General features: G+C 35.6%; 3 protein-coding genes across 4 annotated transcripts; 1 reads left to right on the top strand and 2 right to left on the bottom strand.

Moving 5' to 3' along the window:
* Nucleotides 1–49,888: 49,888 nt before the first annotated feature.
* On the bottom strand, nt 49,889–53,653 carry LOC149531942 (pentatricopeptide repeat-containing protein At1g11290, chloroplastic-like). The gene is made up of 2 exons (XM_089810471.1): nt 53,329–53,653; nt 49,889–53,184 (listed from the first exon to the last, which is right to left on the bottom strand). The coding sequence occupies exons 1-2, from the start codon at nt 53,428–53,430 to the stop codon at nt 51,250–51,252; spliced, it is 2,037 nt and encodes a 678-aa protein (XP_089666597.1). The 5' UTR covers nt 53,431–53,653; the 3' UTR covers nt 49,889–51,249.
* Nucleotides 53,654–76,017: 22,364 nt separating this feature from the next.
* Nucleotides 76,018–105,919, top strand: LOC149531941 (coiled-coil protein). 2 transcript variants are annotated; one of them, XM_089810052.1, is made up of 6 exons: nt 76,018–76,947; nt 78,173–78,921; nt 84,228–84,430; nt 84,596–84,742; nt 105,090–105,314; nt 105,391–105,919. In XM_089810052.1, the coding sequence occupies exons 2-6, from the start codon at nt 78,268–78,270 to the stop codon at nt 105,632–105,634; spliced, it is 1,473 nt and encodes a 490-aa protein (XP_089666178.1). In that variant the 5' UTR covers nt 76,018–76,947; nt 78,173–78,267; the 3' UTR covers nt 105,635–105,919. The 2 variants fall into 2 exon arrangements, with proteins under 2 accessions (XP_089666178.1, XP_089666177.1); XM_089810051.1 differs by having other exon boundaries at nt 76,232–76,947; nt 78,223–78,921.
* Nucleotides 105,920–108,856: 2,937 nt separating this feature from the next.
* Nucleotides 108,857–109,991, bottom strand: LOC149531940 (Sugar isomerase (SIS) family protein). The gene has a single exon (XM_089810537.1). The coding sequence runs from the start codon at nt 109,757–109,759 to the stop codon at nt 109,160–109,162; it is 600 nt and encodes a 199-aa protein (XP_089666663.1). The 5' UTR covers nt 109,760–109,991; the 3' UTR covers nt 108,857–109,159.
* Nucleotides 109,992–144,179: the final 34,188 nt, after the last annotated feature.

Raw genomic sequence — 144,179 nt, 5'->3', positions numbered from 1 at the left:
GGCACTCTTTGGCCTTAAGAGTCTTCGAGATTATAAAAATGAGATCCAATACAATGAGGAAGCCTACTTTGGTAGCCAAGTCAACTCTCTTAGTCGCAAAAGTGAAAAACAAAGTAAAAATGGAAAAACAAAAGAAACATCCTCTAGTGAAAACTCCTCTCAAGCACTTTTGGATGAAGAAAAAGATAAAATAAAGGACACATCTTCTGGTGAAAACCTTGTAGAGGCACCAGAAGAGGGAGAGCTTGACTTGCCATTCAGATCTTTGCCACCAGAAAAAGTCACCTATTTTGAATGAAGACACAATTCTAGTCAATTTGGGAACAGAGGATAATCCACGAATCACCTACATTGCTGCTACCTTAAGTCTTGAGGAACAAAAAGCCATGACTGAATTTTTAAAAAAGGGAAAAATCAATTTCGCATGGACATACAAAGACATGCCTGGCTTAGACACAGATTTGGTTGTGCATCATTTGACAGTTGATCCCAAGATTAAACCCGTGAAGCAAAAGTTGTGCAAAATGCACCCTAAGGTAGCACTCCTAGTCAAAGCAGAATTGCAGAAAATGTTAGAGGCAAAGTTCATCCATCCTATTGACTATCCTGAGTGGGTCTCCAACATTGTTCTTGTAGGGAAAGAATCTAGGGGCATCCGTGTTTGTTCAAATTTTTGAGATTTAAATCTCGCATGTCCTAAGGATGATTTTTCACTTCCTAACATAGGCATCATAGTGGATTTGACTGTTGGACATGAGATGTCTTTGATGGATGGATTTTCTAGTTGTAACCAAATCAAAATTGTAGAAGAGGATCAACATAAAACGGCATTTACCACCCCATGGGGAACCTTTTGTTATCAAGTCATGCCTTTTGGCTTGAAAAATGCCGACGCCACTTATCAATGCACAATTACTACCATATTCCATGATCTTCTACATTTCATAATGGATGACTATGTTGATGATATCCTAGGAAAATCCAAGACAAGAGAATCCCACATTGATGTCCTTATCACTATTTTGATAGGTTGGAGAAATACAAATTGTGCCTTAATCCTAAGAAGTGTGTATTTGGGGTCAAATCAGGAAAATTGTTAGGCTACATTGTGTCAAGAAGAGGTATTGAGATAGATCCAACAAAAGTGAAGACCATCATGGATATGCCTCCACCTACCACATTGAAGCAACTCTGCAGTTTTCAAGGAAAGTTACAATCTATTAGGAGATTTGTGTCACAACTAGCAGATAAAGTCCACTCACTTCAACATTTTCTTCGCAAGGGAAACAAGTTTCAATGGGATTGTCTATGCCAAAAAGCATTTGAAAAAATTTAGACATATTTGGTTAATCCTCTAGTTTTAGTACCTCCAGTTGTAGGACGATAATTGATTCTATACATTTCAACTACTTCAGTTGCCTTAGGAGCACTTTTGGCACAACTAGATGACAATAGGAATGAGCAAGCCATATATTACCTCAGTCAAACACTAGTTGGCTATGAGTTAAACTACACTAGTATTGAAAGAGCATATTTGGTTGTAGTCTTTTGTACGCAAAAACTATGTCATTATATGCTTAATCATACTACATATCTCATTGCCAAGATAGATCCACTCAAGTATTTGTATCAAAAGTTGCCCTCACTAGCCAAGCAGCAAAATGGTTCTTAATTTTAAGTGAGTTCGACATTGTTTATAAGGATCGTAAGGCCATTAAAGGACAAGTAATTGCAGATCAGCTTGTTAAAGCTCCTCTTCAAGGAGACCATCCCATTGTAGCCAATTTTCCAGATGACACAATTATGACCCTAGCCCCTACTACACCATGGAAATTATTTTTTGATGGATCCTTTACATAAAAGGGATCGAGGGAAGGAATTTTATTTGTGACACCACAAGGGGACCTCATTCTTAAGTCTTATAAAATCTCATTCCCTTGCACAAACAATAGAGCTGAGTATGAAGGTTTAGTCATAGGACTACGTCAAGCTATCAGATGGAATATCAAAAACCTTCTTGTCTTTGGAGACCCACAATTGGTCATTAAACAAGTCACAGATGCATACCACACCAAAGATGAGAAATTGTTGCCCTACTACATAATAGTTGAGGATCTTAAGCAGCATTTTACAGAGATTTTTTTTCAGAAAATTCCATGGGCTAATAATAAAGCAGCAGATGCCATGCCTATTATTGCCTCTATGATTGTCATGCCAGAATATAGTCCTAAATGTGAGTTTCTCGTTGAGAATCTTTTTACTCCTGCTTATGAGCAAACTGATTCAGAGTTGGTGTGTGAGATTGTTGGTCCTGAGTCTCCATGGTACGCTGACATCTTTGCCTATTTACATCACAAAACCATTCCCATAGCCCTCACCCCAAACGAAAGCAAAACCTTCGTCCGCCGAACCACCCGATATACCATCCTAGGTGATACACTTTTTTGAAAACACTTTGATGGAACCCTCCTCTGATGTCTCAGTTCAGATGAAGCCCAAACAGCATTAGAAGAGGTTCACTAAGGGATTTGTGGTGCCCACTCTAGCGGCCTTATGTTAGTAAAAAAGCTTCTTAGGACAAGTTACTATTGGCCCACTATGGAAGCAAATGCATATCAGTTTGTGAAAAGATGTGTTCCATGTCAGCAGCATGGCAATTTGATACACGCTCCCACCCAAGACCTCCAACCCACCATCACTCCATGGCCCTTTTCCTGCTGGGGATTCAATCTTGTTGGTCAAGTATACCAAAATTTCTCAAATGGCCACAAGTACATTATTGCTACTACTAAGTACTTCACAAAGTGGGTCAAGGCTATTCTATTAACCTACATCACCGAAAAATAGATCTCCAAGTTCATCTTGAACTACATTATTTGTCATTTCGGTATACCTCAAGATATTATGACCAATAATGGAACCCCCTTCAAAAATCAAGAGGTTGCCACACTATGTAGGAAATTTGGAATCACCCAGCATTATTCCACCAGATGCTACCCCCAAGGCAATGGCAAGCTGAAGCTACCAATAAAACCATCTTGAAAATCCTAAAGAAAATCGTTGATGCAATTGGCCGTGATTAGCACATCCAAATTGCTCCTACCCTTTGGGCCTACCGTACCTCCATCCGCACCCCCATAGGAGCCACCCCATTTTCCCTTGTTTATGGTTTTGAAGTCATCTTGCCCATCAAAATTGAGCTCCTTTCCCTTGAAATCTCTCTCAAGAATCTGATATCCGAAGAAGAATATCGAGTTGCTCGCTTGCAAGAGCTAGCACTCCTTGATGAGAGATGACTCAATGCCCTAAACCACCTCTGCATGTATCAAAATCGCCTTCAGCTTCAGTATCACAAGAAAGTCAAGCCACGGGAGTTTGAAGTGGGTGACATAGTTTTGCAGCATAATATGAAGAACCTCCAAAACCATGAAAAGAAAGGAAAGTTTGAGGCAAATTGGCTAGGTCCGTTTATCATTACAGCCAAATATGGTTCTGGAGCATATCAGATTGCTACTCTAGAGGGAGATCTACTCCTTGAGCCTATAAATATCCAGCATCTCAAGTGATTCTATGCTTGAGTGTTTGTAGTTCCTGTATAGTGTTTATAGTCTCGCAAAAATCAAAAAAAATCAAAAAATCCAAAAATCCAAAAAATTTCATAAACTGTTCTTGAAAAAGCGCTAAAAAGCAAAAAAATGTTCCTGAAAAAAAGTATGGTTTGATCATTGTCTATAAGGCTCGTTTTGCTTCACTTCATTCCACCATTCCACTTCCCTTGTGCAAAGTCTTATCTAGCCTTTTGTGTTTCATGCATCCAATAAAAGACCTCTTATCTATGAGGCTTCATTTCACTTCCATCTTTGAAAGACCTCTAGTCCGCGAGGCATTTTTTTCGTTGAGTGATTGTCAATCCCATTACACTGAGCTTTTTCACAACAATGACCACACTTGGAATTACACAAAATCACCATTTGAGACTTAATGATTCAAGAAACTTGTTTGCTTCACAGCCCTTGCCGAAAATGCACGATTTTATGATCATTTGACATTTTGACTTGACACGCTTTTATAGGATGAATCCTTCCTATAGGAGACATTGCGACATTCACTGCCATACCTAAGGTTCTTGGTAGGAACTGTGGACTAAATGACTACTTGGTCATGAAGTCTCTTTTTGATTGATTTTATTTTTGTGTGTTAGCGAAAGCCTTTTTATGGTGCACCTTGATCTTCCATATTTTGGTAGTACCTGAATGGCTTTCATTGACTACACACGTTTTTGTGGTATGATCTATTCTTGAGGCTTTATTTCATATGTGTTAGTTTCAGGTTATGTTAATGTGTTGCGTAATGGGGGCAACGGGTTGGCACATGTCTCATCAAAGATCCCTAAAAGACTTTGGGTGTGCCCAGACCTCTCTGTTGCGTATATGACATTTGGTCCATCATAACTATGCAAACTACACCTATCGTCCTAAAGTCTCTATGGTTTTGTATGTCTAGTCCACGCAAACGAGTCATGTCATTTATGCTTCTATAGCATACAATGCATAAACACATTTGCAAAATTAACTTAAGGTGTGCTCTCCATATAAACACAATAGAATCTCTTGATATCATGTAGTGTAGGGTTTCATTCAAGTCGTGCTTGAGACAAAGTTCTATTTATTTGCCCCCTCCTATGCTATGCTACTAGGTTTTTATGAGTGACAGTTATGACAGATATTCATTCATTAGTTCATTTCCATTAGGTTGCATTAACTTCCCATTATAGCATTTATTTGATTCATCTCATTCAATGTTCATTAGGCATTTTTAGTTCATTTTATTAGATTGCATTAGTTCATTTTATTAGTTGCATACATTCATTTTAGTCATCACATCTAGGGGCATATACATCATAATCACATCTCACATATATATAGTGCATCCATGTAACATACAAATAGCTCATAATCGCCCACTAATCTGCATCACACAAATGTTAGGCATCACGTACATATGCATACATCATAAGAAACGTCATATAACATCACATCCTGCATCACAAGCGTCAGTATCCACATCATAAACATCATATGCATCACATACATCCATACACACATAGAATCATCAACTCATCTCATGTATATATCTCAAAAAATAATGTTTGTACAGTCCATGTACACATCATATAGAATCATGTAGTACAAATGCATCATCAAAAATTCACTGCATCTACACATATTTGTCAAAAAACTGCTCACTATATACAATCAAGCCACTGGCTATGAGGACCTTGCCCCCCCTATATCCCCCCCTCGAGGAGGTCTCTATTGTCCTATGGACTGCTCTAATCTAGCTCTGCCACCTGAGATCCATGAGTTGGCTCCCCTCTCAAAATTTGGTTGTCGCCGCTCAGTAGGCACGGCCTCAATATAAAGCAACCTATAATAGGTTGCCTCTCGTATGGCCCGTGTCTCTATTCAATTAACTGTGAGAGCCTCATGCATCACTGAGACAACTACCCTAGGTTGTACCATCTATATGGCTATGTCCCTCTACCTGCAGTATCCATCCAGCTGTGCCTGATGGGTGGCCTGCTTAGCCTATAATCTAGCTACCTCTCCTCAGAGCCTCTCCAACTCTGCCCGCTCCTCTGCCCCTGTGTGGGTACCCATCCCTGCAAAATCGCCACCATCCACCCGTTCCTATAGGGCCACTAAGGCCTCCTATGCACTGTCCCCCTAGCCCTCTGCACCTGCAGCTCTGCCTGTATGGCCCCCATGGCCTGCTCTAAGTTGTCTGCTCGTGCCTATTGCTCCTGTGCTATCCCCTGTAATCGGGCTACCTCTGCATGGAGGTTATCCCACTCTGCCCTGACAATGTCTAGGGCCTCTCCCTATACCTGTCCCTGTGGAGGTGCCTGTGGTGGTGCCTGCAAAGGTGCTTGCGGTGGTGCCTGGGGCTGTGCCTGTGCCTGTACCTGGGGTGCAATATTTGGTAGCCCCTGTGCTAGTGTTAGCCCTAGCCCTCTCCTTACTCAAACTCTATGCTCATTTGGTCCCTCCTGTGCCCCCTGTGCCAGTAGCAACATCATAGCTGCTTGCCCACCATCTCCTGCTCCATCCCCCTCCCCTTATGCCTACTCTACTGGTGGAGGTGCCCTTGGCACTATAAGCCTAACCCGCTGGTGGGCTACCCACCACTATGCATACGTTGGTGTCATACCTGCGTCTCCCTTGTCCTGACCATGCACCCATGGCACTACTGCCATTCCCAACCAAGAAGCTCGGGCCAATCATACGGTGGTCTCGTGTCCCCATAGTCGGCCATACTCTCACAACACCACAGGATATAAGAATCTATCTAGTATCCTGTATCCTGCCAAACTATCATCGCACTCGAGAGGGCATGTAGCGCATGATCACATGCATGGATCAGCCAATGATCCAACAGTCAGTCTATGTGTACGTGAGGTACATCTAATCCTTCGTGTCATCCTCACCACCTGCTGCCAGTGTCTGCCCCCACCGCTCTACCCTGTCATAGGGAGCCCACTCGAACATGATGATCTCATCAATGCACCGACGCCATAACCACACAGACTCCGTCGATGTATACTAGATGGGAGGTCAGTATCTATAGGCGAATGGCTATCCAGGCTGCCTGGTCTCTCGTCGAGTGATGGGTTGTGTGACCCTAATGTGCTCCAATGACCAGACCATCAGTAGCATCAGTCTTAGTCCTATAATGTGTTGGGTCTGATATGCACACATGTGTAAATCGTGATATAGCTCAGCCAGGATCGTTTGTCCCTAGCAATAGACTGCTCCCTCCTCCTGTAGCAGAGTGCTCAACACTCATGCCCAACCCATTGGCCACTTGTGTCTTACATGATATGGCAGCATCTACCATATTAGTGAGGCTAGGTATACTGCCAGCCTCGACAACCTCTAATCTAGTGCGCCCCTCCATGACAACCATGATTGTTGGACGGGTAACCGTTGTTGCCATCGACCGAAGCACTCCCTAAAGAATAGATCAGAACCCTCTAGTACATACTCTAGATATGCGCCTTTGATCAGTACTCGTAGGATCCGCCACACATCCAGCAATGTGACTATAGCCTCCCCTGTTGGCAGATGGAAGCTCCATGTAGGCATATGCCATCGCTCTATGAGAGTCGATAGCTGTGTTGAATGCGCCATCAGATCCAGCCACTAGTGTATGTGCTCTAGACTGCATAGTCGCACGTGTCCCCAGTCAGCGTCTGTAAGTCTCTCCTGTATCGCCATGGTCAGAGGATAATGCTCTCTCGACCTAAACACCACCGTGTCCTCCTGCAGCATAGACATGTAGAGTGCCAGTTTTGCTAGCCTATGATTTCCCTAGAGTGGGGCATCTTCCCTTGCCTCCTCCTAATCTAACCTAATTGGCAGAGCTGCTAAATTGACGTAGACGCCGATATGTGTAGACATTGATCAACAAAAATGTTGATCTGCGTAAACACCAATTCTCGCAAAGGACAACCCTTTTTTGTCTGCGGAGATGACGAAATGTTCTTCGTCGTCTCTGCTCCCCTTTCTCGTCCATGAAGACAACAGGATGAATCCTATCGTCTCTGCATCACCTTTTCCCCCTTTTGGCACCTGAGCAGATGATAGGATGTATCATGTCATCTCCGCGAACGCCAAGGTCACCGCTTTGTCGTCTATGCAGATGATAGGGTAGAGACAGTTGTCTCCACCTAGACCTCTTTTTTAGTGCATTTATGACATAATAAATGCACCTAGTCTAGCCTAGCCTACCAAAACATAAAGAGGATCAGATGACTTACTAGTGAGCCCATCTTGACTGCTCGCTGATACTCCTGAACACGCTCACCAAGCTGCAATCGATAAATTGGATCCATGTCTGCTCTGGATGCTCTACTCACGCTATGACAATGACCTTCTTTGGGCCCTTCAGAGGCTTATATAGGCCCCCCACGGATGCCATTTGAGCCCATGTCTTCCCTGAGCTATGTTTGTCCTCTATTTTTCCGCAAGTCATGCAAATGTTGTCATTTATTTTTGTTTTCTCTCCTTTTCCTTCTTTCTCAAGATCTTTTCGCAAAAATTGCCCAAAATTTATTTTTTGCGCAATTTTCGCGAGGGGGCACCCTCCTCCTCTGTCGTCCCCATAGGACTCCCACCTTCTCTGGGGCAACCTATATTTTTTTTTTTTTGATATGATGTCATTCCAACATCACATCAAAGAGGGAAAAAATGTAGACGCTTAAAATCGTCCCTAAAGACTATATTAATTTATTAATATTGCTTGTGACATTGTAATTAATTATTAATTAATTAATTATATTGCTCACATTCTTCTACTTATTTAATTAAATTAATTAATTAAATAAGTTCATTATCCTAAGTGTTTAAATTTAATTTAAATACTCCTAGCTCTAATGTGTTAAATTAATTTAACACATGATCCTCCATGTCTCCCCTTTTTAAAATAAATTTTACTTATTTAAACCCTCACATCCCATTAATTCCTCTAAACTTGTGATTAAATTAAATCTCATTTAATTTAATCTTAAGCCTAACCTAAAGCCTAGCCTATAACCATCATTTTCATCCTCTTAAGCCTACTTCTTCTCTAATCCCACTTGATCATTCCTAATCATCTCCCTAATCCCCCTCATTAGCCTAAGAGTGTGATCACACATGTGTGAGATGGCATGCCTACACACTCTTGTCTCCCACTCTTCTTCTCAATTTTTCTCACACATGTGTGAGCAAACTTTGAGTTCTTGACCATTTGATGTCACCTTATGTGGCATCTACATGGATGCCACCTCACCAAGCCCTGCCTCAAGCCTATAAATAGAGGGCGTGTCTCAAGCATTTGCATCTCTCATTGTTGCATTGTTACCATGCCATTTTGAGTTTTGAGTTCTCATGCTAAGAGTTTGTATTGTAGTTTGATTTTCATAGAGATTTCTAGGATCATACTAACCATTTGGTAGCTAATTTAGTTTGCTCCATGCATTGTTAATCTAGTTTCTTCATGTATTAGCATCTCCATTTCATTTACATTTTAGTTTACCTTGCACATCTCATTAGTTTCTTAGTTGCATTCCATAGTTTCATCATTGAATACCTTCAAGTATGGCTTTCTCCATAGCCATTTCTTGAGGTGTTCTTCATTTCATCTAGCATAGGTTCATATTGCATTTTCACTCACACTTGCAAATCCACTCAAGAGATTCACTCCATTGTTGTGTTTGGGAGAGCACACCAAACATAACCCCCCATCTTAACACACCAATAAGGCCTCTTGTGGGTGCCCTTGTTGAGTTGTAGAGGTGGCTGGAATATTGAGTTTGTTAGCTGCTTAGGGTTGCAAAATCCAAGAAAGCATTAGTTAGTGTTTGTTCCTTTCATTTTGATGAATCTTTGATACACTTTCAATATTTTTAGCCAATATTTCTTTGTTAACTCATGCTACTAACAGGTCACATTTTCTAGCACACACAAATTTTATTACAAAAGAAAAAGGTATAAATGAATGCAAAAATCCAATCTCTAAAAAGGCTTAGTTCCATCATTATTTTATTGTTTCTTGTATGGCTGAATCAAATCAAGATCAATATGAATCTTGAAATGAAGAGAATGTTAGATTAGGAAAATTAAACATGAAAAATTATTTGGGGAATATGGAAGGAAACGTTTCAACTTTCAAATATTGAGATATCTCGAAAAAAATCTACTACAAATTTGGAAATGTTTGTTATACCCTAGGGCCTAAAATCAAGTTTTTGAGCTTCATCCTTTTAGATTTACAACAAACACTAGGATTGAGGTATAAGACCAAGGTTGAGGTATAAGACTATCCAATAAAGTATAACACTTTAAGTGAAGACCTAGAGAAAGAATACTATACTATTCTATCTGTAATAATCTTCATATGAAGATAGCTACGAAGGAAGAAAACCAATATAAACAAGTATAATCCAATGGCTATAGATCCCCTCAGGAAAGGTCCAAATATCCATGCTTTAGTCATTTTAAAACCTCATAGATACAAAAATAACTCTAGCTAATTAGGCTATTTGTTACTTTCATAGATAATTGAATAACCCTATAATCAAGCCTCAAATTTTATCTCTAGTAAAAAGATTTTAAGATCCTAATCTTTATAGAAATAACACTAACCCCTTTTAAATCTAAATCTCTTTTCACCAACAAATTTTAGAATCCTAGTTTCAACCAAACAAACTCAAAGGCAGAGTAGATATAGATTAATAATCACAACATTTATAATAAACTCACATTCAACAAATGGGAACTTACTTGTTAAGTGCAATAAACACACTGTTGAGAACAAATGTTCCTATCACAAGCAACCATCCAATAATAACCAACTTGCCATAAATAGTAAATTTTATCAAGGTGGCAAAAAATAAAAATAAACTAAAAAACCTACTTTTCATGAAGCATATTAAAATTTTGAAGAAACCAAAATAAGGCTTACCGACATATAATATGCTTGAAGCCAAGAATAGTCAATACTGTCAATTAGTCACCCTCAAAAGCATCAGTATAGATATGATATATTTTATCTATAGTAGAATAGAGGAACCAATAACAAAAATGCTAGAGTCTAGAACCACTAAAGTTGGAACATTCTATTTTAATGTTTGTAGGAAATGATGCACAAAGAGAGAGAGAGAGAGAGAGAGAGAGAGAGAGAGAGAGAGAGAGAGAGAGAGAGAGAGAGAGAGAGAGAGAGAGGTACATGCAAAAACCATGGTGAGAGATTAAGAATTCGACAAACCAAAGATGAATCCGTCAAGCCCTTATGCAAAGTGTGATGTATGTGTGTCTTCTCATTTATATGTTTGCAAAAGCAATCTGAAGGCCTTCTAAAATACCAAAAAGGGTAAATAGTGTGTGGATTACCTGAGTAGCAAGTGCATGAAGTGGTAGAGTATTGAAGCTACAAAGAAACTGCCCTACAAAGTTGTTCATCAAAACAATAGACGTAAGCTATGTCCAAAGGACCCTAAAAAAATCTTAGAAATTAGTGATAAAATAATCAATTTCACACCCCAAAATTAGATGTACATAGACAAGCATGTGATTCTTAAGATAACAAGAATTATATCTAAATTTCAACTGCATTGATTAAAGACCTTAAAAATAAAAAGTGATGACAAAGATATCTTAAAATAATTTTGCAATAGATAATGTAGAAAACTTTCTAGTAATATATAATAAAAAACTAGGAGCTCCTATAGATATGTGTATTCTAATCCATACCCAAAACCAAAAGGATGAAGCCAACTCAAATGCATTTTGCAAAATCACACACCAAAGAGAACACATTGTTATCCCAACCCAATTCAATGCCATAGGGACTAAGAGTAAACACAAAAGCAATTTGTAGTATTTTATACCTAGAAAAGTATGAAATGGATCAGAGAAAGAAGCAACTCTGGCTTGTCAAATCAAAACAATTAATCTTGTGGCTTGATCTTTGAACCAGATAAACGTCCACTTCCAGTCACATTCTCTAGTGCAAGTGTTGCAATAACATGTTGCAGCTTTGTCCCCACAACAAGAACAAGCTACAATAGACACATAATATGTGGGAAAAGAATTAATTCTGTCAAGAAGCAATATTTAAAAACCTACTTCCTTGTACTTATTAAAGATATGTTGTATTTGATATGCAACAAAATTTCTCATTTAATGGTACCATTCTAGCTATTGATATTTAGATATAAATTTTCCATTAGTATATTCTTCATTAGAGATATAACAATCAAATTAAAACACTTTTTTAGGTTGAAATTTATTAGTGAATTCCTCCTTGTTGATTCAAAATAGTGTGGATTTGAAAGAGTATGCAGTAGATCTTATTACTAACTCATTATTAATCTTCACTTTTTGGTACGTGGGGAAAGATTGGATTGGCTTGGATTTATTTATACTCAACATTATTAAGATTTTCTCTTTTCACTTTTTGAATAACTCCAATCCCACATATATGTGTCCTCCTTCTAGTAGTCTGTAAGGAGATATTTAATCCTACTAATTTAAGAACTAATAGGATGGTACATTTTCATCATTTCTATTACCCTCAACTTGTGTTAGCTATCATTTTGTTGTTAAGAACTCACCATTTTTCCAATGCTTATACATGAACAATAAACCACTAAAACACAACGCAGGCAAGATCTGAGGATCTTCCTGCTGTGAAAACTCCAGAGGATTACCACTAATAGTATATCTGAAATACACATGCAAACATAGTCACACCCCTTTTCTTCTAGAGGAGGAAGAAAATAAGTAAATTTCCTTAAGGTCTAATCACCCAAAAGGTTTTCATCATCATCTTGCACCATTTTTAGTCCAACATTTCTTGTTATTTGGGAAAATAGAAAGAAAAATGAACCAAAATTTAAAACTTCATCACATTGAATGCTAGTTCACATTACTCAGAATCCTTAGTAGACCTTACAAATCAAAATTATAGGTCATTGGAAAGATTTTACTTTTGAGTCCTTTACTGCAAATTTTGTCAATGGGTATCTGTGTTATAATACAATGTTAAAACATTATCAACCAAGTTCATACCATTATAGTTTTGGAACAAAGATATAGCTAGGCCATATATTACATCAATTATGATACTTATAAGGAACTACTATAAATACAATAGGTTCTCGAATTCATTTCACAACTTGGTGGGAAACCAAAACCTTCTGTCAAGTAATGAAAATAGTCTATTTTTATGTAGTAAGCACCATTGATTAAATTCAAGCAGTCATAGTATTTTCTTCTTGATATAGCATTAATGAAATGTTTTAAGTCTACTTCAATAAATGCATTGATCAACATTTTCTTTTCCAATTTTGGTGACTATACCCTAGTGTTTTTTCTTTTCAGTTTAAAAATATAATAAAATATGAGAAATTATTTAAGTGCATTGGCAATTATAATACAACATTAAAGAATTATCAACCAAGTTCATACCATTACAGTTTTGGAATAGAGATATAGCTAGCCATATATTACATCAGTTATGATACTTATAAGGAACTACTATAAATACAATGGATTCTTGAATTGATTTCACAACTTGGTGGGAAACCAAAACCTTCTTTCAAGTGATGAAAATAGTCTATTTTTATGTAGTAAGCACCATTGATTAAATTCAAGTAGTCATAGTATTTTCTTCTTGATATAGAATTAATGAAATGTTTTTAAGTCTACTTCAATAGATATATTTATCTCACATGAATTCACCTATAGACTGTGTATCATAACCAAAAACATGTTTACTCAGGAATTAGATAAGGAGAGAAATTATTAGTGAAAATAAGAAATAAATTTAATCTCCTTTTATCCTCTCTTCCTTTTCTATTATGAAGATAATTGTAAGCCGTATGAAGATAAGTCTTTCTAGTTCCTTTCTCATCCTCATAGAAAATGAGCAGAGGGTGTGGGACATAGAGGGGACAAAGAGTGGGCATAGATGGATAGACAGCACATTGAATTTTGGGATCCAATATAATTGAAGCAACTACAATTTATGAAATCAGAGCATTACTACAGTTCAATAGATGGAAGAACTACACTAAACAACTAGAGTAATCAAATGCATGAGCTATCCTTTTGTGAAATTTATCATTGAATGATGAGAAAGGATTACCTTGATCCTTTCTCACGACTTAGTAATTATGGTGTCTATCATTGCCATAAGTCCATTATTTGGAGTAGGATGATTATTATTTTTAAGTCTTGCTCTTTGATAGTTGAAATTGGTCATAGAAATACATGGCTCAACTCCATTTTCCTTTGTGTTTGCTTTCCATATCAAATTCTTGCCATTGTTTCTACCCTATCATTCCACTCACCATAAAGATAGAAACATATTTTTTTTCTCCATATCTTGATTCCTTCCTTGCTGTGGCATTGACATTAACTTGTCATAAATTTTCAACCTTGGATCTCCTCCAATATGTTGAACATAATTTTTTTATTAAAATTCATTACAAGTTTTGGCTCCAAGGTGGACATGTAAAGAGATTGGCCTATTTCCAGTGCCACAATCCTCAACTTTAACACCTATATTTATATTGGAGGTGGGAAATGGCAATGTTGGGTCTTGCACAACTTTACACAACTCCAGTTCTGACAAGGATGAAAAATAAGTAGATGGTGCAACTGAAGAGACACAAGTTGGAAATACAATTTAAGAATCACAAAAATAATAATGTAAGGTGTTGCATTTGAATTAGGCTAAGAGAAACTTGTTTATGTAATACAAGATTACAATCAAAGAAATAAAGGTCCAGCTGCTATAGCTTTGATTTTCCTATATTGACTAAACTTCGATGTCAAGTATATGTTTTTGTTGTTTCCTACAGTTTTTTAACCTCAATGAACACTCTTTTTATTGATATATTTGTCCTCGAGTGAGAGTTATGAAAATCCTACCATCATTGAATGCTTAGTCTTGTTTATATTTTCTTTAATCAGTGCAATCAACTTCAAGATAGTTCTTTGGCAGTTTCTCCAAAATGTGGATAGTCTCAAACCATTTTTAGTAATAACTAACATCACGATGTTTCATTTTTTAGGCCAAACATATGTTTCAAATGCTTGTAATTAAATACCAACCACAATGTAAAGGTGAAGTCAACAACCCAAGGCATAATGAGCATAACTAAAGCAATTGAAAGTTAGACCAAGCAATCCATTATTCAAATTGGTTGAGTCCAATCTACTCTGGCTACATGTGGTCCAAGTGTTTCTATGCAAGTAAGTGACATTTGAAGTAGTAATAAATCAACTGAGCTATCTTTCACAAGATAAGAAGCTAGAAGATTGGAACATAAGAACAAAAATAGAATTAGTTGCTAAAAAGGAGTTGAACCCTGCATCACACAGCCAACTCACTGATCATAAAGCAAGGTGTAAAATTCCAATAGTTAGCTGGATGAAAGCTTTCATCTAAAATAAATAGATATTAAAATAGTCAAACATGTACATTGGAGAAAGCTCATTGTTTCTCCATGTTTGAAAGAAATTTCAAACAATTTATGATGAGGCGAATCATTAATGACTTCAAGGCAATAGGGACAAAAATTTTGCTTCTTTAAAAAAATCGTCCAAGAATGATCGAAAGGCAATTGACCCTGTTCTATATACCTGGATCAAAACAGAGTGAAACACAAATTTAAGATGTCAAATTCAGGGAAAATTTTTCAAATAAAAATTAGCTAAAAACAATCTTGGAAAAATCAAGATACTGGATTATTTTCATCAACGCCAACACAGATCAATAGTAATTCTAAATTTAATAAACATGGACAGAAAATACTGTAAAATACAACTTTTTTTTTGGATAAGAAGCTAAAGCCAAGATTCATTTTTTTTATTAGTGTATGTTGTCATTAATTATTATTGTTTATTAAATTCATAAGAGTCGAACCCAAACCATTTATTGTTGTATTGCCTATGTAAAACATAACTTTAATATATATTGAAGATACATAATTATATTGAGACATATAATCTACAAGAAGAATTTGGTAATTTGAATAAATCATTTCTTTACTAGCTTGCATGTATCTCTCTCTCAAGTCTATATATATTAAAAGCATCATCAATCAATCAATGAAATAGTGTCCTTACAAGTATCCAAAAAAAAGATTGAATTAAAGAAGTGTCGATTAGTAGGAAACATCTTAGTATTGACTTCAATTATTCTACAAAAAAATCAATGCCCATGGAGAATATGTTTCAAATATTTTAGGATAGCATCCAATTTTGTAGTCAAAGTGGGGCAGGATTGATATAAAATCAGATGAAACTGTACTAAGATGGATGTAAGGAAATAAATGGCTTTACAACTGTAACGGTCTATTTTCTTGACTTGGTTTTCCAATCTGTACCCATTTATGAACATCTCTTTACTCAGTTTTCCTGATTGTCACAGTTGTTGTCAACAGGGTTGTCATACACTGACATTTATCTTTTTTATAATAAGAAGGAACATTGAGGATTCAAGCATATTGTTTGATTGAAGAAGCTCAAAAACTATGCAAGAGCTCAATCTACATGAAGTTTGCCAAAAAATGGTAATCAGCACTAAAGGACCATTTTTTATATATTTATATATAGGCACCTAAAAGTTCTATTTATATATAGGTACCTAAAAGTTCTGAATTACTAGTATTATGTAGTAAAATGGAATGAAGGCCAATTTTTTTTTGGTATAATTAAATATAGGCACCTAAACATTCTAAATTACTATAGTATTATGTAGTAAAATGGAATGAAATTCATCAGATAAAGTATTTAATGTCAATATGTAATTCAAGATAGAATGGGTAGTATTATGTAGTAAAATGGAATGAAATCCATTTGTTCAAGTAGCAGAAGCTTGAGTTTGTTCACTACAAGGATGCAATTAGATAGACTTATCATTGTAGAATTTTTGGAATGAAAAAGATAAGACTTTATTTTATATCTTTTTCTTTCTTTCATTCTAATGATGGATCATGTAGTTTCATGTAGTTTCATGTAGTTTGATTTGAAATATTGATAGTAAAAAATAATCTAATCTAAAAGATAATTGCTATAATTGTAATGAATTCTAGAAATCTGATCTCTTTGATGAAAAAGATAGCTTGAAAAATGGGGTCTTCTACTTCATAAGCTACTTTTTCTTTGTGATCATTAAAAAGAGAGGTTTTTTGATGCAGGAGCATCCAGAGGTATAAGGGCAATCCTGTGTCACCCAAAAAAAATGTACTTAGACTTAGTTTCTATTTTATGTCTTTACATTTTTGGATACCCATTTGGCTCAAATAAAGGTTCCAACTCTCATAGTTCAACTATCAGTGCATTTGAAAATCTCGAAAAAATAGGAGCATGCAATTTGACCATCATTTTGGTGACCTAGAAGGTGCGACTTGGCCAGATGAATGTGATTGAGATTTAGAGCATTCCAGAAAAATAATCAGGTCAAAAGGCCCCACGGTTTGAAAGTTATTGCAATTTTTTGGGTTTTGGAGACCTCCTAAGAATGCTTCGAAGTCAGGTTTGGGGCATTAAATGACCTCGAAAAGGGTCAAAAAATGGGGGATGAGCGAAGCTTGTCCATAGGGCTATAGAGTGCTTCGAGAGCTTTTCGAAACTGTAAACGGTTCGTCAATCGGAGCTACGGTTCAAAAGTTATGCCTCCCGGAAGTTCGGCTACCGTTTCTGGATTCTTCTAGATTTGCACCAACTTCTAACACGGCTTCTGGAACCTTCTATTTTGTCGGTGGATGCCTACTAGAACTTTCTAGAATGTACTCCTAGTCCTTAACCCTCCGGGGTCTATTTAAGGAGATTTTTGGCATTGTAAAAGGCAGTTCGGATTGGAGCTTGAGAGGAGGTGCTAAAAGGAGAAATATTCTCCAGATTTATGCTATTGTAAGCCCGTAGGGCATGTTTTGAAGTTTATTTTCTCTACACTATTTGTACTAGCTTATTTTCTCAGTTAATATAATTCCCCTTTTCTATTGTGTCCATTCTGTTGTTGGGTCGTGTCCCCATCATTTTTGTGTCATAGATTGTTTCTGATTTTCATAATTGCTTTATTAGAGCAGGACTGAGGACTCTGGTTTTATAGACTATTGTTTAGTGGAGCCTGATCAGTCCCCAAGTGGGAGATTGTTAGATTGTGGTGACTGATCAGGGTATTGTACATACTTCATAAATTCTTTGGGGTTCGGGGCATCACCTAGAAAAAATAAATTTGGGTCCTATTTTATTAGGAATTTGGGCTGACATGTAATTATTAATTATAATCCTAAAGCAGTTAAAATACTTGTATAAAAGGGCTTATGGTTAGGGATTGTCTCATAAGGTGTGATGCGAAATTGGTTCTTGCAGTGGTATTGAGCTGTAAGGGAATACAAATTGTAATTAGGTTGTAATCACTGGATCATAAAAATATTGGACTTGTTGTTTGGTGGATGTAGATCGGGGATTGGTGAACCACGTTAAATCTTGGTGCCTTGTGTTCTTTTCTGTGTGATCTATTATTTTTTGTTATTGGTTATAGTTGCATGTAATTGTTATTTATGTCCATGGTTTAATCCTAACAAGTGGTATCAGAGCCTAGTTGTTTTTCAGTTATCCTCTACATGAAAGTTTCACAGTTGAGTGGGAGTAATGGCAAATGACAGTAAGCTGAGGGTTGATAGGTTTAATGGGCAGAACTTCCAGTTATGGAAGATGCAAATGGAAGACTATCTGTATCAGAAGGATTTATGGAAGTCGTTGGAAGGCAAAGCCAAGAATCAAGGATCTTTGTCAAATGATGAATGGGATCTTTTGGACAGATAGGCACTTGGAAGCATTCGATTATGTCGACCACCATCGGTGGCATTTAATATTACAAAAGCAAAGATGATAGAAGAATTGATGAAAAACCTAGCAACACTGTATGAAAAGCCCTCCGCTTCAAACAAGGTATTTCTAATGAAGCATTTATTTAATATGAAAATGGCAGAAGGTGGATCTGTTTCAGATCATTTAAATGAGTTTAATACTATTACTAGTCAGTTATCTTCTATGGGTATCAATTTTGAAGAAGAAATTAGGGCTCTCTTGATTTTGTGTTCTTTGCCTAAAAGCTGGAATGGCTTGGTAATGGCTATGAGTAATTTTGTTCCTGGATCTAGTACGCTAAAAAATGATGATGTGATCGGTGTTATTTTGAGTGAGGAAACTCATAGGAAAACCTCAGGTGGATCTACATCAGGAAGTGCTTTGAATGCACAAAGTAGGGGCAAAATGATTGAGAGAGGAAGTAATTCTAAAAATTGTGAGAAATCAAGAGGAAATTCAAAGGGGAGGAGGTCTTAATCGAGAGGACTGAATGACTACTAGTACTATGGGAAACCAGGGCACAAAAAGAAAGATTGTTGGAATCAAAAGAAAAATGAAGCAGATAAATCATATGGAGACAAGGAGGCAAATGTTAAGTAACAAATTTGAAGAGGATGCTTTGCTTCTATCTTTAGAAAGTGTTGATGATTCATGGGTTTTAGATTCTGGTGCTTCATTTCATGCTACATCTCATAGAGGTTATTTCATTGATTATGTCCAAGGGGATTTTGGGCTTGTTTATTTGGGGGATAATGAACCCTATCAAATTGTTGGAAAGGGAAAAATTAAGATTAAGTTGTAAAATGGAAATCATTGGCTACTACATGAGGTAACACGTTCCAAGGTTGAGTAGGAATTTAATTTCAACATGGCAACTCGGTGATGAGGGTTCCGTAATTACTTTTAATGATAAAAATTGGAAGGTTTCAAAAGGTTCCCTTGTAGTGGCAAAAGGTGTGAAAGTAGGCATCTTATATCTTTATACAGGTCATATTGTTCTTTCTACTTTAATTGTTTCAGAGAAAAATGAATGTTCAAGAACAATTGCTACAGTTAAGCAAGGAGAACAAATAGCTGTTGTAGATTTTGATGCAGCTTTGTGGCACAACAGACTTGGGCACATGAGTGAGAAAGGTATGAAAGTACTTCATTCAAAGAAAGTTTTACCAGGTCTGAAATGTGTTAATATGGATTTCTATGAAAGTTGTGTGTATGGAAAACAAAAGAGAGTGAGTTTTGCAAAGATTAGGAAGGAAAATAAAAGGGAGAAATTAGAGCTTATGCATACAAATGTATGGGGACCGTCTCAGGTATCTTCCCTTGGTGGCTCTCATTACTATGTTACATTTATTGATGATGCAACTAGAAAAGTATGGGTTTATTTCCTTAGACAAAAATCTAATGTATTTCAAACTTTTAAGAAATGGAAATGCTTGGTTGAAAATGAGACTGGTAAAAAATTAAAATGTCTAAGATCTGATAATGGTGGTGAGTATTATAGTCATGAATTTGAAGATTATTGCTCCACTAATGGTATTCGTAGACAGAAAATTGTTCCAAGGACTCCATAAGAAAATGGAGTGGTTGAACGCATGAACAGGACTATAATGGAACGTGTAAGGAGCATGAGGTTGCATGTTGGGTTGCCCTTACACATGTGGGTGGAGGTTGTCAATATTGTTGTATATTTGATTAATAGAGGTCCCTCTACACCTTTGGGTTGTGGTATTCTAGAGGAAGCATGGACTCATAAGAAGGTGAGTTATTTTCTCTCAAAACCTTCAGTTGTGAAGCATTTGCTCACATAGATTCTAAAAATAGAACCAAGCTATAAGCTAAGTCAAAAAAATGTGTATTTGTTGGATATGGCATTAATGAGTTTGGTTATAAGCTTTGGGATTTTGAAAATCATAAAATTGTAAGAAGCAGGGATGTCATATTCAATGAGAAAGTGTTGTACAAAGATTTGTTGCAACAACATGAGAAGAAAGAAAATGATTATATAGTGTTGGATGAGACTCCAAAATTTGATGTTCTAGCCATTCCTCATGATGTGCAACAACTGCAAAAACAAATACCACACACACCGGTGAATGTTAGATAGTCAACAAGGCAAATTAGACCTCCACAAAGATTTTCTCCCTCTTTGTATTCTATTTTACTTACTAATGTTGGTAAACCTAAAAGTTATGATGAAGCTATGTGGGTGGATACTAAGATTCAGTGGGAGTCTGTAATGAAAGATGAAATGGATTCTTTGTTGAAGAATAAGACATGAAATTTGTGCAAGTTGCCTGCAGGTAAAAAGGCTTTATAGAATAAGTGGGTTTACAGGTTAAAAAAAGAGGATGGAGGTAAGAAAAGATTTAAAGCCAAGTTAGTTGTAAAAGGATTTGCACAAAAAAAAGGAATTGATTTTGATGAGATATTTTCTCCAGTTGTTAAAATGACTTCTATCCGTACTATTTTAAGTCTAGTGGCTACTAAAGATTTGCATTTAGAGCAGCTGGATGTTAAAACATTCTTCCTTCATGGTGATTTGGATGAAGAGATATATATGGCTCAACCATAGGGATTTCTGGTCAAAGGTGAGGAGAACTTAGTATGCAAATTGAAGAAAAATTTATATAGCTTGAAGCAAGCACCTCAGCAATGGTATCTGAAATTTGATAGTTTTATGCATGAGCATGGTTACAGTAGGTGTCATTCATATCATTGTGTTTATTTTAAGAGGTTGGATGATGAAAGCTACATTATTTTATGCTTATATGTTGATGATATGCTTGTAGTTTGGTCTAACATGGATCACATTAAGGGGCTAAAAAGCCAATCAGCACATGCATTTGCTATGAAGGATTTGGGGGCAGCAAAACAAATCCTTGGTATGAAGATTTGTAGAGATAAGAAGAACAGAACATTGACGCTATTTCAGGCCAATTATGTGGAGAAGGTTTTGCAATGTTTCTCTATGGAGAATGCTAAAGCTGTCAGCACACCTTTATCAGGTCATTTGAAGTTGACTAAGGAGATGTGTCCCAAGACATAAGAAGAGGAGGATAAGATGTCCAAGGTACCCTATGCTTCAGCTGTAGAAAGCTTGATGTATGCTATGGTATGTACTAGGCCAGATATTGCACATGTAGTGGGAGTCGTTAGCAGGTATATGAGTCATCCAAGAATTGAGCATTGGAATGCAGTCAAATGGATTCTCAGATATTTGAGAAGAACATCCAATAAGTGTTTACACTTTGGGGGCTCTACTGCTGATTTATAGGGCCATGTTGACTCAGATTTGGCAAGGGATATTAATACCAGTCGGAGTACTACAGGTTACATCTTTACTGTTGGTGGGGCAGTCGTGAGCTGGGTTTCTAGGTTATAAAAGGTTAATGCTTTATCCACTATAAAGGTAGAGTATGTAGCTACTATAGAGGTAGCCAAGGAGATGATATGGCTTTAGTTCTTCTTGCAAGAATTGGGACATCCTCAGAAAGATAATTATTTGTTCATAGATAGTCAGAGTGTCATTCATCTTGCAAAGAATTCAGCTCTGCATTCAAAGACCAAACACATACAGTTGTAGTACCATTTCATTCGGTCAGTTTTGGAGGATGGACAGCTAATGCTGAAGAAGATACATACCAATGACAATCCAGCAGATATGTTAACAAAGGTAGTAACAAGGGAGAAGTTGAACTCCTCTTCAGCTTGGGTTGGTCTTCTAGACTGAATATGAATAAAAGAATAGTAGAGTCTAGGGTGGTTTGATCCACTGGGAGCCCCATGTGGTAGCAGTATTGCTACAGGATCACTCTCCAAGTGGGAGATTGTTGTTTAGTGGAGCCTAATCAGTCCCCAAGTGGGAGATTGTTAGATTATGGTGACTGATTAGGAAAGTATTGTACATACTTCATAAAGTGTTGGTAGAAATTTCGACCAAGACAGGCAAAGATGGAAAAAAAAAACATATTTTTCATTGCATATTCCGACCAATTTGACCCCATTTTAGTAATGGTCAAAAATTTTGGTCTAAAAATGGGGTCAAATGTACTAGTGAGTTAACGCTAGAATTACTCGATTAACACTCAACTTTAACTTTTCTTTTCCAAACGCTCAATGACAATTCTAGTCACATAGTTGATACTATAGTCCTTCTTTCACAAACTCGCCAGATATAAATTTACTCACAAAATAACATAATTGCATCAAACCAACATTATATTTTCATAGTCTAATTCATTCAATTACCCATTGAATACTAGTCCTTATTAACTCATTCATCGTCATACTTTCTTCAAATCCTCTTCATCAATTCAATCATCTTTGTTAATCAAATGATATGATATTCTACTAAATTAGTATAATATCTAGCCAACCAAAGGCTTGATATCAATGACAACATAACAAATAAAATGACTCTTTTACATAGAATAATAGCATTTTCAGTTACATCATCAGTTGGGGCTAACAATCTCCCCCTTTGGCATTGATGACAATACATAAACATAAAATTTTACATTATAAAACATTACACATAAGATAATCACATGGATGCATTGACAACATTACAACTTTTCAACTATTCCACTTTAGTCTAGTTCTCTACAAAAAAATTCAATCATCAAGTTTTCTCGATCTATATCTTCAACAAATTCATCTTCACATTTTCATAATTTCTCCCCCTTAGGGTGTACTTCTTTGTTTGGCAATAACTTCTGTTGGATACAATTATTCAATTGTGTGTTGTCTTTGATGTTACAAAAATGTCATATCAGTTATCAGACAGATTATACCTAGCTTAGAAGGTTAGCAAAGTGAATTATAGAGTCTACCGAGCATTTCTGGAAGTTACATTGTGAAGACAGTTTCTACCGAGCTCACTCGGGTATTGAAGGTTTTTGTGGTAGAAGTTAGTTTCTATCGAGCTCACAAGGTCAGCGAAGGAAAGTTAGTTCTTACCAAGTTCACTCAGTCTCCAAAGGATTTTGCAGAGTTCGTAGTGTTTACCGAGCCTCACCTGGTTAACACTAGAAATCATTTTTGGAGCAGTATTTACCAAGTTGGGTCGGCCAATGAAGGATTTCATTGTTTTGGGAAATAAAGTTTATTTGTTTAATGTAATTTTTGTAGTGGACTGATGTATGGTTTATTGGTAAATGTAACTTGTAAATGAGCCAACTTGACAATTTGTAATGTATAAATAAAAGATCAAGTTGTGGTTTCTAATTGTAATGAGCGAGTATGCAAGTGAGTTAATTATGTGAAGAGGAAGTGTGAGCAAATTTTGAAGAAGGATCAAATATCTGTGTGGAGCAGCAGAGTTGTATTTGATCAAAGAGGATCTATTAGCAGAGTAGAGATCTATATCAACAAAGTTTAGTTGCATCTCATTCAGGTCACTAATTGTTACTTTCTCACCATTGTAACAGTTATTCCTAAATCTCTTAATAGAGTTGGTCTAATAGCCATTTTGTAAATCCTCTAACAAGGTGGACAGTTCTATTGAATTGTTCTAAAGTCCTCTAGCAAGGCCACTCCTAGCAGGGTGATTAAATCCTCTAACAAGGTCACACCTAAAAATGTATTTTTTAACCTTTAACAGGGTTGGATCCTAACAGGGCTCACTTCAGAAGAGTAAAAATTAGTAGCTAGTTACTTGGTGGTTTTTCCCATATTGGGTTTCCATGTTAATCTAGTGTCTCTTGTGTTCATGTTATTTTCTTTTGCATGCATGTTAATAATTGTGAATGCTTAAGATCAGTAACAAGTTAATCTACTAAGTTACAACATTTTTTTCTGTTTGGCTACTAAGTGACAGCAATAATTAAGTTTTAAGACATCTAAGAGATTTGTGGATTTTTTTTTGGAGTAATTGATTCACCCTCCCCCCCCCCCCTTCTCAATTATTCCATCTATATTTCCAACAACTTCATCATTCTCCCTTTTGTCATTCTTTCCCCCTAACTAGTTCATTACTTCTCCCCTTTTGACAACAATGCTAAAGGTAAATATAAGTCGCAATGTGAAACTTAAGAAAAACCTTGTACCTTGTATGTACTATTTATATCAACTTCACAAAAATATATCTGATCATTCATGAATTATTACAACATGCATCTTCACTTAGTGAATCTTGGATAGGGGAAGAAACCCTAGTTTACCTCTTAGGTACTCAAAAACATCCTTAGGCAATGGCTTGGTAAATATGTCTACAATTTTTTCTTTAGATTTCACATTTCAAGCCTTAATTTCTTATCTTGTACTTGCTCTCTCAAGTAGTCATACTTGATAATAAGATGCTTGGCCCACTTTCTTATCTTGTACTTGCTCTCTCGAGTAGTCATACTTGATAAATATATGCTTAGTTTTTGCATGCATCATTGGATTCTTTGATATATTTATTGCACTAGTATTATCACAGTAAATAATAACGGGATTAGTTATCTCCTATTGCATTCCTTCCAATAGTTTTTTAATCCAAGCAAAATTAGAATAATTAATTGCAATAGAAACATACTCAGTTGTAGCAATAGATTACAAAATACAACTCTATTTCTTGCTTAACCATGTTATCAATCTTTCTCCTAAGAAGAAAGCTCCACCACTTGTGATTTTTTTCCATCAACATTACTAGTCCAATCTACATCACTATAGACTTTAAGTGTAAAATTGCCATATTTTTTGTACCATAATAAAAAATCTGCATTCTATTTTAGATATCTAAATGTCTTTTTCACATAAGTCATATGAGTTTCCTTAGGATTAGTAGAAAACCTTGCAACAATTCCAATTGCATGTGCAATATCAGGTCTCCTGTTTACATTATACTGTAATTTTACAATCATTGATCTATATTTTGTCTTATTTACCTCAACATTAGTGTCCTTTGATAATTTTCATTCCAACATCATAGGTGTACTGACTAGCCTAGACTCATCTATTCCAAAAAAAAATCAGGATTTCCTTCACATACCTTGATTTAGTCACATAAGCACCATCTTTTATTTGGTGAACTTTTAAGACAATAAAAATTTTGATCTCACCAAACATAGACATTTCAAGTTCCTTTTGATCAACAAATGATTTGCATGAGAAATCATTACCACCAAATATAATATCATCCACAAAAATTTCAGCAATCAATACCATTTTTTCAGCTTCATTTTCAAATATAGATTATTGTTTTCACATGTTCTAACAAATCCAATTTCAATAAAATATGATTGTAACCTTTCATATTAGGCTCTCAGTGTTTTCTTTAGTCCATCCAAAGCTTTGTTCAATTTTTAAAACATGTGTCTCTGATTAGGTTCAACAAATCCTTCTGGTTGTTCTATGTAGACTTCCTCTTCAAGTATTCCATTCATAAATGATGACTTAACATCCATTTGATACACTTTGAATTTCTTGTAAATAGAATAAGCCAACAAAGTTATGACTCCTTCCAATCGTGCAACAAGGGAAAACATCTCTCCATAGTCAATTCCTTCTTCTTGGGCATAACCTTTTCAAACTAATCTTACCTTATTCCTCACAACTTCACAATTTTCATTTAGTTTGTTTTTGAATATCTACTTTTTTCCAATCACATTCTTATTAACTAATCTTGGTACTAGTGTCCATGTATTTTTTTCCTCAATCTCTTCATTCATGGCATCAGTCCAATCTTCATTGTCAAGTACAACTTTAGCAGTTCTTGGTTCAAATTTAGCAATTAAACATGTATTGTCCTTTAACTTACTTCTTGTCATGACTCTGACATTATTTACAATGATTTTTTCAGGCGATATCTTTCTCACATATTTTTCTAGCACAGGTTCAGTTCTTTGATTACTAGCATTATCTTCACTCAGTTCGGGATCTCTATTTTTCTCGAGTTGTATTGTCTATAACTTTGATACAACAAGTTGAGTCTTGGTGGCTCTCTGCTTTTTTTGGCTATTATGTTAGAAATAACTTCATAAACATAAACAAACATATTGTAATCATCTAGTTCATTTTTGTTTTCCCCATTGTTCTTATCTGCAAACTCATTAATTCTTACATTTGTACTTACAATAATTGTGTTAGTAGCCTTGTTCAAACATTTATATACCTTGCTTTAAAATAATATCCAAAAGGAAAATACCTTCATCACCTTTTGAATCAAATTTACCATTCTTTTTGTCTTTATGAATGTAGAATCTACTTCCAAATATCTTGAAATAACTCACATTAGGTGTATCACCATACTAGAGTTTACAAGGTGTCTTGTTTGTTCCTTTCTTCAGTTGAACTCGGTAGAGAGTGTAAAATACAATACTAATAGCTTCTTTCCAAAATATTCAAGCAATTCCTTTTTCAATTAGCAATGATCTTGTACAATCAACAATTGATCTATTCCTTCTTTCAAATATCTCATTCTTTTTTGGTTTCCTCAATATTGACAAATGTCTCTTAATACCATGCTCAATACAAAAGTTAGTAAATTCAACAAACATAAATTGACCAGCTTTATTAGATCTTAAAAAATTCAATTGTTTACACATCTCTTTTTCAACTCTTTCTTTATACCATTTGAACATATAAAAAGCATGTGACTTCAACTTCATGAGCATGATTGTCATCATCCTAGAATAGTCATCAATAAAGAGTATGAAATATTTGTCAACATAATAAATTTCTACTCACATTGGTCCACACAAATTAGTATGTAGTAATTCTAGAATGTCATTAGAAGTATGGGTCTTACTTGAAAAACCTAACTTTATCATCTTATCGAGCTGACATTCATTTGCGCATAGTATTCTCATACTTGTACAAATTTGGTAAGCCTCCAACTCTCTTAGTTTTATTGACCTTAACCATATTCTCAAAGTTTACATGACATAACCTTTTGTGCCACAACCATACATCTTCAACTTTTGAAAACAAGCATCTAATCAACTGTAGGATCAAGATGAAATAGATTACCTTTAGTTTGTTCACCATTGCCAATTAGATTTAAACTATCATCATAGATCTTGATCTTTATGTTCTGAAATTCTAGTTTGTGACCTTTATTATTCATTTGAGCAACACTCAATAGATTATATCTTAGTTCTTGCACCCAATATGCATCATCACATTTGATCTTGTCATTCAACATTAATGAACCATTACCTTTTAGTGGACATGGAATGTCATTCCTTATTTCAAAAGTTCCACCATCATATTCCTCAAATCTATCAAACTTACTAAGATCTCCAGTAATATGATGTGAGCATCCACTATCAATGATACATTTATCATTCTTACTAATGTGTCAAATAAGAGCTTTATTATCCTCATACCTTTCCTTGATAGGATCTTTTTTAACAACAACATACATCACTTCTACTCCATCTTTCTCATCTTCAGTATCTGACTTTCCTTTGTCCTTGTAGTCTTTTTTCTTCCTATATTTATGATCCTTCTTATCATTTTTGTGTTTCTTGTCATCCATGTACTTGTTCATAAATTATGCAGCAAAGTGACCAACTTCATTACATTTAAAACATATCAGAGGTAATTTACCTTTACCTCTTGGTAACCTCATTGCAAGCAATGCTTCAATGTCATTTATGTCATCTTCTAATTCAGAATCACTTTCATCTTTACTGCTCTTCTCTTTCTTTGAACTACCGGTGGTTGTTGAATTCTTGAAAGCATTCCCAATTGTAGGTACACTATTATCAAAATTACTCAACTCAAATATAGTCAATCGACCAACTAAACCATCAAGTGTAAGAATATTACTAGGCATAGTTGTAACTTCTTGAATTGCAAAAACTTTAATAGCATAGATAGGTAAGAGGGTTCTTAGAACTTTCCTTACAACTTTAGAATCACTAATAACTCCTCCAACAACTTTGATTTCACTCACAACTTCCTTGATTTGGTTCACATACTGCACAACATTTTCACCTTCTTTCATTCTTATGTCATCATATTTGTCTCTCATACTTTATGGTCTTTCTCTAAACACATTCTCATCACCACCATGTACAAGTTCCAAATTGTCCCACATTTCTTTTGTGTTAGTACAATTCTGGCATCATTTAGGGTAGATGCAATCTCAATCATCAAATTATATTGCTCTATCTTTTGTGCCATCTCTTCCATAGTCATAGGAGGGGTAGGAGAAACATATGCATTTTTGAGCCAGGGTATAGTATTATCTCCAAAACTAGATACATGTAGCCTCATTCTATTTTTCCATGAGGAGAGTTTATTCTTGTTCATCTTTGGTACTTCTCTCTTATACACCTACGCATCTTTAGCTCAAGTTCCTTCAAACTTTTCCTTCAAGCACTCTACTTTGATGCCAATTGTTAGATAACTAAGGGGAAGAGTGAATCAATTATATCCAATTATCCTATAGGCCTTTCAAACAATTTAGTACCAAATTAAAATTTCACACTAATAACTCAATGATCATATTCAACATCTCAAATCAAACTTATGTTAATTGTACTTCAAATTGTCATCTCACTATTCTTTACTTTACCAATTATCAAAGTATTAACTTATCTTATACCAAGTCACAACAATATATGTGAATCAAGGCATGGAAGAACATCAAAGATAGTTCCTACTCCCGCCCAAGTGGTGATTCAAATTGCTTCTCCCACCCATTGCTCTCGGGCCATTGCTAGTGTGGAAGCTTCCCATCCTTTTGCCATGGCCTAACCCTTATTGCATCTCCTTCTTATGCTGCTCCATGTGCTCCTGCCCAGGTGTATATTGTTGTTGCAGCTTCTCACCCAGATGTTGGTCATGGGAGGATACTTCTTGTTGTTGTTTCCCCTAGTGGGTCTCTTCAATCGTCATGGGTTGCCCATCGTTCCATGCTTGATGTCATTGATTCCCTTTGCCCTCCGGCTACAATTGTGGAGGCTTTTTGCCCTCCTGCTGTGGATCATGCCATTGTTGCAGGTCCTGCACCTGTTGCTCCAACTGCTCTTGTTGTGGATGCTTCTCCTATTGCGTCTCAATTTGTTGCGGGGCGATCTCATATTTCTTATGTAGATGTGGCCGCTTTTAAGGTAGGTATTAATGCTTCTATTCTAAGGAAGGGGATCTGTTCGGTTGTGCCTTCTATTAGTCATTTGGTTGTGCCTGTTTCTATAAGTAACCCACTCATGCTTCATCTTGATCCAAACATTTTTTAGGAGATCAACACATATGTGGTGGATTACTCTTCTACTACTATTTTTCATTTTAGGGGTTTTTGGCCCTCTCTTTCAAATTTGCATGCTTAGATCTCCAAATATTGGGAACCAATCATTTTGGATTTAATTTGGATTTAGCCTGTGGCAAGGGGTTTTTTTATTGTGAAATTTGCTAATGTTAATGATAGAAATTCCATCCTATATCGTGGTTTCTCGTGAGAGGAAAGGTTCCCCTTGATGGCCAAGCCTTGGTATCCGACATTTAATCTAACTACTAAATCATTTAATAAGATTCCTCTTTGGGTAAGGTTTTCGAATCTTCCCCTTCACTTTTAGTAGGACTCAATCTTGGAGGCTATGGGGGATGCCCTTGGGAATTTCTTGTTGGTTGATTTGGTCTCCTCCGATGTCCATAGGACAATGTATGCTGACATCCTTGTGGAGATGGATGTCTCCAAGGGGCTCTTTGCAATGTTGAAGTTTTCTCCTCCAAATGGTTCTTGGATTTAGCTTCTTGATCATGAGGGTATTCCCTTCAGATGTAGGAAATATCATAAGACCAATCATCTAGCTACGCAATGCTCCTCTGACAAGGTTAGATCAAAGAAATCACCTTATTGGTGGTTGGGAGTTTCGGATGATCACTATACGGTTCAGAAAGTATCCACAGATGTGGATGGGTTGGATGGCTCTTCTCATATTGATCTCACTTTGGTTGAAGATTCTATTGATGTCTCCAATTATTCAAATGTTGTCCCTAACAACGGTTTTAACTCAGAATGTTGATGTTGACCTATCTCCTGCTACTGACTGTGTTGATCTTATTGTTGTCCCTTTGGTGGCTTTGAGTCAGAAAGTTGTTGTTGTCCCTTAGGTTGTTGACTATGTCCATAACACTATTGTTGGTGCTTCTCTTGTTGCAAGGGTTTTGGGGGTTAGTTGGGATTGGCAAAAAGTTGTTGGGAAGGTGGAGGATGGTTTAACATTAGTTAAAAGAAAGAACAAAAAAAAGACAAATCCTCCAAACCTTCATTTGATATGTTTTTATGTTCTCAAAAGACTCGATCAAAATGTAAAACTTGATGGTTTGTGGACTCTTGGGTTGTTTGCCTCTTGTTGGGAACTTTGGTGTGTCTCTCTAGTTTGTCAGATGGTTTTCCATAGTTGTTTTAAGATGCTCATTGTTATATCTTTCTTGTCCCTTTGTATAAGGTTTCATGTCCTTTCAAAACATGTTTTTACTTAATCAAAATAATATATGCAAATCACATGAAAATCAACTCGCAACACATAATCAATCACACATGTTGATAGAAATATTTAATGTGGAAACCCTGTAAAGGGAAACACCACGGAACCGACAACCCAAAAATTTCACTCTTCTGAAGTGAGATCTGCTAGGAGCCAAACTTGTTAAAGTTTAACATGAACATTTTTAGTATGATCTGGTTAGAGGATTTTAATCAAAGATCATTTAAACCTTATCACTAATTGTTATTACTAAAGAGTGACTTGATCTAAAGGACTTACAAACATCACTAATCGATGTTACCATATAGGATTTCATAAACTTGTTAGGTCCAATTGGTTAAGAGATTTTATATGCTACAATGGTAAGAAAGTAACAGTCAAATGATCTGCTAGGTTTAGCACTACCTTGCTTGTTCGGATCTCTTCTTTTCTTGGTTTCTACCTTATGATATCTTTTTGGTTGATTCACACTCTTTCTCGTTCACCTTGCACTTCCTCTACTTGATCTTTCTTTCTCTATGATGCTCAATTCACCATGTTCTTATTTCTCCCTTTTTTCACCTTCAATAGTTCGTACTTTATCAATAGATAATTAGCAACTAAAAATGGTCTCATTCATATCCTTATATAGTTTACTTCTTCCTTCCAAATTTTTCCACTTAATTATAATCATAGATATCAGATTCATTGCATCTAGTCATTCAGTCAATACTTGTTCACCTCAAAGTTTGTGCTCATTCTAAAAATAGAAAATCTTCTCCATACAATCATCTTTTAATTATTCTAGATGTTGATATCACAACAAACCTCATCCTTATATTTTATGCTTCTCAAACATTCTCAGTTTTTATCAATTGTCAACCTCTAATTATTCTTTTCTTTTGTTCTTCACTCAGTGAACATTACAACTTCACTCGAGCAACACATCACTCGATTAACACTAGAATTACTCGATTAACGTTGAACTTTAACTTTGCCTTGCCAAATACTCGATGGCAACTATAGTCACTCGATTAATAGTGTAGTTGTTCTATCACCAACTCATTAGTTATGAATTTATTCACAACATAACATGATTGCAAAGCAATCAAACCAATATTATACTATCATAGTCCAATTCATTCAAGTACCCATTAAGTACCAATCCATATCAACTATGCCATCATCATACTTAAGTCCTCTTCGTCAATCAAATGATATGATTCTCTACTAAATTAGAATAATGTCTAACCCACTAAGGGTTGACAACAATGACACATAACAACTAATATGACTCTTTTACATGCAATAATAGCATTCTCAGTTACATCATCAGTTGGGGCTAACAAATACTTTGTTTGTTACATTTGCATTTTATTTCTATTTTTAATTTAAAAAATTACACTTTATTGTAATTAGTTTACTCATTTTTCAAGATGTATGACTTCTTTTGAGTACTTTCATGATGCATTCATTAGGAAACCTCAAAAGGTGTCTAGTAGTGAAGGTGTGGATGTGACAAATGAGGTCCTTAGCGATCCTATTTCTTTATCATCTTCCTCTACATCTTTTCAAACCAACCTTTATGAGAAGCTCTACTCATGGCTTCTTTTGTGTGAAATTGTTTGCAATAGTGAGCCTGATAAGCTAATTCTATTCTCATAACCTCTCATAACTTTCAAAAGATGTCACCCTCCTTAATAACCAATCAACGACTCATTACTCTTAAGGTTCATCCTCAAAATGATAAACCTCTCATAATTCTTTAAAAAAAACTCATTTATACTATGGTGGCTTATACTTATTAAACACAAAATAATCATCAACCTACCATTCCAATTGTACCTATTACTTTACCCCCTTCTCAATCAGTGCACCCCCAAAACCTCATTTACCCAGTTCCTTAGGGAAGGAGTATGATCTTGTTAAGAAGTTATGTGCTACTCTTTCTAAGATCAAGCCCTGGCATGTCCTGGTATGACCATGCAAATTGACCAATGTTCTCTCTTAAGACCTCAAAGAGGAGGTTAGCTTGGTCTTGTGATAGGGATGCAGCAATGTGAACAAGTTTGGGGATCTCTGAAGAACCGATGTTGACTTCTCTAGTATCCTCAATTAGAATAGAAGACACCTCTGGTCGATTATCTTGAGGAGGCAATGCTAAATCCTCATGTTCTGCTTGTGGCTCTAGATTTTCTTGCTGAGGGGTTCTCTTCACTGCCTTAGCTAGTCCTGGATTCACCTTAATTCCAGTTTTGGGTGTATCGGAACTAGTTTGGGGATTTTCTCCAAAATACCCCTTGGGATTTAGCTTATAGATATAGGCAGAATCTGGCTTTGTTTTCTTGTGAGGAGTTTTGGCTCCTATGAATCTCAGAAGCACTTCCTCTGATGTGAACTCATCAATGTGTATGACGCTTGGTTGGTCCCAATCTATGAGTTGTGGATGGGCAAGTGGTAGGTCAATGAGGTGGATGGATAGTTCTTGGAGAACAGAGTCTCCGAGGGAGATTTGGTCTAGGATATCGTCGTAGGCTTTCTTTTCAACTTCCTCAGGAATGTCTTCGATTTTGACAAGGTCACGGTGAATGTTTGAAAAAGCATGACCGTCTGTATTGGTGCCCCTAATTGTGGGTATGCCAAAGCCAAGACCTGACTTTGATTCCCACTTGTGTGCGTCGATGGGGCACTGCATGCCTCTTTCTTCTGGTCCTAGACCACCACTTTGATAGTTCCATTTGTCAGTGATGAGCTTATGTTTCTTGGGGATACTTCTGGCTAAAGTGATCAAGGTGTGCTTGATTTCTTTGAGGTGCATCCTTATGTAACCAATTGTTGATATCTGGAGTGAGCTCCTCATGAAGAGGGATTTTCGAGGATACAAAGGTTTTTGGGCCAAATTGTTTGCATCGAGGAGGTGGAATCTCCTTAGCTATGTGATATGTCATTCGTCCATGGGCATGTGGATCAAGTGGGAGTGCCCCGATAGCAAATGCATCTGATAGACTATACTCTCCACGGCCTTTGTTATTGATCTTCACGGTAGATAGGGTGGAGGCGAGGATGGTTTCTGGGTCATTACAAGTGTGGGATGAGCTGGCGATGGCTGTGCCAATATCAATTCTAGGGCAATGGTTTACATATGAAGCTTCAACCACATTGCAGTAAGCAAAGGGTTCTGGATCGGCATGGATGGTTACCTCAGTGCCCTGATGCAGAAATTTGACGCACTGATGGTAAGTGGATGGAACAGCTTTCATGGCATGAATCCATGAGCGACCGAGGAGGATGTTAAATGGTAGGTTTAGATCAATAACATGGCAGAGTATCTCTTGGATGACTGGCCCAACCTTTATTGGTAGCAAAATAGTTCCTTCTGTGGTTCTTTCCAAGTTGTCATAAGCTTTGATGGTGATAACCTCACTAATAATATCTGCCTCAGTATACCCATCTTGTTTTATGAATTTTAGGGTGCAAATATTTAAGGCTGATCCATTATCTATCATTACTCTTTTCACGGCAAAATTGGATACCATGATGGCTATGCGAAGCGGAAGGGTGTGATCTGGCTCGACCACGGGTATGTCGGTGGGTTTGAATGATAAGGCGCATGAGGAGGATAGGTGTCCAATGAGATTATGAAAATCAATAGCATTGATATATGAAGGGACACGAGATTCTATGAGAGCACTATCAAGGATGTTTTTGTACACAGGACTAGTGCAGAGAAGGTCTAAAATGGAGATTTGGGTTGGCATGTTCCCAAGGTGTTCCAAGATATTGTACTGGCTTTTTGATGGAGCTGATGGTGCTGGTGAAACTGGTGGGCCTGCGATGCTAAATTGCGCTCTTCGAGTGGTGACTACACACTCATTGTTTGATCCTTAGATATTGATAACATTGACAAAAGGCTCTTTCTCGGATATACAACCTATAAGGCTACCATAGTCTATATAGGATGAAGTGTGGTCATTGTTCTTCCCATGCTATTGGTTTGGCTAACGGTTGTTGGTGTTGTTGTTGTTGGTTTGGATAGGTGCTTTTCCAAGATTTTGGTTGTTGTGAGGAGGAAAAGCATTTTAATAGATCTATAAGCCTGCATTGGGAGAGGTTTGGGCACCAACGGTGATTTCTTTCCGATCAATGAGGTCTTGCACATAATCTTTCAGTTTCATGCATCTGAGGGTAGTGTGACCTTTTACCCTATGAAATTTGTAGTACTCATTGTCTTTGTACCATGCAGCTTTGGATTGGCTTGGGTAGATTTGCTGGGTAGGAGGAAATTTGATGAGGTTTTCCTTGACTAATTTCTCAAAAATGACATCCAAAGGTTCACCAAGGGGTGTATAATTTCTAGGTGCAGGTTGGAATCTGGGCTTTTGTCCTGCAGCTACATTGATGGCATTAGCTTGATTGCTAGACCCTTGGAAGTTGGGTCTTGGATAGTGGTTTTGATAGCTTTGGTTATTCTGCTATTGGTAGTTGATAGCTTGCTGATTGTTTGGTTGATATGGTGGGTTGGACTGGTTTTGAGAAGGACCAACAATATTCACATGTCTAGTGTCAGTGATGCCATCTGTTGCAACATGCTTGTTTTTGTTCCAATACCTAGACTTGTCATTGGAATGTGATTGATTTTGGTTGGCTTCCTTGTAAATCTTGACCACACCATCTTTAATGAGTCCTTGCTCAAGGATCATTCCTTTCTCTTTGATATCTTTGTAGGTCTGCAAACAATTCATGGTCATGTGGTGAGCCAAGCTAGGATGGGCATTATCAATAAACATTTTCACCAAATGGCGCTCTGGCAAGGTGCAAGATATGCGGGTGGTAAGGGTTTACCATCTTTGCAGATATTCGAGAAGGCTTTCTCCACCTTTTTGCTTAATATGGACAAGATCAACTACTGATAGCTCTGTTTCAACAAGATGGGCATATTGGGCTACAAATGCCTCAGAGAATTCAACAAAAATTTTAATTGTGCCATAGGGGATTCTATAAAACCATTCAAGAGCTGGTCCGGTCAAGCTTTTGGAAAAGAGACGCAAGAGGAAGACGTCATCGTATGCTACTTCTTGGCAGTGCATGTAAAATTCTTTGATATGTGTGACAGGGTCTCCTTTTCCTCTAAATTTGTCAAATTTGGGTGTCTCAAAATGCTTGGGAAATGGTGTCATGGTAATGGCTCTGTCAAATGGGTAAGGACACACATTCTCAAACTTGAAGGTTTTTGGATCATTTCCCTCCTAGATGTTCTTCAAAGTTGTCTTCATGGCTTCCCATTCTGAATTAATGGGTGATGGCTGGGGTGCCCCCAATGTAGGAGTGCCCTGAGGTAGGTATGTGCTAGGTGAGGCAATGGAATATGGATGGCTTTGAGGTATGGGATGGTAGGGATTTTACATGGCTTGGGCAACTGAATGGTGGATGATGGGTTGCTGAGGTGGAGGTGGCACATATTGCTACATGTGTTGCGAGGCTTGTTGCTGATATTGGATTTGAGGTTGGGATTGAGGGATGTAGGATGGTTGTGGGATAAATGGATTGCTTTGTGGAAGTAAGGTATAAGATGGTTGTGAAGCTTGGGGAAAGGATTGGGGAGCTTGTGGAACTTGGCTGTGGATTTGAGGAGTTTGACCAATATATGTGGGTTGTGCCCCCATTTGGGAAGGTATCTGCATGGTGAAGGAGGCCAAGTAATTGGTGGTTGGTGGCCGTGGATTTCCTCCTAGAAATGGCATAGAAAAATAGTTTGTGATAGGAGGTAGTGGATTAGTTGGTGGTGGAGGTGGTGGGAATCGAAAGCTTCAAAATGGAATTGATGGGGTTTGATAGCTTGGTGGTTGGATTTGAAAGCTTGGTAGAGTGGTGGCAGGAGCTTGGGTCACTTGAGAGCTGGGTAGAACATTGGTAGTAGCTTGTGGGGTTTGATAGCTTTGTGGAGTGAGGGTAGTAGCTTGTGGATTTGTGGCTTATGGCATTGAGCTCCAAGGACCTAGTGGAAATGATGGAATTGTGTTCTGAGCTGAGGTAAACAAGCTGGGGGTGATGAAGGGTTGGTTATTTGGCCCCATGGGTGGCATCCGTGTTGTGTATTGCTGAGGTTAGCCAAAGATACTAGCACTGATTTGGGAGATGGGTGGATTTGGAAGGCTGGGTTGGAGAGCAGCAACAACAATAGTGAAGGGAGTGAATGGCGAGGTGTTATGGGTAAAGGGGGTTTGGGATGAAGTGGTATGGACCAATGGTGGAGTGGTGGTGGTTGGATTGGCTTGTGGAAGGGAGATTTCAACTTGAGTGGAGGCTGGTATGTTTGGGTCTATTGGATCATATGGGGTGGGTTGAGGCTCTTCTTTTGGCATATATTGAGGATAATTCGAATCATAAGAGCCTATGGGTGGTGGGAGTTGCTCAAACAAGGGGTGCGATGGATCTGATAAGGGGGGAGGTCTTCCAAAGTCGAAGGCTCCAATGTTGTCCCTTCGAAAGTTAGCCATGATTGTTTCCTTGTTTTTGTCTATAATGGCGTTCACCAATACTGCATTTCCTGGTTGGTTCATGAAAGCTTCAATGTCAGTAGGTGATGGTATAGAGTTCTCTGGGCTGAAAGATGGTTGAGTGCTCAAGGGGAGCGATGCTGTTGGATCCAAATGATAGGGCTCCATTGTTTCCTTCTTCTTCTTGCCTAAGCAAGTGACGGGTGGCATGAAAATGCAGAATGTTTCCTAGGGATGAGATGCAACAAATGCTGATGGATGTAAAAGGGGAAGGCTTTTCTATGCAAATGATTTCCTAGGTTGAGGCAAAGCTGTATGAAAAAATCTAAGGAGGATTGGGTTGGGGATGCTAACTTCAAAAATATGTTGCCAAAGCACGAAAGGTCCACTTTCCTATGTGCAAGCTTGGTGGTGATTGTGTCAACTTAAGGATAGACTGATGATCCTTTAGGAAGAACACGAGATTGACCACTTGTGGATCCCAACCTTTAGCTCAAGGTGATGAGGGATGACAAGTGACAAAGCTAGATTACTCTAGATAAAGCTCTGTCAAAGGGATAACCTTGGTGAGATTGGTGGATTTGGAAGATGTTAGGAATGGCAAACTTTTGGCAAGGTGACAACAATTTTGAAGGCTTGGATGTGAAGATTTTGATTGCTGGCTAGATGGTTTGATTCTAAATGAGATGGATGAGCTAAAATGCTTAAGGGGAAGACTAAAGATGGTTGGCTTTCCTACAAAGATGACTCTAATGCAAAAGTGAAGCTTATGCAAGAAGATGTGGAGAAACAAGGGGATCTAATCATAGAAATCATGCCTAGTTGGTAAGGCATAAGCATTGTTAACTCTTGGATGTTGGTTAGATTGGATGGTGTGATCTAACCAGGCATCTTGAAGGGCTTCGTCAGCAACTTTGTCCTCTGCTTTGTGGAGTTTGGCAATTCGAGGACTTGGTGTTAGTTTCTTTCTCTTAGCTGAAAGTTCTTGGTATGCCTGAGATGGCTTGAGTTTAACTTTGTGGAACTTTTGTTTGGGTTTGGGTTGCTCTGACATGAATTCCTGAATCTGCTTAGCTTTGAGAGATCTTGGTTCTTTTGCTTCAACTCGTTCAACTTCTAGAACAGGCAGTGACTACGGTAAGTATGCCCTAAGCTAGGATTGACCAAGTTTGGCAAACATTCATTCAACAAATAAAAAATCAAGCAATAGATAGGAACAACCAGATAGAAGTTTTTGATTCTCAGAATATGATACTTGCGCTGAGGAGTGTGTATGTTTTACAAATGTTTCAATCAGTCACTTCAAACACATTAACACTCTAGATGGTTGTTTACAAGGCTAGCAATTGGTTTAGCTAGGGAGTCCTCGATATACCCAAGGTACGTGAGGCCCAAGTCTGTAAATGAAACCAAAAAGATGTCACACAGCCGAGAGGAGCGGTAACCCACTTCTCCTCTTTCACTTCTCAAGGGTATAAAGTTCCTTGAAGCTTAGCCCAAGTGACAAAATCTTGATTCCAAGAGAGGTGTCTTTAGATTCACTTCCCGATCTTTATACTCCGTCGGAATGTTGGAGTTGAGGTCGTTCCAAAGGGTGATGAAATCCCCAAGCAGGCCTCCTAAAAAGAGAAACAAGGTTTTGGATCTTAATCTTATGCACCCAAGATGGCCTCGAAAGACGACAAGGGGAGAGAAGACTTGGATGACCTTGGGCTAAAAAACACGCTTGTTCTTTTACCAACTGACTCTTATGTGTGCTGATCTAGACTTTGCAAGCACTCATGTTTAAGAGACAATGTTCAATTCCAACTTTGAAATGTGCCAACAAAGCAAAATCGAGCAAAGAATGAATACAAGAAGAAGAGCTAGGGTCAACAAAAAAGTAAACCCGCGTGCCCGGAGGCCCTCCATGTCAAGTATCGATTAATTTTCTTTAAGGCATTCAAGAGTTGGTGTATTTTTTTTTAAGCCCAAAACAGAGGTGTGTGAGATTTGATTTCAAGCGCGCGCCCGGAGGCCCTCCACGTTAAGAGTTGTTCAATTTTAAAATTCAAACATGAAGTGTAATCGATTTAATCTAGAGTTTTGGTCATTTAAAAATTTTGATAAAGTTAAAGCAAACGTTCAAAGACCAAGTGAGTGAGTTAGATTGTGGAACATTTAACACCTTTTTCAAGTAGACCCATCCCCCTAAATGGTGCTGAGATTGCAACCAATGGTTGAATTGATGGGTGATTAGAAAAGAGGTGAGTCCAAGGAACTACTCAAATTGATTTTTGCAAATTTATATTTAACTTAACGAAGTTTCTTAAATGTCCAAAAGTAAAACTTTGCCTAAATTACATGTGGAAAAGAGATTTGTTTTGTTCAATTTTAAAAGCTCCAAATGAGGTGTTTGATATTGCAATGGTTAATTGATCATTTGCATTCAAGATTGGATTTGTTGTTTTAATCATGCATTCAAGGAAATTTTGATTTTAATCCATGGCATTCAAGAGTGTGTTTTGAGCAACATTCATTCAATGGAAAATGTGTTTAACCATTCAAGTTCATTCCACAAATAACCTAAAAAAACATGATTATGTTTGTTGCTCCAACCTGCAATAAGACAAAAAAAAGAAAATTGATTAGTCACCCAAAATCTTCCAAAAGGAAAGCTTAACTATGGGAAAAAAATTTTAACTTTTTTTGTTGTTTTTCTTAGGTGTAAAAATGCTTAGAATGGTCTAAATCCTACGGAACCACTAAAAGTCAAATTTTGATTTATAAACTTTTTTTTTTTTTTTAACCTACAAAGTGCAGAAATAAAAATTTTAAAACAGAAGTACAATAGAGACAGGCGAAGATGACAGTTCATCAGGCGCAGACGCCAAACTGCGGAGACACTGATCTGCGGAGATGCTAATCTGTGGAGATGACAAAGAAAGAGGCGGAGACAACAGAATAGGTTGGCGGCGGCGGAGACGACAGTTTAGGTTGCGAAGACAACAGTTTGACTACTGGCGACAGTAGAGACAACAGTTTGACTGATGGTAGCAGCAGAGACGACAGAGTGTGTTTTGAATAAGAAAATCGGCCACGTGGAAATGATGGTTAGAGGCGAAGACGACGATAAAAGCTGAAACTCAGAGACGCTGATCTGCGCAGACGACAAAATTCACTTCGGAGACGACAGCTCAAGATTCGGAGACGACTGTCATCCAGTCAGAGACGCCGATCTGCGGAGACGACACTGCGCAGAATTGGATTTAAAACACGCGGATTTTCTTCAAAAAAAATTTGGAATTTGATTTTTGAAGCTTTATTTTTTCTCCCTAATGCTTCCTTTAACCTGCAAGAACAAGATTAAACCCTACAACTCACTCAAACGACAAGAAACATTAGATTATTAGTAAAAAAATAATATATAGATAGAAATAGATGATTAAATGACCCATAGTGGGGTCCCACTGGGCGTGCCAAAATGTATATGAGAAATATGTTAGCAAGTAATACTAATCTATTAAAAGAACAAAAGCATTAACTAGCATAAAAACCATAACATATATGAGAGACAAAGTGAAACCCTCAAATGAGAATATGAGCCATAGAATGGCTCTCCTAATGAGGATGGTCACTTGCTTTGGGGATGAGTCTATTTGCTTAGATTTGGTATTTATGCTCAAGGTTCTCAAAACTAGCTTCAATGGAGATGAAAAATGGCAAATTGGTAGCTTTGTGAGCTCTCAATTTGGCATCATAAGGGTATGGTTAAGGGCTTTGGTTTCTCAAACTAGCATTATAACTTTGGCTTCAAGATTGTGATGAAATGGCTTGGGAGGGGATTCAATTTATAGGCTAAGGGCTTGCGGGATGGAGGGCTAAGATGGAAGGAAAGATGAAAGCTTAAGGAGGGCTAGGATGCACTCAAAGGGGAGCACATGGATTGTGCTTGTTTAGCACCAATCAGGGAGTGACACATGTCACAGGGTGAGTGGATGGAGGAAAGGGGATGGATGAGTCAACAAAAGAGGCTCAAGGGATAATATCTTCATAAAGACCCTTCATAATGGCTTGTAAGAGTCTTTATTGCCTTTGTAAGAGCATTCATTGTTGGTTGGTTGGGATATTTTGGAGGGAGTTGAGATTGTTGACTTTCCTTGGCTTAGGAAAGTCTTAAGCTTACTTAGGGAATGTGACAACATTAGGGGGTGGATTAGGCTTGGGTTTAGGATTAGATTAGGGATGTTAGAGATTTGCAAGTGGATGGCATTTATGAGGGTGGGTGAGTTGGTTGCTAAGCTTGGTTAGTATGGGTGGATGGGGTGGATTAGGCTAAAAAGGGGGATTTAGGATAGGTTAGGGGTTATTAGCTTTGAAGGTTTTATTTATCAAATAGATTTATTTAATAAATGGGGATTTTGGAATTAGATAGAAAAATAGGATTTAATTGATAAATAATAGGTTATTTGATTTATCAATTAGGACTATAGATGATTAATTAAATTAACCAGCTAGGGGATGGCAAAGGATTAATTAAATAAGAATTTAATTAATGATGCCTTTAGAGATAACTAAATAGGATTACCAAAGTGGTGTAATCAAATTTAGGTGTCTACACTTCAAATTTCCCCTACTGATCACGAAGCTTTACAAAAGACTTTATCTATGATGAAAGGTACTTCCTTTATTAGTACAAATGCATATGATGAAGGAGCATCTTGAGTGTAAGAGAGATCTTGCATCACCCGAAAATATTTCCATTTCTATCTTTTCAATAATGACTATTTCAATTCAGAGTCATTGTTTGTGGAAACTTTTTATTTTTAATAAGTTGGTCATATGAGCTCACAATATTCTAATTTCAAGGGTGGAGGTTTATCTTAGATATATCAGTATGGCAGATAAGTTTCATTTCCATATTATATGTATTAGTTAAGTTAATGCATATTTTAAGTATGATTTTTTTGTATCAAAACGTCAGGCTCAATTTCGAAGGTCTAAATGGCTCTGAAAAGAGGTCAAACCTCAATTAATAGATGCTTGTGGCAATAGCTATTGTAGAACAAAAGTTACTAATTTTTGAAAAGCGATTATAAAAGCCAATCGGGTCAACAATTTATTAGTTATGGTCTCCGAAAGTTAGGCCATCCAAAAATGTGATTTGTAAATTGACTTGTGTTGATTCTATGTAATAAAGTGTAATAATATAATGTAATTTTAGGTTGGTCGGTCTCAAGAGTTGGGGTTGTGTCTAGAACCTTCCTAGGTGATGGAAAATGCCTATATAAGGAAGGCTTGTATGTTGTTTAGGGAAGTTCTCGTTGGTGGTTTACAACTTTGTCTTGTTGAATATTGTAAGAAAGGTACTCATGTTGATTTGCATATTGTATTTCTAAATTCTATAATTCTAGATTTGTGGAGATAATAAGAAACCCATATTTTATTCTCACAAATTGTTGTTATTTCTTTGTTTTCTTTAATGTGTTCGTGGTATTAAAGGGAGCACCCTTCGTTAAGTGGTATAAGACAAGGAGTTCCTAAGTGTGTAGACAGATCACTAATTATGAGGCATTTTGCACCAAGACCATGGTTTGTTTTGAGTGGGTCATCAAGAATCTAAAATAAGAAACTCTAAAAAAGAAAGACCTTTAATAATTAATATAATTATTAAATATCACTAATGCATAAAGTGAATCTTAAAAGAGAGGTAAAGATAACTTAATGATCAAGTCAAGATGACTTAATAATTAAGTTATTAATTTATTCTAACAATTTACATACAAAATTATAGTAAGTAGAAAATCTATAATTTATATAGTCTTCCCATACATAAAAAAAGGTGAGGAGCACTACCTTCACCATAATATAAATGTATCTCAAGTAAAAAATCTAGATAATTGCATGCATGTTGCATGGAATTCATTCCCTTTGATGCCCCAACTTCAAATTCTTAGACATCATTGCATTCATCTTAACATGCATTTTCTTCAAGCACAAAATCTAGATAGCTTCATGCATGTTTGATGGAATTCATTTGCAATTCCCTTTGTTAAGCCAACTGCAAACTCTTATCTAAAATATGTATACGAGAGTTCTACAAGTTAGTGAAAGTCAATTTGTAAAGTTCTTGATTTATGTTTTATTGAAACCATTTTAACTCATAGACACTTTTCAATTGCTCCTCAAAATATCAATTATTTGAGTTGGTTGTTTAGAATTTTCAGTAACATAAAATAACCATGTATTCAATTTTTAATCTATACATATTGTGAATCGTTTCAAATTCTTTTAGCAGAAAAAGAAATTGATGGACCATTTGTAATTTAAATGTTTCAAGCTATTGATTTTGAATAGTAAAAATATTTTAAAGTGCATTGTATGTATATAATTTTTTAAAATTTATGATTAAAATCTAAATATATATTTGTTAAATTTATTATTTTTCAATCGTAAATAGAAATAAAAATATGTTCTCAAAGCTCTTGTATTTAAATTTAGTTATTTAAATAAAATAAGAGTAAGCAAAACAATAGTTATAAAATCTTCACATTGCTATATTAATAAATAAACATTTGTATTGAAGTCATGGATCGTTGTGATTTGACATTTTTTATCCATGCATTATTGCATATAGAAAGGAATTTGAAAGAGAATAGTTGGTCAAAGATTTGTGTGCAGTAAGCAACCTGTACATCACAAGCGGAGCAAGTTCTAACCCCATCTCCCCATGCGGCTGCGTAAGGGCAAATTCTACTTAATTTTAAGCAATAGGGTGTTCCCATGCAAAGATTTAATTAGCGGAAAATGATAAATTAGAATCTTTTACTATTTTATGGAGAGCTACTAGTTTTGTTTGAGCAATCAACACTTCATCTTCTTCCTTATTATTCTAGGATGTTGAATCTTTAGCTTGTACAATTGAATTTGTTTTTCCCAATTCTAATATTTTGATTATTTTGTTGAGCGGTACATTTTGAAACATTGGTGACACTTTAGTACAAACACATTGAGTATCTAGGGTGGAATTTAGGATAGAGTTGGAAAGGAAAGGAAATTATTTGGGATAGTTTAGGTGTTGATCTAACTGAGCAGGGAGAATACTTTTCTCTTAAAGAAAACCACATTCATTGTTCTTGTAGCAGAGATCTTTTTTTTTTCAGCAATCAACACTGCATCCTCTTCCTTACTATTCTAAGATGTTGAATCTTTAGCTTATGCAATTGAATTTCTTTTTTACAATTCTAATATTTTGATTATTTTGTTGAGTCGTACATTTTGAAACATTGGTAACACTTTCTAATTATCTTCTGGAATTTAGGATGGAGTTGGAAAGGAAAGTAAGTTATATGGGATAGTTTAGGTGCCGACGTAACTAAGTAGGGAGAATACTTTGCTCTTAAAGAAAACCACATTCATTGTTCTTGTAATAGACATCTTATAATAGTAAAATTATTGGCCACATTATTAATAAGGTAAAGATAACAAATTGTTGCAAGGGAGGGGTTTTGTCATCCATTGTAAAGACTAACAAAAATATGTGGTTGCTTTGAAGATGAGGGTGAGAGCTACAACAACTTCTAAAAATGCAATGTATGTACCTTCTAATTTTTCGTGTTGAAATGGCCTCACTTGGTTTATTCCTACAGTCCTACAACAAAAGAACAAATCAAATTATTAGAAAGTGCTTTGAAAGAAACGTCATTAGGAGGATCACTACACTTCTTCAGTGGAGAGAAGTTGGGATTTATGGATTTCACATTCATTCCACTACAATGTTGGTTTCATACATATGAGACTAGAGGGGGTTTCAAGATACCCTTTGAGCATGAATATCAAGATACTCTTTAAGCCTAAAACTTCATTGCTTGATGCATGGGTCAAGAGATGTAGGAAGAGGAAAGACCTCTTCTTGGTGATCATATTGATTTATTGTTTTCAAAAGCAAAAGCCAAACCCCTAGACTAATTGCCCCAAATAGAAATTATTTACAAGGTATAATCATGGAAAAATCGCCTATCAGGTCACTTGTGTTCCTATTTTTGAGTGTAGGTTGCAAAATCCATGGCAAGAATGGATTGTGGACTTCAAGGGGAAGAGGCAACCTTTGATAAGAGGGAAGAATATATTGAGTAGGGACTTCTTTGATTTGTTGGTCATATAAATTTTGTGATTTGTTGGTCGTGGAGATTTTGCCCTTGTATTCTCTCAAATTGTATCAGTTTACCTTTCATCTAAATCACAAATGGGTGCACAATGAATTGAATTTGATTTCTTCCATAATTAAGTTTAGTAAGGATTCACAAGAAGCTTCAAGAAAGATTCAATTGAAGATACTATAAATTCAATTGCCAAAGAATGATAAATCATGTATTTATTTGTAATAAAAAATATTTTTATTCTTGCTATTTTTCTTCAAAGTCAAATAGAAATAAAGTCAAATAACTTTTTTAATATTTTAAATTATAAACATATGAAATATGTGAAATATGTTTATGTTGGAAAAATACTTAAATTCTATTGACTAGATTAATTAGCTATATGTATCAAACGGCTGCATAAGACTAATATTTATATTTCATTCCATTTTTAGCTTTTCGAGCAATTTTTCTGAGTTTATTCACAACATTCATACTTTTTAAAATAGAAAGAATTTGAATTGCGGTTTTCAAAAGGTTTTTTTAATTAATTTTATGCTACTGCAATTTGATAATTATATTCAACAAATAAAACAATCAACAGGCACATTATCACAAGTTTTGATTATAAGCACGCTTGGTTTGAAGCACAAATAAATGGAAAATTTGAAATAATTGAATTAAGTGATCTGTAAAATATAAAAAGCAGACTAGAAGATTTCAGCCAGTTCGATCCAAACCAAATCAATGTTAAAATGAAACAATTACATACTGACACAAATAAAGGATGGCCATATATAGGAAGAGCTGCTTGTGTGTTTCTCTGGCCTCATTTTTCTCGAGTCAAATTGTATACATCTTTTGATTTTATGATTCTTCTTACCATCAAATTTGAAGGTTTTGGAGCTACTTAGGTGTTGGTCCAAATTTCAAGGTTTTAGGGTTCTTTTTAGTTTTAAAAGAATTGATAGGCAGAAAGGAATGAGAAGAAATGCAGACCTCAACAACTAGACGTATTTTGAACAGAGAGAGCAATAGCCAAATAGTGATAGGAAGGGTGAGATAGAGTGTAAGGAAGATGGCCAAGATAAATATTGAAACAAAGCTGCAGCAACGTATTCCAATAGCAGAAAATAATCCCTGCAAACATAGAGAGAGATCATGAGAGCTAGAAGCCTCCTCAAAAGGAGAGCTAGGGTAAGATCATATGATGTATAGGGCTAAAGGTCCATGAGAAGTTGAAGTATCAAGGGTGCAAAAGTATAATTGACAATAGCTTCCATATGCAAAAGTTTTTAAATAGAGACGAGAGGCTAGATATCAGAGATAGGTTTATGACAACTGAGATAGCCTAAAATGCTTACAAGTCATTCTAGTGACAGGTTTTGGCTGAGAAATAGGGAAAATGAGTCCTGTGCGAGTATGCGAGAATGTACACCAAAATGAAAAATGTATAGTGAAGCTTGTGAAGTAGGCATTTGTCCACCATGCAGTTGTAGAACCAATGCATACTAAACCATCATACAGAAGCAATTATAGGAAGGAGTGCCAGCCAAGTGAATATAAAGAACACACGGAAGGATAGCCCTTGCCACTCCTTAATATTTAGCTTCTCAACAAGCTTGCCCATGTAAGGATATAGAGGGCACGCCAAAAATAACATAGCCTCTTTGTCAAAGAAAATAGATGATGAACAAAGGAGGTTGTACATACTACAAACCATAAATATAGTTAATGCCTTAATATTTATTAGCCATACATTTCTTTTGATACATAACTCCAATATAAGCATTATATGAGCCTTCACAGATAGAGCTAAAACCAGCAAATAAAACCCAAAGTCAAACTTAGGTTGCCATCCCAAGTTTCTTACCTCTAACCAACCAGAGCTGAGAATAGGGGTTGATCAACTCCACAACTGGCTGAAAGATCAGCAACCTTATTGCGTTCACCAAAATAGTGAATTAAAAAAAGATCTGTTAAGGACTTGCAGTTTATCGTAGTATAATACTTTATGGAAAAAACACAGCAGAGGAAGAACAAGTATTCATAGAAACATACGGAAAATTTTTATTTTAAGCCAAATAGAGTGATTAAAAAGAAACAAATTGCAAACGTCAGTTATAAGACATGGAGATCCATTGTTACTACTTACCCTCCAATTCTCCTCATCAGTTTTTCAGTCATAAGAGTATATAGTCCCATACAAAAGATGGAGAATACAAATAGTCTCTAAGGCAGCCATGCCTAGAGATGTGAAATAGAAGTCAATGCCTCTTCGTCTACAACCTTTTGCTGCAAATGAGCACATTCGTCATCATAAATGACCTTATTAAAGATATCCAAGTTGTTCTTAATTGCTGTTGGATTAGATTGTGTCTGAATTAGATGGTAAAAAATCCCAACACAATCTAATCCAGAAGCAATTAAGAACAATTTTAATGGATTGTGGCAATCTGGTCTCTCTGATATCCAGGTTCTCTTAATTAAATGAAGGCTTCTCCTAATTAGCTATGGTTTGTTCTAACTCGTGATCTGGATTAAGTTCAGAAAAATATGCTGAAAACCCTACCTCTCTGTCATAGTGCTACTGAAAAATACATGAGACGGAGGTTTGAAGGAGCAATGTTGAACACATGCTGCTGTGCCCTAGCTTGATGATTTCAAATGTTTAGTTTGTTGTTATGTTTCCTTGGGAAAATCTGAAGAATTGTTTAATTTCTGTCGGCACTAAATGTCATGTTTGTTGTTATGTTTTCTTGGGAAAGTCTCAAAAAGTGTTTAATTGCTGCCTGCATGTGAAAATGGGAAAAAAAATGAATTTTGAAGGGTTTATATAATTGTTTTTTTAGATTGCATTCATTCAAGAATCTATAGAAGCGAATATAGAGGTCATGTTTTCTTGAGAAAGTCTCAAAAATTGTTTAATTGCTGTCTGCATGTGAAAATGGGAAAACAATGAATTTTTAAGGGTTTATATAAAAAAAAATTAGATTGCATTCATTCAAGAATCTGTAGAAGCGAATATAGAGGTGGGAAGCATCAGTGTAAACTCTTTAAGGGCCAAATAGGAGGAAGAAGGAATCTGAAACCCATTTATTTTTATTTTTCTTCTTTAGTGTGTATTGATGACAACTTGGGCCTAACAAACATCGAAGGAAAGTATGGATATTGAAATTAGCCAAAGTTTAATATTTAAGGTTCACAGGCTATCTACCTAGCACTACAGAGTTAATACATTTTCAAGACAGTTTATGAAAGAAGATCTCTATTAACTCAGGAAATTTTAAGGGCAGCAACAAGGACACAATTATTAAAGTGGGGTTCAACTTTCTGGACGTAGCTATCCTTCTTACAAATTGTACCATTGATTAAATTTCTTAAAAACAAAAATGCAATGAAATTTTTTGAGATTTTCAGCATTTGATCTTTATGATTCGTATATTTTGTGATCAAAAACAACAAAAATTTTGAAAAAATTTCGCTGTGTTTTCATTAATCTGAAAAAGAATCATGTTTAACTTTTTTTTGTCTTTGGTACATTTTGTCTAAAAATTAGCCAACCCAACTTTCTAGAATTCTGAACTAATTTTCCTTGCATTGCCTGCTGCTGCTTTAAAATCAATGGTACCACCTGATTGTAAAAGATTATAATATCAATGAAATCGGACTTGATTGAAGAGATTGTACTAGAGATGTCTAACGTGAAATGGGACTTAATTAGTATTAATTTTGTTCAATATTCACCTCTTTAAGCATACTCAATGCAATGAAATGAATGTGAGATGTTCTGATTTTCATTCTTCTACATCGTTCACCACAATATAGCAGTTCTAATTATAATAATGGCTGACTCCTGTTACGACATTAAAGATATTAAGCTCAGTTGGTGGAGAGAATATGGACTGTCATCCTTCTGAAAATTACTGATAAATGATTCTCTAGTTATACCAAATTGTACTTATTACTTTAAACCAACACCGATGTTGTAATATTATGATGTGCGAGATATCTGACACCATAGGTACTTCATTTTAATTTTTCAAAGACTTTTGGTGCTGCATGATACATACTATTGTTGCCATTAATACTTGTGTAGATCCTCTTATAAATAGGTATAGTGTATACCAAATCATTTCACGGTTTGGTCAGAGAAAAATACATTAAACCTTTAAAATATAGGAATTGAAATAAGTATTTTTTAAATATAGGAATTGAAATAAGTATTTTTACAATTTTACTTCTATTTATTGAAAACAATTCATTGATAACACTACTGCATAGCTAATTATACCCCGTTGCTTAGGGATTAAAGAGATATAGGATATCGTATATTAAAAGTAAAACGGAATGTTAAGATGATTATTCTAACCCCACTAAATTAAAGCTGAGCGCTGCAAAATTTCAAAAGGAATGTAAGCAAAAGCTTTATAAGAGGAGCATAAACAAGAAGTTTTCATATTGCCTTAATTAGCCAAGCTATCAAGGGACAAGCTAAAAATACCTGTTGTTTGGTACGTGAGATTTAGGCACTGGTGGATAGTACAATGCGGTCCAACGTAATTATAAAATGTTTGGGCAGAGGTAGAGGAAAGCAACCGCTAGCCATGCATTAACTTCCATAATTTTCTGAGCCCAGCATTCAAAATGGAATGATTGGGTAGACTTGAGGCCAACCAAAAGCAACAGTGACGCATGCAATCATTTCTTCAATACACTCATTTCGAACAATCTCTGAACGAAACGTTAATGAGACAGCATGATAAATGACACAAATTGTTGCATTGAACAGCGATCTTATTTTAATTTTAAATGGTGATGGTTTGCAATTTCTAGGGAGATCAAGCTGGCCGGTTTTAGAATTTGTGTTTTCTTGGGAGATCAGGGTGGCCAGTTTTGGTGTTTGCGTTTTGTTGGGAGATCGGAGTGGTCCCCAAACAGGAGGTGATCTGTTTAAAGATCAAAGGCTGCCTGAATTTTCTGTTCTGTGACTGCAGGCAATTCATTTGAGAGCATGAGACAGGTTTGCCGAGGATTTGTCAACTTGCAAATCCAGTTAGAAAAAGCCTATCACCCAACTACTCTTAGCCAGAAAGAAATAGTTAATCGTTCGCACGGCTTCCTTCACAAGGTCCTCAAATTGTGCAAAGTTCATATTGGGCATATGCTATGCTGCCTCACCATCTAACAAGGAAGGTTGCCCTTTATGTAAGAGTAGATTAAAGATGCAATCTAGGCACTCCTTTGCTCTTCAGCTGCAGTTGCGATGATTGTGGCTTCACTGTCTAGTGGTGAATTGAATCATGATATCCTGCCGACTATTAAAATAGATTAGTAGGTTATAACCTTGAATTATAATCAGTCATAACCTTCAGCTTCACATTCTGCTACAAAGAAGAAGTGCATACTGCTATTTAACTGGATTCAGCTGCATCCTGGATTCTCTCTCTCCTTTGACTTTTACCATATTTCTCATCTTTGCAGCATCAGTCCACCTCTCAGTATAGAAATTTGACAGCAACCCATAACGTCCAACACTTACATGTATAAAATTAGTGTCCTTCAAAACCTCTTCAATTGGTGTACAATAAAGTTAATAGTGGACACATACTACGCTGCCACAATCCATCTTGCAAGAATACTTACCCTTTAGTGTTTCTTGGATTGAGGATACAATCTGCAAAGTCTTTTGTTCTTAAGTTGCAGTGGAATGAAGTTTGGCTTCACTGTTTAGAGATAAATGGAATCAAGATGTGCTGCAAACAATTTATTTATCTCTGCAGATTATAACCTTGGATTCTAATCAACAATAACCTTCACCTTCTGCTACAAAGAAGGAATGGATGCTGCTATTTACCTCAATCCAGCTGCATCCTGGAGCCTTTTTCAGTCCTTTGGCTTTCAACATATTTCTCAATTTTACTGCAGCATCCCTTCTCCCAGTCTCAGCATAGACATTTGACAGCAGTACATAATGTCCGACACTTTCCGGTAGCAATTCTAGAATATGTTTCATAGCATACTCTGCTAGGGAAACGTTACCATGAACTCTACAGGCACCAAGCAAGCTCCCCCACACAACAACATTTGGCTTGGTCGGCATCCTTTTGATAAAGTCGTGGGCTTCATCCAGAAGCCCAGAGCGCCCAAGAAGATCTACCATGCACGCATAATGTTCCATACTAGGAGTGATACAATAATTCCCAGTCATGGTGTCAAAACACTGCCTTCCATTATCCAAAAGGCCGGAGTGGTTGCATGCAGACAAAACTAAAATGAAGGTGATATGATCAGGTGTTATGCCTTCCTCCTGCATTCGTGAGAAAAAAGCAAGTGCGTCCTTACCATGTCCATGCATTCCACATCCGCCAATCATAGTATTCCATGAAACCAAAGTCTTGTGAGGCATACTGTCAAACAATTGGTATGTGTATTCTACTGTCCCGCACTTGGCATACATGTCAAGCAGCGCATTGCATACAATGATATCTGACTTAAGATTGCTTTGAATTATATAACTATGGATACTCCTACCCAGCTGCAAAACTGATAAATGTGCACATGCAGGGAGAGCATTCACCACAGTTATTGAATCAGGCTTTAAACCTTGCAGTTGCATTTCACAGAAAAGTGTCAAAGCTTTACTGGCATATCCATTCTGAGCGTAGCCAGCAATTATAGAATTCCATGAAACCACGTTTCTTTTGGGCATTCTCCCAAACAAACTCCACGAACTCTCCATACTTCCACATTTGGCATACATGTCTACCAGTGCAGTAACTATCATAATATCTGAGTGTAAGCCACTTCTAATGGCATGACCATGAATGCACTTGCCTAGTTGCAGAGCTGATAAATGGGCAGATGCCGGTATCAGACTCGCCATAGTAATCAAATTCGGTTTAACACACGACAGTTGCATTTCGTGGAATAGTAGCAATGCTGCTTCAGCACATCCGTTCTGAGTACAACCAGCAATCATGGCGTTCCATGAGCCAACATTTCCTTCAGGCATTTTGTCAAACACCTGCCGTGCAAAACCTACCCGTCCAGATTTGCAATACATGTCTATGAGGGCACTACTCACAGCAAAATCAAATTCAAAGCCGCTTCTAATTACATAACCATGAATACACTCTGCGTTTCGTAAATCGGACAAACAAGCGAACGCAGGAAGAACGCTTACCATAATAACAGAATCGGGTTGGATGCCTTGAATTTGTATTTCATTAAATAACCTTAAAGCTTCACTAGCTTTCCTTTTCACTGCATAACCAGCAATAATTGCACTCCAGGTGACAGCGTTCCGCTCGGGCAGTTTATCAAACATTTCACGCGCAACCTCAATTTCTCCACATTTTGCATACATAGCTACAAGGGCAGTGCCTACAACAGTATCCAACTCAAACCCAGCTCTAACTATATCATTATGTATCTCTGTGCCCTCCTGCAGAGCGGACAGATTTGCGCATGCCTTTATGACAGAGCTGAAAATAATGCGATCAGCGGTTATGCCATCTGCATTCATTTGGTGATATAGTGAAATGGCATCCTCAAGCAGGCCATTACGAACATACGCATTGATCATGGCAGTCCACAGATAAATATTGGGTTTGCGCGTTTTGTCAAATAGCTGGCGTGCATCTGCCATGGTGCCATATACAGTGTATTTTGAGACAAGTTTGGGCAGTAAATAAATGTTTTGTGAGCAACCAGATATGATCATGCGGGCGTGGAGCTGGAAGAGTTGTCCGATACAGGTACATGTTTCAAACAAAGAAGTATATGAATTTGAATAGCTGCAACTATTGGATTGGGTTGAAAGGAAAGAAGACTTCGCTTGAATGGTATATTGAAGATAAAAAGAGAAATAAATTTGTACACAGATCATAGTGCTTGGTGTCTTTGCTCTTCCGCGCTGCAACATCACTAAAACGACAGTTATCACATGATAAACGAATTCCTTGCATTTTTGTTCCAACATCAATTACTCACGAAAATCATGATAAGAAACCAACAAATAAAAGTTCCCCGAATGAAAGGATGGATGGAGGGCTGGACAATTTTTTTAACTATGTCACTGCAAAATGTTGTAAAAAGGGAGAACTGTAGAAGCGATGTAAGCTCGAGATCAAATAATTTGAGATGTGCTAATTTTATAAGTAGTCATCTTGATAAGTAGGAGATAATTTTCACAGCATATCAAATTGTGATATTGCACAACACTTGGTGAAGGTTTTGCAAATGGGATTGCAAGCTTTGGGTTTAACCATGGAGGAAACTTCCTAATTAAATGCACTCAGGTTGGAGTAGTACTGGAATGGGTGACCTCCCGGGAAGTCCCAGTACTTCACCCTGTGAGCATCGCCTAGATCCAATGAGTGCTAAGTGTTCCATTTATTCTCATGAGAGGTGGATTCATGTTGCTTCACCCCTGTGAGCATCACCTAGATCCAATGAGTGCTAAGTGTTCCATTTATTCTCATGAGAGATGGATTCATGTTGAATCACTACTCATGAAACATGGGTCAATGAGTTTGACTCAAAATCACACAATAAAATCTTGATAACAATATCACAATTTGACTTGTTGTGGCAATTATCTCCTACTTATCACTTGATGAGCTTAAGGGGCTTTCTAATGAATGGTTCATAAGGCACAACACTTGGTGAAGGTTTTGCAAATGGGGTTGCAAGCTTTGGGTTTAACCATGGAGGAAACTTCGTAGTTAAGCGCACTCAGGCTGGAGTGGTACTGGGATGGGTGACCTCCAGGGAAGTCTCGGTGCTTCACCCTTATGAGCATCACCTAGATCCAATGAGTGCTAAGTGTTCCATTTATTCTCATGAGAGATGGATTCATGTTGAATTACTACTCATGAAACATGGGTCAATGAGTTTGACTCAAAATCACACAATTAAATTTTGATAGCAATATCACAAGTAGTCATCTTGTTATCTTCAATCTTTATTTTAGAGGAGGTTGAGAATAGTGTCTACAAGTAAACTTAGTTTCTTAGTAGAGTTTGAGTTGGTCTAGTGGTGGAGAGCTCACATTCTTAAAGAGAGTACAATTCAAATTTCATAAGAGGGTTTGGTATGTATGCCTCATTTGTAGCACACTAAAGTGTCGCATACAAGGGAGTACAAGGTAGTCTCGTATTGTTGAACCAAAAACACATGGTTGGTATCATGGACTACAAAGAACCTTTCCTTTCCTTTCCTTTATACCAAGGGACTGTATTTCATGATATAGTCTTTTATTGACATTTTCTTTATAACTAATTATTTATTTGGCATAATGGAATAACTTAGATTAGATGTATTGATCTTAGAATTTATGTCAGAAATGAAAATTGATCTCCCTAGAATTTTGGGACTGGAGTTTTGACAAACATGTCACTTTGACTCAATCTTGGGAAGTGAATAGTATGCTTCACACTCCTCGAGGAGGCCTTCCCGTGGTTGGGAGGTCATCCTCCTTGCATTTCTTCCTTTTGTATTATGGCATCAAAGTCTCTAAGAAAAGGGTACAACGGGTCACAAGGGTCTATGAAATCAGTGATTGAGTTTGCACGAGAAAGTGTTTCTCTGATATGTACCTTGGTCTAGTGTGTCCCTATATGCACCTTACTCCTAGGATACCTTTTGAGCCATCAATTTCTACAAATCAAGAGGTTGTTCCTTTTATTAACAAGGTGAATACTCCTAAAACAAAGTAACCTATTTTTGGAGAGAAAAACTAGACTAGGGTTTCTATCCTTGCTACTATTGGAGATTCTAGTTTGATGTGGTCCTACCAATAAGCACTAGTTGGTAAACAGACAATACCAGATGGAGTGAGATTCATCCTCGATTCTATCAGGGTTTTCCTCAATCAACCCCAAGGAGGAGATAGAAGTAAGGTACTAGTTCTTCCAAAATTTGTTGTTAAACCTAATGTCCAAATGTTTATGCCTTGTCATGCCCAAAAATTGGGACAAAAACACACGAACAATTTTTTTTAAAGTTAAATAACACCATGTTTAATACATACTAATCTGAATAAGTTATGAAAAGTTTAAATGGGATAGAAGTGAATTTCAATTACAATTCATTAAGATGTAGAGTTGACATTTCAACTATAATTTATGGGTCTGGAACACTTAAGATGCTATAGAAACACCTTGTTCGGGTCAACCAAGTGGGTTGACTAAACCCTAATTATTTTTTATAGGTCAACCTTACTTGACCTTTTTTATATGTCACATTATTAAGTCTGTGTAATTTCATAAGTTATATTAGGTTATCAAGTTATCTCATATTTATTTAGTGTATCGGTTCTATCTCCTAGGTGAAATAGTTTCATTATTACAATAAGTTGTCTAATACCTTAATATTTAATTCCCATTATTAAAATAAATTATTAAACTAGTTAAAAATCATTAAATGTTTATTATTAAATTATTCGTGATGTTCATTTCATCCCTAAATCATATTCCTCATCCCTATCAGGAAATCAACCTATGATTCTTTCAATACCCCTTCGATCCTATAACCCTTGCAAACTGAAGTAAATGAACCTTTAAGTAAATGTATAGAGAATATTAAAATACAATTTTTTTTTTTTTGAATGATATAATATAATTTCATATGTTATTTCAATGTCTACTATCAAATCAACTTTTAACCCTAGTCATTTATCATAACTTCCTACTTGCAACCCTAATTTGATTTAGCCTTATTACTAACCCAATGGACTATTGTTCATGAACATTCTTTCAACTTAATTAAATCAATAATATTAAATCATGAGAAGAAATTTCAAGATTCCTAATGTCTATTTAAAATATTTAAATTAAATATCTAGATCCAAATATTATCTTCTAACTAACCACTAACATTACTAAGTCCAAAATGTACCTTTCTAAGGTACACTCACAATTACCCTTCTTTAAATAATATGACATAAATAAAAATCGTCACAATAAAATGAAATGAAATAATAATAAATTACTAAATCTAAATACTAATAATATCCTAATCCTAACTATTCCATCAACTCATACTTTATACCCATTGATACATCTAACTATCCTTACTTTAAACTAATCCTATCTTTCCCTTCTATCATGAATACAAAAAAAATCTACTAAAATATTAAATACCTACCAAAAAACATTTAGAATATTTCATTCCTAAACTAATTCCTAATCTCCCTGCTAAACACATCCTAATTCTTATCTATCCCTAACTAATACCTATTTTTCTACACCCTACTCTATCCTATACCACTTGGCCACTTTCCACGTGACCCACACATCTCCCCATGCTCTTAGAGCATTCACCAAAGCTCGTACATGTGCTCCAAGATCTGTAGCATGCTGCCAAAGGTTGGAAGGTCCTTTTCAAGCATGGTGCGCTCATGAGTTGAAGGGATGGGCCAAAAAGACTTTAAGGAAAAGGAGCCCACGTTTGCATGGTTATAAGGTTTAAATCAATTAAACTTCCATCACCACTTTGCCCAAGGTCAAACCCACTTACCATGAGCCATGTCAACCCCTTTTGAATGTTGGAATAGGATAATGGAGAGGATAGGATAGAAAATTTATGACTTAAAGTTTATTAGGTTGTTAGATGGGTGAGGGGTATAGATAGGATTTTTTTTTTATATGAATGTTTATTTAGAAGGTATATATATTTCTATATATATATATATATATATATTTGACTTAATGTCATATTTTCAAGCTCATATTTATCATTATTAAATGATTGTCATTTTTTTATTTAAATCCCCTCTCCATACATTTCACTCCTGTAGGTGGATCATGTTTTGGCAATTATTTTGAAAACTTGGATTTTTGCGAGAACTTTTTCCAATGACTTTTTGGTTAATGTTTTCAATATAATTAAGTGGTAATAGGGATCTTATTTCTTCATTTGGATAATATTATTAATTATATTCTATGTATCTAAGGAATGATAAATGGTTATAGTTGTATTCTAGGATTGAATTCACTATTGTTATTGCATTATCATTAACTACATTAGGTGTTTTAAGATGCATAATACATAGAATGTAGTTGCATTTCAACATCAGATCTTAATAGGAATTCCATGATAAAATAAGGTCACTGTAATTTTAAAGTCTTTCTATTTCATGATGTTCCTAAAATAAACTTGATTTACATTGTTTTAATCTAATGATTTATAAAGGAACTATGAAGTTTTCATTTTGATGCTTATGCAAAATCAATACATTTGAGAGTAAGAAAAAGTTTGCAACTCATGAAAATCCTATCATTCACATGCTCTATTTCATGCAATACTCGATATTTACATTGCCAAATTTAGTGTGATCAACAATTGATCTATTACATAAATAAACATCTAATTGCATCCTTTCTTTGTTTCGGGTATACAATGTACAAGAAAGGGATATCAAAATGTAAAAGTCTCCATGACAACAAAACTCAAGGACACCAAGAAGGTTTTGAATCCAATTTTGCTCCACTACAAGATATTTTCCAAGCAATCTACAAATAAACAAGAACAACCATGGAGAGTTCACCTCCCAACCAAGGCCTTGATGTGAGGCCACACCCCAAGCTAGGAGAACCAATAACTGACTAGGTGACATTCAAACACAATCACAAAGACACAACTCAACGTATAGTTCCCATCCAATGTATGCACAACAGATTTAAAAATGAACCTATGACTAGGGAGAAGGTGGATTTTTCTAGGTACGAGATGTCAATCACGAACACGAATCATATGCCTCTTCCAAGACTATCAAATCACATAAACTTCCATTTCTTTCTCTCTTTATCTCCCCAAAACAAAATTAGTTTATATTGACAAGTAAGGGCTCATAACACCTTACTTTCTCCCTCTCCTTAATATGAGGAGAGACTTTGTACTGACCTAGAGTCCAACTAAAGCCATTCTCTCATGCATGGCCACTTCTGTCGTATCCGAGGGTGAGTAATGCCAACACTCCCTTCATAGTTTCCCCAATAAAACAAGGAAAATAAACATGAAAGAAAACTAATAAAATCCACAATACCCATCCCTCACATGATACAGACGCACACATATTACAATATGCAATAATATAACACATACAAGCAATGAACAAGAACATAACCAAGGCAATACAGAAGCTACCTTCACAAAGGTTATGATAATGGAATTTTGAGATGAGCTAAAATCCTTTTCTTCCTCAAATTCCAAGATTCTCTAAATGTAGAGAATGATTGAACAACTTTCAACTTTTCAAAGGGACTCTAAATAGCCTCTAAACTCACCCACCTAAAATAACAATAACTCCAAACTTGACTTGAGCCTCCTATGGTCTTCCCACTTGCCCATGTCATCAAGACAACCTTTTAGAAGAGTGTGAACTTGGTTAACCTCATGAAGATGGTCCATTTTTGCAACAAAGGGAAATTGGGATATTTTAGGGGTCATAAATGTTGTTATGAAGTTCTAAAAGGATGGCAAAAGTTCCTAACCCATATGTACATACCACTTGGGCACTTGAATTACATTAAATTTGGCCTCTAGGATCATTTTAGAACCTATACAAGTGGCTTAAAATATTTGATCTTAAAAAACTCTAAGGATGTAACATTTTCACTAAATCCTAATTAAGGAGGTTAGTCTAGGTTACTAACTAATCAGTCTTAGATTTACGGGTTACTTTGCTAAACCTAAATTGACATGTCAACACACATATGCATATAACAAGTGTCAAGTGACACTATAAGGTTTACTTTTACATAACATTTGACATGTCCTGAATTACCGAATGATACACACACATTCAAATTATGATATAAATAAAACACTTGACAACGAGGTTCGAATCACTTTATTGGATTCAACCTTAGTCTTACAATTTGCACACAGGGTCAATTACTAATTCTTCGATAAATTCCATACTTAATTATCCTGCACACTCAATTTGAATATTAGTAGTTCGATAACATTACATTCGTATATTTAAACCATATTTGCATAATCACATTGATCAAAATATTAAAACTTTCATTTAAATAACATTTCTCATTTATGCACACATATTTAATCATCACTAATCTCATAATTGTATCATCATAATATATTCATCAGTTTGAATTAAAATACTAAAAAAAATCATCGTAATGCATACGTATACCTAAAACATCATAACATCATCAATAGATCATATTGAACTATTTGAGTACATATATCCTAATAATCATGGTACCATAATTAACACCATCATCATAAAGTGAAACACCTCATATCATCATTAGTACAAATCAACGTTTAACAATCAAACAATGTAGTAAGTCTCAAATCACGGAGTATCAAAACATGAACGTATCAATTAATCTCAATTTCCATCAGGACACCTAAATCATAAAATGTTAATTCATATCCATCGTCATAATTATTATACACAAGATAGCCATAATTTATCATGATGTTCTCTACATGGTTTCTAGCAAGAACAACAACATTTCCCCATACCATTGCCTTGTTGTGTGTGCTCATATATCCATTTGAATCTCCTATAAAGGATTTTAACAGAGAAATTCATTTTTAAATAAGTACATATGAGGAGGGGTCTTACATGCCTATAGTGAAACAAAAATCTAGGCTTAGGAATTCTGCAATTTTCCTTGTTTTTCAAGAAGTTTCTAAAATGCCCTTAACAAACTTTTTAAGGGATTGACTACATAGATTTTGTGGGAAAAAAACTTGGTTTGCATTTTACATACTTTTATATGCTTTAGAAAGGCTTATTTTTGGCGATCTTTCAAAATTCTAAATCATAAAAAGAGGTTCTAAATAAAATATTTTGGAACATTGACACTTATATATTTTGTGTTCTCCCTTAGTCATTCGATGTATCCCAATGTGAGATTCTAACCTTGTCAAGCCCTAGATGGCTAGCAATTGGAAACCCCCCCCCCCCCATATTTATAGAATCTTCTCCCCCAAGCTATGGATCCCATTAGAAAAATGCTTAAAATTGAAAAATTGAATACCCTAATCCCCAATATTGATGATGAAATTTTGCTCTATATTACTTTGGGGACTAGTTTCCTCAATATAATTGACTTTGATATTATGAATCACATAGTGGTTTGTCCCCTCGCTTTTCCTAGGTGGTATCAATGTGTGTTATCTGTGTTGGGGGGTGAGGGGGTTGGCCGTCATTGGAAAATTTTCTCTGTGCTAATGAAAAACACTCTTACCCCTCCCAAATTGACCAAGAATCCTTTGTCATCTTTAGAAACCTCTTCTAAGAGGGCCCTAAGCTCAAAGTTGGCATTGCTCCTTCTGAGTAACCTAAGCTTATTCTTTCTCCCATAAACCATACATCTCCCCAGATGTCAGTGCCTCCTTGGATGGCTTTATGTCGATCATCAATAAAGGTTCTCCCCTCACTTACTAATTTTAATACAAGTGAGTCTACCCTTATAGACATCCTTAAAGGACAACATGTACATTGGTCTCAATGATAAGAACCTTGAGCATAAAAGTATAACTATGAATGGTCAATAGATTCTTCTCAAGCGGCTAAGTAGGAAATACCTTAATAAAATCAAACAAGATGGACCAAATTTGGTTGATATGTTCTCACCCCCATCTGCATTCAGACAGTCTTTTAACCTCCCATCCCCACCTCTAGGAATGGGAAAATAGTGTTGCCTCACTAATTTGGGTGTTAGCCATATTATGTCATCCAATGAGGAGAGAGTCAAGATGAATGTCCCAATATCCTCCCCTTCATAGGAGCATGGATTTAAGGTGAGTATTAAAAATCTTGTTGTCAACAAGTCTCCCATGAGTGAGGATTTTAATGAATTAGCCACTATCCCATTTATGGCCAAACATATGGCCTCCCTCTCCTCACCTTCTATTCCAAATAGAAATGATGTAATAGGGAGATCAAAGTTGCAGGAAAGGATAAGGTGGTTGCCTCTCGTCTTGGAGATGATGGAGACGTGGTGGTGAGGAGGAAGAGAGGGATACAACCCAACTACAATAGTTTTGTGAAAACTGCCAAGATTCCCAAGAAGAAATTACCCAATTACTTCAAAAGCTTTCAAACTCCCATAGACTCAAACTGTCCAGATTGTATTACTATGGATTAAAGATGTGCATCTTGGAATGTTAGGGGTTTAGAATCCTATGCTAGAAATAAATTATTAAGAATTCCTTTGAATGTACAAGGCCATTGACATTCTCCTCTTGCAAGAAGTTAAAGTGATTGACTTCACTTTTGGTATCCCTCTCAAGTGTATTTGGAAAGACTTAGTGGTCTTTTCCACTAACCACCACAGGGGGAAGGGAGGTAATATTTGTCCTTTTTGGTCCTAAATGAAAGAAATACATTTCAGCTTGGGGCATCTCACCATGTAGCAAGGCCCTATGGGTCTCATTTAAATTCAAAGACTCTCAATATGAGGTTGATCCATTTATGCCTCTAAGGACTATAATGAGATTATTGATCTTTGGAATTACACTTGCAACCTCAAAGATATCCCTTGGGTTGTTGCTGGAGATTTCAAAATGATTTAAAAACCTCACGATAAAGTAGGTTGGGATAATTTGAGTGGAAATGCAGTGAAAATTTTTATTGGTACAAGCTAGTGAATAAACTCAAGCTTTTTGACCCTCTAGATTGTCTTAAATCATAGTACAATGATATTTGGCATACCTAGTCTAGTTCCTAAAAAGGTGAGAGGGGAATATATTGCATATTGAATAGTTTTATCTCAACAAAGAGGTGTTTATCTCCAAGGAGTCCTATGAGGTTAGTGTTGAAGTTGTACCTTTCTCCTTATCTGACGACCACCCCATCCTTGCCACTGTATTTATTAATGAAACACTAGATATTGTGAGAGGAAAAGAGACAAATTTTCTCTCAAACATCCTTCCTAGTAGATAAAGACATTGGATCATAGTGGTGAATATAATTAATTGGTTTAACTCCTCATTTATTAAAAATGAAAGTGTTATTGGTCGTTAATGGGATTCCAAGGGATAATCCTTTAGATGAATCTCAAGCTATGGAGGAGAAGGAATGAAAGTTGGGTGAAGGTTGGTTAAGAGCTCATTGTGATGGTGCATCTAAAGGAAACCAAAGTTTTAGAGGAGTGGGGTGTGCCATTGTAGATGTAGAAGATTACATCTTGGTTCTAGGTGCAAAGTCATTGCTAGATGGGACTAACAATGTTACAAAATGCTTGGTGACTGTAGGTGGCTAAGAAGAGTGGGAGTAAGACAATTCATCTTTTTGGTGCTTCTTAGAGTGTGATTAATGATATTATTAAAGGGAAGATGGAAACATGGAATTGGACAAATTTGTTAGAAGGAATAAAAGACTCTTGGAGGGATTTGAAAATTTTCATGTTAGTAACACTTAGCGGTAAGGGAATACATTAACAAACAAGATGGCTAACATTAGAGTGAATTTAATAGATCAAACAAAGTTGGTAGAAGATTATAGATTTCTAAATCTTTCTTTGCTCTAGGTGGAGTCCCCTTAGGTCTTAATTTACACTTTTTTTTTAGCATAACCTTGCAATGATGAGGCAAAGTAATTAGAGAAAGAGATTGTAGGAGACATCACACGTGGACACGTGAGGAGGATTTGGACAACAAGGAGAGATTTTAATGATGGAATAACATCATTCCTTGTGATGAAAGTAAAATAGATAGAACTTTCTAGATTAAGGTGAGTATTTAGTAGGCCCACAATATCAAGGTTATTATAAAAAATAGAGTGGTGGTGAAGTAAATGAGGTATAGTTATGGAAGATTTTTTTATTTGATGACATCAAAGAAGAAACAAACACCAAATTTTCGTGGAAAAATCTCACCAAGGCATCTAGTTAACATGTTCCATCTCGACAATAGGCAGATATGGTATGTTGGTTAGGAACTACAGAAATGGGAATGAATGGCACAATCTGGCGGAGCTTTCGTAGGATCTCGAGCCTTTGATGGCCTCTTTGAACGCTATCAACATCAACCAGATAGGCGATGCCTTAGTCTGGGGAGACTCTTCTGGAGGCCATTATACTATAGCCTCAGGCTATCTTTCCCTTGTGGGCACAGGGGAGAAACCTATTTGGGCCAAGGCCTGGACCCCTGGATTAACGCCCAAAATCAACATTTTCTTTTGGCTCCTCTTACAAGACAAAATCCTTACCCTGGATAATTTAGCCAAGAGAGGCCAAATTATACCCAACATATGCTGCCTCTGTAAGCATGACCTGGAAATGGTTAATCACATTTTCATTCACTTCCCCTTTTCCTCTAGAGTGTGGAGTCTTCTGACTTCCAATATGAACTTCTACTGGTGCCCGCCAGCCAGTATCCAGGAATTCTTCATACAGTAGAGTAGCAACCACAAAGGCCTAAACTCCCGATTTTTGAGTTCCTGGATTATCCCACACTTTTGCTAGGGAATATGGAAAGAGCACAACAACAGGATATTCAGAGACAGAGAAGCTTCTGAGGGTATTATAGCAGAGAAAATTGATGGCCTCATGAAAGAGAACTATTCCACAACTAGAGATGGAAACATAAAGGATGGAGGGAAAATTAAGGCCAGGAAAGAAGACAGGATCAAAAGAAGATAGCAGGCTACTTGGTCCTTCCCCCTCGAAAATTGGCATAAAGCCAATTTCGATGGGGCGGCTAAGGGGAACCCTCGTCCCGCCGGATGTGGTGGAATCATAAGAAACAACTTGGGAGGGGGCATTGTTGCTATCTCCTCCCCTATTGGTCACCAAACCAACCATTTGGCTGCAGCCTATGCGCCTAGACTCACTATTAAGCTGGCCCTAGACTCAGGAATCGAACATCTGTGGCTTGAAGGAGACTCCCTAAATATAATAAATTGTATTTTAGGAGTAGCCAAACCCTCATGGACCATTGAAAGCATAATTGAGGACCTAAAAATGGACTTGAGCAAATTTAAAAATTATCACGTCAGCCATGTCTACCGTGAAGCTAACGTGGTTGCTGATTCGTTTGCAAACGCAACGGTCACATTCAATTCAGTGATGACGTGGGGAAACAATAATCATTTTTCGGCGACGGCTATGGAGCTCATCCGAAAGGAGCAAATTCAAGGTACCAACTCAAAATCTTTTTTATGATGATGAGACATGCTAAATCATGTTTTAAAAAGGGAATCATTTGGAGTTATGCGAAACCCCCACCGTTTCATAATAACGTGTACGGAATACACGAGCAAAAGAAAGCTAGAAAACCCAATAACATGTGCATTAAAGCTCTTGTCCTTAGCGATTTCTTCATCTTTGAGCTCTGCAATTCTATTAAGGGTTTAGGGTTAGAGAGGCATAATATCGCAATGGTGGGAGAAAGGATTAGAAGAGAGCCATGGGGAGAAACAAAGAGCTGGAAAGAAAAAGGGAAGGTTTGGAAAAAACTCCAGAAGGGCGGCATAACCAGTTTCATGGAGAGGCTCCATGGTTTCGACGCGGGGGTTACCAAGATTATGGTTGAAACCTGGCACAACGGAAAGGTCAAAATTGATGGTGTTTCCCACCAAATCATAGAGGGTCTCATTGCGGAGGTGATTGGCTTCTCCCAGGAAGGCATTAGCTTCTTCAGGGATAAGAAGATGTCCCCCAATGCTGTCAATGATTTCGTCAAGAACGACAAGGAGAAAAACAAACTGGTAAAGATTGACACCTACTATGACATTGAGTCCATCAAGAAGATCTGGGGGCATGTTCTGAGGATCATCATAGAGTATGTCACTTTGGAGCCCAGGTTTGATAGAGTCAAGACCCATCATTTTGTTCTGCTTAATCATTTTAGACATAAAGTGAAAATCTCCTTTCCTTTCTATATTAATACTTATATGACTAAGAATATAGAGAGTTACAAGAAATGTCCTATCAAGAACCCCACCCTTCACGAAGGCCTTTTGCTCCTCATTTTTGAGTTTCTGAAAACCCAGACAAGAGGCAAGTCCATTGGGGTTTCGGGTGGCTCCTCGGAGGACACCGCCAGCTCAGACTCAGGGGAAGTGCATGTTGTGAAATCTGTCAAGTCTGAAACCCCAAAAGCCAATCCCTCTCCTCGCTTCCCTAGCAGGAAGAGCCCCAGGTGCCGTCCCCCTAACCCCCCTTCCCCTCATCCTAAGGAGTCTAGTGATGAGTTGGATACGGAGTCGGAGGAGGCGGATTCGGTGGCAGAGAAGGAAAGTGAGTTGGAAGATGAAAAGGAGAAAGATAATGACAAGAAGGAGGTGACCCCCTTGGTAACCCAGGATAACCCCAAGAAAAGAAAATTGGACCAGACCCTAACCCATGATCATCTCAGTGACCTCGCCGATTTGCCCCCCAGCCCTACTGCGCCCACCTCCCCCCTGGAGGTCCCCATTTCGCACCCAGAAGAGATGATAGAAATCATGGTTGAAAAGAGGGGGAGGCCATCAGGGAAAATAAGAGAAGAGCCTAGAGCAATCTCAATGTGGATAGGGCCAGTATGGGCATTGTCAGAGAACCTGCTAAAATCCAGGTGTTGGGGGATCTCGATAGTAGCACCCACTATGACAAGCTCCTTGACCCGACTCTTTTGGTTCTCTCTAACAATGTTCATGAAACGGGTTTCAACTTTCTCAACAATGCAAAGAACAGCCTGATTGGCAATTTTCGCTCCATTAAGTGGCTTTTTCAGGAAATTGAGACTCTGAAGGATAGGTCCAACCAGACCAACAACAGGGGGGATGTCAAGGATCATGAGGCCAGAGGTAGTAAAGACCAGGAGGGCAGCCAAGAAAAAGACAGAAGCCAGGACCCCAGAGACAATCAAGAGGACAAAATCACCTGGCTCGAGCAGAAGGTCCAAAGGCTGGATTTCGTCCACCAGATTGTGACTAAACAGATTGTGGATACCCTCCATACCTTGAATGAAAACATTGTTAATCTGGGGGACTATCTTACCAATGTCGATCTTGTGGGGAACGTGGAGCAGAGTACAGAGCACGGAACCAGCCGGGAAGATCCTCATAAAGAGATTGGAAACCAGGAAAGTCAGGGGGACCAGAAGCATTTCCCCCCCAGGATCCAGGAGGAAGAGGCCAACCAGAAGGAAAGCGACGTTGTAGAAACCCTACAGGCAATGGAAAAGAAGGGACACTAGTCTTCCTGCCAGGCTCTGTTCCTGGCCTTTGTTTCTCAGGCTTCGGGCCTTTTTGTTTCTGGCCTTTTGAGGCAGCTTTTTTTCTGTCTTTTCAGTTTTAAGTTGTTTTCTGCTGTAAAACTTTGGGTTTCAGGATCCCTGTAAAACCTGTTTTCCTAATCAAAAACATGTTCCATCTCGACGAGTAGGAGTTTATTAGGATAGTTTGACAACTATTTAGGGAGGAATTCATTGGAGAGGACTTTTTTCTAAGTATGAATATCTATATTTATTATTTGTTTTGTGTTTATGCTTTTTTTCTAGCTTAGAGTAAAGAGGATGCGATGAGGACAATTGATCTTTGTGTGGAATGAAAGTGGCATTTGGGTTACCAACATTGATTATATGCATGGTGAAATTTGGAGTCAAGTTCAGATCTATAGAGGGTGGATGGAGGCACATCGAAGGTGTGACTCAAGGTGTACAATCATTTATCATTTTTATCTTTGTGACTCCAAGGATTAAGAGAAAGGAAAGCATACATGGAATGTAACATTTTTATGTTTCAATGGGAGGAGGATCATAGGATGGTTGGTGAAAGGAAGAGGAAGATAAAATCAAAGCCGATCAAGGTTGGGGAAAGAGAGGCACGAGAGATCCCAACGGTGGTGTCATTACCTATGTTAGATTGCAAGGAGAGCAAGGTGGACACACCAAAAGGTGTGATGGTGAATGAGGCTAGAGAGGCGATGATGAGTCACTAGGGATACCATGTGTGATCTTCGTCTTAGTCTGGAGTTTGTTGGTCACTCATTTTCCTTAGTAAGGCTTAGGAATCTCTGTGTGTAGTTAAATGTTGTGTCTATGTCTCTAGTTGAAGGGGGAGTTGTTTGTGTGTAGTTAAATGTTGTGTCTATGTCTCCAGTTGAAGAGGGAGTTATTTTGTAAATTGCTATAATGTATGGGTGGAAAGGATAAATTCAAGCTAACCACTTAGAGACCATACATGGTAGTAGGTCCTTGGGTAGAGGATCAACAATAACTACCTTACACGATCACACCTAGATACATTTTTGGCAATTAAGAGCATATTACATAGCAGTACCACCCATATTAGGTTGTGAGATAGTTTGGGTTTACATAAGACTGTACCAACAATAGCTATGTGGGTACTTAGTGGGTGACTTAGGAGCAAGTCAGTGAAATTTGGTCCTAGATTGGACTAAGATGGATTATTAGCGATATGGATAGATATAAAGCATGTATAGTGGGACTAGTGAGGAGGGATATCTTTTGCTAGATCTACACAAGGGTATAAGGATAGGCTTTGATGGCCCCAACTAATTAGGAGATATCATCTTCTTTTAGTAGCTAAGAGGATCAAGGTTGTAGTTGCATCAACCAAGCAAGGTAGATATGTGGCTCGAATAACCAGACAGAGGGTGGTACTAGTCCAAGAGCCACCACAGAGGAGAGTATGATGAATTTTCGAGAGAGGGGAGGAGCAGGTTGTGCAAGAGGAGGGTGGGAAAGATCAAATGGATGTGGATAAAGGGAAAGGTCCATAAACACCACCAGATATATAGGTACCTACTGGGGGTTCAGGATGTAGAGGATCATCATCAAATGATGGAGACACTAATCTAGCTACTCAATTGATCGTTGTAGAAGACACACACAACTGTTAGCCAACTACTACATGATACACAGGGAGAGTGAGACAAATACCAAGTTGGGCACAACTGTGATCCTAATCTTAATTCTAAACCCTAATTCTAACCCCAACCCTGCTAAAATGCCTAACTCTAACCATGATGCAAAACCTAACCCTGATGATAATCATAACCCTAAAACCTAAACCTCAAACCCTAATCCTAACCCTAACCATCCCTCACTCTATTCATAATCCTAATCCTAAAAATATAATAACCTAAACCCTAAAATGAACCCTAACCCTAACCCTAACCCTAAACTTTGACTATAATTTTAATCATGATGTAAAACCTAACCATAATGATGATCGTTGGTGTAAATAAGTATTTATTATTTACACTTAAGTTTACTTAGGCCAATGCATTATTTTATTATTTCTTAGGTGAGACACTTAGGATTTTGCGTACTCTTATGAGTTTTCATGTTAACAACACTGGAGTAAGCAACTCTAATTCAACACATGGTGTCTACAATACTGGAGTTTGCATAATTAACTAATTTGTCATGTAGACAACACAGTTATTAGCATAGTTCTTAATTAAGCATGTGGTGTCTACAACATAATTTTGCATGCTACACCTATGTAGGCTTATCTCTCATCATCACACTTACTCCTATGCTTAATGGAGGATAATCCACTCCTGGTGGACATGTGCTTGATTATAAGACTTATCAATATGTTGATTCCTAGGCATTCTAGAAGCATTCCAGAGGCCTTTATATACAGGCACTTCTAGTGTACTTTCACATGAATTGAATATTATATTGTTATTTTGATCATACTCTTTTTGGTCTATTCTTGTGCTTGTGCTTGAGTTCCTTGATCTTGGGTGATTTTTCCCTAAGGCAAATTCTTACATGGTATCAGAGCTTGGGGAATTTCTCTTCACATAGCCGTTCAAGACGATTCTTGCTTCAGCACCTCAACCCAAATCTAGAGTATCACAGTTATTGAGAGCATTTAGAGCCAAAGCAGACCTTGCCATTGCATCTGGAGTGTTGATCTGGTGAAAATCGACTATAAATTTGCCTATGCTAGGCCAAAGTCAATTTTGGGGCATTTTTTTTGCAAACCAACACCCAAAGGCCTGATTTGCAATTCTAGTATGATCATCTATTAGATCTGCAATTTATTTTATTTCAGATCTGCATTCTTTCTCTGTGATTTTGTTCTGTATTTTTCAAAACTTTTCGACCAGCAGGGCCCGTAGAGATTTTTTTTTTTTGCAGGAACCAGGCAGTGACACCCTGGCCCTACACCCTACACAGAATATTCCATTATTGGATTGTAACATACCAACAAGTTCACTGAACTCATGGCGGCCTCCAACCAATGGCTTGGATTTCTTAACAACCTCCGACGATTCCCTTTTTGTTTAGGGGTTGGGGTTTTTGGTTTTTAAACATTGCCAAAGACTATCATTTTGGGAATGTGGGACTAAACTACTCCCCATCGCCAACCGTCCTTTCTACACCATGGCGCCGCAAACCCCAACTTACCGAAATCTTCAAATCTCGGCTACTGCTCACTGACACCAACGTTTCAAATACTTCGGTTGTTTTAAACAATTATGTCACTGACTTGCAGGTTCCATGTGCTAGCCACAAAGCATCTTTTGGCCTACTCTAATGACCACAAAACTTGTTGGCCCTCTGACAATGACCTTACCACTTTGCTAGAATGCCGACTGTATTCCAACAACTAGAAAATAACCAGCATCAATCCACGAATTCTGGCTGTGACACGTGTCGCCCAACAAAGTTTTTCAACCCGACATGTGGCGCTCTCTGCCAGAGACACATGGCCCTAGTAGAACACATAAACCTACCACCTCACACCCCCATGTCAGCAGTCCAGCCAACCAATCTGTACACTTTTTTTGGTCCATACAAGCCCTACAAGTCTGTATATTGCTAACATCAACAGTGATGTCATCTAGGGGGTCGAGTTCACTAACGTCATCTTTTTGCTATCCTAAAATTGACAATCATCTAATTGTTATCTAGAGGCCAAATAGAACTGCTACAATGGTCATTTGACCATCAAATTTAACCTCACTATTTGTTGATCAGACCCCTCTCCAGATTTATTTTTGATTTGACAGTCTAACTTTGGGAGGCCATAACTTACTCATTTGGGCTCCAAATCAGGTGCAATTGTTTTTTGTTTTTGGCTAGAATTTCCTGAAATTTTTAGTGGTGCAATTCTTTTCTAGTTTTGGTGTATGGATTTTTTAGAAATTGCAACTTTTGGTGACTGTACCTATCCAATCCTACATTTTGCAACTTCAATTGCTCTGTACGGGCTAATTTGGACTTGAAATTAGGTTCTTTTTTTTTTAAAGTGTGTTATTTTTTGTCTACTTTCTAGATCTACAATTAGATTATAGGCTTGTGTGGACAAAAATATCACTTTCAGAATAAGGTCCTTTTCTGCATTGTAATGCTTTGATATAACTTCAGAATTGTTGTATATCTGAGATACATTGTAATGTTCCAGATTTGTACTCCATAAGGAGGTTCTACAAAGGCAAAATTAGAAATCCACTAAGGCCAAAATTGGCAAGTGGCTATTATAAACACACTAAGTATAAAGTGTCAAAAGCATCTTTTTTGGGGGGTTTCTTGATTGAGTGAGGGGGGGGGGGGGGGGGGGGGGTTGTTTCTTGGTGTTGTGTTCCTCTTTTCCTATTATTTTGTTTCATTTCTTACATCATGAAAAAATTTTAATTTCTAAAATTAACACCACATAACTATGTTACATGGTCTATTAAGATGTGGTGTCAACTAATGCATAATGAACTTTCTCAATATATAGATGGTATCCTTCCTAAACCAACAAGTGATCAAGTATCTAAAAGTGAAATTAATGCTTGGGAATTTGTAGATAGGAAAACCCTAGGTGATATTTTGTTGGGGGTTGAAGACAAAATCCTCTTTTAGATTAAGAAGTATAAAACATCCAAGGATGCTTGGGATGCCCTCAAAAACCTGTACGGTAAAGTGTCTGAGGAGGATGTTTACAAAATTGAAGATGAGCTTGTCTCCCTAGATCATCCTAAGACATTTGATGCTATAAAGGATTTCATCATTAAGGTGAATAAATTAAGTACAAAGCTCGATGATAGTGGTAGTCCTATTAAAGATGACAGGTTAATCTATCTCATTCATAATAAGCTGCCATTTGAGTAATCTACATTTGTTTCTTCTTACAACACCATATAGACTACATTAGGGGATGCCTATCAAAAAGTCACTTTTGATCGTTATGCTCAACTGTTGGATGATGAAGAAAAGAAGTTGTAATCAATGGAGATTCTCTAGTCATCCAAGTCTAAGGCATTGGTGGCCAATAATGAGGGTTCTCAAAATTCAGTTGGTCAAAGTTCAAATAAAGGAAAGGGCAAGAAGAAGAAGTCGAAAAATAACACACAAGAGGATATAGAAAAGACAACACCACCATCAAATCAATAAGACAAGTCTTCCTCAAATTTAAACAAGAAGGGGGACACTAATAAGGAGAAGAAAAAGTGTGCCTATTGCAAGAAGTTGGGTCATGATGAACATGAGTGTTATCATAGAAAGATTGATGAGTTGACGACCATCATGAAAAAAATAATGTTCCACTACCTAATGCTTATAAGGAGAAAGGATCTTCATCTTCATATTCAAAGGGTAAAGGGCAAGCACTTATGGCAAACTCAAGTTCTTCAATGGAACAAATTCTTGACTCAGGTGCCTCATATCATATGGGTTCTTCAAAAGGAGACTTTTCTTCATTGAAGTAGTCTAAGGTACCAGACATCTTTGTAGGAGATAATACAAAAATGGAAGTTAAAGGGAAAGGACATGTGGAGATGGAAAATGGAGAGTTCAAAGAAGTTCTCTATGTTCCTAACCTTAGCTCTAATCTCCTCTCAATTTACCAAATCACTCACCTTGGACATGGCAATAAAGTTGAGTTCCTTCCAGATTCAGTAATGGTGCACACTCTCAAAGATGAATCATTAGTTGCAATGGGGAAAGTTAATCATGACACAAGGTTGTATTCTTTCTCCCACTTTGTGCCTAAGTCTCCTTCACATGCTTTGCTGACTCATTCTCATTCACAAACCAAATTATGGCATGAGCGGTATGGACATCTTGCCTTCCGCTATCTTCATCAACTTTGCTCAAACAATATGGTCAAAGGTCTACCTACAATCATTTTTTCTAAGGGTGAATGTTCAACATGTTCAGTGGATATGCATCTAGAGGAGAAGTTTCCTAAAGGGAAGTCTTCAAGAGCACCACTTGTTCTTCAGTTGGTTCACATGGTACTAGCAGGTCCTTTTGCAGTGTCATCAGTCAGCTAGGGTGGCTACATACTCACTTTCATTGATGACTTTTCACGCTACACATGGGTCTACTTTCTTGATCACAAGAATGAAGTGTTTGACAAGTTTCTAGCCTTCAAGAGTCATGTTGAAAAGAAATCAAGGAAAGTCATCAAAGTTCTTTGAATGAACAATGAAAGCAGATATGTGAACACAAGACTTAAAGACTTTTACAAACTTGAGGGTATTGATCTTTAGAATCCATCAACATTCAGTCCGCACAAGACATATGTTGCAACATTGAGGATACAAGCTCTTAAGTCAATGACAAGTTGCATAATACAAGCCAAGTTTCTAGATTATACACTTGAAGTCAAAGCTATAAGCAATGCCAATCACATACTTAATAGGTCTCCTCATAATGCATTAGATGGAAAGACTCCTTTTGAGGCATGGTGTGGTAGAAAACCAGTTGTGAAACACTTCAGAGTCTTCGGTTGTCTAGCATGGGCAAACATATCTTCCAGGGGATGCAAGGCACCACTACCTAGGCCTTGTACTCTCATCAAATATGAAGACAGTGTTAAGGCATATAGACTTATGGATCCTGAGACACATGAGATTTTCATAGAGAGGAATGTTCACTTTGAGGAAAGTTCACCCAGCTTATCCTCTAATCCTCTCCACACTTCATACATTGTGGAAATTGATAGTGATGCTAGTGATAGTGATTCAACATATTCAAATATGTGGGATCATATTGATAGTTGCAGTACATGTTCACATCATCAGCATATTCCACATGCATATATAGCCACAGTGATAGGTCCAACACAACAGGGTACACCTAGTCTTCCAGCTCTAGCATCAGTGGATGACTTCTTAACAAATATTTTAGGTTTGTTTGTGGAGTCACACAGAGAAAATTTGGGAGACATCATTGATGATATACATCTGCTCTTTGATGAAGAAGATCCATCTTTAGTTGTTGCGAGGGCTCACTCTAACCCTCCTGTCCATTCTCTACATGATTAGTCTTCACAAGTTGATATGATTGTGGATTCTTATGTACAACAGTTGCAGGAGGTCTCTTTATCATTTGAGGAGACAGTTGGTTCTTTGGGATAGGTTCTACATCCATCCTGGCTCAATTTGCACTTGTTCTTTTCAGTAATGTTGGAAGGGGTGACTATCAGTATTGACACAAGGATAGTTGAGCAAGTTTTAGAGGCATAATTGATCATCGAGATTCTTTCTACACATAGCGAAAGTATCTCATATGTACCTATGATATGGTTTCTTCCAAAGGGGAGGAACATTATTTGATAGTCATGGATCAACTTCTACATTGGAGCAGCTATCACTGATCAACATTCTACATTTTGGGGGGGGGGGACTACCTTGTCTCCTTTCTTCTTCTCTCTCTTGTGGGGGGGACCTTTTCCTCTATTAGGATTGTGTTCTTCTCATACTTCTCTTTTGTATATACTTGATGTATGTCGTAATGGGGGGGTCTTGTTTTCTCCATCCATCCATGCATCTTATTTTTTTTCATCTCTCTTTTTGGGGGAGGGTTTTTCCCATGAGTTTTTCCCTCTCTCTCCGCTTTATGAAAGATTGCATTGCATTATGTACATGGGTACCTAACATGGCCTAGTAGCTAAGACCCATCTTGCATTCTTCATCTTAGCTTTCGTAAGCTTAAGTGCATTCCCCTAAGTTGCACTTAAGGGGGGGTGTTGGTGTAAATAAGTATTTACTATTTACACTTTACTTAAGTTTACTTAGGTCAATACATTATTTTATTATTTCTTAGGTGAGACACTTAGGAGTTTGTATACTCTTATGAGTTATCATGTTGACAACACTGGAGTAAGCAACTCTAATTCAGCACATGGTGTCTACAACACTGGAGTTTGCATAATTAACTAAGTTGTCATGTAGACAACACAATTATTAGCACTCTTAATTAAGCACATGGTGTGTACAACATAATTTTGCACCTTTGTAGGCTTATCCTCTCATCATCACACTTACTCCTGTGCTTATGGAGGATAATCCACTCTTGGTGGACATGTGCTTGGTTGTAAGACTTATCAGTATGCTGATTCTTAGGCATTCTAGAGGCCTTTATATACGGGCCTCCTAGTGTACTTTCACATGAATTGAATACTATATTGTTATTTTGATCATACTCCTTTTGGTCTATTCTTGTGCTTGTGCTTGAGTTCCTTGATCTTGGGTGATTTTGCCCTTATGCAAATTCTTATAATGTTCACAACTTTAAACCTTAAACTCCAACCCTAATCCTAACCCTAACCATCCTTTAGTCTAACCATAATTATAATCCTACAAAAGATCATAACCCAAGCCCCAAAACCAACCCTAACCCTGATGATACAACAAAACCAAACCCTTTTCCTTACCCTAATCAAAACCCTAACCCTAATTTCAACAATGATTTGAACCTAAACCCTTATCCTAAACATTATCCTAAACCCATAACCTTAAACCTTGATCCTAATCGTAAACCCTAATCTTATTTCTAAACCCTAAACCTTGATCCTTATCTTGAACCCCAATCCTAACAGTATTACTAACCATAACTAGACTAAGCCAAATTCTTTTTCCCAACTATAGCCATAATCTCATAACCTTAAACCCTGATCATAATCCTAATTACTAATCTTAATCCTAAATTGTAAACCCTTATCATAACCCTAATTCCCAATCCTAATTATGATATTAACCACGACATAAACCCTAACCCTAAACCTTAATCCTAATCGAAGCCCTAACAATATTCATATTTCTAATACAATATAATATACTAAAATTTATTAGATGTCTTCCAAGTTGTACCATGAGTGTTGTTAGCTTATATATTTTATAATACTTGTGAAATATGTTAAAAGATATCCTTCTCTAGACACTTAATTTCATCAATTTGTAAGGTACAACAAACACCTCAAGAAGCTAGTTATCTTATGTTGCATCATATATTGTTGGAAATATCTTAAAATAATTTGAAGTGAAGGAAAACCTACATAAGATTGTCTCTGAAGTTAGCCCTTGACCTAAGAATCTTGAGAATCTACAAATCAATGTGAAAATTTGTTGAAAACAACTTGACTTAAGCACTTCCAATTTGTAGCTTAAGAAGCAATTGTTGATTCCACTACCCCATTATAAATAGACTTCAAGCTCATGTTGTACTAAAAAATAAATCTAATTTTATAAAGTTGATTAAAACTAAGATTCAATTAAAATTTAATTTATACCAATTACATTTATATGTGCGAAAAAATAGAATAAAAAATAAAAATAAAAAATATATCTCTAAACGTAATTTATATGGATTATATGTATAAGTTTAGATTACATGGTCAATCATTACAAACTAATAAATTTACCCTAGCATCCCTTCAAATGCATGAATGGTTTAGCATTTGCATTTGCATTTTTGTTTTAAAAGACCTGTCCCTTTGCGTCGGGACTCTGAATACCATGGCTGGAATTTTCAAACAATCAAAACATCAAATAAAACAAACTCTTGCCAGCCCAATTTCCTCCTTTTAACATATCCTTCAAATTTATAGGGTTTTGTATGGCAGGTATAGGATCCTCAGCGGAAGTAAAAGACGGAAATACGGACAGCATCACAACTGCAGGTCTTTCAATCTTTTCCTCGGGGAAATATAAGCAGTCATAATCGTGCAATCAATTATTGATAAGTAAATCGATGTACAAGGCGAAAAGAATTTTCAAATTGGTAGTGCTGGACTAATAACTGTTTACTCAACCTTCAATTCCCAACATTTGAGGGAGCCAGTCTGTGATCATACAAGACAAATCACCATGTAAAATCAGTTCTGGTTTGGCTCTCATCAATTGGGTTTGCCATTTGTTTATATGATTTATTCAAATGGTTACAATGGCAATGGTGGGTGCTGCGAATTCGTTTTGCGAGAGCCAATAAGCAAATTCTCTTCCCTCGATAACAATTAATTTCTCTCAATTGGGTTTTATTATTGGAAATTTTATTCAGTGGATGCTGGCAAGCCATGGATGAAGCTCATCAAATATTGTTGAATGGATTGGAGCAAGCAGGAGTGGTGATGCCCACTGGTGTATCAAGTATAGAGGATATAGCTTCAGGTTCCTTGGTCTCAATCTGCTCGCAGACACTTCATCTTATCAATGAGTCCTCTTCGTTTACGACCTCTATGCCTGTTTCAATGGCAGATCGGTTTCGCTTATGCGCTGATCTGGCTACTGCTATTAAAGAGCTCGGTTACCGAGGTGACCTGAGTTTCCATCAGGTAAGTGCTAACTACTCTCGAAATACTTTCATTTTTATCCAGGAAGTGTAAATAATTTTATTTATTGAGCAGATATTTAAACAAACTCAATCTTATGAAGGCTTTTGCAATATAGGGCGCAAAAGCTTATGATTTAAACTTTGATTAGGAAAAACGCAAGCGCTTGAAAAGTCTGAGATTCCACCAAGACGAGAGTTGAGGTTTGTAATCAAATGTAGCCTTGCTTCCATAGAATCCCGCAATATTCTATTGAATTTTGTGGCATAAACATTTTACAACTTTCTCTAATCATTCAAGTAAACCCCACAGAGATCCTTGACAAGAGCTGTGACATTGCACAAGAATTAAATTTAGCTTAGAGCGAAGCGCAGAGTGTCTTTCCAGAAGAAGTTTTCCAAAAGACATTGTTTTATCTTTATATTTTTTGTTGTGTGGTTCAAAATATGATGTAAGCTCCATTTCCAGAGTTTTATTCCAGTAAGAAAAGGAAAGAAAAGGAAGAATAGGTTGACTAAACAAGGAAAACTAAGGAAATGGTCCTATTGAGGGGATATTCCTAGTTTTTAGTAGTTGCTGGGATAAATTTAGGGGCATTTTGCAAAAATTTGATTTTTTTCATTTCAGATACGGCTTAGTATAATATTCGATTATGTTTTCTTGGAAAGTTCAGAAATTTTATACTAAAAGGAAACCACCATTTTGCAATGATCTCCTAAGTGGGTGGTATAGACGTTAAGCCCCCCACCAGAACAACCCTTTTACTCTGCACGGGCTCGCCACCCCTTCTCTCCTCCTCCCTAGCCACTCACTTTTGAGAGGCTTGCCTCTTCTCTATGGAGGCTGCAAAATATCTCTCTTGTAAATAATGCCTGCTTCAAATTCTGTGGAAGAGAATACATCTTTCATGGAGTTACCTGCTGTATAAAATTGGAGTGATAGTCTAGGCATAAGGTTCCATCCTTAGCTAATATTCTAGATTTGAGGCTTTAGGGGAAGATGTTAAGTTTGTGCAAGACGAGTCAAAACTGGATTTGCTAGCTCAGGCTGTTATTGTTTGCCTTGTGCTGTGAGATTGACTTTCAGATTTGATAAACCTATGTAATTCTTATGTTCTTTGTAATGCAAGATGAGATGCATGGTCAACATCTAAAACTATTTTGCAATCACTTTTTTATGGTGGTGTGGTGTGATATTTGAATTGAGATAGGGACTGGGGAAAATGCAGGGTATGTGCGAGAGCCTATTGGTGACAGCTAATTCATCTACTGACTGCAGTTCCTTTATCCTTCCGAAGAAGATGCATATAAGTTGATAAAGTTTATGCTTGAGAGGGTATCCAAATCATCATCAACTTCCACTGGCAGAAGCCATCGCAGAGGCCGAGGATCAGCAGCAGCAGGGGGAAGATCTACTGAGAAGGAAAAGAATACAAGGATTGCTACAGTTGTAAGAGGTGCTCTACAAAACTGTATGGAAGAAGCTCAGCAAGATTCAAGTCACAATGAGATCTCTCCTTTTCGAACATGCCCTCTGCGATTGGCAAATTCAAGAAATTTGTCCAAGAAAATTCCACCTCTGATAACTCTTCAGGCAAAACCAAAAGCTTGGTTGTGTTCTTCAGTGCTCGAGCTTAACGTGAAAAATGGATTAAAAGGAGGAATTCCCACAGATCTTAATAACTTTGTTGAAGAAACTGATGCAATAAAGGTTGTGAGTCATGGCTTCCTTGAGGCTGATAGTAGTAGTACAAGCAGATTTGGCAAGCCTTCCACTGATGGGTATTTGGTTCGATCAGAAAAATATAGTGACAGAGAGTGGGTAAGGTCAGCAGATTTGCATTGCTCTAAAGAAGAAGAAACGGGTAAATTTGTTGAGGATGAAGCTCACTGTGTTAGAAGCAAGGATCAGGACAATGAGAAGTATATTGGGAAACTTGAAGAAAAGTTGTCTTCTCTTTCAATTGAAGCTTCTCAGGTGCGCTCTTTGCTGACTTTTTCCATTCATGTTTTGTGTTTCATCTCAGTAAAAACTGACAGTTCAAATGATTAGCAATAAAAATTTAGTGTACTGTGATATTGAGATAGATTGAGTTTTGATGCTCACCATCAAGAGGCAATGTTTTTCCTAAGACTGAACTGTTGGTTTTCTATTTTTATTTATGTTCTTGAAGTTGCTAGGATGCTATGCAATAGTTCCTGAAACAATTTATTTCCTTGAGTAGAGTCTGTAAATTATATTGATTCATGTGACGGTGATTTTAAATTTAAATGCAGTGAGAATAAAACTCAAAACTTCTAAACAAGCATAGGTTCACATAGCACCCTAGATTGGGATTATTTTTAAAAATTGTATATGTGAGGAGATGGGTAAATTTTAAATTTTCTAGAAAGTTTTCAAGAATATGCACATCAAGCGAGCAGCAATGGAATTTGGCACAAGCAATCCATGAAATGAAAAAGAAAGACGGAGCATTCTGGGTGATCAAATGCATTAGTTGGGACTGGAATTTGTAACAGGTAACGCTTGAGGTTTGTGGCATCATATTCTAAATCTAAAGACATTGAACTTTGAAGCAATCCAAAATAATCATAGAGCTGTCAGGTAGTAGATTGCCTTAAACCAAAGGAGCGGAGATGCTGGTCCTACAAGATACTGCCTTTTAACTGAAAATTTTGCCTAGTCAACCCAGCTAACCTAAAGATCTTTTTAAAGCATTAGAAAGTACCATATAAACTAGACTTCCTGTCCAAGCCAAGGTCTGCTACTTTTCAATTCCTCAAGAAAAACATTCTCTGTGGCTGTATTGCATACCACATACACCTTTTTGGCTTGGATGCCATTTCTGAAGGGTAAATACTAAAGTTTCAAGTTACTGGCCCCAGGTCCCATCTGATGCACATTGCAAATATGCCTGTTAATAAAAACCAGAAGCATGTAATTTTAGGTGTTTATGACACTTCAACACAGGAAAAATGAAAAATCATTTTTTGATGAATAGTCCTTTTCTATTAATAATTAATATACGAAGATTCCAATTCATTAATATTTTAATAATTAATAATTAATATAGTCGGGCTTCGTGAATAAAAAATCATTTTAGTTGTTGATATTCTTAATAAATTTATGAAGAGAAAAAATTCTAGATTGTTTTAAATACATAATATACTAAATTAGTAGTATAATAATAGATTAGAAATAATAATTATTAATTATGGGGGATTGGAAGTGTCCTTGCATAAAATCCACTTTTTTTCTCAAAGTTAAGGATAAGAACGAGAACATAAAATAAAAATATAATGATTTGATAATATAATAGTATTGCAGTCTTAATAGATTTTTTTCTTTTATCAAGATTTTAATTGAAATATAACAAAAATAATTTGGTACTAAAAGCTTTCTTCTCTTGTAAAGAATTAAATGGAAATATAAAAAATAATAACAAGAATATACAAAAACAATAATCAAATCTTAATAATTTAATATTAATTATAATATGGTAATATAATAAGAATTCAATATTATTATATTAATTACAATCTAATATTATAATTATTTTTAAAGTGGAATAATGAACAAATATGATATCTTTTGGCTTACTTTACCTATATTCCTCTAAATGTAGGTATGCTAGTCCTTGGAAGAGGCACATATTTGAATTTGGTGTTGTTTAGGGTATTTACACCTGTTGAACAATATAAGGGAAATGGAAAATTTCCAAGCCAGCAAGAGGACTCCCATGCATTAAGGTAATGTCTCACTTCAAAGCAACATAAAAGCCTATCTTTACTGTGCCTATACATGTTATTCATGCGGGGAATTCATGATGGCTGGATGTGCTCCTTCAAACTTCCCTGTTAATCAGTTAATAAATTTTCCTTACAAGGGTGAACAGATTCTGTGTTTTATTTTAATTCCTTAAAAATGACGTTAGAAAATAAACCTAGCAATACAATTTCCGAATCAATTTGCTAGAATCTATTTACACAGATAATAGAAAACATTAAATTAATTATAATATCAACGAATGACTGCTGAAACTTTATCTCTGATTTTCATTAGATCTAAAACTGAATTCTACTACTGAAAAATAAATAAGAAGCTTCTCTGCAAATCATAATTGTCCTCTCAATTTATGCATTTGAGAAAGTGCAGGATTTATCAACAGTATGAATCAAGTTCTATTTCTGCACGAATGGTTAGGCTCAACTTAATCTGCATGAACAGCTAGACCCAACTCCAAAATCTGCATAAACAGATGAGTTGTGTGCTCAAGGGACAGCTCTATCTCACAGTTCAACTTAAACAAAGGGAGACTGAAGATTTTGATTTTTCTAAAACCGAGTGCTTAAAATAGGACTAAATCTTTTTCTAGAGCTCCTAAATGAGGACTTGAAGCTCAGTCGTAGTTAAATCCAGCATCTGAAGATGAGTAGCTGCTGCACTCCTTGATTGCTCAGTTAATTGCAGTTAGTGCACAGGAGACTTCACACAGGACTTTATGTAAAAGATATCTAAAATTGGTGCCTAACTAGAACTATTGAGAAACTTATTAAAGATATGTATTTTAAGATTCTCTCTTATAGAGGAAACTGTTCTCCGGCAGTCTTAAGTTGTTCTTTAAATATCATAAATTTTAATTTTTTGAAAGAGGCTTAGTCAAGACTCAAGATATCAATGGTGTGTTGATCTATTGGAATGTACGGTAGAACAAACAATTCTTATTCAAAATGAATGAATTTATTATAATATTCAGAATCCAGATTCAAGACATAATTCTAAAAATAAATCACATCTTGATTTTATGCTAAATTATTCTTAAAACTGTGATTATTTCCTCCTGTACCTCTACTTTGAAAGTGCTTTTAGATCTGTCTGAATCAGGGGTTTCGTCCCTAACTCTATAATGGAAAATTAAGGGGTTGTTGGAATGTTTCCAGCATCTTCCCTTGGGATTCGTGATATGGTTTAACAAGCTTGTGTGAGATCCTTAACTAGGATGGTAGTGGTTTCCTGAATAGATGCATCCTTTGGGAGAAACAGCGAGCTTACCCCTCTTCAAGTGGGTATCAGAGCGGGGTCGATGCCGAGGGGTAGATTGTTGGATTGTGTCCTGTATTTTCCTTTGGAATTCATGATATGGTTTAACAGCCTCTTGTGAGACCCTTAACTAAAGATGGTAGCAGTTTCGTGACTACATGCATCTTTTGGGAGAAATGGCCAGATCAACTCGCTTGAGGGATTTTGTTCATAACTCGATTGATTGTTTTATTGAATACATATTGCATATATATATATATATATATATATATATATATAGATATATATCCAACTTGATCTTCTTAATGGATTTCCACATTCCTAGTCTGCATTACTCTGGAACAGATTGCAAAATGTCAATTACCAACCAACAGCACCATTCATGATCTAGCTGAAGTAATGAGATCTCAGACCATAAATAACTTCGAGAGTGTTTATGAATAAGAAAATCAAGGAAGACTAACACTGTTTGCAATATCCCTTACAAGCACTGTTACACCTCTGAGGACCAATCAAATGAATAAAGAGACCATACACGTGCTTCCAACATACCTCTTGAGCATTGATTGTTCACACAAGCCTCTTTGACAATTCGGGAGAATAGAAATGTTAAATTAAGTCACTTAGTCAATGTACAATAATAACAATGCTCCCACTGTCCAAAACAAGTTACCAATGGTTTCCCCAAGAGGTACGGGAGTCCTGTGACCAAAGAGATACCTCACAGGATGGACTGATAATTTAAAAGAGTCATACAATCAATATTATTAGAAAGAGTTCAGGATGCAATCGGTATCCCAAAAGTTTAAGAGACGAAGAAAAAACGATTCAAAGTCCTACATTCTGCTGCCTTTAACAAATTTGCCTCTTTGCACAAAGCATTGAATGTGCTTTTGCCACTTTCATAATGAATTGCATGCTTTGTTAGTGTTCTTTGACCTTATTCTTCTAGGAGCCATAAATTTTGCACATAGACTCAAAAGAGGTGTCATTTTTGAAATTGCACAATTTTTCAAGAGAATCCAAGTATGCAATCATATTCCAGTTTCCACTTTTGATTGGAACAACTGCCTTTAGGAGGGGCACAGTGAGTAGAAACAATTGCAATAATTTCATTCTCACTGGCAAAGCACGTTTCAAGATGTCTCATACCATCCCCAACCTTCTGTATATGTGACCCTGACTTTGTACTCAAGGACCTGGTTTGGCTTATTCTCTTTGTCTACCTCGCCATATTTTTATTGCTTTTCTGCTACGCCCAGCAGTAAAGGGTTTTGCAAAGGAGTTGCTACTGTTTTTCTTACTAATGAATGCACCTTGCTCAACATAATTTCATGTGGCCATTAAATTCAGGGAAATAGGTAAGTCTCCATAGTGGCCACGAGAACCTCTACGTTAGTAAGAGGTAGGTTTTGTGTTCATAATCAATTTGCAAATTGATAAGTTAGGTTTACATGATATTGTATTAAGCATACAGACTTGCAGCAGAGCTTTAGTTTCTTCACCGCATTCATTTAGCATGTATGGGGTTGGGAAGTCAATATTATTTTCCTATTGACATATAAAAAATTTAAAATATGAATATCAAAGCATTAATTAGGTCTGGTTACTTGGATGCTTGAGTGTTGTTAATTTTTGCAAATAGAGTAGATCTTATTATTACTGGTTAGACCTGCAGTTGTTGAAAATGCCATATTTACTCCTAGTGGTAGTGGTGCAACTCCATTTTACAGTAGTTAATCAGTATTCACCTTGTGGAAATCATTCTGTTCTCTGTCCACTAGAGATAGAAAGGGACAATGGTAAGACAATTACCTGTGATCTTTCTACCGTGATTTCATATTGATTGTGCACAAGCATAGGTTATCTAAACAACCAATTTTCAATTATTTCTATGTTCTAGTTATTATGATAAGAGTTCAAAAGGCCTAGATGATATGAAATACATGACTTCTAAATTGAAGAGGTCTAAATACACAAATCATCTTGAAATTTGATTCTTAGAAACTCATGCATCTTGCAGATGAATTGGAACTGATGTAATAAGTTACAAGGAGGCAGCCTCTTTCATAAAATATGGAGGAAATTGTGTTATGTCTAGTTTTTCTCAATTCAGCAGAAATGACTCCAGAAAGGATTGAACCTGAGTTAAAATTGTCTGTCTTATATGTTTAAGTACCGAAAAGATTATATTTGTCTGTGATATAACTTTTCTATAACTTATTATCACTTGTAATTTATAGATGGAGGCCAAACTTCTTGAAATGCGGAGTCAAGAAGTACTATTGACAAAAGAAATTGATGAAAAAAAAATGGAAATACAAATAAAAGAAGAGGAGAGTTTGCTGCTAAAGAGAGCAGTTGATATGGCGATGAACAGTGAACACCCCAGAGAATATTACCAGGAAGAGCTTGAGAAACAGATTGCAGCACTGAAGCTGAAGTGGTCAGTCATGTAACAAGCTTTATTCAATAATACTCCTACTTTGTTTTGTGTTGCTTGTTTTTTGTAGAAGCTGATTATTTAGATCACAGGCATTATACTTATTTTTGTTTGTCAGATTTCCATTGTAAATGATATGAAGTGACATATATTGATCATAATTAACAGGGATACAACTAGAAAGCCACTGGAGGAAAAGAAAGCAGATCTTGAAAATTCACTTCGTTCACAGAAATCAAAAATTCAAAACAAAATGGAGCAACTGAAGGAAGTGCAAAAAGAAATAAGAAGGATAACTGCTAAAATTCATGAAAGGTTTGTAACATGATGAATGATTTTCTTTTTAGTTCACTTTCAAATTTTTAGAGATGATAATCACTTATGCATTTTGGAGTGCCATGATTTGTGCAACTAAGATGATTGAGTGTGATGGTTTGTAGTTAAAATTTATGTATGTGAAAATATTTATCATCAGAAAATATTCCTTTCTTTTCTGTACATTTGACGGAAGCAATGATGTACAGAGCTAGCCATCTCTCCAGAGGCTGGATCTTTACCTGATATAACATAAATTAATATTCATCTAAGCATTTTGGCTAAATGATGGTAGCTACAATATTTGTGAAATTCTTCGGTTTGACTTATCTCATTCTGGATTTTGAGACTTGCACTAGCCATTAAAAATGTTCTACAAACAGTTGAAATAATGCTTTTACTGAATTTATATATTTAAGAATTAGATTTCTGCGCAGTTGTCTAGTAAGAAAGGATTGTGATTTGTTGTTTTTTGACAAAGGAAACTTGTGGGGATATCGCTCTATCTAGTGCTTTCTCAGCAGGGAATTACAATTTTACCTGTAGGGATTGTTGACGTAATACATATTTAAGTCTGAAATCTGTATAGCAGTTTGTTACACAAACTTTCGGTTATGCGTTTTCGGTTATATGCGGTTACCAAACTGCAAATATATTCTATATAATGTAATCCATATTCATAGAATAAGACATCAAGTCTTTATCATTTTCTAACATATGGTATTGGAGCCGTATGCAATTGTAATAAATGGATTTTCATAACAAAATAAAGGCGATCTAGAAAGAGTTTTCCTTAACTATTTATTGAACAAATATATTGAATTCCTTTTCATGAGACATTAACTGCTTTTAACTACCAACGATTAACTGAGATAACAAAGCTCAACTGAAATAACTATAACAATGATCAATTGTAATAACTGTAATAACGATTAACTAAAATAACTATGATAATGTTCCATTGAAATAACTGTAACAATGATCAACTGTAATAATTTTAATAATTTAAAATAATGATTTACTATATTTCCATGCATATAAGTAAAGTAAATGCATAACATGAAAAAGAAAGAACATACGAGAAGTATCCGGTGAGTTTTTAATTGGTTGTGCAAGTCTCGGCTTTCGGCAAGAAGAGAAGCATTGACTTAGGTTTAACCTCCCAACCTCGGACCATATTTATCCTCACACAATCTATTGAATAGAAAGATCCTCTCTACCCCGGGATCAGGGTTGGGATACTTTTAGTCCTGAGCATTTTGGTGTTTAGAATGTCCGCACAATTATGGACGGACATGTTTGAATAATTGGCTCTACTGACATCAAGTGATCATAGATGACAAACATACTTTTAATGAGGCCAGAGTTTTCTGATGGGTTCAATGACCTGATCACCACCACTCGACTTGACAACAAGGGAACAATAGTATAAGCAAGCATGAGCTATTAAATGAAATCCATTTTAAATTGTTATGTTATGTCTGACTTTTATTTCCATGTTATTGCAAATTCATCTCACCTCTTCACATTTTCCATGGCTATACAACTGGTGAGTCCCAGGTGCTTGAACCTCAGAGCAAACGGCTCTCTCTGTTGATCCTCAATTGATATAAGAATATTATATGTTTCCAACTCATCTCAATCTATGATTCTGAGAAATGTAATCTTTAAGACTTGCAGAATAAATATCATTTGATTATGACTTTCAATGGTATAATAAAATATGATATCATGTCATGGATACTTGGCTTTTATTCATCATAAATAGCTCTGTCCTAGAGAGGGTCTAACCGATGATATTTAAGCAAAGATGATTTGCAACATAATCTGAAACTGTATCTTACTGCTATAATAATCAGAATGTAGTAATATCTGATAATAAAACACATTGAAATACTTAGAATATGGACAACCACATAACCTGATAAAATCTGAAAATAAAATGGAGTCTTGTTGGATGCTATCAATCAGCCCACTCTTCACGGAAGAAATCTTTAAGCTTAATCCCAGTGTGATAATCAATCACGTCTTCAGCTAATTATCTATATAGAAGGCAAATCTTGGAAGGAATATGCATTGATTATCAAGTGGTAAATTGTAGAGATATCGTGTGATATCTGTAGAGGTATCAGGTGTTATGAAACCAAGGTCGGGTGATATGTTCTTATGCTCATGATCTCTCACGGCTCAAAATAAAAAGGTATTCGAAGTCTCTTTGGCTTCCAAGAATCGTAACTTATCAAAAAGAGACTTGTCTCTTGATCACCAAAAATATGTCAAATGTGCATTTCGGGTTTTAGCAAGAAATTGAATAAATATGGAAAAAAAGATTTGAAGGTTATAAATCAAGATTAATTATAATATATATCTATCTACTTGCACATAGATGTACTTATGAGGTAGCATCATATTATTTATTAAAATAATATTATTGTGTCACTTTTATTCCTATATCTATGTGCACGTACATAGGTATACATTACAATGATGTGGTGGAAAAATCAATCAAAATTCATTTGAGGTACGTATTATATTTAATTAAAATAATTAATGTTTTAAATGTTTATTTAATAGCTTATGCAGGTTCATCGATTGTGTCCTGTTGTTCAAGTCGCTAGGTCCTTACCAAAGCAATTAAAGGATATACCTGTCAACCTGATAATTGGACAAAGCTAGTATCCCATTCCTTTGATCCCGTTTAGGAATGCTTCTCCCCTTCATCTACTCCTACAATCACCCGTGCAATATTTCCACAATAATAACAAGTTCCATAATAATTCCAAAATAAATTTTAATATAGATAAAGAATTTAATTATTAACAATAATTCCAAATTCAAGCAACTGCTAATCATCACATGACAATTAATGGATAATGACCATCTTCAATAAACAGTTAACATAATCAATACAACAGATATATTGAACCATCCTCTTCACATGATTATGAAAGAAAATCCATTCAATCTAATGGCTATAAATAAATTTAAAATTAGGTCAAAATTTGGGATGTAACATACCCTCCCCCTTAAGTTTTCATCGTCTCTGATGAATATCACAACAAATCTTAAAACAATATCTATTCATATCATTTCAAGAAAATAAAAGTTCAGGGTCTAGCCCTAGGAAAAAGATGAGGGTATTTTTGAAATTTTTTGTGATAATCTTCCCAGGTAGCATTATCCTTTGCATATTGATCCCACTGGACCTTTGCATTGAGTCACCTCCTGATTTCGTAAGCGTAGCTTATGCACCTCGAATATTCTGAGTGGTTCTATTTCCACCACCCCTGGTTCTCACATCTGTAATAGGTTCCAATCAATTATATGATCATGATGAGTGATGTATTTCTTAAGGTATGACACATGGAAGACGTTATGCATCCTTGCAAGAGCTGGTGGTAGGGCAATTCTATAGGCTATTTGGTTCATAATTTTCAATATTTCAAAGGGTGATGAGTGATGTATTTCTTAAGGTATGACACATGGAAGACGTTATGCATCCTTGCAAGAGCTGGTGGTAGGGCAATTCTATAGGCTATTTGGTTCATAATTTTCAATATTTCAAAGGGTCCCACATACCTTGGGGCTAACTTGGCATTCTTACCAAACTTGATGGTACTCTTCTGAGGTTTTACTCTTAATAGCACCTTTTCTCCCACTGAGAATTCTCTAGGTGTTCTTTTTGCATTTGCATAACTTTTCTGTCTATCATTGGCTTCTTTCAATCTCTGACAAATTTGGATTATCTGTTCTTCCATTTCCTTAAGCATTTCGGGTCCAACAATAATTCTATCCTCGATTCCAGCTCACAAATAGAGCCTCAAAAGGGGCCATTTTAATGGTGGATTCAGAGGAATTGTTATAAGCAAATTCTACCAAGGGTAAATATGTTTACCACTGGTATTGTCGATTCATACAGTAAACTCTTAAAAGATCTTCTAATACCTAGTTTACTCTTCCTGTTTGACTATCAATCTTGGGATGATAAGATGAACCGATGTTTAGTTTAGTCCCTAATGCTGAAAATAATGTTTGCCAAAATTTGGAAGTTACCCTAGCATCCCTATTTGAGATAATTTTCTCTGGAACTACATGTAATCTAATTTATGAATTTATGAGCACTTTCTAGTGCTCCATCAGTTAGATTTCCTGGTATAAAGTGAGCAACTTTTGTCAATCTATCTACTACTACTAGAATGGTGTCGTGAATCCATGGAAATTATCTACCATTTCCATTCTGGTACCTCATTTGGGTGCAAAAGCCCAGTTGGGTAATGATGTTCTGCTTTTACTCTTTGGCATTCCAAGCATCCTGCCACAAATTCTGTTATTTCCCTTTTCATTCCTCTCCAAAAATATAGAGGTTTTATATTTGACAATATTTTAGTTACTCCAGGGTGTCCTAAATATGGAGCTGAATGAGATTCTTCCAGAATCATTCTTTGAAGTTTATTTTTGTTGGATATATAAATCCTGTCATGATATCTTAACAATTTATTCTCTTCTATCCTAAATTCTGAATACCATGGATCCTGTGGGTCTCTGATGAGAGCTTGGCTGATCTCTGCATAAAATTCATCATGCTCTAGATGTTGTAGAATGTGATCTTTTAATCTGAAATTTCTAATAGCCATTGCAGAAATGTTTCTCCTTTTGCTTAAGGCATCTGCCACTTTTTTCCCTTGCCCTTGATGTAATTAATGTCAAACTCATAATTTGCTAGAAATTCCAGCCATCTTCTTTGTCTAACATTAAGGTTGGGTTGGGTAAAAATGTATTTTAGGCCGTGGTAGTCGGATCAAAGATCAAAAGGTTTTCCAATCAAGTAATGTCTCCACATTTGAAGAGCATGTACAATAGCTGCTAATTCCAGATCACGAGGGATGTAATTCTGCTCACAATTCTTCAATTTTCTAGACTCATATGCAATTACCTGCTCATCCTGCATTAGCACACCTACTCTTGATGCATTAGTTATGACAACGAATTTCTTTTGTGGGTCAGGTACTCTTAGTATGGTTGCTGTAGCTAACTTTTCTTTCAAACATTCAAAAGCTGATTGACATTTTTCAGTCCATACAAACTTCCTCCCCTTTCTTTGAAGTGATGTGATTAGATAAGCTATCTTGGAGAAATTTCTGACAAACTTCCTATAGAACCCTGCCAATCACATGAAATTCTAACTTTTGTCACATTTTTAGCTATAGGCCATTCCTTAATTGCCTTGATTTTTTATGAAGCTACAGCTATTCCTTGAGGTGATATAATGTGTCCTAAATACTGGATTTCCTTTTGATAGAAAGCGCACTTAGACAATTTTCCGTATAATTTATGTTCTCTTAGCCTTTGTAAGACTTTTTCTAGATGTTTTTGATGTTCTTTCTCGTTTTTCGAATAGATTAGGATATCATCTATAAAGACTAGTACAAACTTATCTAGACAATCTTGGATTACGCTATTCATTAAGTTCATGAAAGCCCGCTGGAGCATTCGTTAACCCGAAAAGTAACACTGTGAATTCATAATGCCCATACCTAGTTCTAAATGCAGTTTTGTGAATATCTTCGTCTTTAATACGAAGTTGGTGATATCCTGACCTCAAATCAATCTTTGAAAATACTAGAGCATTTATCATTTGATAAAAAAGGTCGTCAATTTCTAGGAAGTGGGTACCGGTTCTTAATAGTAACCTTATTGAGCATTTTGTAATCTATGCATAATTTCATAGTTCCGTCCTTTTTCCTAACAAACAATATTGGGGCTCCCCATGGTGAAACACTAGGCCGAATTAGTTTCTTATTTAACATATCCTGCAATTGTATTTGCAACTCCATTAATTCTATGTTGGTCATTCAATAAGGTACTCGAGAGATGGATTTTGCTCCTGGTAACAAATCTATGGTAAAATCAAAGACTCGATATGGAGGTAAACCATGGAGTTCTTCGAGAAACACATCCTGATAATTCTTTAGATAGGGATACTTTTCTTCGAAAGATTTCTTTAATTTTTCTCTAATTTCCTCATCATCAAATATGTAGTCATCTCCATATGTGGTTTTTATAGGATCTCTCATATCTTCAACTCTTATTGCAAAAATCTTGCAGCCTTTTCTTCTACATTTCTTGAGTTGCATGGCAGATATGTGTTTTGATTTAATTTCATGTTTAATCCCTTTAATGCTTGCAAGTTTGCCTTGGTCATCCAAACATTCTACAATTTTAGCAAGACAATCAACCTTGGCCTTATGCTCACTGAGCCAATTAATGCCTATAATAATATCGTAAGACCGAAGAGGTGCTACATATAGATTCAATTCAGTGGAGAAATTTGGAAAATAACAAACACTGCTCTACCTTAGCCCTTGATTGGTTAGCATACTCGACTGTCTATGGTGTTTTGCTATAAAACGAGACCTCTTTGGAAATCTACTTAATAGTTTAGGCGATATAAAACATTCATAAGCTCCAGTATCAATTAAAATAGAACGGGGTTCTCGTAGATCTTACCCGGAGTTTCGATTGGGCCTATCTGTTGTTATGCCTATCTATTGTCAAGGGCTGCGTGAATGCTTTGTTGATAAACATGCTGCTGTTGTGGAAGGGGTAGTCAGTGCGGCTGATTGGTGTTGGTCTTGACAGGGCATTTATTAGCATAATGATCTCCATAATTGAAACATCCTGAAGGTGGCCCCTTCTTTTCACCGCCCTTATTATTCTTACGTGTTCTAAAATTATTTTTAAAATCCTTGATTCCATTCCCTTTTGATTCTGGTTTGCTAAATTTATAATCCTTAAACTGTTTCTTTTGAGATCCAGTATCTATACTTTCTGTATTCCAGTTTGTTTTTCCTTTTTTATCCCAGATGGAGTCATCTCTCTTGATTTTATATTCCTATCGTACAACGTTCTCTAAAGCTTCTTCCATGGTTTGAGGAGTGAGAACATCAATGACTCCTATTCTATTATTCAGACCCACTGATGAATTTCCTCATTTTCAGATTCCTATCTTGTTGGTATGGTGGTACATACTTCAGTAATCGGGTAAATTTCTTCCAGTACTTGTGTACAGTCATATTTCCTTGCTTAAGATTTTGGAAATCCAACAACTTTTGGTCGTAAAAGGTTTGGGGTAACCAATGGTTCCTAAAAATGGTTACAAATTTTTCCCAAGTAATTTTAGTGGTTTTAATGTTTAGCTCAACCTTGGCGTTTTCCTGCCATGTAGTAGCTTCTCTAGTAAAGTGGCATATTCCCCAAATTGCTTTTGAGGTTTTTGAAAAGTTCCTAATTTCAAAGTACTGGTCCATTTCGGTTAACCAGTCCTTTGCATCCTCTTCGGATTCAAAATCAACAAATTTCGGTGGTTTGATCATCTTAATATTTGCGGATAGATCACTCACTATTTCTTGTTTCTTTTGTTTTTCGGTTTGAGTGGGTGAAGCTTGTGAAGTTTTCTTGTTGTGTTCAGAGACTTCTGTCTCCGTTCTGGGAGGAGGCGAGGATTGCATTTCCTCTTAGTTCTGCTCCATGTGGGCTACCATCTGATTCATTCTTTTTTCCATATTATCCAACTTCAGTTGCATTTTTTGCAAAATCTGAAGTAATAAATCAGTGAATGTTTGTGTGTTATTTTCATGAACCATGTCATGACTTGCAACGTTCTCATCATTGCTCATTTTGTTTGTTTACTGGTTTAACCTGGAAATTACAAAATTCTAATGTCAATTTATTGTATACATATTTATATGTATTTTTTAAGTATGCCTACAACAAATTTAAAGAGTTTGCGAGTGGATATAACACACGAATAAACCAATTTATTTAATCAACTTTAATACTTGTCTTGCTGCATATTTATAGCAGCCTTATTTACAGAAATTTCCTCTTCCGAGGATGTTTATGTTATGGAATCTAAATTTTGCTTTTCAACATTCAATTCTGATTCAAATTTGTACATATTCTGCACCATCCAAGATCTGTGGAAGTGCATAAGAGAATTGCCCTGACGAGTGTTCCAGTTTTGAATTAGTTTGTTTCTATATGCTGCTTTACTAGCAGGAGTCCACTTGACTCTTTCCTTTTCCATTCGTTGCAAAGTCTGTTTCAGGGTTTCATTGTCTTGAGGCATGGAACAACAAGTGTAGTCAAAGTTAGGCATGTTCTTAATTAAGTACAAGATGGAATGTCGTGCCTTCTTGCGAGGTGTTTTATGTACTTGCATCTTGTACATTTATCGTAGGAATTTTCAGCTTTACTAGGAAGTAGTGTGCCCTAGGTTTAGTGTCAAACCTGGCTTTGATACCATATTTAACAAATAGATTTTCATAACAAAATAAAAGCGATCTAGAAAGAATTTTTCTCAACTATATATTGAACAAATATATTGAATTCCTTTTCATGAGACATTGACTGCTTTTAACTACCAACAATTAACTGAGATAACAAAGCTCAATTGAAATAACTATAACAATAATCAACTGAAATAACTGTAACAATGATCAATTGTAATAACTGTAGTAACGATTAACTGAAATAACTATGATAACATTCAACTGAAATAATTGTAACAATGATCAACTGTAATAACGATTAACTAAAATAACTATGATAACGTTCAACTGAAATAACTGTAACAATGATCAACTGTAATAATGATTAACTGAAATAACTATGATAACGTTCAACTGAAATAACTATAACAATGATCAACTATAATAATTGTAATAACTGAAATAACGATTTGCTATCTTTCCATGCATATAAGTAAAGTAAATGCATAACATGAAAAAAAAGAACATATGAGAAGTATCCGATGAGTCTATAATTGGTTGTGCAAGCCTCGGCTTTCGGCAAGAGGAGAAGCATTGACTTAGGTTTAATCTCCCAACCTCGGACCATATTTATACCCACACAATCTATTGAATAGAAAGGCCTTCCCTACCCCTGGATCAAGCTTGGGATACTTTTAGTCGAGCCATCTGAGCATTCCAGTGTTTAGAATGTTCGCAGAGTTATGGACAAACATGTCTGAATAACTGGCTCTACTAACATCAAGTGATCATAGATGGCAAATATGCTTTTAACGACCTTGGCCAAGGTTTTATGATGGGTTGAATGACCTGATCACCACCGCTCGACTTGACAACAGGGGAACTGTAATAAATGGATTTTCATAAGAAAATAAAGGCGAACTAGAAGTAACAAATTATTGAACAAATATACTGAATTCCTTTTCACGAGACATTAACTACTTTTAACTACCTACGATTAATTGAAATAACAAGCTCAACTAAAATAACTACATCAATGATCAATTGTAATAACTATAATAATGATTAACTGAATTAACTATAACAATGATCAACTGTAATAACTATAATAACATTAACTAAATTAACTATAACAATGATCAGTTGTAATAACTAAAATAACGATTAATTGAAATAATTGTAACAATAATCAACTGTAATAATTGAAATAACGATTTACTATCCTTCCATACATATAAGTAAAGTAAATGCTTAACATGAAAAAGAAAGAACATACAAAAAGTATCCGTTGAATCTTTAGTTGGTTGTGCAAGCCCTGACTTTCGGTAAGAGGAGAAGCATTGACTTAGGCTTAACCTCCCCAAACTCAGACCATATTTATCCCCACACAATCTATTGAATAGAAAGGCCCTCCCTGCCTCGGGATCAGGCTTGAGATACTTTTAGTCCAGCCACCTGAGCAATCCGGTGTTTAGAATGTCCTCACAGTTATGGATGGACATGTCTGAATAACTTGCTCTATTGACATCAAGTGATCATAGATGGCAAACATGCCTTTAAACGACATTGGCCAAGGTTTTCTGATGAGTTCAATGATCTGATCACCACCACTCGACTTGACAATAGGGGAATAATAATATGGACGAGCATGAGCTATTAAATGAAATTAATTTAGATTTATTGTATCATGTTTGACTTTTATTTCCATGTCATTGCAGAGTCCATCTCACCCCTTCACCTTTTCCATGGCTATACAGTTGGTGAGTTCTAGGTGTGTGAATCTTAGAGCAGTCGGCTCTGTCTGTTGATTCTCAACTGATTCATGAATATTATATGTTTCCTGCTTATCACAATTTGTGATTTGAAGAACGTGTTCTTTAAGACTTGTAGAAAAATATCATTTGATTCTAATTTCCAGTGGCATAAATAAATCATGATTTTATAACATGGTTACTTGGCTCTTATTTGCCATAAACAACTCTAACTTAGAGAAGGTCTAACCTATGATATTAAGCAAGATGATTTGAATCATGATATAAACTGTAGCTTACTGCTATATAAATTGGAATGTTGTAACAACTGATAAAGAAGTCATATTGCAATGTTTGGATTTTGAATAACCACATAACCTGGTATAATCTGGAAAAAGGAATGGAGTCTTGCTGGACGCTCAACAACTTGCCTTTCTCTTTACAAAAAAGATCTTGAACGCTAATTCCCAGTATGATTATTGTTCACAATTTCAGCAGAACATCAATATAATAGGAAATTGTGGAAGGGAAACAATGCAATAGTTACTAAATGGTAAACTGCAGAGATATTGGGTGCTATGAAAAACGTGGTTGGGTATTATGAAAGAAGTCGAGGTGATAAACAAGAAAGTCGGGTGATGGAAAAATCACGTCTTCTGCCTTTCTCAACTTCATAGTATAAAGAGGTTATATGTCTCCTTTGCTTCCAAGAAGCCGTAACATAAAAAGAAGAGACTTGGCTCTTGGACGCCAAGTAAATATGCCAAGTCTTAAATTGGTTTCTAGCAAGAGAAATGAATAAATATGAAAAAAGATTGAAGGTTATAAATCAAGAATAAATATAGTTTATATCTATCTACTTGCACGTAGATATACTTATGAGGTGGCATCATATTATTATAAAAATAATATTATGGTGTCACTTTATTGTTATATCTATCTGTAAGTACATAGGTATATATTATAATGATGTGGTGGAAAGATCAATCAAAAACCTTTTGAGGTACGTATTATTTTTAATTAAATTAATTTATGTTTTAAAATGTTTATTTAATAGCTCATGTGGGTCCATCAATTGTATTTTGAAGTTTAAGTCGTTAGGTCCTTACCAAGGCAATTTAAGGTCATACCTGTCAACCTAATAATTGGACTAAGCTAGTATCCCATTCCGTTGATCCCGTTTAGTAATGCTTCCCCTCTTCATCTTCTTCTGCAATCACCTGTGCAATATTTCCACGATAGTAACAAGTTCCATAATAATTTCATAATAATATTTAATATAGAACGAATTTAATTATTGACCATAATTCCAAAATCAAGCAACTACTAAATATCACATGACAAATAATGGATAACGACCATCTTCATTAAACAATTAACATAATGAATACTATGGATATATTTAACTACCTTCTTCACATGATTATGAAAGAAAATCTGTTTAATCTAACGGCTATAAATAAATTAAAATTAGGTCAAAATTTGGGATGTAACAGGAACAATAGTATAAACAAGCATGAGCTATTAAATGAAATTAATTTAAAATTGTTATGTCATGTCTGACTTTTATTTCCATGTTATTGCAGATTCATCTCACCTCTTCACCTTTTCCATGGCTATACAGCCAGTGAGTCCCAGGTGTTCGAATCTTAGAGCAAACGACTCTCTCTGTTGATCCTCAATTGATATAAGAATATTATATGTTTCCAACTCATCACAATCTGTGATTTCGAGAAATGTAATCTTTAAGACTTGTAGAATAAATATCATTTGATTATGACTTTCAATGGTATAATAAATATGATATCATGTCATGGATACTTGGCTTCTATTCATCATAGACAACGCTGTCCTAGAGAGGGTCTAACGGATGATATTTAAGCAAAGATGATTTGCAACATAATCTGAAATTGTATCTTACTGCTATAATTATCGAAATGCAGTAATATCTGATAATAAAACACATTGCAATACTTGGAATATGGACAACCACATAACCTGGTAAAATCTGAAAATAAAATGGAGTCTTGTTGGATGCTATCAATCAGCCCACTCTTCACGGAAGAAATCTTTAAGCTTAATCCCAGTGTGAGAATCAATCACGTCTTCAACAAATTATCTACATAGAAAGCAAATTGTGAAGGAATATGCATTGATTATCAAGTGGTAAATTGTAGAGATATCGTGTATATTTGCAGAGGTATTGGGTGTTATGAAACCGAGGTCGGGTGATATGTTCTTATGCTCATGATCTCTGACGGCTCAAAATAAAAAGATATTCGAAGTCTTTCTAGCTTCCAAGAAGCCATAACTTACCAAGAAGAGACTTGGCTCTTGATCGCCAAAAATATGCCAAATGTGCATTTCGGTTTTTAGCAAGAAATTGAATAATTATGGAAAAAATATTTGAAGGTTATAAATCAAGATTAATTATAATATATATCTATCTACTTGCATGTAGATGTACTTATGAGGTGGCATCATATTATTTATTAAAATAATATTATGGTGTGACTTTTATTCCTATATCTATGTGCACGCACATAGGTATACATTATAATTATGTGGTGGAAAAATAAATAAAAAATCATTTGAGGTATGTATTATTTTTAATTAAAATAATTAATGTTTTAAATGTTTATTTAATAGCTCATGTAGGTTCATTGATTGTATCTTGTTGTTCAAGTCACTAGGTCCTTACCAAGGCAATTAAAGGTCATACTTGTCAACCTGATAATTGGACTAAGCTATCCCATTCCGTTGATCCCGTTTAGCGATGCTTCTCCCCTTCATCTTCTTCTGCAATCACCTGTGCAATATTTCCACGATAATAACAAGTTCTATAACAATTCCAAAATAACTTTTAATATAGATAAAGAATTTAATTATTAACCATAATTCCAAATTCAAGCAATTGCTAATCGTCACATGACAATGGATAACGACTATCTTCAATAAACAATTAACATAATGAATACAACGGATATATTTAACCATCCTCTTCACATGATTATGAAAGAAAATCCTTTCAACTTAACGGCTATAAATAAATTTAAAATTAGGTCAAAATTTGGGATGTAACAGCAATCCACCTATTCTTGAGTGTAAACAGAAACCATGTTATTTTGAGCTTAAGAAGAAACAATATTATGGCTCCATTTTGCCAAGATAGGTCTACAGATTTGTTGTTTGTAGGCATTTTCCAAGGGTTGATCGGGACCAACGTAGCTCTTCTGTATGGGACTGAGTGTTTTTAATGTGGTTTACAAGTGAGTGGATCTGTAAAGAATGCTGATCTATTACGATACTCTGAGAGCAGTTTGATCTGCCTATTAATTTTTTCTTCCACTCAAATGCAGCAACTGCTCTGAGATTCTTGTGAAATGGCACATCTGAGATAGGAGTGATTCTCATTTGGGCCTCTTCTATGACTAATAGACAAGAGGTGCTCATGACTCAGAGATTTGAAGTAATCATGGTCTAGTTTGAGTCTTTGGTCTAATACTTCCAGTGTGCTCTGTATCCCATCAAACCTGTGCATGCTCCATTTGGACAGTGATTGGGCTTTGTAATGTCTATGTTGGTTATTTTTTGCACTGCAGCTATTCTTTTAATGCGATGAATGAAATCTGCAGCATTGAGAGGTAGATTTTGAGGCAATCTTTTTCATGCGATTGCTGTAATTTGTTGGCCAGTGGCATTGCGCGCAAAGGTAATGGGGAGAAATACTGGTGGAGATCTTGGTAAGCACTTACATTATGCATTCTTTTGTTCCCAGCGTGGAGTAGTCGCAGCTGAAGAATGATGATATGTATATATTAATCGGTTCCCTCTTTAATTAGTTGCAGTTGGCGTCGATAGACTGTTTGTGTCAGGTTTTTCTTATTTTGCAGGATCATCTTTTAAAGTGTATCACTCTTTTATCTTGATGCCCAAGATTAATATTGTGAGGTTTTCTTTTTAAGAGTCTTGTATATTGGGCGCTTATTTTCTAGTGGACAAATTTTGTTTACTTTCTCAATGCAGATGTTTTATTGTTGTTTTTTGTGATGAAAGTATCACCAAGGCACATTCATCAAAAATAATCTGAATTCATTCCTTGTTTCTGCTTGGACAGGGATGATTAAGTCAGAATTCAAATAGAGCATTTTAATAAACAACCCCCTAAATATAGACCCAAATTTTTGTTGTGTTTAAGGTTGCGATGATGGAACAATGAGTACAGAGATGCAGTACAAATCTGAACATTTTAGAAACCAAAGTCTTTCTTGAATATAAGAGTACCTGAGAGTTTATTTGTTACTCAATGGCATTTGCGATTTGTGATAAGTAAGTTTGGTGAGGAGGAACTGAGATCTACATTCAAATTTATGAGCCTCATGCATGGAGATGAATCCATTGGTAGAGAATTGCTCTTTCTTCGTTTAGCTTGTTGGAGAAAACTTATTTGAAGGATCCTTCAGAAAGCTTCATTTTTGAAGATGTGAATCTTCATCTATCTCCATCTACAAATCTTGCTGGATTTTCTCTTTGGCAGAGAAAATATGCGAGTATAAATGGTTTAGTGGGTCTTATATCTTCTACGTTACCAGGGTCGTACCCTGGAGCTCGGGTCCGGATCCAGATTCGTTTGGGTTCGGATTCATCCTTGGGTCCGGATCCGGGTCCGTAGTATTTGGGCTATTTTGAGTTGATTTCGGTATGTAAGAAATAACAAAAAAAGTTTTAAAAAAAGCAAATAATAATTATAATAAATAAGCCTTGCCGATTCTGATTTTTGGTTGTAAGTTTGTTATTAGTAATTTACTAATATATAATAGAATCTAGATACTCATACTATTCATCTGAAGATTGATATATAGACTAATATTTATTATTTGCTGACGTACAATGTTTAGTGTTAATTGTTTGTTTGTCATTTGATCATGAATCATGATGTTCCAATTGAAAACTTCAATGCAATGTTCAATGTTTTAGTTTACTTTTTTTTACATCTTTGTATCTTATATTGTATAATTGTAGTACATCTTTTCATAACTAGCATTTTAAGTATCGTATGTATAGTAATAGTATATACACCCTTGTTCCCCCCGCCACGCCCCATCCCGAAATCAAGGCCCCTCTGCCCCCAGTCTCGGACACTTGTCCCCCTGTCCCCCCATCTCACATGGCGGTGTAACTATTTGTGAGTATGTACACACACACTCTCTCTCACAAACCCACCCACGAACCCAAATGGAGAATTTTTTTTTGCTTGAACCCACGAACCCGAACCCCAAACCCGAATCCGTCCCCGAACCCGAATTGGAAACTTAGTATATCTTCCTTCGAATCTACTACAGGTGTTGAAAAGGCTACATTTATGATGAGATTCAAATTGTGTTGTGAGAAGCTATATCCTAAAATGAGACTGAAAACTGCAGCTTGTGTGATTAGAGGTTTGGTTCAATTTTCAAATGATGCCTTATGCATTCATGCCCACTATTGAGTATGCACCACTGATATTTAAGAGGGCCTTTAAAATGTTGAGTGATATATTTATGAATTAGATTCTACCAAGGCACAACTTCTGGAGGTTGGTGGCAGCTTCTCGTTTTGGGATGGTGCTTTGCATGAAAAACATTTCTGGTTTTCTTCATTGTTTTGCTTTCTGATGCTGACAAATATGAAGAATACATGATTTGTAAAGCTTCGTTTTGGAGACAGGTTTGGGACTTGATGTTGCACTCAATATGGATTGCTAACGAGAGAGCTTTAGAGTAGATGATTGAGAATTATACCCTTTCGTGATCACTAGACAATGATAGAGATCTGTTGCATCTCTTAGGGATCATTGTTGACTAATTCATAACTTTGTGGCTTAAGAACACAGCTTGAAGCTACATCTTTCCTAGGGTCACAAGACAACTTGATGGAGCCTTGCATGGAGACTTAAAACATTGTTAAGTCTGAAAACTGTATAGCAGTTTGTTACACAAACTTTCGATTATGCAGTCAGTTATATTTAATTACCAAACTGCAAATATATTCTATACAATGTAATCCATATTCACAGAATAAGATATCAAGTATTTGTTAATCACTAACAGGGATATCACATTCCATCCTTTGCCTTGCTTCTAGATCCCCGTCCTTGTGGGACTACTTTTCCACCAGGTTCTCTTGCAGGATTATTGCTTCCCTTGACCGCAGTTGTGAAGGAATCTATGAAATAAAAACCTTCACTGTACCACAACGTATCTTTTGTAACTGCTCTAAGTGCTGTTTTGGACGGATTCCAGAGTATTTTTCTTCTTCTTTCTGCCTTTCTTGATGATTACAACTTTGAGGTTATACTTCAAAGTTTAAATTGCTAGGGAGATGAGAAAAGGCAAGGTTTCAAGTTTGGAATCATCAGTACAGGGCCATCTCATCTGGAACATTGAGGCATGTAGCATAATGGAATCACTTGAAACTAGTCACTGGCACCCTATAGGTCCTAAAGGTGGGCCCATGTACAATGTAAGCCACCCCATAGGATAAGCACAACCCAACCACTGCGAAGGTGACTCTCCTCAACCCACACTACCTACCATAGATAGTTTGGATAGTCTGGGTAGTGGATCTCACCTTTTCGTGGTTTTCTTGGTTCAGAACCCTATTATCTATAGGCCAATTTTCTGTATATTATTTATGATCTAGTACAGATCCTCTGCGTTTTCTTCTATATCCTTAAGGTATCCATATAACAAATCACTTTATATTTTGGTATGTAGATACCTTATTTTCATTTCAGGTCCCAGTCTTCTTAAATTCTATTAGACTGGTTTTACAACTAATATTTGGTTCATAATGTTCCATGCTTGAAATGTTTCCTGATAAGTAAACATTAACTTTCAAAAGACCCATTATTAGTGCAAGATCTGCACTGGTTGATTTTCTGGTCTTCAATAGATATTAGGGTGGTCATATTGCACTCATTAATTTTTGTTTCTCTTCCTTGGATTTTTTCCTTCCATTCAGCCATTCTTTCTATAGGATCAGAGGCTGAAGTCTTGGCGCTTTTATTATTTCTATTTTCTGCACTTGTTGTGTTTCTTGCAGATTTCTTGTTCCAAATTTGCCTTCCCAGTTATTAAGCTTTGTTCCCGTTCTTTCTTCCTGTTTTTGCGGATGAAGGATTTTCCTTTACTCATCTCTGACATATCTTCTCTTTTTTCTTAATATTTTTATATGCTTCATTTCTTTCTTGGCACAATAGGAGGCATGCTTTATCCAGATTTTTCTATTAATGACAATATTAAAAGGTTTGTTACAAGTTCGTACCAACACAGGTTCAAGAATGGTATAACAGTGTTTCCTTGAGTGGGAATTCTCGAGTAACTTTCTCTCTGAGTTAACTAGGAATGAGATGTAATTGGACCTAGACTGGTACTGTGCTTAGATTTCTTTCTTCTGTAGGATAATTACCAAATCAATACTTAATGAACAAGTGTGACCTATTCATGCACCAAGGTTCTCTGAAAACTGCATCATTTTCTGCTAATTGGAAGAAAAATAGTCATATAACTAACCTCTAGACATACTCAGTAGATGTATAGGACTCTTTTGTTTCCAACAAGTACATATACACTCCATAATCATTTTCACTCCAGATATGCAACCATAAATGTTGAGATAAGAGATCATTTTTTTGGATTTCATAATCTTCATTCTACCTTTTCAAGAAAACACTAGTCCCTCCATGCAGTATGTAGTCTATTATAGAGTCTTTCTAGCAAGACTAGCTAGAATGTTTGTGTGAATGCTGATATAAGAATCTTTGGAGGTGCCTCTCTGGAGATCCATTATGTTTTTTGAACTACCCTGTCTTGTGGATTGAGAATTGTAATGGTGGTGTTAAAACTTGTCAGTGGCTAGATAATTCTATTCTTAATCTGGTTGGATTCTTACTATTACTAAAAATTTGCAAGAGCAACTTGTGGAAGGTCAGTTACATTAGCAGACTATTAGGACACAATTTTTTAGGATTAAATGTGAAATAGTAATTATAATACTTTTGTTATTTATTGACCTATATCTTCATGTTTTTTTCTGTATACAAGTTTTTTAAGGCTTCAATGTTGGCCTTCCATATAGTTTGTGAATAAGCTGTCATTGAATTCATATAGAATTTTGTATTTCAGGAGTGTTTTTGGGAGCTGTCCTAGAGTTAGCGTTAGATTTTGTTCTAATTGGGCAGTTGCCTGCTGTGGTTGCATTTTCATTGGGTCTTCTAGGTAACACCTCTATATCCTGTGGTTCCGGGAGAGTTTCCACCATTAGTTGGATTATACTTTAATGGAGAATCAGTGCAGACTTTATTGACAGTTTGGCTTATGAAAAAGGCAGTATGATGATGAATAGTTTCTAGTTTTCTTGGACATCCTTTGCTTTTTCAGTTTTTAGCTAAGTTGTTCGGAAACCAGAATGATTTTGCGTATCAAATGCATAGGAATTGGGCAGGGCATGCTTTTTAAAGCTGAAATTGTACTCGTATAATTCCAAGTGTGTCAGGGCAATTTCAGTGATATCAGGGTGTTTCCATGTGGCAGATGATATTTTTAATGCAATTTGACCAATTTTCTTTGACTTTTGACCTTTAAAAAGTTTCCCTAAGTTCCTAACCATAAACCCCTAAGTTCCTAACCATAAACCAATGTTTACAATTTATACAGACACAATTAAAAATATACATTTTGGCTTGCTGAACTTCTTTTTTTCTTTTCTGTATTTTCAAATTCAAGCTTGCTGCTTCTATGCCAGCCATACAGGAATCTGCCATAGCCCATTTAAAAATATTTTAATATAAGTTCTGCATTTTCTAATATTGTGATGTTATTAAATTGTAAGATGATAAATAACAATTGTAATTTCATATTTGTGTTACATGGGGACTCGCACCCCTTATGAAACCTCGGAGTACCCGTCCCCAAGACGTCCCCGCACTGGGTGCTCACGTACCCAAGTACCCCCACCTTTGCCATTCCACAACCATGTTGCCGCTGGATTGGGAACTTGGATTTCTATTTTTATTTTTATTTTTGAATGTTACTATTAGGTATGTAATATGTTACTATGTTGAATGTTCAATGGTTCTAGCTCATATTGCAATTTTTCTATGTTCAAGTATTTTAATTTGGTATGTTCTACTGAAACATCATTTCATAACAAGCATTTCAAGTTCAATATGTATACCATACAACACCCTGTCCTCCCCTTGTGCCGTCCCCTGGCCGCCCCCTGCCATCCTGAAAATGAGGCCCATTTCCCCCAGTCCCAGAAACTTGTCCGGATGTCCTGCCGTCCCGACGTACCCCAGTTCTGGTGTTACTACTATTCATTAAAGATTGAGTGGCATCCTTTTAGTAAGCGTATATATCTCAAGTAGAATTTAAATTTAAACAATTCGGATACATAACCTGGAAACTGCAGTCATGGAGACCATGTCTCTAATGCATTTTGTCAAACGGTTAGATAGAGAGCTGGCTTGCATGTTTCTTGTCTGAGTTGATCTACATCTTAGATCCAGAGTCTACTGTCTAGAAACTACTGTTGTCTATGAACTATGGCAGCCTAACAACTGTATGTTTGATGTTTACATATCAAAGTTTCACTGAAAGAGCATCTTCCACAGTCATGCTTCAAATTATAGACGTACCTCTCTAACTTCTACAAATCCATTATTCTGACCTTCCAAGTGATTCTATAAACAATTACATTAGAGAAGTGCCCTACAAGATTAAATATGGCCAGGGTCATGTGTATATCTCTCATCCCTCCACGCTCAATATCCTGATGTGGTTTTTCTTATGGAAAAGCTACTTGACAAAGGTTTTATCTTCTTTAATAATTGGCTAATCATTTTCTTGGACCTCCATATTCTTTTAGTAGCCTTGAAGCAGACCTATAATTAAATGGTGTTTGGTGTGCTATGTTTCTTACTATGTTTATCCTCCTTGCTTAGTATCATTGCGGATTCTTTTCCATATTTTAGCCAGCAGAGAAGGTAGAAAAATTCCCTGGGAAATGGATGACTTGACTAGAAAGTCAGCCTCATTCAAATGCTTTTCTTTGGGTTTCAGTGCATCTCTTGTTATATTTTAATCTTCTGAGTTACTAAGGCAACATTAAACTTTATCATCTATTGCCAAACCGTTACCATCGAGGAGCTGCAAGGTTGGCAATTTTTATGAAGTCCACCTATTTAATGACATTTCTTGACTTTTTGCAATGGTCGTTAGATTTGTTTCTAGCTTGTTCAAAGGTATTTGCTTAGTTTTGTCTGCCTTGCTGTGTGTTGCTCAGAGAGAAGGAAGAAGTTTCATTAGCAGAAGAACTTGAAAATGCACCAAAAATGGCTGCACGACATACTTACATCAGAAGAATAACAGAACTTACAAAGAACAGCAAGAAGCAAGATGCAGACATTGCTCGCATTGTTCATGATACACAACAGCTTCAAAGAGAAAGCAATAGTTGCCAAGATCGACTTGGCCGAACTTATGCTCTTGTTGATGAAATTATATTCAGGTAAATTATTAGGTTGATATAATTTCTTAAGAAACATCCAATCAAGTGTTTTGTTGATTTCATCTGTTGTTTTCAGGGATGCAAAGAAGAATCCCACAGCTCGACAGGCTTATAGGCTCTTAACTACTATACATGAAAGCTTCAATGAGACTTTTGAGAAAGTGTACGGCATCGACAAGATACATAGAGAAATTGCAGAGTACGAAGCTAAACTGGAAGCCATGCAAAAGTCACAATTTGATGTGTCAAAATTGCAGAATGATCTTGATACAATCTGGAAAGAAAATGAATTGCTCGAAAAGCAATTACATAGAAAATAAATTAAAAATATTTCAAATGGCATTCAATTTTTCCTTGATATTTGTTAATTGATTTATTGTTTCGAAGAGCCCATTGTGACAGTTAAGTAAGAATGGTAGGTGTGGTGGCGAAGGCTTGGTTTGGGTTTGATCTTAATTCCAGGTATTTATAAAGCTGACAGCAGTGGCAAGGTAGCTGGGACAACGCTTGTGCAATTTACTATGTTTATTGGGCTGAGTTATGTATGCCCTAAAATATTCCATTTTGAAGTGGTCAATCAATTCTTTCTATCTGTCAACTTGCTAGATTGGAGACTACAATGTTTCTTTCTGAGATCTACCATGCATGTTTAACCAACCTCACCTATTGCACAATATACCTGTGTATATGCGAAATGTTAAATAGCTTAAATTTATATTTCAAATTCAAAGTAGGAGCGCAGAGTAGATTGCTAACTTCCATTGGTTTTCTGTGTGCTGTTATCAGTTATTTCTTTTTTTTAATAACACAGAGTCTGAGACGTTGGGCACCAGCTCATTCAATCCAGTGAAGTATGCAGTTTGTTCTGCATCACAATTATAGAATTTCCCTTTCAATAAAAAAAAGAAATGAATATACTCTAATGTTTTTAAAATCTTTGACAGCTTTTATGATTCTTTTCAAGTGATATGTTACCTACCTTTTCTATAGCGGCAACTTTTGTTAGATCATTAGAAGTGGCATATCCTTGCATTGCTTTGAAAGTTCTGAAGTATTGTTTCTAACGTATACAGTCATAGTGCAAGCATTTATCTTTTCCTCTCGGGCCATGCTATGGGTATCAGTCGTTAGTGTCAAAGAGTTTGTTATGTTAACTGGATGCAGTTGTTCAATAAGTGGTTCACCAACCAGCTATATGGTGCTCAGTTTTAATTTTGCTCAGAGCATCTTTTGAAGTTGGAAGATTTTTTTAGAAGCACTTACCGTGTAACAGCAGCTTGATAAATGTGTCTATAATTGCGCTGTACTATTCAAATTCCAGTGTGATTAACCACAATTTTGAGGGTTTAAATGATTCCCTTCTCTACGGTTGACACATTGTTTTGGATTGTAGGCTACAATTTCAGTACTTCACATTCCTTGAAACATTATTTATTAAGGAAAAGTATTGATATGTAACAAAATCGAGCCATTGAAGTGTGCCACCATGGTGTCCCATATATTATGGGCATCACACAAATAATAAGCAGAAGTTAGGGAGGACCAACAAGTCATGCCATAGAAATTGTTGGTATGTTAGTATTAAAAAGAGGAAGTAAAATGCCGTAAATGCATTTTGTGATTGTTGTAAAATTAAAACTTAGAAGAGAATGTGGCACTGGTAACATGATAGACAAGAAAGGCCAAATCCATTAACATGATGTTAGTGTCTTATCAAATAAGGTGTAGATGGGCACAACAAAATCACAACCTATGGTCATATGCGGATATATTAAGCAGCATTAAACCGCTATTATCTTGAAGCCTTCCACATATTTTGGAAGTTGAACATGGTAGTAGAGAGCTGTTGTGCGTACTTTTTACACATCTATCATATGAAGTAGTGGTTTTCTCTATCCTAAGTAGATTATTGTCATCGTTGATATATTTGTACAATAAATTACTGTTTGAAGGCTGATTGGTGCAAATATTTACATTTCACATATTTACCATTATATGCCCACAAAACTCATGGATTCAATAGTTTTTGAGATAAATTCTTTGGTCGTTCTAGTTATTTGTGAATTGTCGATGAGCATTTTCTCGTTGCATTTAGCACCATTAGGAGGAAATAATTCTTGCCATGAAATTTTCCATCATAAGCATGGGTGTAAGAATTTGCTCAACTGCAGATGATTTACAAGGCTGACTGACTTGACCACAAATTATGTTTGAAAAGTTTTCCTGCGGCAAAGATCAAATCATTATTTTTCTGTAATTTGAGTAGTTACTGTTATCTCATACATTGTATGTAGGTGTGATGGAGTTATAGATCTAAGTGATAAAAGCCTTCTTTCGCTGTCCATGTCCTATAGCATGGAAAAAAGGGGAAGTCCCATTTAATATAATCGAATGTAGTAAAAACCTTGATTGAGTGCAATGTTAATGATTTTTTTTTAATACATTGTAAAAGAGCAATGCTTCCAATGGCTAAAATTCACCAGTTTTGCTCTATACCCTTGGCCAATTTGCCTTCAGTTATGATTGATCGTACACAAGAAATCGAGTAAAATCAATTTACCATACGTAATTTTGTGACTGATAAAATATTGAATTAATATTCTAATTTATTGTTTGATGGAGTAATTGATATTGGATTATTATTATTATATTTATATGGGAGATATTTCTACTACTAGTGTTTAACAAAGAATTTGTTAAATGTAGTCTGAATGATTGATCAAAGTTTTGTTTTAGTTTTTAAAATTAAAAAGATTATATTTTAATAACAATATATTATATTTACTTGTATGACTGGTAAAATATTAAAATATTAAAGTATATCCAGTGCTTGAATTTATTATTTGGTTAGGAAGTATTTTTATTTGATTATTATGGTTATATTCAAAGAGGTTTAAGTTTCAACAATATATTATATATTATATATTATATGTGCATGTGTGACTCATAAAAATAGTTAAGTAATGTGTGTACTTAAATTTATTTTTTGGTTAGGGAATATTTTTTAGTAGATTATATTGTTATAGTCTTTTATCTATTAAAAAATAATTAAATTGTTGAATGTAACTTGAATCATTGATTAAAACTTTTTCCACTTAATTGATTTTTTAATTTGAAATATTATATAGCGATAATATTTATAAATAATTTTTTATTATAATAATTATATAAATATTTTTGAAACAGAGTGCGTATCAGTGTTGTAGTCTGTTATATACTTTCAACTTCAATGAGCAAATAGAAGCATAATAACACTGAATTTACTATTTAACTGTGCAAATTATAGATACACATCTATACTCTGTTTTTTAATTTATAAATAAATATATCTTAACCTAAATTTTTTATGTGTGAAGCTTCCACTCATTTCTGAATTATTTCATCATTTAAAAACGTTTTTAATTTTTTAAATTTTGCTTTTTTTTTTTTTTTTCCCTTCCATCTCTTGAGTTTCATTCATTTTTATTTTCTGATTTTTAAAAATGCTATAGGCCTCTTAAGCAGGATATCATATAAAGACATCAAATTTGGTGCTGTGTATATGAGGGCTAAGATATACTTTTATTAATTTATTTAAAAATAACAAACAATTTGATTATGCAGGTGCATTTTGCCCCTCCATAGCCAAAACCATCAAATTCTATGTACAATCCATAAAAGATAAGCTAACCTGTTGAAGATTTACGTACAAGAATTTTTGTTTGATCATTTACGACTGCGCCCTACTAATCGCAAAACCTTGCCATGACACACAAGGACTGAGCCCTATTAATCTCAATAAACCAAACTAAGAAACTTCGTAAACCCTAACTCGCCATTAAAGCTTCCACAAGGAAAAGACCAGATCATTCAAGATTAGTGTGCCTGGAGCTCATGGTCTGCAGAGTCTGCTTCAGAGCTGGAGCGAGGGCGAGAATGACCGTCTCAAAGAGCAGAAAGAGGGAGCCTTCGTAGAGACTCCCCATGGGCAAAACCGAAGAACAAATTTTACCATGCCCTGCGTAATTCGCCATGGTTTGAGCAGGAACAACCGCCACGGCATCCGCAAGCCGAGCCGCGGAACCGCCGGGCTGCGCGGTGAGCAATAAAACCCTAGCCCCGTCCTGCTTTGCCCTCGCAATAATTGCCTCCACACTTGCGAAGCCCCCCGGACCGGCGCTAGCGATTAGCAGGTCGTTCGGGCCGACGGGCGGCGCGGTCATGTCGCCGACGCAGGCGGAGTTGAGGCCGAGGTGAAAGAGTCTCATCGCAAACCCTTTCATCATCAGCCCTTCCCGTCCTACGCCGTGGACTACCACGTGACCTCCGCCTTCAGCCGTTTTCCTGATTTCTTCCACAATTGTTTGCCTTGGATCGACCCCGCTCGATTCTGCCGTGATGAAGACATTCTCCAGCTCCCTGCAAATTCTGGCGGCCATTTCGGCAAGGGGCTGTTGCTCCTCCATCTCTGCCCGTTTGAGGAGATGCAATGGAAATAACTAGCCGTTCTGGTATAAATGGTTGGAATGTGAGGATATTTTTAGACGGGTACTGTGCAATAAGGATAAGGTGTTTGCAAAGAAATTTACAGTGAAATTGGCCCAGGGTAGGAAATTATTCTACCTGTTGGGATTTTTCCTTATCCTTGTCAATCACCTCCTCAGCATTCTCATTGAAATATTAAGAGTAATTTTTTAAAGTTCACTTGCATTACTAAATTCATTGGACTTTCTAATTCCTTTTATAAGATATTATCTTCATTTCTACGACCATAAAAATTCCTTCGAAAAAATTGTAATGCTAATTGTTTTCTCAAAACTCTTTCCACGTGACCTTACACTAATTATACTCTTATGGCCGTCAAATTTCTTTGAAGGATATTGTAATGTGAGGAATTGCAAAATATGTTTTTGTTCAAATTTATTTTTTAACTTATTATAATTGTATAATTGAATAAATGAATGAAAATATATTCTTTTATATATTTTGTTCTTGAGAGTAGTTTTGGTTTTTATTATAGCTGTCAAATATTGAAATGACTTTTTATATCAACTATTTTATTTTATTAGTTGGAGATTTTTTTGAAAGTTCTAAAATTATCACTTATTTAAAAATTTAAAATAATAGTATTTGGTAAGGAGATAAATGAATTTTTGGATGGTTTAATTAACAAAATTTAGGAGAACTTTTCAGGATTAAGTATGCTAAATGTATGTACATTATGAGTGTAAAAAGCAGAGTGACCATTTCCAATTTCCTTTTTGGGAATTCAAAAGGTATTTGAAATGTTTTGAGTTTAGAACATCCAAGGCTTGCTTCACCACCCCATGTGCACTTGTAGAGGGGTAACAAGGCACTTTGGAGCGTTTGTGGAGTTTTTTACGAGCTTATATAATAGGTCAATAACCCATTTTCTCAAAACCAATGATGTGTTTAATATTTTTCACACAGAGCAAAGATTATTGAGTGCAACATGTAAGCTGTTTCCTGTGCTAAATTTCCTTATTCCAAGCAAATATCAAATTCCTCTCCACCTAGGGTTTGTTGGGTCTGTTTGGTTGCTAGAATAGAACCAGGAAATAGGAATATGTATTCCCACTTTGTCCCTAAAATGAGCTTATGTCCATTCCAAAAATAGCAATTATTGGAATAGACATTCCTATCCTCAATTGGAATAGGCATTCCTATTCTCAATATTCATTCTATTCTCAATTCCTGTGTACATTCCTACCTTCCCTCATAGAATTAGTAAGCTCACTATAGTTAAAAAAATTATTTCTAAAAAAATACGAAGATGGAATTATTGAATTGAGCTCCTTTAAAACATTGTATCAAACAAAAATGACAGCCATATTCAAACAAATAATCATTCATTTATAGAATTTGAAATGCTCAATGCTAAAATTAAGAAAAATAAACATTCAACATAAAAAAGAAAGCAAGGCATGTATTTACTCCATTTTTGTCATAAGTTTGGACTTTAAAAACAATTGCTCACAAAGGAATTAGTATATAATGTTGTAGGACCAGCCGAAGAGTTTGTATACTCAATCCAAACAAATAGCCATTCATTTATTCAAATTTGAAATGCTCAATTCAATATTTATAAATATAAACATAAGTAAGAGACTTTTGTATTAAGTCCAATTTTGTCAGAAGTTCAGACCTTAGAAACAATTACACAAAATAAAAGATAATGTCACAAGACCACATGAAGAGTTTGTATGCAATAGGTAGCAACACAATCTATTGTCAGTTGCACTTAAAAATAAAATAGTAATGTTGAAACATTACATAATGTCATTCAACAAAACCTCTGCAGTCAGACCTCCAAATCATCTATAACAACAATCTTAAGGTGCCAAAAGCACAAATTATAGAAATTAAAATTGCAAGAAAGGATCCAAGCGATTTTACTTGTGAAAAACTAAGTTGCTTCTTCCTTATAACATGGATTAGAAGTGGAAAATTACCAACTCTTAAAAAACAATTCAACATAGCATTTTGTTGTCATGGGGCTAGGTTTTTACCCTGTGCAACATCGATGATCTCCTCAAGTTGGGATGATCCCGTACTATGAGTATCTCCAAAGTTCCAAGTTCAACACATGCACACACTCTAATCAACACAAACATAAAATATATATTGCACAACAGAATGATTCAACACAATTCCGAACACAATATTTTGGGGCAAACAAGTAGCTTTATTGATTTCAACAAATGGCCCCTGCCCAATCTACATCAATCTCAACTATGTCGTTGATCACTACTCAAGTACTTCCCAAGCACTCTATACAAGTTCCCACCCCTAGATATGTATCCACTATTTGAACACCGACACACACCTCATGCACCTCACCTCCGTGGCTATAGTTTTTCACATAGATTCCACACCCCCAACACCCTATGTCATTGGAACTCGTCGAGGTGACCTTGGCTCAAATTGAACATGGTTGACTTACACAGATAAGACCCAAGCCCCCCCTCCCTAAACGAGGACTCCAAATCACTCTGCACTACTCACCACTTCTGCTAACACTACGCTGCTTTGCACTCTTTAACTCCTTGCTCTTTGAATGTTGTGTGCTTCCTTGGATTTCTCCACCATAAATAAACCACTGCAGAACATTCTTCTTTGAATGGTTGGGTTACTCTTATTCACCCATATTATCTATTGGGATGAGCTTATGTAGTGTCTCTGCCACTTGACTTCTATAAGTCATCTCGATGGATGCAACTTTGTTGATCTCTCCTTGAGAAGGGATCATGTTTGGGACCATGAGTGGTCTACACCCTTGTGGTGATTAGAGTTATATTACTGTATCAGTTGCTTTGATTATGCTTATGCTTGATTTATGAGATTATGATGTGATTTATGGTTCACTGAGGTTTGCGCTAGTGGTTACTAGGATCAATGTGGTATCATGAGGTTGTTCCATGATTACCCTGAGATGTATGCAGAGATTGCATTGTGTACTATAATCGTGCTACACTAGACTAGGTTCCTGTAGCAGTGGTTAGCCATGTTTATGACCGTGTTCTCTTATGTGTTTTAAGTGCCTTTTCATGTTATTTTTACAACCATTATTAAATGCTTAAATAATTAGAAATGGATTGTCCATGTTGGATTCATTGGTTATGTGCTACGAATATTTACCTTGTTATATTTTGATCTGAGAGATACTTGTCACTCATGTTATGTTTTACATTTGAGATGACATGACAGTCAGATGTTATACTTTGATTTCAATATCATAGATGTTAGACTGCTAAGCTATTCAATTGCTCATATTGCATAATGATGCCATTTTGAGATGACAGTCTGTTTTATGATGATATCTAGTTATCCAATATTTGGACATATCCCTGATTATGTTATGTGATGGATTTAATGCTATGGTTATTTACTTCATTCTTGCTTCATTATGCTATATGCAAACGTGAGTGATGTAAATGGACTATTTTGGTATAATTGAATAAATGGTTAAATTAGTCATTTAATACATTTATTGCTTCAGCTATGTTATTATATACAATTGCACTTGATCGTATTGTTTAGTGTGCAAGATTTATATCCCTAGCCATGGCACATGGAGTTAGTGGTTCAACCATTCATATTTTACCAATGTCATCCCTGTATGGTCGATCCTTTTGGTGATTATTAAATCTGAACTCATTTGCATTATGTGATTAGACCAGTAAGCATATTTGTGCATTTAGAGGTTCGCATTGTCATGAAAGTTGTTAAGGAAATTTCTGTGATTTTGGGGTTTTCGAGCTTTAAATTGATTTATTTTAATTTTTGACAGCTTTTCCATAGATGAATTCTTATTACCAAGAATAACATGTTTTCGTTTGGGTCGATTTAAGGTTTAACTAGGTTGGCTGGTTATTTGGCCTAATCGATTATTCACCCAAAAAGGGAATTAAGTATTGAAAAAGGAATTTAATTCCTCACTTCTCACTTTTGAATTAGAAAGTTTGAGAGTAAAACCCAAAATCCTCTTCATGAGGATTTACTGTTCTGCTCGTTGTGGGAGCTATAGGCATGGGATCGTCGCGAGGTTGATCTCGTTGGATCCAACTCAGGGAGACCTTGGATTGCCGTGATTTTCGGCTATTTCTACAGGCTTTTTATTTTATGGTTCAGATTCTCATTTTTCCCTTTTGGCTGTGAGGTAGGGCTCTCCCGTTTTATTGTTTCTGCTCTGTTTCAGCTTCTGTTTTTGGTAGCCATTTGTTAGGAGGCTGAGAACTAGTGTTTCCATCCATTTCTATTTGTTGGTTTTGCCCAGTTGGACGGGTATGAGCATTTCCCTATTTTCCAGGATGAGGGTTTGGGGTTTTGCACTATTATGCTGGTCATTTTTGCATACAAACTCCCAACACAGATTTTATTTGATATTTTTGGCTTTTGTGCCCTAAGACCAAATGTGTTTTAATTTTAGAGTTTTTTAATCTTGAGGTTTTTCACCTCAGTTTGCATGCCACCCAATTTTCTTGGCATGATGTTGGTCATGGACATGGATTATCCATAGGATGTCAGTCAGACCACTGTTGCACTTTTATGGTTGCATTATGATGCATGCTGCATCTAAACTCCTAACTTTGTGTTCGATTGAGTGATTTTATACTTGGTGTTATTGTTTCTTTTGGACCCTTGTTGTTACTTCGTGAACACTAGGATTCATGTAGAATCTATACTCTCGGATTGAGGCCAGTTGAGTGAGTTTATGATGTTTGGTCTTGTTGCATCATTAGGATTCATGTAGAATCCATACTCCTGGATTGAGGTTGGTTTAGTGACTTCATGATGTATGGTTTTATTGTCTTTGGGATTCATGTAGAATCCATCCTCTCGAGTTGCTTTCAGTTGAGTGATATTCTGCTCAAGTTTTCTCATCTAGTCCTTGTGTTATGATCTTCATGATGGTGGTGTGACACATACGAGTACGTGCACGTACATTTTTCCAGTAACTTACGAGGCTCAATATTTCATGGTACTTCTAGAATTTATGATCATTGGGGTTGGGTTGGGAATATGCATGCCTATAGGCACTCATCATTGGATGAGCATGGGTAGGGTAGGGTAGCACATGGAGGGGCTTCTTCTCACAACCTGGTGACTATTTCCCGTTGTTTGGCAAAGGAAGTTTTATACAAGTGATAACTAAATGAAAATGTGTGAATGGTAATAAAACTTAAGATAATTAAAAAGTTGGGATTGTGTGCCTTCCGTTGGGGAGAGTTGTCACCCAGATTGTGCATTTTCCCATTGGGGAGTTCAGCTACCAATACTGGCTTGGGCTTGTCAATGCCAAGTGACTCTCCATGATGTCAACCCCTACTTATTAGCCCATTGAGTGTTTGACCGGGACCTATTGTACTTGCATTGTCTCATGTTATTGGTTTTAATCATCATATTGTCTAGCATGAGTGTTACCCATGGACATTTGCTTTATGTGTGTTTGTGGTTGGATCATTATCTTCATCAGCACGATGGGAGCCTACGAGTTCCACATGGTTGGGGAGGCGTAGCTACCTATACCATTACTGGGGACCAATGTACAAAGATGGTCTTTTATCCTAGTGCGACCGTTGCTGGATGTTTTCACTTGGTACTTCGGGTTCCAGAGTATGCTTTCTTGTGATTTATACTTTTTTTTGGAATGCTTGTATATCATGTTTAGATGAAGTTAGTATTGACGCATTTCCTTATTATGATGATTAGCATATGTAGATGATGAGTTGATTTGTAGGATTATCTTATGCTTTACTTCTAGCATGTTAGATTTCCTTATTCTTATGTTGGATGTTTTAGTAGTGACATCCTCATAAGATAGCTTTGACGATCTGGTCGGTGGTTTGGGATATTACACGTAGGGAATGGCTAGGACCCACGATGGTCTCATGATGCAATTAATGGTTGGGAGGAACCACACACTTAGTTTGTTATTTTAGTACATTGCAATGTTGCTTTTGTACACTACAATGTTTCTTTCAATTATTTCCCTTCACTACTATGTTAGATGGTTAGATACATGTTCTGTCTTTCAATTATTTTGTTCGAGTGTCTTTGCCTCGATTGTGGATCCAGTACTCCCTGGTGTCGAGGTTTGATTCCTATTTTTCTCTTATTTTTTCCTTAAAGTAATCCTTTCTTTCATTGGGCAACCATGCATCAACATTAAAGTATCGCACGCTCAAAGGAGAAGAATCATATGATACTAGAAAGTATCACACGCCCTGGTAAACTCTATCATGTGACACTATGTTGTATCGCACGCCTCTTCGAGAAAGGTCAAACGATATGGGTAAAGTATCGCACGCCTTCCTGAGAAGTGTCACCTAAACCTTAATTGTATCGCACACCTTCTTTAGAAAGGTAGTATGATACTGGAAAGTATTGTACCATGTTTATTTAAAGCATCACTTGGGTTTTGGAAAAACCTATCCAGGTGGACAACAGACACTTTTCGGTTTGGCCATAAGCTTTTGGGAGGTGTTTTGGCTACCCTCTTTGGTGTTCTTGAATCCCTTGGTATTGGACTTTGAATTCAGAATGTTTAAATTCATAATCATTTGCATTCTTCCATGGCTTGTCATTTTTGTTTGGTGGTGGCATTTGGAGATTCGTTGGTTGTTGGGATTGTTGGTGAAGTCTTCCAAATTGCGATCTTTGTGATCCTTGTATGATGTTGTCATGTGCATTCATACTTGTAAATTTTTTTTTATCTTGGCTTGTATTGAATCCTTGTTCCAAGGATCTCTGGGTAGGGTATTATAGCATAACTTTGTAATAGAAATCAGTTGTGCTTCAGACAATTCCCTAAGAAACATTTATTATACCTAGGAGCAACCCTTCCCTTATGTGAATCATCCACCACTTACATCCTCCACTCTAAAACAAATGACATCCTCGACGCCGGCTACACGTGCTGTGGAGGTACCTAAAGCCACGCTGGATGTTTAAAGAGGTAGGGCAGAGTCCCTATTCAAGAACTCCAAGACCTTCTCTTCATATTTCCACATGTTCCCAACTCTTTCCCAAGTCAATTCTGCCCTGGTCTGGCCCTGCCAATGAACTAAGAATTCCTTCTACTTTCTGTTACCATATCCCGTATTTCTAATAAAAATCACCTCTTCCACCTCCAAACCCAGTTTTTCCTTGGCAAACATTGGTCCACAAGTTGTGATGTTCTTACTATTATCCTCCTTATCATGATGATACAAACAGAGTTGGCTGACATGGAGCATATTGTGAACTCTCATGTGGACTGGAAAATTCAGCTTGTATGCCACCTTCTTGATCTTTTCAACCACTGAGAATGACCCATCGAACTGACAACCTAGTGATGTACTCAATCCTTTGGGTGGTTTGAATTGAATTGGATCCATCTTCAAAAAGACCCTGTCACCAACTTTGAATTCCACACTGCTCCTCCCTAAGTCTACATAGTGCTTCATTCTTTCAACAACCTTAACCAAGTTATGCCTACCAATATCAACTTGGTCATGCCACTCCTGCAACCTTTTCTTTGCATGTGGACATTCTCCCATGTATCCACTCAACATTGTATGAGGAGTCTATGGTTACTAGCCTATTGCCAACTCAAATGGTGAGAACTAACTTGATGCACTCTTTTGCATGTTGTAGCTAAACCGAGCTAAGTCCAATAGCCTTGGCCAATTGGATTAGTCCAACCAAACAAAGTGCCTCAGATTGTCTCCCAGAATCCCATTGATCCTTTCAGTCTTTCCATCCGTCTCCAGGTGATGAGTCGTTGACATGAGCAACCTTGTCACCATAGCGTTTTGTTGTGGCTATCGATATGTGATATTGACATTCCCATAAGCTCTGAATAGTGATTGAGCAGGAAGAGATAAAAATGATGAGTGTATGAAATGCATAGAGTTGCTAGGTGTGTGATCCATAAAAAGGCAAGTTAGGTTAGGCGTGTCATCGCCACAACGAGCTATTAGGCAATCATGCTGGGAGCCAATTTTTTTGGTGGGAGAAAAAGCTTCGAGTACAAAGCCTATATTTTAGTTTCAAACTTATAATTATATTTTTTGACATTTCAATTACTTAATGGCCTTTATTCATGTGGATATATGAAAAGTTGATGGATTGCAACCACAAACAATGTTCCCTTCTATGCAACTTGTACTATTTTTTTATGATTTTTTCCCTTTCTTTGGTTGCTGCTTACAATGTCCTTATTCAACATGGTTTCTAATATCTTACTTATTATAATGGCTATCAATTGTTGAAGTGTTTCCAACATATGCAAACCATGTTATAAAAATAAAAATTATTATTTTTATTTATATTACTTATTTATCTTATATATTATTTTGTTTTAAAATAAAAAATTATTCATATAAATTATAATATTTTTCATATAGAGTTAAAAAATTAATTTTATTTCATTTATGTATGGATTATAATCACTATGACTAAATTGATTTTCATAGTTTCATTTAATTTCTAGTGAATCCTTGCACTTAAACTATATAATCCTAATAGACATATAAAATCAATTTTCTACAATATTCACTTTAAATTTTATCTCTCTTTCTTATTTTATTGTCCAAAGTGCAATATTCACACTTTAATATTTTTCCTTTCTTTCCTATTGCATTTTAGCATGTAAGTAACTTTGTCCTTCAACATTCAACTTTTTCTCTAGCACCCCAATGACTGGTCTCTTGTTCTTTTATATAGTTAAAATATGATGTTATTCTTTTGAATTCTAAAATGTTTACTTGGAACAATAGAGACAATTCTACTTTTCTATTGAATTTGACAATATTGTACAATAATTGTACAAATGCATAATTATCTTGTAGGTAATAATGCATGCAAATGTTTATAAACACATGCTTACCAACTTTGTGACTACATTCCATTTTTTCATGATCCTTGGTTTCAAATAAATATACTAGTTTTGCAATTCTTAATTTGAATGTTATGGTTTTAATAATGTATTGACATCTTTCATAAACATAACACACACACACACACACACACACACACACACACACACACACACAAGATTGTAAAGATATTAATTGGTCCAAATTCCGTTTGCAATTCATTTGTTGATTTTCTTTTGTACCTAATAATCAATAGAAAATTGAATGAAAAAGATTTTTCAAATGTTGGGATTAGCCTATCATAAATTGTTTGCATGACTTGAGAATATTAAGTTGTTATTACGCATTTTTCAAGATTGATTTTCATTGTAACTATCATAGGAATTTTGTGATTGGATAATTTTCAATCCTTGGCCATAGGCTTATCACCACTACTTTTTTTTACAATGACACTACACAACTATGAATGGAGCATAAAACCCTAAACTTATATATAAGGGATTGGTTATTATTATAGTTCAATGATTAATAAAAAATTACTAATGAGATTGCTTGATTAAATTTGGAATTAGGTTTCTAAAATGTATTTCATTTCACATGACAATATTCTTAACGAATTTTAAGCATTTTGTAATAAGAAACCAACAAAACATATGTGAAGTTCATTTTGAGTCAATATACATATTTATCAAAGCTTTCTCTTCTCTCTTGCGTAAACATAGTTAATATGGAAAGTAAAATAAGATTAAATAAGATGAAAAATTTATAATTAAGACCAGGGTTATTATGGAATAATGAAATTAAAATTTCTTTTTAATTATCTATTTATTAAAAAGGATCTTTAGAAGACTCAAATAGAATTGAAACATATTACATGGTTGTATTCACATACATATTATTATATGTCTATCTATGAAGATCTTTGAACTTGAAATCAAGTTTTCATAGCACATTACAAGTTTATGGCAACATATTCTTATTATACATCCACCCACCAAAATATAAAAGCTATTCAACATTTTCATAGGTTGACATAGATAAGATGTGTCTTTGTAATACCCATAAGAAAAATTGAAATCAAACTAGAATTTTGTATAAAGAATATTTGAATCATCAAATAAATTTAGCTTATTGAATAACAATATAGAAGCCATGTAGATATCCACTTTCAATTTTGTGTGTATAAAGATGACAAGATCTAATGATGTCCACAAAATAATTTAGAGAGTTGGTGTAATGCCCCGCTAGGGAACCCAAAAGAAATTAACCCAAAGTTTCACTAAGTTTGTCAAACATTTTTTTTAAAAGTTAAATATAATAACTTAACAACATCAAATACAATAGTGGAAGCTATAACAACAAGAGATAAAATATAGCAGAAGCAATAACTCACATACATACAACCATCAAAAATAGATTACATCTCCTAAGGGTCCCATGACGTTGAATCACATTTAAGTTTAATTAAATACTAAATCCAATACATAACCAAAATCCACATCATGGAATAAACACAAGTATAGATCCATTTAAATAAATATACAATTACATAAGCTGCCACTTGGCATAACCAGAATGCATAATCATCCACTATACAAGTCACAGGGTATGATAAGCTCAAAGAATATACATCATCAATAATGTAAGGAAGCTTAGGTGTGGAAATAGCTTCCTACACTAATTCCTTAAGGAATGTATTGTGCAAATTCTATTTAAATCCTTACAATTTCAGATTTTATATTATGTAAACAACATTATTGCAATCAACCATGAATACAAAAAACACATAGAGAAAGAAAACAAAAACACAAAGATATTCTAGTGGGGAAAAACCTTTCGGTAAAACAACCCCACCCCTCCAAAACCTGCACAATGTATTATCTTCAACACAAAGGTTACAACACACTTGCAATGCAAGTTCTTTTAGGACACGAAAGACAAATCCAGTCGCAACAAAACACTACCAACAATACACTTTCAATCTCTCTTATCTACAACCCTAAAGTCACTTATATCACGCGCTTTCCATTTTAGGGAAACTTCCAAAGAAGAACCATATCAGGGTTTTACCATTCTCTAGAAAAGTAGGAACCCAAATTTTTTTCGGGGCGATGCTCTAAACCTTGTGCACTAGATGGAGACTCGAGTGTACAGTACTCAATGATAAATTTCCACATGTCTTCACGTCTTCACCCATCATCATATATTCCAAAGATAGCACTTACACGTCATAGGAATTCATCATAACCATTTTAGTCATGATCTCCTTACACACTATTCAATATGCTAACACATGCAAGTGGAGTGACACATCAACATGCCAACTAGACATGTACACTCACACTTAATTACATTATTTGCAAAAAATAAGTTTACAAAACAAATAACAAGAATAGGAATTTTCCAAGGTTGAGACACCTTATTCCGAACAAATAATATACAACATCTCATAAGATCTTTGATAAAAAAATACAATACAATAGAATATAATCATTTGATAGAAGTACAAGATCAGAAAGAAGGATCAACTGCATAAGCACCTCCAACAACGACATCCAACAGTCAAATTTGAATAGTATAAGATAAGATAAGATAAGATAAGATAAAATTATTAATGTCCACGAAAAACCAAAACGGTTTATGGGATTGAGCATACAAATAGAAGAGCCAGCCAAGCAAAGGCACCAAATGGTGACTGAAAAGGAACAAAGCAACAAGAAGAAAGAAAGACAAGGTAAGGACTAAGGGTCCTTCATTGTCACAAAGAAATCCGTAATAGAGAGGTACATCCGTGGACAATCCATAGTCTTCGAATGCCGTGAAGAACCCCTATAGGATTGATGCTACCTGTAGAGACTAGTACAATGTCTGACAGATCTGGAATGTGAAGTAGTGGAAGGCCTTTTCAAACCTCTCAGAGGAGACAAGGGAGAGAAAAAGGTGGTAATGATCTGATCAGAAGTCCATCTCTGATGAAAGGACTGCAGGGTATTCTTTCGAAGATGGGTGGCTTCCTGAAGATAAAGTGCTAAACACCACTGATCAATATAACTGAAGAACATTGAGAGAGAAGAACAGTCTCTGAAAAGGCAATAGAATCTCCCTCTGATCTTATAGTAATGAGGACAACAAAATATGAAGTGAGTCTCCGTCTCAACCTCCATTAGAGTGCGTAATTGGCATAATCGATCAACCTGATCCATATGGTGATCAGTCTGAGCCCTGAGACGATGAGAACCAACCCTAAAAGAGCCCAAAGAGAATCGTAATGTATGATTCCAACGCTGGTAAAGATAGGCAGGGTGAACAATAATACCATCCTGAATAACAAGAAAATGCTTAGCATAGAAGGCCATCTTAGGTTGCAAACCACCCAGGGGATGACACCAAGTAGTGGTAATATACTGTCTATAGATATCTGTAGACACCTAAATTCGATTACACCGCTTTGGTAATCCTATTTAGCTATCTCTAACGGCATCATTAATTAAATTTCTATTTAATTAATCCTTTGCCATTCCCTAGCTAAGTAATTTAATTAATCATCTATAGTCCTAATTGATAAATCAAATAAACCACTATTTATCAATTAATCCTATTCTCCTATCTAATTCCAAAACCCTCATTTATTAAATAAGTCTATTTGATAAATAAAGCCCTCAAATCTAATAGCCCCTAACATATCCTTAATCCTCCATTTGGCCTAATCCACCCCATCCACCCATACTAACTAAGCTTAGCCACTAACTCACCCACCCTCATCAATACCATCCACTTGCACATCTCTAACATCCCTAATCTAATCCTAACCCAAGCCTAATCCCCCCCCCATCCCCCCCAACCTTGTCACATTCCCCAAATGAGCTTAAGACTTTCCTAATCCAAACCAAAGTCTCCCCTCAAAATATCCCAACCACCAAGCCATAAAAGCTCTTACAAAGCCATGAATGGCTCTTACATCCTCACTCATGACTCTTACATCCTCAACCACCCTCATCAAGCCTTTGACCAACCCTTATCCTATCCTCGCACACCCATCCTCCTTGTGACAAGTGTCCACTCCCTATTGGTGCTAAACAAGCACAATCCATGTGCTCCCCTTTAAGTGCATCCTAGCCCTCCCTCACTATCTTGCCATCCTTGCATCTTACCCCTCCATCCCTCAAGCCCTTAGCCTATAAATTGGATCCCCTCCCAAGCTATTTTAATCACAATCCTTAAGCTAAAGTTACCATGTCAGTTTGAGAAGCCAAGTTCATACCATTTTCACATATCCACACCAAAAATCCCAAATCCACCTCCATTGAAGCATCTTGAAGCTTGAGCATACATCCCAACTCCATATCAAAGGACACCTCTATAAATAAAGTGATCATCCTCATTGAGAGATCCTATCCATGGCTCATATTCTCATTTGAGGACCTCACTTTGTCTCATCTAAAGTTTATATTAGTTTTGTTAGTAAATGCTTTGATTTCTAAATAGATTAGTGTTTCTTGCTAACATATTAGTGTACACAATATCCTGTTTGACATGCTCATTCAACTCCTAACGAGAGGGAAGAAGATGAGCTAGGGCATCTAGCAAAAATTGATAGGGAGGGAGACGATCAATCTCAATCCCGATCAAACCCAACAAAGAGGTGGCCTGAGCGTACCAACATCTTGATCTAGCAGAAGTGTCAGATCTCATAATCTCCATCGAAGAACAATATGCCAAAAAAGAGTATCTATGATGGTCGGCACCTATCTCCAAAAGCACGAAGCTGATGAAGAAAACAAATCAATTCAAAAATAATGGCAAGTTTGAGAGGATGAGCACCAAACTCCGCTAAAACGATGCTGTGAGGGGTGAATTTGTGACACCTAATGATACGACGCAACAACAGTGTCTGGACTTGCTCAATAGGAGCCCAATCATAAGAAATAAGAGAAGGTCCCCAAACCATAGAACCATAGAGGACTGTCGGACGAACCAAGGAGTCAAAAAGGGACAACTTGGATGAAATATCCTAAAAATGATGCTTGAAGCATTGTCTCTCTAGCAAAGCCAGAAAAATGCATTACCACTCGACCTTATGAAACCCAAAAATGTCCACTCCCACCACGTTGAGGAGATAAACTCGAGTCTCATAAGGATATCAACAACACAAGTCAAAACCAACATCTTAGTCAAGGAAAAACTTGAAAGCAAACTATCTCAAAGGGTACCGACACAAAAGTATCAACTAATCCTAGAGGCAACAAAGACACATAGGAAATCTACTATGCAAGTGGCCAAGTGTCATCACATGAGCCAACTCTAACATTACCTTAGCAACCACTATAGACTCAAGACCCCCTAGTGTCTCTATGTGGCATCAGTATCTTTTCGTACAAACAAGGCATACTAACAAGTTAACTATAAGGTTACCCTGGTAGTCTTTTAATACTCCGAACCCCCTAGTGACTTTTTGTGGTACCAATATCTTATTAATTCATTTTAAACCCTTTTAATGAAATGTTATCACTTATTAAAATAACCTATAATGGTTTACCAGCCAACCTCTTTAGGGCCTTGGCCTTCATTGCAAGACACTTCCCAACATGACATACATACAACCTACCCAAAGCTCAGCAAAAGAAAAAGATCTCAAATGACCATAAACTACACATCAGTTCTTAAAAAAGCAATTGGAATCACTAATCAAAATAATAGATTTCACCAATACGATCATGTTGAATAGGATTGATCCAAAAAAAAGTACACATAATCCAAATACATGTCATAACATGACATCGCCAAAAAAAATCATTTAATCACCTCAGTACTATACAAGCAACTGGGAATCAATCCAAAGATAACTGATTGAAGGCTCACAGGTTATATGAGATAAGTCACACCATTCATCTCATTTGTACACAAGAACTAGAAAGCACATGAAAACATTTGATCAAACTCATCATAGCACACACATGACACATCACTATGGTCAGGTGAAAAAGATTGTGTAGAAAACATCATCATGACATCACAAAACAAAACTCCCAAGCCTCTGGTAATACAACCTAACTGGCCAAAGCTAAGTCAACCTTGAAACCCAACATCAGTAAATCACACATCGCATATAGAGTACATACAAAAGTCATTATCATAGTTCATGATTTGAAAACATAAACATTCAATTTTCACTTATAAGTTTTCAAGTTTTCATTCCCATTTCCAAGTATCATGTTGTATATCTTTTCATTGATTGCTTTTAATTCAAGGAGTTAAGTAAATGCTTTCATGAATCTTTTTTAACCATGTGACATTGTGACTACTAACTTGATTATCTTCTCATTTATCATAGGCTCACAACCATGAATCTTAACCACAAGCCTAACCCTACAAATAAACAGACAAAGCATTTCACAACTTTTCCATCTTAACCATGGGTTACCCTTAACTGCATGTGAAGATGAGAAAACCATTTAACCTAATTTCTTCTCTCCATCGCAACCCCATAACTTGAAATACAAAAGCCTATCTAATTTCTTTTGATGGAATGATATCAAATCAATTTATCTGCTTTTATTCAACAAGGTACTCGTTCAAAATTGATTACATTAACTATCTCCTAACCCTTTGAAAATGTGATGAAGGATTTCACCACCTCGCCACTTCAATCCTGGGTTAAACTTAACCATTTACGATGATGTGATACCCATTAAATTTAACTGTTGTTGTTGACTTTCGCATCTTCACAATTTCAATTCCCTTAAGCTAAAACTAATTCATGATCATGCGCTTGACGATGAGTCACTCCTTTGCAACACGAACTTGAATGCTAGTGTTAACAATCGTGAAGCCGCACTAACAATTATCTTGATTGTGCGCATCCTCGTGACCCTAAGAATAGTTAGATCTCAAATCGGAGTGACAGGGTGATGAAAGGATCTCACATCATCACAACTTGAAATACTCAATAGAGTGATGAGTGATGAAGAAGGCCTATCACTATAAGATATAGCAATCATCGAAAAATGGAAAATAGATATAATCATTATAGTGATGAGTGATAGAGAAATTGTATTGCTATAAGTCACGGTGATAGGTGTTTTCAATGATCGAAAAGGCTGAGATATCAAAAATGCATAATACTTTCGTCCATATTTTCATGATGTAATCTAATACATTTATACGATATGTGTTGAATATTTTAGGGAAACTTCAATTTTATCAAAATCACATTACAATATCTATAGGTGAATGTACAAATAAAAGGTTTTAGACCTTTGTAGCCATGGAAAGGACAATCAATCGTGCAACCCGTCCTCGTATGTGTGTTCATAAATGGAGAAGTTAAATTTATGAAAGGTGGTGAAAAATTTGTTGCATGAAATTGAACTACATTAAAAATATTTATGACAATGTATACATAAACTTCACTCATAATGGGAAATGCACGACAAAAGTAAACATTTTCAGGTTTTTCTCTGAACTACAAAGAAAGTGGAAAGCAGTTGATGCCAAGCAGACTTGGGGCTACAATTTGTGAAGAAATTGATAGGTGCATTTATATTAAATACACTTAAATTATAATCTAATTGTGAATTTGTAGTATTTGGTTTATTATATTGTAATTTCATGCTAACTGTAGTCAAATTTTCGTGGCATGCAGATTACGATTTCGTGGCTGTGATACTACAATTTATGGGCATGTGCAATGCATAATCATGGGGAGGAAATGATATCAACTCAACTTATCGAGAAGGAAATGTATGAATCAAAAAAAGTGCACTCATTATTATGCTTCCACTATGATAATGTTGTCTACATTATTTACACGATTCCATTTTTTGGATTCCTTATAGATAAGGTAGGGAACTAATGTTTCCAGTTGTGGGGTTTAATTAATTTTTATATCTAAAATATTTATTTTGCTAAAGTTCAAATATTAATTTATTTTCAAATTAATTTTTAGTCAATACTTTCTTATTTCTGATTGGCTCTTTGAAATATTTCTAGGGGTAATATTGATTTATTGATAAAAAAAATTACCAAAATTTAAATTCTAGAAACTTTCAAGCATTTGCGGTTGCCCTGTTTATAGATGGCCAAGCCACTATATAGATAAAAACCAAGCACCTATCAAAACTGAAATCTACACCTGTAAGAAACTGTACAGTTGACCAATTTTCAAAAATTAAAAAACATCATGGATTTTTCTAAAAATTTCAGCATTTGATCGTCATGATCTGCATAGTTTGTAGTTCAAAACAACAAAAGATTTGGAAAAAAATCACTACGTTTTTGTGAATCTAGAAAAAAAAAAATTTGACTTTTTTTTGCCTTTAGTGCATTTTGGATGGAGATTAGCTTGTACCCACCTGCAATGCCAAGCCGATAGTGACTTCAGCTTCTCACAGGTTAGCTATAACAACATCTCACATATTCTTATTTCCATTCTCATAGCTTCAATTTTTGTATTTTGGGCCTTTGCTTGGCCATTAGAAAGGAAAAAAATTTTATAAGCTTTAAAAAAAATCTCTGAGCTTTGTATCAATTTAGTGATTTTATTTTAGCCAATGTTTGCTCAGTTATGTATCTCTACCTGGTGATGTCTTAAGTTTTTTTAGGCAATGTAGTTGTGGACCGCCTCACATGGACAAATATAGGCAAAGTGCATCTCTTTATTCAAAGTCGTTGGTTTCCTAAGCTTTGTGTCATTTTCTGCTTTTAGAATCCATAAGATCAACTGGATTGTTCTAGACTATCATCTATGGCTAGAAAGTCATGGTTAAATTTATAATGTCATTTCTAACAATGCCAAATTTTTAATTCAAACTGGCAATAAATGAATATAAAAAGTAAATAATATAAGCACCAATTTTTAAATACAAATTGGGGATAAATGAATACAAGTAAATATTAAAGGTATAAAATGCCTTATATCTTTTCAATTTGGAAATAATTTGATGAATTTTGTGTCCATTTTTTATTTTAAAATAATTTCATTGATTTCTACATGAGTTGGATGACTGCCTAAGTGTATTTTAATTGTAAATAAAATACTTTTGTAAAAATAAATTTAGTTTAATTTAAAGATTGATAATTTTTATTGGCTTTGATTTTATTATTTATTTACATTAGTAAAGTTTGATATAATTTGAAAAATATCATTAAAAAAAATTAAAAATATAAATAAGTTTATAATATGTATCTTATACTTGAAATTATGTTAAATCAATAAAACAAATTACAATTAAAGATACAAATAGATATAATAAATTTTGACAATACTAAAGTTATTACAAGATTATATTATATGTCTAGAATTTTAATTTAAGGTTTTGTTTTCAAGTGTAATTTGAACAAATATCATTTATAATTCAAGAACAAAACATTTATTATATTATCAAAGCCAAACATTTATAATGCTCACCTTTGCATGTAAATATGTTTTAGGAAATTGTGATTTATGATCTTTGGAGCACATCCACAATAATAAAAACTATATTTTAAACAAACTTTACAATGGGAAAAAAATTATTTTACAACAAACATTTAAAAATGCATTTTCTATTTTATTTTTACAGTATGAACCATTAACAATACAAGGCAGGGACTCAAGCTCTCTCTTAGAGCTCTTGTTGAACATAGGTCATCACAATAATTAGAGATTGTCTATTAGTAGCCATAGTTCTTTTTGCATTAATCATATAACTTTAAATTTCAAATTTGAAAAACAAAATAAATACAAGAGGGTTAGATTTTCTTGCAAAATACAACTCAGATATCAGATGTCGTGAAATAGAGAGCACTGAAACGACTAAAAACATGATAATAACATTCCTTCTATCCAAATTTGGACCCTCCAAATCCTAGTCTTGGAAATCCTTTTTATAACATAAGGATTATAACAAGCTTCAATCATGGGACATTAATGACACATGTTATATTTCCATTTGACAAACTTAACTTGCTACATTTAAGACAAAACAACACGATATTGCTGATAGATTCCTCTGTCTATTGGTTCTTCATGCTTTGTTCGAGCTCTATTCAGTCACTATCTCCATTAGGTCCCTCTACTTATGGACAAAAAATCAATTACAAAATGAAGAGGCATATCCATTTGTTTATAAAATTTATCTTAACCAGCCAAATAGTAACTAAGTATTTCATGATGATCAATTAAAACAAATTTACAAAGGAAATTGAATTCATTTGGGTGATTTTGACGCTTTTTCTTCAATAAAATCATTGCATTTTTTGACATGCTCTTGATATTTGTCATCCTTGAGCAAGTCTGCAACTGTAATAAATTCTCAAGCTCTGAAATCGATCTTGATCATCTTCTCCAACTGCTCGCTTGTCTTTGTCAATTCCAGGTCATCATTTTGCGATGCTCCTAGGGCCTCCTCCAACACTATATGACAAGTCTTGATCCATATATCCTGGTTGACAATCTGTCCATCCTAATCATGCCATGTTGGTACTCCATACTCTGTTACCAAATCTTCCAACATTGTTAAAGTGTTGTTGAATTCCTTAGTAAGCACGTTATGATCATGAATTAATAAGTTGGCTTCTTGGATATCAACGTCTTTGACCAATTCATCCCTTTCCTTGGTCAATTTGTTGTAGATTTCATTGTGTTCTAAGGCCAAAGTTTTATAACCATTTTATAATTCCCACACACGTCCAAGCTTGTTCAATAATATTTTGAAGTGGTTTCTCAAATGGAGCTTGATACTTCTCTCCTGATCATAGTTGTATCCTTTAATTTCTTATTTTTGTCTTGCAATCTCTTGAATTCCCTTTTCATGGCATCATTCTGTGATTGAATCATAGGTTGCATTTGTGTCTTTCCCATTTTCAATAGGCTTTCATACATCGCTCTCCAGTTATCACTTTCAATTGACACTTGCTTTATCTGAGCCTCATTGAATTGGGCCAAATCCACTTGCATGTGTGCTCATTTATTAGGGTCTATTACCCCTACCTTCAAAGTCATAAAGTGTCCAAATGCCTTATCAATATCAATAACCTATAGCCTCTCCTGTGGAGGGTAAAGGGCCCGTAACGACATAGATCTCTCATCCTTAACAAACCTAGAACCAATAATGACATCTTTCACTCCCTGCACATCAAGATTTATATCTATTTTCTCAAATTTTATTAAGCTGTCAAATATATAGGATGCACTAAGATCCCATCTAGGAAAAACCATGACTCTTGCTTCATTAAGAAGTTGTATCCCTCTTGTTGGACTCATGTTCTCCACATCTTTCTTGATATCTTCTTTAAGTCTTGCCATCAACTCCTTTTCATTTTTAGGAGTGATGTGTGGAACACTCTGCCTGAAGATTTTGCCTCTATAATTGTACAAACAAGTCATGAATTTCTTTGACTTTATAAATTCATCATCACTGATAAATTTATTTGAATTAAGGATTCTTTCATCCTTTTCTATGTTAACCCTATCAACTACCTAGACATCATGTTCTAGTGCTTGTATCTTGAGTTTATCCAAAGTTATAGTTAGTGGTATAGGGGAGTCTGGTGCATTATGTATGTCATCTCTAAATTTCTTCAACTCCTACTGCCTTCTTTCTTCCAACTCCATGTTTTGTTCTTACAACTTCTGCCGAATTTCCAACCATTCCATGTTCTTGTATTCTTCCTCATTTTCAATAATTTTATGAATATAATCACCCAATTTTTGTGATTTTCTACAGGCATGGATATAGCCTTCAAGATCATAGTGCGTCCAGGGATCCATGGTGTACATATGATACTTATTTTTCAATTTGTCCCCAATTTTTTCATAAGACTTGGCGGCATAAATAGTAAAATCTCCAAAAGACAGAGTAACAGGGAGAAAAGTTCGTTTCCTCTACTTCCCTCCAAAATGTTGTTTGCTTGACTCTGACATATATCTCACAATTTCCAAATAAGCAATCCTATTTGGTACTGAGGTTGGTAACCTATAGGGCATCCCTCCAAATCCATATACTCTAATACAAGTGAAATAGACATAGGCATACCAATCACCCCGATTGTGTTTAATCTTTTCTCCCAACCCATTACCTTTAGGTCTTAGAAATCTCTTTATGTTTTGGGCTAATGGAAGGTAAATCTTGATATCCAAACAATGAACATAAAGTTTAAACAAAATAATCTTGAAAGGTGAGGTAACATGAGGCACTATATGTATAGTCCCATAGAGAAGTCCACATCTGAACTAGCTTATCTTCTCCATTAGTTTCCTTTATATTTAATTTCAAATTCTTATGCCGCATATCTCTCATTTGACCATAATACAAAATCATGTGCATAAGAAAAGAATAATGCCTAAAAATAGGAGTACCAACATCTTTGAAGTTAACAAAATAGGTATGAATGTTGTCAACAACATACTCAACATAATCATAGAGCTTGAGCTCCAACATTTGGACATCAAAAGCCAACACCATAGGTCCAATTTCCATCAAGCCAGGAACCTCCATTGCCCCAACTTGTCCACAAGACTGATATGTCATGTCAAAGTATGTTTTGAACAATTTTATGTTGAATGGAGGCCCATCTACTTCATTAAGTGGCTCTTTCTTGACCTTGTGTAACTTTAGCTTTCATTACATGTATGATATATCTAACCTCTCATATTCATTCTTTAATTCCCTAAATGACAACCTTTTGGTGAGCTCATCTATTAGCTTGAAAACTTTATTCAGAGAATCAATTGAAATCTCCATGAACTTTTGCCCAGTACCATCATATATACATCTGTCATGAACATTATATTTGCCAATGATAACCTTTAGCAGTTTGACATTCACAAACACATTTGGCACAGTTAATTTCCCCTAATTCATCACCCATGGATGACATATGGGTCCCTTATGATCCCATCTGACATAGTGATACAAGAAAAGTTCACATCCTTGGATTCTCGTCTATATATCACCGATTTCACTGTACTTGCCTTCCAATTTATCTAGAGAGGCAAATTTACTCTTTCTGGATTTACACCCAGCAAACTCCATTTGTTCAATCAAGTCTTTATTCAACTTCCTTGGAGGAATTTCATCATCTGTCTTCTACTTCTTTTTTGTTTTCTCCTTCTTTACCTTCTCAACATTTATCTTTATTGATGAATTGGAGCCTTCCATTTTTTTCAAATTGTTACTTCAAAAAGCTCTAGAAATCTCATAATTCTTTACAAATTCTCTTCTTGTAGAATGCATGATGATCAATTTCTTGGTAAAAATACCCTGAGTTCAGGGATTCCATGATTTCATGCATGTCCTTTATCCATTTCACCACATTGATTATCGTAATTAAGATTGTCGATCGTTGTAAGCGTGTCAATAGTCATTTTTTGTCACTACTCACCCATTCCATGAAAAATATTCAAATAAATGATCACTGGAACTCCTGGCGAAAAACATGTACACACCATTGATCGCTTTAGCTCATTATTCATAATAGTGATCTATTATATTTTACACCTTTATCACTATAGGAACAACTATAACCCTAACACTCATCACCATATCTATTTTCCTATAAAAGAGATCCATGATCAAAATTGCCTTATCACTATAATCTATAGCGATCCTTCTTATAGCCATACAACTTTGTCATCATAACACACAACGATATATGTCTCTTCATTACTTTTCGCTATCTCCTTCGACACATAAAATCATAGAACATCGCGAGATCACAACAAGGAGTCTCTTCGCTTCAAACAGTCTTGCGATCCTACACAAGCACAAAAATGCACCATAGTTCTCGAACTACAATGATCCTACACAAGCATGAAAATGCAACACAATTATTGAACTGTAAAAAGATATTCATTTCATATTTGACTCATTCAATGTAGCTCCTTCAACACATGAAACTACACATTGTTTAAAGCTATAACGGTATATGAGAAAAGTATAGCAATGGTTACAATGACAAAACCTTTTGAGGGTTGACACAAGATGCATATAATAGATTAACATATGAGTTTCGAAGAAAGGTTATAAAATGATTGTTACAGTGAAAACAAATAAACAAATGTTGCAAAAAACATCAACAGACTTGGTTGTAGCCAATATTGGCAGGAAGGCAATGATCATGAAGTTCTATATATATGAGTGTGTTTTTATGTGGATTTCCATATTTTATACTTCCCCTTTGCAATTGCAGTCTCCTGCGATGGGGAGAGATTTTAAGTGGCACCTACTTGTCAAACTTGAAGTGCAATACAAAGGTGATGGAATCAAGCCTTTTTCAATGCACAAAATTTAGTGGACTACATTTTTGTTTGACAAAGATGTGAAAATACAGTTTCTTATAGCTATTCCACTACATAGACTTGATGCATTTATCATAGGGGAATCAAAGAGGGAAGACACAGAATGAGGTTTCGTCCGTGTGAAACATAATGACAAAAACCATGCAAACTACAAGGAAGGAAAAGAAAAATTGTATTCTAGGTGATTAGAGATGCAATCAGTAGTTTGTGTTTGTTATGAAACTGTACCATAACCTTTCTGAGTTAAACTTTGATTGACTATTCTTTATGTACAACTATTGGTGTTCTTTTGGGCCAGATGATAACAGGACCAAATCACTAGCAAAGAAATGTCATCATCATTTTATTAAGAAAAGGGGGTGTCAATGCCACGTCAATGTAAAGGTTATGTTTGATAGACTGGATGTCACTATTATCAGCTGCATTGATATGCTACAAGTAGATGATGAAGGTTTATATTCTCATGGGAAATATGATCCAAGCAAAGCCACAGGCTAATTTGGCCCCGAATCTATCTGTCGAATGCAAGGCTTACATAGAAGCCCTTTTGGAAATGGATGTGAGTGTAGATGTTGTAATGGAAAGACATCTAAGAGATCCATATTTTGTGGCTATATTGCAGAGGGATACTTGCCTAACTTAGAAAGATGTCATGAATTCTTGGAGGAGAGTTAAGTGTGGTTGAGCACAAAAACATATCAATGATACAATTAGTATTATTAAATGGAGAGAAGAGGACCTAACTAATTTCTTTTATTAGTAGAAGCCATAGATAGATGGCAAACCTTTCATCATGGGTTTCCAAACCCTGTGGATGCTTGATATGATGGCTAGACACTCATAATTCTATAATATCCATGGATTCCACTTTTGGAACAAACAAATATGGGGTGAGACATGTACAATTGTTTTTAACCATTAACACTCTGTTCTTCTTCTTAATTGGAAATAACATGTCGCAAGTCATTTTTAACTTCTTAGTTGATTATAGTACCAACCATATTCTCTTATCATCTTTGATGAACATCGGTCAGGGGTTCCAGTTACATGGCCTATCTCGTCTTACAAAAAGATCGCGGACTTTGAATGCTAGTTCTCTACCATCTATAGATGAGGAAAGCAGGCTAGAAATGAGTGGGCATTCAATGCCTTCTTGACTGACGATGTGAGCACCGAAATATAGGTAATTGAGTAAGGGATGCAATAATATATATCTATGACTGCATGTTTGAACTTTGTTAACATTTATATCTTCAAAGTTTTCCCCCAACAAAGGCAATGAATTTCATCTTCATGTCCACTAGGGCCACTTTCAACTGTCATGTCATTTTGTACATTTGGCACATCCGTCGAGCATGGTTGAACAATGTGCTGAAGTATGCATCGAAAGATAGAGCGAAATCAATGTTTGAATGGCTTGGGATGATTATGAATGCAATGGGTGAGAACAAGGATACCACTTATAGGCTATTGTATGTTTTTTTGTTGAATTCTCTGATCAACATGATTTCTTAGTATACTTCCAAAGGAAATGGTGCAAAGGGGATGGCCATATACATAAGACATTTTGCTCTCTTATTTTGATTGTTGTTTCATTGAGATTTATCTTCTCTTTGTGACACTAACTTTGCATGAAATCTCGTCCCGTGTTACACACAAAGAAAGGTGGGCCAAACAGTTCAAAATCTTCCCACATGTAAACTAAGACACAAATGTTGCCATCAAATCTTATCATTGCACATTGAAGATGCGTTACCTTGGTGACTTTCAAAAGAAATATACACTTTGAATAGATCATCTATTTAATTCACCTTGGTTTATAGGATGGAACCATTCTACAAGAAAAAGTAGAAGTTATAGGAAATCAGTTTCATTAGGAAATACAAGGCACAAAGTTTGTAGAAAAGTATAAATAAGTCACAGATAATTTTGGATGATGATTGCATTGTTGATGAAACTAGACCGGGATACTATTTTGTGAAGAGCCAAACTACAATCAATTATTATGTTGTTGGACCCTTCGGTGATCAATTGTATATGTGTGATTGTCCTTAGGCCCTGTAGTGTAACACATGCAAGCATGCGTTGAAGGTATCAGCTAAGATTATGCCTATGATTACTGTCAAGTATACGTCTTCTCATAATTTACTCTTCCATGTAATTTGGCTGGCACTTACAATTCATGCATTGATCAAATACCTCTAACATAACTATTGCAATATAGGCAATTTATGAACACATGATTATTCCAGCAACTTACAGACATATAGCCTACCACAACAATTGGTTTTGGAGAAAAGTCCCCCTAGAATGACAAACAACCTTGTTCAAACAGTTGACTACTAGAAATAATTAATGGAATTGTTGAACGTTGCTACACATTTAATGCGAGAGTTTGAAGAATAAGTGAAAAAATTCCATGAATGTGTGAACCAATTTTGGAATGATCTTGGCATGCCTAGTCTTCTCCCATTCAGTCTTACTCCAAACACGGATCCATCTACTACTAGCACAATACGAATGTGTCTGTGGTTCAGTCCAACCTCACTACAAGTCCCCTAAAAGCCACAATGGCAACATGCCTCTCAGCATGACAATATGAATCATGATTATTCTTCACAATCATTCGTGTTTCCCACTGAGGGAAGTAGGAGGGGGAGGACTAAGAAGGACTCAGTGCATGTACCTAAAGTCAGCTGTCACCTTGCATCTACTTCACTGAATATTGGAGAGCATGCATTGGCATTTGGTTGTGGGAAATACACATTACATCTATTCAAGCTTCATAACATCTCATATTTTTTTATATTGTCAATATAAACTTTCTCACGAATTGATGTATATAATTGGCAATCGGGCCGGGCCCGACATCTACATCTACAAACTGTCAACGATAATTGTTGTTTCACAATGCAAGTGGCAAAGACGTTACAGAGTGAGGTTGGTGTGGAAAATACATTACAGAGGGAGGCTAGTACAAAATGGATGCAGCTATCCTCTGTACAAACTATACAGTTCACCAATTTCCAAAAAAATGATAATGAATTTTTCTGAAAATGTAGAATGATCATTAATTAATGTAAGATAGTTTTTTTTGTCTAATGGGAAAAATTTCAAGAATTGAAAATTACAACATAGATATAAAACTTGAATAATTTAAGAAATATGAATATTGATTAAGAAATGTGTTCAATAATTTTAAGATTTGACAAGTATTAATAATTAATTGTCATTTTTTAACTAATTAAAAAAACTTAATACTCATCTTCATTTTCACATTTCAAAGCAACAAACAATTGATTTTACTATTAAAACAAAACCTATACAAGGATTAGGGTTTAATATGGTTTACTTTTAAATTAATCTACTTATTTAATTAAATATAATATAATTTAAGTATATAAAGTTTGATTTACATCTCTAAAGTTAGATTTAATTATTTGAACTTTGATTTAACTTCTTTTCATAAATCAAAACTAGCACTTGCACCACTAAAAGGTGCAAGGAGAAGCCGATAGGTAAAGAGAAGAAAGACTTAAACTAATTTAATAATAAGTATACAAAAATATAAGTATTTGCACATCTATCATTATATATTATAATTTAGTACATTTTTCATAATGGTTTTCATATAGTTTGGCTCCTTTGAATTATTATCATCTACTTTGGATCAATTAAGATTAGACAAAGATCTTGTTATCTTGAAATTATTTCTTGTATATCAAAGATAATATTATTTTTTAGTTGAATTTCAATGAATGATTGGAAAAAGATGTGTACATGAACCTTGTAGAAGGAAAGAAGCATTGACTAATAGTCATATCAATTGTTACTACTAAATAAGACAATTTTTTAAATTATTAGGAAGAACAATGAAACAAAATAATGAAATGCTTATTACCATAGTGTTGAGCATTAAATAGGTGCCCATGAATGAAATTAAATCCTTGAATTTGTCTTTCACATGCAAAATTATGTTCATGTTTACCTTGCAATAACCATAGCTTGTCAATGTTATCTTATATAATGGAAAACAATATAATTAAGAGGTTTTTTCATACCTTGCAACAAGCTTGTATTATTAGGGAAAATGGATAAACTAACCAAATTGCCAATGTTATCTATGGTAGTGAATCAAATGGATTAATTGACATGGTAGATCTAGAGGAAAACCAATAGGAAATCTAATGATCCAACCTATTTCTTTTCCTTTCTTGTTATTTTTATTTTATTAATTTGTATTAAAGTTGTAATCATTTTGCAAGACAAAATTCAAAATGGAGAGTCAATTACATTTTTTATAGGTCCATTATGATTTGATTCATATTAGGGAAAAAAAAATCTATATAGAACAATGAGTGCAATTGAATCTGACCATTCTACTAAGCACAAGTAATTGGTAGATACTTAGAGTTGATTAATTTAACTTTGAAGTCCAAAAACATAGATGCACCATTTAACTATATAATGCAAAATTGATCAATTCCTTCATTATAATAATTTTTTTATGAAGTTTTATAATGGTTATCTCTATTTGAAGGATGCTCTAAAATGTAGATTTTAAAATGTAAAATGTAGCTAAAGTAATCCAAAATCATTATATTTTTTTCTAATTTAAAATTCTACAATTTAATTAATAGGATGATGGCTTCAAGAGTATGATAATATAATTGTGGGCAACATGAATCTCCTATAACTCATTTTAGTGTGAACTCATTTAATGAGCCATGTTTATCATTACATGTGATTTCTTATAATATATGCAAATATTTCTTGTTACATGTGATTTCTTCTCTCCATCAAATAACTCACTCAATACTATTTTAACATGACTTATGCCTTTTCACTTTTGTGCAGTAGAGCATAATTTGGAATAAATGGTTGTTTATAACCAAGGATTTCAAATGAGGAGGGAAGATGTGAAATGGAAGCCACCACAAAAGAATTGAATAAAATTGAATTTTGATGACGCTTCAAAAGGAAATCCTAGAAAAGTAGGAGGAGGAGGAGTGTTTCGCACTGTAGAAGGGCATATCATGGTTGTATATGTGGAAACTTATGGATCGAAATCAACATACTATGTTGAAGTGAGAGCATTAGTCAGAAGTATCCATATTGAAGTGCAACATAAATGGACTAAATTGGAAATAGAAGGTGACTGCATGACTATTATGAATGCTCTTAATAATGAGGGCAATGGGGATTCAAAAAAAGATGTTATAATTCAGAATGCTAGAAATCTATGTGGCGCTTTTGAAGAATGGAAATATAGTCACATCTAAAGAGAGGGGAACATAACAATAGATATTATGGCTAATATTGGTGTATGTCTTTGATCTGATGATAGAAAACTCTGGACCAAACACTAGCCCCCAGATTTAACTAAGGTGGCTAATAAAGAAATGGCTAACTCATTGCCTCTGATGTTACAACAATGCAATGCAAATCCTTCAAGACATCGAGATTCAGTCATAACCATTGTTTATATATTTTTATAAATATATTTAATGTATTATTTTAGGCGAGATTCAGTTTAGTTTTATAATATTTTATTTTTGAAATTGTCTAGTATAATATTTAAATTTAAATAAAGAAAACGAAAATAACTATTTAATAAATTTGATTTTAGTAGTAGATAAATGAAATTACTAAATAAGTTTATCGATTATCAGTATTATAATAAATTAATTTCAACATAAAAATGAACATTTGTAAATGAATTTCATAATTTATTAGGGGTAAATTAAATCATTCAAATCATTTCTACTATAATTTATAAAATGTCAAAACATAAAAAATGGTGTTATAAGACTTCTATTGATTCATCCAATCAAAAAGGAGAAAAATAATTTATACATATTATAAAATTTAAAATTTAACATTTATATTTTAGAACGTAATACTTATAATAAAATATCAAATTAAAAAAATTATAATTGGTCAACTATAGTTCATTTAATCACCATTAAGATGAGTAATCTAAAACTTGATACAATAGTACTTGACACTAGCTAATCATTCACAACCAACACAAATTATCATCCAAACCCCTATAAATTGGCATGTACCCACTATAGACATCTAAGAAACATCTTGTAACTTCACACACCCTGATCTTCAACACATTAGTTGACATCAATTAAAAACCCTTTCAAATATGTGGTGACAATCTCTGAAATAAAGATCAAATCATAAGCACCAACCAATCAAATAGAGATATCATCTTTCAAAGTCTCTATAGTAAATCTCTTTAGCTAAGGGAAATCTTGTTTACAAAAAACCATTTTGCCACTAACAAGTGAATAAAAAAGTAACTCAGTTTCACACCTACTTATTTCCTTGACCGTGATTTAAGGCTTGCGATGTTGCACTTGCTCTTGTTTGCTGCTTCACAACCTTATTTCCCTATTGACTACTTAGTCTTGCAAAATTGTGATCTCTTCATTCTATGCTTTATTGTTGCTTTGTAGCCAATCACTACTTCAATTTACTAACCGGAGTCCAAGACTTAACATCTCATTTACCTATGATGTTGTGATGGTTCAGATATTAACCTTGTTTCCTATTCGCAATTGCCAGACACAAAGCTCTTCTTAACCATGCGATGTTGAGATCACTGTTTTGATTAACTGCCACTTCATTTTTCAACTTTGCAATTAAAAATCTTAACTACAACTTAACTCTCACGATGATGTGATAGCCTCTAGCTCTTAGTTGTTTTGATTATTTTTCAACCTCAAAACTTAAGATTTTAACTCATAGTCAAACCTCATGATGGTACGATTAACATATATTGTTGTTTCACATCCTTAACCATGGATTGAACTTAACTATATGTGATGAAGCGATAACCTTGAATTTAACTGTTGATGGATACCTTTCGCAGCTTCACAACTACAAATTTTAATTTTCTATTTAACCCTACAAAGCTATGATGATAAGCTTTTGCTACTTCATGACTACAATCTTAGGTTACTCTTAACTGCCTACGAAGCTGCAATGGCTTCCAAACTTGACCACCATGGTTATCTCCCACAACATTAGAACCTAAAACATTTTAAGCTAGAACCAAGCCGTAATCATGCAATCTTTAGTGAATCTCACCTTCGCAACCCAAACTTGAAGGTTAACCTCAACAAATGAAATGTCGCGATGACCTTTACCCATACTACTTCACACCTTCATAGCTTCCAAAACTTTTGGAGATCATAATGGGGCGATGGAGTGACCAAGACAATTTCACAAGATCGCAACTTAAAACATGTTAGAGGTGAGACGTACAATATGAAAATAATTAAAGGACTTAGGGATATAGAAAATTAAATGAATGACCAAGGTTTTTGATGTATCCCTATTTCAACGAGACAGGTTAATCTCCATCCAAAATGCACTAAAGACAAAACAAAGTGAAACTTTTCTTTTTCCAGATTCACGAAAACATAGTGATTTTTTTTCCAATTTTTTTGTTGTTTTCCACTACAAATTACCCATGAAAATATGGATGAAACTATTATACATTTTTGATATTATGACTCGTTAACAATATTGAAATATGCATGAAACTTTTATGCGGTTTTGATAATACCCTAACCTAATTGCCCAATAACAATATCCAATTATGGATGAATTTGTAATGTATTTTTGATAAAACTAAAGCTGTCCAAAAATATTCAACACATATCATATAAATGTATAGGATTACATAATGAAAGTATAGATGAAATTGTTATGAGTTTTTGATATCTCCTCTTCAATCACCGAAAACACGATATTGCCATGAATTATAGCAATACCACATCTCTATTTTTCATATTTTAGGTCTTGCCTCTAACATGTTTTAAGTCAGATCTTGTGAAGTTTTCTTTTTCGCTTCATCACTCCAATATGATCATTAACTATTTTGGAGGATGTGAAGCAGTCAAGCTAACGGTCATCACATCATTGTAGGTGTTAATGTTTACCTTCATTTTTGAGTTGCTAAGGAGCAACTCATTAAGCATTTCATGATCGCAACTTAGTTTTGGCTTAAAAAGGGTTTTGAGTTGTGAAGAAGTGAGAGCTTATGACCAGCAATCTACATCCATTCATCCACAAATGAGCTAGGGTTTTTTCCTTTTGAAGAAGATTCTTCAATTACGGATTGTGCTATTAATACTCCTTCTTTCTATGTCATTTTTGTAAAATAATCTCAACTATTTTGAATGAATCTTCTTGAATTTACTCTAGAACTCTATCTCTTCTCTGAAAACTCAAACAATCATGCAACTAGTAATGAAAATATTTGTGCTTCTTAGAATTTATCAATCTCTACAAAAGGGAGTGTGGCATTAAGGGTCCGTTTGGTTCCTAGAAGATGATAGGAATTGTCTTTTTCAAAATCTGGATTTGAAATTTTTTGTGTTTGTTTCAAAATTGGCAAAATGGAATTAGCAATACTGGACTTCCAATTTTGCCTCAAAACTAGGTTTTCCAACTTCTTACTAGCAAGTAGGAATTGAAAACCAAAACCTGGTTATGTTTTTTAAGGAGTGTAAAAACAATAGATTGGACTACTTTTTAAAATTTTCCTTCAACTCCAAGCTTACGCATAAAAATGAAATGTGTCTTCACACGCATCTTTTGAGTGAAACAAATGGTTCAAGCAAAACCCCTAAAATCAGAATGAAGATTTGCAAAACCTTGATTTGGCTAAACCAAGATTTGTAGAAATCTAGGTTTTTTAAACCACAAACCAAATGGACCCTAAAGGATGGCTTTAAAATCTACATCCTTGAAATCCTTGAAAAGCTAGCGGCATTTCCACTTTTTTCAATTATCCATGTTTCTAGCTCATACTTTTCCTTCCAGCTCAAACATGGCTATTGAAAACTGTTTTATGCATTTAAAAACTGAGCATTGCGATGACCTCTTTGTCGCTTCTTCGCAACAATTTTCTTTCTTTACTTATCCTCAAATGTGATCATGTGAAGAGGGCTATCTTGGTTATTTCATGACTTTTCTACCTTTTTCATATCAGTTAGTTTAAGCTTGCGACACTGCGATGCCCTTTAATCACTACTTCAAAACTTCATTTCTTTATTGACAACATGGGCTTGCAAAACCACGTTCACTTCTTTCCATGCTTTATCGTTGCTTCACAACTGTTTACCACTTTAAATTTTTTACTGTTGTGATCTAGTGATGACCTATTATTTACTACTTTGCATCTTCTCTGTGGTTTAGGACTTAACACTCTTTTTACTTGCGATGCTATGATCCTTCATAAAATCACCTTGTTGCTTCTTTGCAACTGTCAGACATGATGTTTCTTTAATTGTCCAATGTTGTGTTGAACTCTTTTCCTTAACTGTTACTTCATTTCACAATGTCCCAACTCAAAATTTTAGCTGTCTATAAAACCATGTGATGATGTGATAAATAGTTCTTTGCCACTTCACAACTTAAAGAATTTAAATTGTGTTGTCACATGCGAAGTTGTAGTAATTATTCTGAGTTTAATTGGCACCTTGCTTCACAACTACAAAATCTTAATCCCAGCTAAACCTTGTGAAATTGTAATTTCAAGCTTTTGCCACTTTGCTACTATAACCTTGCGTTAATCATAAACTCTTGCGATGATGCAAAGGTTTAAATCTTAACTGCATGATTGCTTTTCGCACTTTCGCAACTTAAGCTTTCACTTCATTTCAAACCCTTACGATAATGCGATGACTATTTCTTCTGACAAATAGTAATTTCATCTCTACTTTGAAGGAATATCAAACCATAACATGTAGCAATGGATACGTCCTGATGGCTTGATTTTTCACCCACCAAAAATTATGAGAAAAACTTGTGACTATCAGGTAGAAATTGCTATAATTTGCTTATGTTTTCTTAAAAATTGTGTTAACCTTGATAAAACCCTAAGGAAAAAGTTTTGTCTTTATGTAGATTGAAATTCATTTGAAAATTGACTTGCATTTTTAATTAGGGATATGTGAAAATTTCTTGCTTGTATCTTAAAGAGTGGATACATATTTTTCCTAGCTCTACTAATGCACAAGCTACAAATGATCACACTTTTAGGGATCCATATGCATTTTGTAGAGATGTAGAAGTTCCAGATAGAAATGGATATGAGTTGTTCTAGTTCTTCTATAAAACATAACAGAGAAGGTTCTAGTTTGCAACCCCTGGGTTAGGAATTTAGGAAAACTGATCATGCCAGAAGTGTTTATAGATGTGGACCTAGTAAAAATATTGATCAAATGTTATAATCTAGTTAGTAAGTCATTCCATCCAATATATATAAAAATTTTCCTATCCCTATACAAAGAAACATTCATAGAGGCATTTGATTTGGGAGGCCCAATGGCATTACCTATTGACGTTGATGACCTAACTGAGAATTTCAAGAAACATAAGAACTTTTATATGGGTAGGGAAATGACAAGGAACGTCCCTATGTCCAATAATGATAGGGGGAGATTCCAAAGAACAAAGAAGTAGAGAAAATCATGCCTCTTGAATTTTTTTTGAGGTATTTCCAAAATACAGTCTTTGGTCTGAACAAGGCCCTAGGTTCAGATGGAACCATGAATGCCCTAGGGGGACACTATGTCATGAACCTAAATTTTCAAGACCCCAACACCAATGTTGGGTATGATTATGTAGCATACATAATTGACAAGATACATGAGGAGATCATTGCTTCTCAACAAGGACAATTAGAGAATTTTAGATTCCCTCATTATTCAATGATCATGCATCTAATCCTATTCAAGAATGTTGATTCTTTTGATCAGTGCTTACTCAAGTCCACATAGGAGTGGGGAGAAAGAATACCAGTAAAAAGGTGGACAAGGGTATGGCAAAGGTTCTACCCATATTCAAATGTCATTTCTTTTTATAATGATTTGTGCATCCTATTTTAAAAATGATAGGATTAGCGAATGAAAAATTTCCTAGAAGTGTTAAAAATGTTGTTAAACCTAAAATATGTTTTGATGCTAATAAAAAATTAACACATGACTGGGGAAGTGTCTTTTTGTTTGAGGAATATATCATAATGCTAAAACCTAGTATGCTATGAACATTAAGAGTAAATTTAGCATTCACAAACTAAATTGAAGCAACACTTGTGATAAGACGAAGGCAAAACACCATGGAGAAAAGTAGACCAAAAATGATAAGCTCCTCAAGTGTGCCTTGCAATGACTTTGATATGTCCAGATAGATAAGGGA

This window comes from Cupressus sempervirens, chromosome 11 (assembly GCF_028749045.1).
Source record: "Cupressus sempervirens isolate cs-2001-9-10 chromosome 11, ASM2874904v1, whole genome shotgun sequence".
Lineage (NCBI taxonomy): Eukaryota > Viridiplantae > Streptophyta > Pinopsida > Cupressales > Cupressaceae > Cupressus > Cupressus sempervirens.
Note: the sequence above shows the minus strand (reverse complement) of the source record. Positions and strands in the feature narration are given on the sequence as shown.

Bases quoted from the DNA above. Each gene is read 5' to 3' on its own strand.
- LOC149531942 (XM_089810471.1), bottom strand. From the start codon at position 53,430: ATGTTGGAACAAAAATGCAAGGAATTCGTTTATCATGTGATAACTGTC. The intron at 53,185-53,328 runs GTACAAATTTAT...CAACTCTTCCAG, and splicing joins CACCAAGCACTATGATCTGT to CTCCACGCCCGCATGATCAT.
- LOC149531941 (XM_089810051.1), top strand. From the start codon at position 76,690: ATGGATGAAGCTCATCAAATATTGTTGAATGGATTGGAGCAAGCAGGA. The intron at 76,948-78,222 runs GTAAGTGCTAAC...TACTGACTGCAG, and splicing joins GTGACCTGAGTTTCCATCAG to TTCCTTTATCCTTCCGAAGA. The intron at 84,431-84,595 runs GTCAGTCATGTA...CATAATTAACAG, and splicing joins GCAGCACTGAAGCTGAAGTG to GGATACAACTAGAAAGCCAC.
- LOC149531940 (XM_089810537.1), bottom strand. From the start codon at position 109,759: ATGGAGGAGCAACAGCCCCTTGCCGAAATGGCCGCCAGAATTTGCAGG.